At 46.3% G+C, this 116,762-nt stretch overlaps 2 protein-coding genes and 3 non-coding genes across 5 annotated transcripts in view; all 5 read left to right on the forward strand.

Moving 5' to 3' along the window:
- LOC142583704 (phospholipid-transporting ATPase ABCA3-like) overlaps positions 1-25,033 on the forward strand; it is a 63,941-nt gene extending 38,908 nt beyond the window's left edge. The window contains exons 5-6 of the mRNA XM_075694190.1: positions 19,788-20,060; positions 24,743-25,033. Coding sequence (XP_075550305.1) covers positions 19,788-20,060; positions 24,743-25,033 — 564 coding nt within the window. The remainder of the gene's footprint in view (positions 1-19,787; positions 20,061-24,742) is intronic.
- On the forward strand, positions 430-501 carry TRNAT-UGU (transfer RNA threonine (anticodon UGU)). The gene has a single exon. It is a non-coding gene; the product is annotated as a tRNA-Thr (tRNA).
- On the forward strand, positions 13,286-13,357 carry TRNAT-UGU (transfer RNA threonine (anticodon UGU)). The gene has a single exon. It is a non-coding gene; the product is annotated as a tRNA-Thr (tRNA).
- TRNAT-CGU (transfer RNA threonine (anticodon CGU)) lies at positions 14,021-14,092 on the forward strand. Its single transcript has one exon. It is a non-coding gene; the product is annotated as a tRNA-Thr (tRNA).
- Positions 25,034-31,203: 6,170 nt separating the features above from the next.
- On the forward strand, positions 31,204-105,826 carry LOC142583705 (phospholipid-transporting ATPase ABCA3-like). The gene is made up of 12 exons (XM_075694191.1): positions 31,204-31,353; positions 33,508-33,651; positions 35,885-36,058; positions 37,670-37,810; positions 47,606-47,870; positions 47,917-47,975; positions 54,038-54,602; positions 60,209-60,417; positions 66,789-67,114; positions 70,076-70,693; positions 71,637-71,865; positions 105,514-105,826. The coding sequence occupies exons 1-12, from the start codon at positions 31,204-31,206 to the stop codon at positions 105,817-105,819; spliced, it is 3,186 nt and encodes a 1,061-aa protein (XP_075550306.1). The 3' UTR covers positions 105,820-105,826.
- Positions 105,827-116,762: the final 10,936 nt, after the last annotated feature.

The raw sequence follows: 116,762 nt of genomic DNA on the forward strand, positions 1-116,762 counted from the left end.
TACGTCCGTAATGTGTTTACGCTTGGTCGCAAACGCTATTCCAAGACTCCCTACTGAAAGCTTGTGAGAACGTTGAAAGTACGCCCCCAAATAAAGACAAATTACATGTGGTGATCCTCTTCATCCATAAAGCGTAATGTACGGTTTTGAAATATCGAAACAAACAAACAAAAGCGAAAAACTAGTAATAAAGCGGTAAGAAGTTAAGGCTGTGCTAGAAACCATGGTCAGCCCAAGTTTGTTTTAGTGGGGTCTTCTCCCGGCATTGTATTGCAGGCGAACAGTGGGCTGTCGTCACCGTTATCGCAAGACATACTTACGTACTACATGCTTACGTATCACGCTAACGTCACGATTTCCTGCGATTCCGATGTTGAAAGAAATATGCCTTCCCCATTACCTAGCGTCTTAACAGGGTTAGGCTTCATCGCCGCTATAGCTCAGTGGCAGAGCGCTGGTCTTGTAAACCAGCGGTCGTGAGTTCAATCCTCACTGGCGGCTGTGCAGTTGTTCTTTCTTTTCTTGCCGAAATTTTCTTTTAATCCGTTGCAATTTTCTTCCTTTTTTTTTATTCCGTAGCTGCGCATCGACGTTTGACGATTCAAGTACACATGCTCAGACGACGACTTATTTTTACACAAAGCTCTATCGGCGCCTCTTTGAAATACGTGTCGCATTTGGGCACACACAACAAAAATTTATTTTCAATAATCGGCAATGCCTTCAGCAATTTCGCACTATAAGTTAATGTGGCGCATTATTCAATAACTCCTCAGTTTTTTATCATTCCTTTCTCATAAATAATTTTCATTCCCCTCTCTCTAATGAATTCTACTTTGTACGGAATGACGTGTTCAGCGACTGCGGGGAAGAAAAATAATACGCTTATTTGCCTCTGTTTGCAGGGAGCAACTCCTTTTTGTTACTTTTATTTGCAAGCAAACACGCGTTATGTATTAGCCCACAATGAGAACTGCTCCCCTCTTCGTTTTCTTCAGTTCCTCTATATCTGTATTTAATGGGCCGGTTACTGTGCGAGCCAGCAAGTTGTACGTACGCGTATTTCTGCTGAATACATTTTTATTTCCTGTGGTTAATTTCGTGGCTTCACTAAATATCACGCTACGTTGTCGACGCTTACATCGTCGCGACCATAGCTCAGTGGCGGAGCGCTGGTCTCGTAAACCAGCGGTCGTGAGTTCAATCCACACTGCCGGCATTACTTTTCTATCAACGGCAGTATTCTTTTTTTTTTCTTCGTCTACCATATCGGTTATTTTCTGCAGGCAGTGCCGACAAAAAAATTTAAAATTCCGTTCCCTTCTCCAGGTCATTGTCTATATGCAAGGAATAACGACACATGGTGATGCAGATGGTAAATGCGCGATAAATAGTTCAGAGGAAGCTTTAGCTCGGGCCCAACTCCGACGCGGACAATTGAAATACATGTAAAGCGCAAAACGGTTTTCTGAAATAACCCCTGAACCGATTTTAATGAAATATGTTGCATTTCAGAGAGAAAGTTCAATTCTAGTGACTGCTGCAAGCCGAATTTCGATTTAGGGCCTGAATTTGTTAAAAAGATTTTACAAAATTCGAAAGTTCAAAAAATAGAAGCACGAAATTTATAGAATAATAGCTCTGCATCAAGAACAGATATCGCGGTTCTGTAAACGGCATCTGTTAGAACATTCAAAGCGGACAAATTTGATATGTCATTTTATATCCCACATAATTTCGTTACGTTGTGTGCAAGGGTGCCGCAAAAGTTGTATTTCCACAGTACTGCATTTTTCGAAATTGATGTGTAACCTATAAATTGTGTACGCATTAGATGCACTATTAGATGCAATTCACAGAACTGTGACATCAAGTTTCATTGCTGAGTTACGTTGAAAACTTCGTAGTTTCGCTTTCCTAATTTTTTTTATTTTATTAAAAATATTGAGAAAGCGAAAAATTCCTTTTTAATAAAGTCTGATGACATAAATAAAAAATTCGTAACACACAGTCACTAGATTTTAAGTTGGTCTTTTAAATGCAACAAATCTCGCCAAATTTGGTGTAGTGGTTGCTGAGAAAAACGAAGTCTCCTTTCACATGTATTTAGATAGGAGCACACGCACCCATTGGAATCTGAACCTGGCAACGTTTAACGTTAGAAGGTCATCTAGTGAGGCGAGTCTAGCAGTGTTACTGGAAGAATTAGAGGGTAGCAAATGGGATATAATAGGGCTCAGTGAGGTTAGGAGGACAAAAGAAGCATACACAATGCTAAAACGCGGGCACGTCCTGTGCCACCGGGGCTTAGCGGAGAGACGAGAACTAGGAGTCGGATTCTTGATTAATAAGGATATAGCTGATAACATACAGGAATTCTATAGCACTACCGAGAGGGTGGCATGTCTTGTTGTGAAACTTAAGAGGTACAAATTGAAGGTCATACAGGTCTACGCCCCTACATCCAGTCCTGATAACCAGGAAGTCGAAAGCTTTTATGAAGACGTGGAATCGGCGATGGGTAAACTCAAAACACAATACATTATACTGATGGGCTACTTCAATGCCAGGGTAGGCAAGAAGCAGTCAGTGGCGGAGTATGGCATAGGCTCTAGGAATAGCAGGGGAGAGTTTTTAGTAGAGTTTGCAGAACAGAACAATATGCGGATAATGAATATCTTCTTCCGCAAGCGGGTTAGACGAAAGTGGACGTGGGGAGCCCAAATAGCGAGAATAGAAACGATAGAGACTTCATACTCTGCGCTAACCCTGGCATCATACAAGACGTGGACATTCTCGGCAAGGTGCGCTGCAGTGATAATAGGATGGTAAGAACTCGAATTAGCCTAGACTTGAGGAAGGAATGGAAGAAACTGGTACATAAGAAGCCAATCAATGAGTTAACGGTGAGAGGGAAACTGGAGGAATTCCGGATGAAGCTGCAGAACAGGTATTCGGCTTTAACTCAGGAAGAGGACCTTAGTGTTAAAACAATAAACGACAATCTTATGGGCATCATTAAGGAGTGTTCAATAGAAGTCGGTAGTAACTCCGTTACACAGGATACCAGTAAGCTATCGCAGGAGACGAAAGATCTGATCAAGAAAAGCCAATGTATGAAAGCCTCTAACCCTACAGCTAGAATAGAACTGGCAGAACTTTCTAAGTTAATGAACAAGCGTAAGACAGCTGACATAAGGAACTATAATATGGATAGAATTGAACATGCTCTCAGGACGGGTGAAGCAAAAAAGCAGTGAACAAGAAACTAGGAATAAGCAAGAATTAGACGTATACGTTTAGTGACAAAGCCGGTAATATCATTAGTAATGTGGATGAGATAGTTCAAGTGGCTCAAAAGTTCTGTAGAGATTTATACTGTACCCGTAGCATCCACGACGATAATGTGAGAGAGAACAGTCTAGAGGAATTTTAAATCCCACAAGTAACGCCGGAAGAAGTAATGAACGCCTTGGGAGCTACTCAAAGGGGGAAGGCAGCTGGGGAGGATCAGGTAACAGCAGATTTGTTGAAGGATGGTCGGAACATTGTTCTAGAACGACTGGCCACCCTATATACACAATGCCTCATGACCTGGAGCGTACCAGAATCTTGGAAGAACGCTAACATGATCCTAATCCACAAGAACCGGGACGCCAAAGACTTGAAAAATTAGAGACCGATCACCTTACTGTTCGTTGCCTACAAATTATTTACTAAGGTAATCGCAAATAGAATCAGGAACACCTTAGACTTCTGTTAACCAAAGGACGGGCGGGATTCCGTAAAGGCTACTCAACAATAGACCATATTCACACTATCGATCAGGTGACAGAGAAATGTGCGGAACATAACCAACCCTTACATATAGCTTTCATTGATTGCGAAAAAGCGTTTGATTCAGTCGAAACTTTAGAAGTCATGGAGGCAGTACGGAATCAGGGTGTAGACGAGCCATATGTAAAATTACTGAAAGATATTGTTGCGTACTCCTGGGTAGCGTATCGTACTGCTGTGGAGTAGTATCGGCGCCTGCCTATCGAAGCTCGACCGACGTTACTTATTGGGTAGGGTGGCGTTGTCGGCGGGCTGCAGGCATCCGGTAGACCTTGGCGACCAAGCAAGGGGAGACGATTTCTAGTGCGAAATTTGCACGGTTTATTCAAAGGTAGATGAACGAAAATGAGAAGAGCATCAAGTGTTCAAAAGTACATTTTGAAGCCCCTTAAATAGGCTCTCTACAATCCTGGGCGGGATCTTGCTTGCGTCGACGTCATGTGACCGGCACTGAAAGAGGCCTCCTCCTCCTCTGGTTATACCGAGCCTGCTGAAAGGAAGAGGTCGTCCCGCCTCCTGGAATTGTAGACGCCTGTCCGCCTCTTCTGGGCGTTGCGGTTTCGTGGAAGTTCTCTAGGTCCGAGTCGAGAAAAGGGTCTCTCTAAACTCGCACACCCACACATACATACACACACAAAAGAGGCCTGTACACTGCCGGGCTTCCGGCAGACTGGCAGACACTCGAAATGGTCGTGGCAAACTAGAAAGTCACGCTTCATTTCGACGAGACGTGGTGGAAGAAGGTCGGGTGAGAGGAAGTTCTTTCTGCACGTGGAGCGGGACGCCAACAATAGCAGGCGAAATGACGCCTCATTTTGACGAGGCAGGGTGAGATGGTCCGTTGATATTCCTTTCAACACGTGGTGCCGGACGCTAACCCTAAAAATATCTATAGCGGCTCCACAGCCACCGTAGTCCTCCGTTAAGAAAGCAACGAAATCCCAATAAATAAAGGCGTCAGACAGGGAGATACAATCTCTCCAATGCTATTCACAGCGTGTATTAAGAGACCTGGAGTTGAAAGCATTGGGGATAAAAGTTGATGGAGAATACATTAGGAACTTGCGATTCGTTGATGATATTGCCTTGTTTAGTAACTCAGGAGAGCAATTGCAATGCATGCTCACTGACCTGGAGAGGCAAAGCAGAAGGGTGGGTCAAAGAATTATTCTGCAGAAAACTAAAGTAATGTTTAACAGCTTAGGAAGAGAACAGCAGTTTAAGATAGGTAGCGAGGCACTGGAAGTGGTAAGCGAATACATCTACTTAGGGCAGGTAGTGACCACGGATCCGGATCATGAGACTGAAATAATCAGAAGAATAAGAATGGGCTGGGGTGCGTTTGGCAAGCATTCTTAAATTACGAACAGCAGGATGCCAATATCCCTCAAGAGAAAATTGTGTAGCAGCTGTGTATTACCAGTACTCACCTACTGTGCAGAAACCTGGAGGCTTAAATTGGAACCGCATGGCGAGTTTTTCGCGAGCGAAAAACGCGACGGGCGGCAAACGCCCACGTTGCCGCCGACGCGCGAGCACCCGTGCGAAAAAAAGGAGTGGCGCTTTCGCGCCGCGTTTTCCGGGTTGTCAGGCAACATAACTCTCAACGACATGTATTGTCTCTGTTACCGCATATATAATATGCCCTTAAGCTTACAGAACACAAGAATAAAAATAATCTGAGTGTAATCAGACAGCGACATTTCTTTCCGAAGTGTATTTATCAAGCTTAATTTCAAACAGCAATATTGTGTGCGAAACTGCGACTATGTACCTTCGGCATGCTGAGAAGCCGCTGCTTGTTTACAACTTCACATATAAAAAGGAGTGTCGGCCGCTTACTAACGAGCAGAAGAGGCGATTGCTACTATTAAGGGGAATGCTGATACTGAAGCAAGAAAAATGCGGGTCAGGAGGTATATGTGGGTGCGGCCTGCCTGGTTGAGAAGAGAGCGAGCACCATACACTGGTAATATTATTAGCAAATTGTCTTGCCAGTATTAGCGATGAGACGCGACGCTTCTCCACTTTAGTTATTAGGACCTCGTTGAAGGTTTCTTTGTTCATTTTAGGTGAACACTTGCGCGAACCAACACGATGCGCGAACGAAATCACGGTAGCACAGTTTTCCTTGACGCGCGCGCCAGTTCTGCGGAGAAAAAAAAAAATATTCCGCCACGGAGGTTCCGTCGAGATGCGCAGAGAGCAGGGCCATCTGGTGGCAAAAAAAAAAGAACCAGAATGCCACGTGACCAAATGCCACGTGACTTACCTGAACTCTGTTTGGTGGACGCGCCGCGCGACGCGTTTTTTTCTACTCCGAGCCGCAGCACGCGGCGGCGCGATTTCGTGACGGATCATGCTGGGCACGCGTCAAAATCACGCGCGTCCCACCATCCGCGCGTCAATCGCGCCTGAAATCGCGCCATGTGGTTCCGCCTTTACGTAAGGGGTTCTGCTTAAATTGAGGACGACGCAACGAGCTTTGGAACGAAGAATGATAGGTGTAACGTTAAGGGATAAGAAAAGAGCGGATTGGGGGAGGGAACAAACGAGGGTTAATGACACCTTAGTTGAAATCAATAAAAACAAATTGGCATGGGCAGGACATGTAATAAGGGGGGAAGATAACCGATGGTCATTAAGGGTTACGGACTGGATTCCAAAGGAAGGGAAGCGTAGCAGGGGCCGGCAGAAAGTTAGTTGGGCGGATGGCATTAAGAAGTTTGCAGGGACAACATGGCCACAATTATTACATGACCAGGCTAGTTGGAGAAGTATGGGAGAGGCCTTTGCCCTGCAGTGAGCGTAACCAGGCTGATGATGATGACCTGAGCTAAAGCTTCCTCTTAAAGTAGAACATATTTCGTTTGCTGTTTATGACACTTCTGAACCTACTGCAGCCCGCGTCAGTTTGATGTCTGAAGGTAGACCGAAAGCGCTACCTGACGAGCCATTTACTTTGGCTGCAACTATGGCGTTCGTGCCGCTAAACGCGAGGTGGCTGCAAGTTTTTATTATTGCTGCATGTGTTGGCTTTTGATAAGAGTGGAAGAAAAATACTGCGTCATCGTGAACTTTTCGAGCACGTTGCAATAAAAATATATTTTTTTGTGTTAACCCAATATTACGAGGAATGACGCCGCATTTGGTATTCTGGGGCTACGAGGTTATCAGAACTCTTTAATATGCACACGAGTCATGTTGTATGACCTTTTTTGTTTATTCCGCCAACATCGAACTGCAGCACGTGCTGCCTGGATTCGAATATGGAACCTTTTAGTAAAATTTGAACGCCATAGCCATGGAGCGGATAACGATGGCGACGCCGGCTATTTAATTATCGGATAGGTATATCCAGCCGGTCAACATATTCTGGTATGCGTCAAACGAATGCAGGAGTTGCGCACCGCACCGCTATTTTCGCCATCTTGCGACACTTCAGTTACAGTAAATGCTACTGCAGCTGCGTTGTTGATGCATGTGCGAACTTTTAAGCTGGTGCAAACACTGCACGGCAAAGATTACACTGCTCAGGCGAGACGGTCTTCCGTAATACGTTTACGAGCGGGAAATTCCTGCACTATATTATTATTATTATTATTAGTATTAATTTTAGTATTATCACTGTCAGCATAAGTGTTAGTCACAGTTGTTCTACATTTTTACTTCTTTGTGTTTCTTTTTTCTCTGCACCAGCACCCAGACCACCGGGTTGTAGCTCGGCATATTGAATACATGATTGATTGATTGATTGATTGATTGATTGATTGATTGATTGATTGATTGATTGATTGCCGTTACTGTTGTCATTGCGGTTGTAATTTGAGAAAAGGATACTTTCATTCTGGCTAGCCACACTGTAGTTGACTAGCGAAATCGTCGACACATGAAAGCAACTTCTTAGAGCAGAAAAAGAAAAGACGTAAGGACACATAGCAGGTTATAAATTTTCAGTTTCGTAGCCAAACGTGGAATAATTTCAGGACGTTTTTGAGAGTCCCCCAGGTAAAGACTCAATGCTGTTTGTTCCAAATTATGTCAAGCTCAATATTGTAATGCAGGAACACAATCGCCTAGAACTGTGCATTGGAAGTTTCGCGCTTGACTACCGAAGGCTTTCGTAGTTGTTGTACACTGCACTGCGTACGAACATAATTATTCCAGCACAAGACAATGAAAGAGTGAGTGAATAATTACTGAAGTCGTTGAAATCAACAGAATAATGCAGGCTTTTACGTGAGTGATTCGTGCATTTGTGTGTGAAAGGCGATGCCTTTTTCACCTGATCTTTTCAGCACGTCACTCTACCCAGTGGCATGTTTGCAATTACAAGCGTCTTCACCCCACAATGGCTACGTTATCGTAAAGGTGCTTGCGTTTGATATTGTGTCCCCCGTGTGTACCGCTGATAGTCGCGAGACTTTCTTTTGTTCGACACTGTATCTGTTACGTGTTCTGCCACTTTTATTTCAAGCAATCAAATCACATGAGCACGCACAAAAAGATAAAGTATGTTCGCACTGTGCTGGATACTGGTGCAGGAAATGAGAACAGTCCAATCTATCACAGAATGCGCATGCAAACAGCTTGACTGAGTCAAAAGAAAGTACAAAGCAAGTGTTAACACTGGCTATCAGCGTATAATACGGTGCGTCAAATGTTTTCTTTTATATTGATGCTCACGAATGACGGCAGCAACACGGCTTATTTTTGCGAAATATAACCTCGATCAGACGAGATATCTGTTTCTGTTAATATAGGCGTATGTTATGTAATTATTTATAAGATGGCACAGTGAAGCTACAGTTATCTCCTTCAATGATTATCCAGTGTTCAGACATGTTGATCACGTTGTTGCAGATACCTTACTTGCCGTGTAAGCAATAATTGTGCGCTGGAACGCGTTTCCTTATAACCTATAACCTAGCATACAAGGACGCGATGGACCCTGCCGATACCGCTTGTGAGCGCCTGGATAGCAGCTGGCATTATTGCGCACTACTTCTTGCATGAACATTGCCTCATGGCGTGATGTGCTGATTATCAATGCAAGGTATAACACTTTCCGGCTCACTTTCTTTAACTATAAAAGAATGGACTTTTCATATGATGTGCTAGCGTTACCTTTAAATTCAGAAGAGTACGCATTTCGGCTGGTTGGTTCAAGATTACGAGCAGTAAACAGCTCTAAACAACAGGACGAAGAGAGGGACACAGACTACAGCGCTAACAACCGAGTGTCTTCATTCTTTGGGTCGGCGTATATAGACCTTATGGCAATCTCAAAGCTTTATGTAGTAGAAATTAATTGCTTTCAGATAGCGGTGGAGTATATACCGGGTGCGGCACGTATTTGAGAACATAATCACGCCCACACGCAAACAGACACAGATACTGGATACAGATAATTTATTCGTATTTAACGTTTTGTACAGGTTGCCATGCATGCAGTAATGTCATCATTAAATAAAATCACCGAGATCAGCAATCACAGACTCCACACATTAACGAAAACGACCGCAGGCTGTGATGAGGCGTGTTTTTGGAACATTCGCCATTGCATCGACAGTAGCTCCCCTGAGAGCCTCAAGGGTGTTGTGTGGGTGCCAATTTGACTCCCTCTCAACTACGCCCCATACGTAGTAGTCCATTGGATTGAGATCTGGTGAGCTGAGAGACCACGTGCTTGGAGTAACGTGGTCGTGGAGGTTTTCGTCCATCTATTGTTGCGTGTTATGGGCTGTGTGGGATGGTGCAGAGTGGGAAACATACTGCCTCTCACGTGGTACAGCAGAAATCCAGGGCTTCAGAACCCTGTTCAATACCTCAGTTTAGGCAACAGCGTTAACTCTGGCACCCTGCAGACTAAAAATGTGAAGGCATCACGTCCCCTTCACTGCTCACGACACCTAGGACCATCACTGATGCTGGGAATTTTGTGCACATGACAGTTGGAACATCCTCGAGGCCTTTGCACAGCCAGCGATCATTTCTGTGGTTCAGTACTGGTCCTCGGACGAAGCTTTTTTCATCGGAGAAAAACCCCAACATGCCATGTTCCTCAAGGTGTTTCAGTTTGGTAAGGAGACGGTTACCTCTGGTCAGGCGGTTCTTCTAGGTTTTCTCAGAGAAGAACTGCCCTCTCCGCATAGGATAAGACTTGTAGTGAAGGGCCTCACGAACCACACGTCTCACAGTGGCCTCGTCAACCTCCACCTCCTTGGCGAGAGCCCTTATATACTTGCCAGGGTCTTCATAAATGATACCTTGGACGCGACTAATGAATTCAAGTGTCATAGGAATGTCAAAACAGTGACAATGTCGTTTCCTTTGTTAAACAACGTCCACATGACCCTTGGCAGCCTCCAGATCTTTCCGAACTTTGAACACGAATGATCGGGCAACCTTCAAGAATATTGCGATCTCTGAATCACGTTGTCCTGCAGCCAAGGACACGATAACTGCGTGCCTCTTCATTTTCTGAGTAAGGTGAAGTTCTGCCATGGTTACCTTCAGCAATAAAGCATTTGCAGCTATTATGTACCTAGAGAATGGGGGTCACGAAATGTCTGTTCTCAAATACCTGCCGCACCCTGTGTATGGAGATTTTAAAAATAAATACACTTTGTTGTTAGTCGATCAGCGCTGTGGTCTGTATCCCTCTCTTCGTTCTGCGATTTAGCGGTGTTTACTCTACGTACATCTAACGTCTACCTTCCCTTTATAAACTATTTTTTTGCCATAATTCAGGAACCAGTTGGTTAACGCGATAGTATCAGACCTGTAGCAGAACGTAAGTGACTGTTGGATGGTTAATTTGCGTATTTAAAAAGCCAATTTTCCACTGACCGGGGCTTGTACATTTTAGCGGCGGAAAATTACCAAGGAAATTACATGCATGGTAGCGGTATGACTGGCGAGTTTTCTTCACCGCGCTGCTGAAATGGTGTTAAAATATTTAAGACTGCCCCACTCCTCCACGATCTGCCCGGCATTACTGCTACATCTGTCGAAAATATATAGCCTGTATAAACTGTGCTTAGCCGGCACGACTTGGGCGACTGCTGCTCTCATCTGAGTGGACCCGCGAGATCTGGAGGCCGGTGTTCAAGTGGCACCAAACAAACAGAAATGAGGAGTACTTTACTACGTTGCCCTTCATGCCTACCTGTGAGCTCGGAGCAATCACCTTCCGTCACGAATTCGACGCGACACGCACAAACACGCGTGCGCAGATGGGTACAGAGACTCTTGCGCGCGCACACGCTCGCATGCATACGGATACACGCACACGTGTCCAATTATTTCAGGGACAGTATGTGTAGCGGCAATATGTATGGACGCATTATAGCATTGGGCTTTGTCTCCCCAGAAGAGCCGAAGGAATGATCAATGATTTTTGTACTGCGCCACCGAGCCTCGAGTACATGCTTGCGATCGGTCGTACTTCCACAGCTAAAGAAAATGAAAACGCGACATACAACATAAGGTCTACTCATTTACAATGCAGTAGCGTATCAGCTTATTTACAGTGCAGCAGCTTATCGATCACTTCGAAAAGGACCATTTTAATCTACTGAATTCCCAAATTTCACGGTTAGCCACACTGTTCCTATGTGACATCGACGTAGCAGAAATTTTAAGACTGGCACCACCTTTCAGATATGCTACCATAATTTTGCTACGAACTGCATTCGCGGTTCTGAGAACATTACGAAAGGGCGTGCGTCTAAGAGTTCGGGGAAATGCAGAATCGTACGGCGGGGATTTTTAACGGATTTTTGTAACGAATATTCTAAAAGTGGTGCTAGTACTAGTATTTCTGATAAGCAGATGTATATTAAATACTCCTCAGCTTCAATTTCGTATTTGAAACATGCACGCTTGAGTGAGCAACTACAAAGGTAATAGGTAATTTGGGCAACCTTTAAGCATCATGAAATTTAAACAATGTTCTAGGTGAATTACAATATTGTCATCGACACTTTTCTTTCTGCTAATATCTGCAAGCGACGCAGACTAGCTGAAGAAGAATGGTAGGGATATAGATAGGACAGCGCTTTGTGTGTGTATGTGTGTGCGCGCGTGTGCGTGCGTGCGCGTGTGTGTGTGTGTGTGTGTGTGTGTGTGTGTGTGTGTGTGTGTGTGTGTGTGTGTGTGTGTGTGCCTGTGCGTGCGTGTGTGTGTTCCCCATAAAAAATACTTTGCATTGTTTAGCCAAGAGCAACACTCAGTATAGCTGCATCGGCCCTAGTACGAAGCATTCGCTACGTGTCTTTTCTTTATCTCGGTACTTGGCGCAATGCCATGATGCCTATCACAGTGGTTATCACTAAGTCACTCGGCGCCCTCCTGAAAAGATAGTGGAGCTAGCTCTTCCACAACAGATCAGCGATACGAGTAGGTGTTTAATATCTTTCTGGACAACCACAAAACGGCGTTCTATTGTGTTAAAATATTGCGTCCACTTTTTTATGTGTATATTTTTGGAATACCGTTTGTCGCCTTATGTTAGAGGCAAACATCTTTGCGAGACGTTATAGTGCTCGTCCCTTTAGGAGCTTTAGTTTAACATATTACAGCGCAAAAGTATGGAAAACTGTAGAAGACGTGGTGCCTCGAGCTAATCGTATCCAAGCCAAGTCTTTCCATTAGCAACCGTCCTGTCGTTTCTAAGCAAACGCATCTCGCTAGGCCTACAGATGCTGCAATTGACAAACGACTTGAGAAATCGTACGTGCTAAGCGTTTATAAAGAACGTTTCCGATGAGTTTAGAGGAAGTGACAGCTCATTTTAATGGTTGGTGGCGATGAGCGAGAGCGAGAGTGTGGCCATCACTGAATTCCCACTGTAGCGGGAACCATGCATGGGTGCAGTTTCTTACAACGCTATTTCTTTGCGTCCGTATATAGGGATTACGAACGTTAAATTTGCCTGACAAGGTACGTTATCAGGGCGCACGCAAACTACCAGAAACCCAGTGATCTTCGGAGTATGCGCAGTAAGGACAACGATTTTTCTTTTCGTACGTAATGCGTTTACGTTTGGTTGCAAACGCTATTCTAAAGCTCCCTACTGAAAGCTTGTTAGAACGTTGAAACTATGCTCCCCAATAAAGACAAATTACATACGTTGATCCTGTCCCTTCATAAAGCGTAATGTATGGTTGCAAATATCGAAACAAACAAACAAAGAAAAACTAGTGAAAAAAAGAATGGTAACAAGTTAAGGCTGTGCTAGAAACCATGGGCAGCCCAAGTTCATTTGAGTGTGGTCTTCTCCCAGCATTATATTGCAAGGGAACAGTGGGCCGTTGTCACCATTGTTCGTGAAACGTATAATATACATACTTATGACACTAACGTCAGGGTTTCACGCAATTGCGACGATCAAACACATATGCCTTCCCTAATGGCTAGCGTCTTAACAGGCCTAGGCTTCGTCGCCGCTATAGCTCAGTGGCAGAGCGCTGGTCTTGTAAACCAGCGGTCGTGAGTTCGATCCTCACTGGCGGCTGTGTAGTTCTTTTTTTTCTCTCTCGGCGATTTTCTTTTAATCCGTTGCAATTTTCTTGCTTTCTTTGTTTATTCGGAAGCTGCGCTTCGATATCTGACGACTCAAGTACACAAGCTTTGAGAATGCTTTATTTGAACAGAAAGCTCTATCGGCACCTCTTCAATATACGTCTCGCATTTGGGCACTTACAACGAATATTTATTTTGAATAACCGACAATACAATCAGCCATTTTGCACTAGAAATTAATGTGCCGCATTTTTCAATAGCTCCTCAGTTTTTTATCATTCCTTTCTCATAAATAATTTGCCAGTCACCTCTTTCTAATGAAGTGTACTTTGCACGGAATGACGTGTTCCGCGATTGCAGGAAAAAAAAATAATACACTTACTTGCCTCTGTTTGCAGGCACCACCTCTGTTTGTTACTGCTATTTGCAAGAAAAAAACGCTTCTCTATTGGCCTGCAATGAGAACTGCCCCCGTCTTCTTTTTCTTCAGTTCTTTTTCTTCACTTGTTCTATATCTGTTCTTAATGGGCCGGTTACTGTGCGAGCCAGCAATTTGTACGTACGCGTATTTCTGCTGAATATATTTTCATTTCCTGTGCGGTTAATTGTGTCGCTTCGCTAAAAATCATGCAACGTTGTCGATTTTTCCTTCGTCGCCACCATAGCTCAGTGGCAGAGCGCTGGTCTCGTAAACCAGCGGTCGTGAGTTCAATCCTCACTGCCGGCATTACTTTTCTATCAACGGCAGTATTCTTTTTTGTTTCTTCGACTACCATATCGGTTATTTTCTGCAGGCAGTGCCGACAAAAAAAATGTAAGATTCCGTTCCCTTAACCGGGACATTGTCTATATGCAAGATATAACGACACATGGTGATGCAGATGGTAAATGCGCGATAAATAGTTAAGAGGAAGCTTTAGCTCGGGCCCAACTCCGACGCGGACAATTCAAATACATCTAAAGCGCAAAAACGGTTTTCTAAAATAACCCCTGGACCGATTTTAATGAAATGTGTTGCATTTCAAAGAAAAAGTTCAATTCTAGTCACTGCTGCAAGCGGAATTTCGATTTAGGGCCTGAATTTGTTAAAGATATTTCCAAAAATTCGAAAGTTCAATAATAGAAGCACGAATTTTATAGAATAATAGCTCTGGATCAAGTACAGATAACGCAGCTCTGTCAACGGCAGCTGTTAGAACATTTAAAACGGACAAATTTGATATGTGATCTTCTATCTTATATGATTTAGTTACATTGTTTGCAAGGGTTCCGCAAAAGCTGTATTTCTATATTACTGTATTTTTCAAGATTCATATGTAACATATCAATTTTTTCCGCATTAGATGAACTAATATACGCAATACACGGGATTGTGATATCATGTTTCATTGTGGAGTTACATTGTAAACTTGGTAATTTCGCTTTCTTAAGAGTTTCGATTTTCGACACTTTTTAATAAAAAACTAACGACCGAACTCACAAATTCGTAACCAACAGTCAGTAGATGTTAATTTGTTATTTTAAATGCAACACACCTCGCCAAATTTCGTGCAGTGGTTGCTGATAAAAACGAATTCTCCTTTTACATGTATTAGGTAGGAGCACCCGAGCTAAAGCTTCCTCTTAAGAAAGAACGTATTCCATTTCTTGTCTATGAGAGTTCTGAACCTACTGCAGTCAACGTCAGTGTGATATCTGAAGGTAGAACGAAAGGACTACCTGATGTGCCACCTACTATGGCTATACCTACGGCGTTCATGCCGCTAAACGCGAGGTGACGGCAAGATTCTATTATTGCCGTATATGTTGGCTTTCGATAAGAGTGGAATGAAAATATTGCGGCATCACGAACTTTTCATGCAGAGTGCAAACTATATATATATATATATATATATATATATATATATATATATTGTTTCGGTTAACCCGCCATCACGAGGAAATACGTCGCATTCTGGGGCTACGAGCTTATTCAGAACTCTTTAATACGCACGCGAGTCATGGTGTATGACTTTCTTTTGTTTATTTCCGCCAACATCGGACTGCGACACGCGCAGCCGGGATTCGAACATGGGACCTTGTGGTAAAATTTCAACGCCATAGCCACGGAGCGAATAACCACAGCCACGCCGGGTATCTAATTATCGGATAGGTTTATCCAGTAGGTCAACATATTCTGGTATACGTCAAACGAATGCAGCAGTTCCGCGCTGCGGCGCTATTGCAGCCATCTTGTGACACTTCAGCTAGAGTACATGCTACTCCAACTGCATTATTGATGCATGTTGGAACTTATAAGCCGGTGCAAACACTGCAAGGTAAAGATGACACGGCTCCGGCGAGCCGGTATTGCGTGATACGTTTACGAACAGGAAATTCCTGCACTATATTATTAATAATAGAATTATTATTAGTATTACTACTGTCAGCATAAGCCTTTGTCGTAGTTGTTCGACATTTTTATCTTCCTTGTGTTTCTTTTTTCCTGCACCCAGTCCACAGGGGTGTTGCTGAGCATATTGATTACATAGTTGATTGGTTGATTGATTGCCGTTGCTGTTGTCATCATGGTGGCAAATTGAAAAAGGATACTTTCTTTCTGGCTAGCCGCAGTGTAGTTGGCTAGCAAAATCATGGGCACGTGAAATCCGCAATTTAGAGCAGAAAGAGAAAAGAAATAAGAAGAGATAGCAGGTTATAAATTCTCAGTTTTATAGCCAAATCTGGGATCATTTTGGGGGGCTATCGAGAGTCCAACAGGTAAAGATTGAATGCGGTTTGTTACAAATTTTGAAGTCTAGCTCAAAATTGCGCCGCAGGAAGACAATCGACTAAAAGTATGCATCGGAAATTTTCCGCTGAACTACCGAAGGCTTGCGTAGTTGTACACTGCACTGCGTATGAACATAATTATTCTAGGACAAAACAATAAAAGATTGAGTGAAAAATTACCGAAATCGTTGAAATCAACATATTGATGCATGCTTATACGTGAGTGATCCGCGCATTTCATTAAAGAAGTGCTTAAAAGGCGAGGTCTTGTTGACCTGATTTATTCAGTACATCACTCTACCCAGTGGCATGTTTGCAATTCGAAGCGTCTTCACCCCACAAGGGCTACCTTATCGAAAGGGTTCTTCCGTTTGATATTGTGTCCCCCGTATGTACCACTGATTGTCGCGAGACTTGCTTTTGTTCATCGCTGTGTCTGTTACGTGCTTTTATATCACTTTTATAACAAGCAATCAAATCACGTGAGCACGCACAAACAGATAAACGAGGGTCGCAGTATGCGGGATATTGGTTCAGGAAATGAGAACCGACCAAGTTATCACAGAAAGCGCATGCAAACAGCTTGACGGACTCAAAAGAAAGTGCAAAGCAAATGTTATCACTGACTATTAGGGTATAATACGGTGCGTCAAAGGTTTTGTTTTATATTAACGCTCACGAATGACTGAAGCAAGATGGCTTACTCTTCCGAAATATAATCTCGTTCAGTCGAGCTATCTGTTTCAGTGAATATAGGCCTATGTTACGTAATGATTTATAATATTGTACAGTGAAGCTACAGTTCTCTTCTTCAGTGATTATCCAGAGTTCAGTCATGTTGATCACGTTGTTACAGATACCCTACTTGGGTTGTAAGCAATAATTCTGCGCTGGAACGCGCTTCCTAGTAACTTATAACCTAGCATACAAGGACGCGATGGAGCTAGCCGACATCGCTTGGCAGCGCGTGGATAGCAGCTGGCATTATTGCGTACTACTACCTGCATGAACACTCCCTCGTGACTTGATGTGCTGACGGGAAATTTTACATAATAGCGTGCGCGTGCCTGCAGTCATCTAAACGCCGGACACCGTGGCAAGTTCCCGATCCCGAGCACGAGCTGTTCGAGCCAAGCGAGCACCGACCTTCTGAGCCACCAGGAATATATGTGGACAACGTGACAAAGGTAGCGCCTCCTAAGAAATCACTAATGATAAAGATGAAGCTTGTAACGGGTCAAACATACCAGTAAAATTGAAGTTCCCGGGTATACAAAAAAGAGGTGCATGCTTTCTGTAAAGCTAGTATCCTGCAGCCGTTTTAATGCTTGCTCGAACTCTTTTAAACTATAACCGGTTAGCAATTGACTAGTTCATGTATGTCACTGATTTCACAAAACAATAATTCCTAAAGAAAGCTAAACTACATGTGCTCCAATGTGTTCGCTTTGGCGGGGCTTTAAGTCCTTGCATTAAAAAGGGTGTGTCAGGGACACCTGAGTATTTACTACCTGTTTCTGTAAGATTACCTGTAGATTTCGCTCGATATTCAAAGCCAAGCTACTTCTTCTCATAAAGCGTCCAATGGGGTGTTGTGAATGTAACAACTACGTGATAACGCACCAGCAAACGCATGACGTAGCAAGCTGCCCGTTCAGAACTGGGAGCTTCAGCTGCGTAAATCCTGCTAGCACGTGTAGCTAAAACAGTGGAGCGCGGAATTTTAATGTAGCGCGTTGTGCTGATTGCACTCGCAGTGCAAAATGAAGCACTGCCGGCGCGTCCTTCCAACTTACTTTATTCCCAGAAAGAGTACATTTCTCCAAATTTCGTTTCACTTCTATTTCTGCATTCCGTGCCAATTCAAATTTACGCAACAAAACGTTTGTCTAACGATAGCTTGGCGAGACCTATGTAACCAGGCGTAAGCTGGAAGACAGTTCTAAATAGGCTTACAGTGAACACATGAACCACAAGGACATGATAAGCGTAAAACAAATAAATACAAAAGTAATACTGTGATTGATAGCGATCACAACAGCAGGACTAAAAAATACCTACAGAGATCAGAAACAAGAACTGCAACGTCACACAGTAAACCAAATTGTAACACATCTTTATAAAGAACTAGAGTAATACAACTTCAGGCTTCGTTTCGTCTTACAGGATGTATCTATCATTGTGGATATCAAGTCGTTTATTAATCTATTTATTTGAAGGTCACTACTATTACGGTCACGGTATGTTCTCGAAAAGGAACCGACCATGTGGTCGGGTAGCGTAAGTAGTGTAAGGCTTCTGTGGAATTCATTAGGTTGCAGAGTAAAAAAAGAACACTGTATGGAGTTTGTCAGAAACGAAAGACGGGCACACGCAATGTTGTTTTCTAATAACATTGCCATAAAGTACAGATTATTCCACCAAATATCAAACGAGATTTTCATTTTCAAATTTGCTATTGTTGGTGTGGAAAATCAATGGTACACTTGCACACATATTGTCACGTCGCGCCAACTTGATTGCCTCAGGTATTTGAGTTGTTATGTCGAAGATTCTGCCTGCGATTACGCGGCCAACAAAATTAAGCGTTGTTAATCTACAACAGTATGCTCAAATAAATGTGGTAACAGTGTTAGAGGTGGGTATATCTGGACAGTTTAATGAGCGGTTTTCTCCTACTTACATGTACGGTGGCTCAAACAAGCTCGCAGTGGGAGAATCAAAGCGAGTGCATATTTAGCTTGATTTGATTTGGTGTGAGACACTTGATTTGAGACCCCATGTACTTTCTGTTATGGCAGCACATGTGTATCAAAGCACAGCTCCCAGCACATTTGTTTGCAGCATGGGCGTAATCTGATCACATGTGCATTTGTGTCCTCTACTGTACGTCGGTTGCTATAGACAAGGTTACATTGAGCATGCCTTGCCAAATGAGCCACAATTCCTCGAGCTTTTCGCAATAACAGTGACTGTCGCGGTTCCCTTTGCAAAACACTGTCATTGTACCAAGCTACGCGAGGTGAGCCGCAGTCACCGTTCAAATACAAAGCAAAGGCTTGCCTTATTCGTCCAAATTGTGCTTTCGTTCCTCACGCCAGTTATCTTGGCTGCAACGTCTAGGGTGTCTCACGCTGCTTTTCAACACTAATGGCTTCTTGAGGAGAAAACTAGGTTGAACTGGCAATCTCAAGTAGATGGTGCTGACGCACTGTGAATATTAGGGGACCTTAGCTGGTCTTCTACTATTAACGCCACAAACAGAGAGCAGGTGCTTTGTTTCGCAGAAGGGAAAAAACTGAGATGACATTTATGATGATAAGAGCACCGCATCTGAAAGGGAGTGCTGGTACAAGCCACTAATCTAATTATTTGAAGTTTTTCTCATTCGTACAAAGCACCTACGACAGTGCTGGAAAGCTTTCACACTACATTGGTGGTAACCGAGAGCCCTACCGAAGACAATGGGACGGACTTGAGTCCGGAATGGCGTGCAACAGTCTTAAAGAGATCGGTACCATACTAGCTATTCGTCGTCCAATCAATATTTTAGTTCGAAAACAAAACAAGAAAATGGTGTACTCGCCTGCTGCAAAGGGAAATGTTACATATTACAACCATTGGCAAACGGTGGTACTCTGTGTCCTCAGGTCCTCGGGCGCCGTCTCGTATTGAACAACGTCCGGCTGCGCGTCTACGAGGGCCAAGCCTTGGCACTGTTGGGCCCCAACGGCAGCGGTAAGTCGACTCTGGCTAATATCGTCGTCGGCTATGAAGCGCCATCCGGAGGTGACGTCTTCGTGTGCCAGCACAGCGTGCGCCAATCACCTGGCACGGCTAGGCGCCACATTGGCTTTCTACCACAGACCTGCATGCTCTTTCCCTACATGACTGTCAACGAGAACCTGCACTACTTCTCCCAGGTGATGCCTTTTCTTATAAATGTTTCATCCTGAATTGAAATTACGGATAGTTCAGACTTTTGCCTAAACTTTGAATGGCCATGCGGGTACTTGTAACGATAACGCAGAACATTGGCCGCACAAACGTACAAGAATGAACAGCCGCTGCTGTAGGTTAATTTTTACAGCAACGCACTCATTCATGCAGAGAGTGTGGGCAGCTCTCACTAGCAGCAAGTAGTTTATGCCTCCGCTTTCGGTTACCCTTGCCTTATGACTTTTGAATTTCAAATAAAAGAAGCAATAATTTACATTATGCTTTCCTTGTCTCCATTACCTTTTGGCTTCATATGGCTGTGCGTAACAAAATCAGGCGATATCTATGTCGCGATGTATTTTGATGCTGATGCGCGATTGGCATTGAAGCAGTCTAGCGATACATTGTATTTTCACAGCGAAAACTCATCATGTATGGCGCGTGCATGCTTCTCACAGAACGTGCTGTGCCATCTAGCGGCGCCGCCACGAAACGCGTGCGGGGCGGTGCCTAATTGTCATTTACACTAAATTGTCTGAATACACATGAGGCGCGTTTGATTCCTCCCAGTATTGGCGAAATTTTAAAGTATATTTCTTGTCATTGAACAGCGGTAGATAACCAGTTACCCAAGTTTGCTAGAAAGAGGTCCAAGGTGGCGTGAAAGAGCATCACGAAGATCAGCACGTATCCAGTGACCGAAGTTGGAGGGCCGACGTACATGAAAGCTGCGCATACTAAGTGGCACATTCCCACTGAGCAAAGGTGCGGTGAACAAGGTTCATCGAAGAACAGCACACGCCCTATGTGATACCTTCGTGACCGAAGTTGGCCGCACGGTTGCTTTCGTACTCTGTTCCCTCTCCATGGCAGTCCCATGGTCCACCCATTAGACCGTAGACTACCGAGGGATTCAAGTTCGCCGGGAAACGACTTGAGTAATGGTTAACTAGCTATCTAGCTAGCTAGCTATATTTTAATTATTGCACACACATCAGTAATTCAACTTGTAACTAAACTTATGCTCTGATATCGTATCTATAATGAAACCCATGAATCTTGTACTGTACTATTCTTCCATTTTTTCCTGATTTATATTGAATTTCTTCCCGGGTCGCTTCAGGAGACAAACCGCAAGTGCCGCGCGCGAGACAATATTATCACTCGATGCTCGTGCCACTAACGCGATAACGTTACTTTTTAAGTGTACAAGCAGCCTGGCCGCGCAGGCTACCACACACGACAATGAACGAGAAGAATACGGCGATTATAGGGAATAGATTATTTGTGATTTACGCTACACGAAAGAAGTAGACAACCAGTTCAGATAAAGCAGACCGTCCCCGCAGTTGCCAGGCGGCGCAAGGCATGCGCAACCGAGATGCTATCTCCTGTGGTGCCCTCTCTCCCGTCTCATCGCGGCTGTTTGCATCGCGTTAAGACGTGTTGCAGTTCGAAGATGAGCTGCAGCTAGAGTGCTGGGCCGCTATCTTGTACACGTTCGAGAAGACGACGTTCGATTTCGTCTCGCGCGATTGTCCAGTCTGCGCCGATATCGCGGCCTAGGCCAATCTAGTCCAATCGCGGAAGGCGAAATCGAACGTCGGCTTTTCGAACGTGTACAAGGTAGTGGCCCAGGACTGTAACATTGGCACAGCACATATCATATGTTGTACAATAAATTGAATCAAATGTTACGTTGATTAGACGAATGAAATTGTCATTCCTGTGTTTGAAAGTTTGAAAGCTCATTTAACACATATAAGGTGCACAATTACAAAGTACACACTTTTGGGACCCAAGAAATTCGTTAAAGCGTTTCAACTGTCCTGTTCGCGTTTTATTAGCTTTCATTAGCACTAATGTGCAAGCGGCTTAAAGAAAGTTACCTTAAAACTGCCATTTTTAAAATATAATATAACAGCCAGACTCAACTCCAGTTGACATCTAATATAAAGCGCAGCATTCTTGGTGTGATCGGCTCATAAACTATTTGTATGTGTTTACAAAGCCTGAATCTCCGCTAGGGGGCCGTGGAGTACTGACGTGCCTCACATGGGCTCCTGCGTCTTGCGCTCATTTCTACAGAAAGGCCACTCACCCCTTTCATTTTGCACCGACAGAATCGGCAAGCTGCAAGGAACCAGCGGATACCACCTACTTTAAATGTGAGTGCGTTTTGGTGAAGATTTTGAGCTTCATCATCACCGACCATCCCGTGCCTTGCTAAGCCTAACGCGGCGCGAGACCCCACCGGCCCGCTGGGGAGAACCGCCGTCGCACGTGCAACAGGCACACGGCGCGCGTGAAAGGAGGCCGACAGAGCTCGCTGCCGCACGTGCGTTGCACGTGCACTGTCAGCCGAAGAGGAGGCTCGGCGCTCGCAGGCGCTACGGCTGACAAGCAGACTTTTAGATGAGCCAAGAAACACCCGCGACGGACGCGACGTCCAGCGAACGACAAGAAGAAACAAGCGCCATGCATACAGACTCAGCGGAAGAAGCCGACGTCGCGCAATCTTGGACCTACGATAAAAACAGCGGCAGAACCATACACCTCAACGACCTATGGCTGGCATGGGAAAGGAAAGGCAAGAAGGAAATCACGCGCATCAAAGCCCCCACAGTCACCCAATCCACACAACAGCCAGCCATGCCGCCACCGCCGCGCAAATCCAGAATGCCACCGCTACCTTTGGACGACATCAAGATTGTCTACCGCCCACAAGCTGGCCTTGAACTTGCCAAATGGTTATTCGTCGCAGTCACTCACGCAGTCGGAAGATCCAGCGGAATATTGCAAAAAGGATTCCATGACAACGTGCGAGTACAAATGCAAAAAGAAGAAAACCTCATCATTGCAAGTACAGCAAACAAGAACTACGCTCAAAACTTAGCCAAGGTCACTAACATACAGCTCGGAGGCAACATTTACAACGTAAAAGCCAACTCTCGTCTACCCGAAGATGTCAGCAAAGGTGTTATCTGCGTTATCACGCCTGGGACTTGCAGTGCGGAACTAATGGATGGAATTCGAGTCCCAGCACGCTATACAGTCCTCAACGCCCGCATGCTCGGACAGTCCACGGCGGCGCTCATCTATTTTGAGGGCCCACACGTCCCCTACAACATCATTTATCACAGCGGCGACTACCGATGCAAGCCCTACAGCGAATCAGTTAAGTATTGCCGAACCTGTGGCAACCTCGGACATCGTCAAGACGTTTGCCCAAAACCAACCCCAAATTTCTGCTGCAAATGTGGCGAAACAAACCAACCCCCGAACCGTGACTCCCATCCCACGTGCAAGATTTGCGGAGAAGGACACGAAACGGCTGGGAAAGAATGCAAGAAAAAGCTCAAGCCCAACTTACCGCCTCACCAAGTAAGACAGCAATGGCAAAATAGGATCCAAGAGCGAGACCGTCGATGGAGCTCCAACCTCAATGAGTTCCCTGAACTAGGTGCTGCCAATGGATGCGCCGCCAACTCAAGTAACGCCTGCAGTAGCACCGCAAGGAATAACAGACCCACGTCAAGTTCACGATCAAGATCGCGATCGCGTTCCCGAAAACGCCTGAATTACGCTGAAGTGGCCGGTAGCTCGGACAGTGCCAGCGTAGAATCGGAAGAAGCGGTAGCCGTAAGAGCCCTCGAGAGCAAGCTACAAAATCAACAGTCTCATAGACAGACTATTCCAAAGATGCAAAGAATATGAACATGGAAGCAAGCAATCATTTACAGCGCTAACCACGGAGGCAGTTGATTCCGCTATCGAAGCTAGAGTTCAAAGCACCTCCAGGCTTTCGAGGACGTCTTCACAAAGAACATCCTTGCCCTGATTGAAAACATCACCAGGCCTGTCGTCGAGAAGATTGCGACCCTTAACACCCAAGTGAGCGCCCTCGAAAATCAAGTGGCCACTCTCACAAGCCAGGTTACCGGCCTAACAGCCCAGGTCAACAATTTCATAGCCCACGCAAAGAACAATTATGTCACCAAGTCCTACTTCGAAAGCCTTCTCAACACGACCGAGCAGGGTAGAAAGAAGGCTCGCGCGAACAGTCGCAATGCCTCCCGCTCGATCTCACCCAACCATGAAGTTGCCTGTGAAGCTGAAGATCCTCATGATGGCGACACTAAAAACCACAACAAAGAGCCCGCAAAATACTCTGCGCATCTGGCAATGGAACTGTCGATCCTTCCGTCCCCGGTATGCAAACCTACAAGAACTCGTCAAACAGGACCACCCTGATGTAATTGCCCTACAGGAAACCAATGCCCATAACTTCCGACTTCAAGGATACATCGCTCATGCACAAACTCATCGCACAGCCATCCTTACTAAGAAAACTCTCACAACGCAGGAACACGAACTAGAAGACATCCCCATCGAGCACACCCTAGTGGAGATCATACCCGACAGAAAAACGCAGCAAAGTCTCTTTATCGCCAGCATATATAGCCCTCCTCGTGATCAACATCCGGAATTCGACCACTTTGTCCATGAACTGAGGAAACGCACGAAAGGCCATCAAGTTGTTATAATCGGAGATTTCAACGTCCCACATACAGCATGGGCTTATCCAAACGCCACCAAGAAGGGAGCGCGAGTGCACGACACTGCTCAACACCACAGGCTAACCCTCTGGAACGACCTATTGCAGGCCACGAGAGTCGGGAAGAGTGTCTCCAGGGACACAAATCCGGACCTTACGTTCGTAGCAAACGTCGACTGGGCCGAGTGGAGTCGACTCTCGGAGACGCTCGGAAGCGACCACGACATTATCCAACTTGACATCGCGCATAACCGGAAACCAACCAATACTGGGGTTGCTGGACTAACAGACTGGAAGTCCTTCAGAGACAACCTCAGCGGCAACACAACAATCGACGACATCTACCATTGGCTCAAGGTCCTTCTCACCACCGCAGAAAACAACACCAAGAGCAATTAGCGAAGCACCAACACCCCCGCAGTCGACCCGCATCTCCTTCATCTCTGGGAGGCCAAAAGAAGCCTCCTGAAGAGGTGGAAGAGACAAAAGCTCAATAGAACTTAAGCAACCAATCGCCCTTCTCACCATACAGTCCCAAGATTACGCGGAGCAACTTAGCAGGCAAAACTGGCACGCCTTTTGTGACAGCATACAAGGGACGCTCAGCACCAAGAAAACCTGGCATCTCCTACGCGTTCTCTTAGCTACCGATCGCACCAAAACACAACAGAGGCAAGATCTGCACAGACTGATCCACAATCATGCTGGATCGGAGGATGATCTCCTTCGTGAGCTTCAGCAAAAATTAGCACCGACCAGCCCACTTCATCAGCGAGCAGAAAGACGTACGGCGGTGCACCAAACCCAGATCTCGATCGACCATTCACTCCGGCAGAGCTCCACGCAGCATTAGCCAAACTCACAAGAAACATCAGTCCCGGCAAGGACAGAATAACTCATAAGCTCTTAGGCAGCCTCCCGCAATCTGCCACTACAGCACTGCTACAGTATACAACGACTGCTGGGAAAAGGGGACCTACCAGCAGCCTGGAAGCATTCGGAGGTCACCATGATTCCCAAACCCAACAAACCCCTTCGCATCGAAAACCTAGGTCACATTTCCTCACATCTTGAGCGGGCAAACTCCTCGAGCACATGGTGCACGACCGGTTAACAACATACCGCGAGGACAACGGACACTTACCGCACACCATGTTCGGATTCCGACAGCATCTGTCCACGCAGGACCTACTCCTGCTCCTCAAAGAAGACTTGCTTGATTACCTCGATCACAGACGCAAATCATCAATCCTGGCAATCGACGTAAAGGGCGCATTCGACAACGTGAGCCACGAAGCTATTCTCCGCAACCTCGAAGATACATGCTGCGGAGCCCGGATCTATAACTATATCACCAGCTTTTTGACGCACTGAACAGCAACAGTAGGCGTCTGCAACCTCCGCAGCGATAAATTTCGGCTACCCAACAAAGGAACTCCACAAGGATCAGTTATTTCACCCCTCCTTTTCAATATCGCAATGATCAAGCTACCTAAACAACTGAACGCCATCCCAAACCTATGCCATGCCCTTTACGCCGACGACGTCACGCTCTGGACCAAAGCACCTACTACTGCACAACAAGAACGCAATCTACAAGAAGCCGTCGATATTATCGAAAGATACCTCCGAGACTGCGGTCTCCAATGCGCACCCGAAAAGTCGGAGCTTCTCGTCCTGAGAGCACGGACACGAGGAAGACCACCTAACTATATCGAACCCGATCCTAGCGTCTCGCTCAACGGAACCAAGATCCCTACAGTCGACTCTCTTCGCGTACTCGGACTTCACATACACAAGGACGGATCAGAGGCGGCCATTCTCCCGCGTCTCCAACGCACACTGTCACAAGTTACGCACCTCGTCAAGAGGACCACAAACCAAAGAAGCGGACTCAAGGAGCACGACACACTTAGCATAATTCAAGCTCTCCTAACTAGCCGTATCACCTACGGAACTCCCTACTTGAAGCTCAAGCCGGCAGAAATCAAGAAACTCGATGTTATCATTCGAAAGGCAATCAAAGTAGCCTTGACGCTGCCACCCTTGGCATCAACGGAGAAACTCCTCAAGCACGGCGTCCACAATACGTGGGAAGAGCTTGTCGAGGCTCATAAGATCAGCCAACTAGAGCGGCTCAAGCTCGCACCTACCGGACGTGCAGTTTTGCGCTACCTCAAATAGTGAAAGCTTCATTGCAGACACAGACCAGAAAGCAAGAATCCCGCCTGCAGTCCGGGACTGCATCAGCGTTGCAAGTATACCGCGCAATATCCATCCAACTTATCATAAGGAACGTCGCCAAAGCAGAATCCGCGCACTTAGCAAGAAATACGGGAGAGACCCTGATACGAGGTACACCGATGCTGCCCGGTATATTAAAAGAAACGCCTTTGCCCTAAGCGTCACGGATCACCAAGGCAAAGAACTTGCAGCTGTCACCATCCGAGCAAGAGCCCCTGAGACTGCAGAGGAAACGGCAATCGCTCTGGCAATAACAACTTGCCCTGAAGTAGTAGTAATACTAACAGACTCCCAAGCAGCATCTCGCAACTATCAAAAAGGCCGCGTATCAGAAACAGTGCTCAAAATACTAAGAAATCACATCGCACGCGCCCCGCTCCCCGACACCTACATCAACTGGGTTCCAGGCCATCAGGGCATGACAGGAAATGAGGCGGCACACGCCGCTGCCCGCGAGCATTCCAGCCGGGCTTTCCTGCCATCCCACACTAGGACGGCCACCAACGTTGATGACATCGCCCTAAAGTACTCGGAGCTTCTGCAACACCACCGACTCAGCAGAAGAACGTACGCTTTACTGCACAAGAATCTAAGCAAGGAGGAAGAAGTCATCCTGCGCCGCCTGCAGACCAACACCTACGTGCACGGAATAATCATGCACAGACTGTATCCTACGCAGTACTCGTACATATGCCCCCATTGCGACGTTCCAGACACCCTGCAACACATGGCCCAGGATTGCCCACTGCGTGGCACACCCACAGACCCTACCTCACAAGCTCCACAAGACGACTCCAAAGAAAGCCGCCCCATAGAAACCCAAAAAAGAGTGCCCCAATTCACCGCAGATCCATACAATAACCGAAACGTGGGAGGCCAAGCTTTCCTCCGATGACCCGGACGACCAACGCAGTCTCGTCGCGCGGGCCAAGGAGGCAGCCCAAGCCAGAGGGTTCTTGGAATAAGGAATCCTCCCACCTAGGGTGAACCGGGTTCTGACTCAGTTTACCGTTTCGGAAAATAAAAGTTTAGTTCTCTCTCTCTCTCTTTTTACGAAGCGTGATTGTCGAGGTACAAATGTTAGTATTACGAAGGAGCATGTTTGTGTGTTACGTTTTATTTGCCTTAATCGGCCTAAATTTCTGTCTTGCTTTTCTAAATTCACACGGCACTGTGACTCTGCGAACACACATCATCATCATCATCAGCCTAGCTACGCCCACTGCGGGGCAAAGGCCTCTCCCATACTTCAACTACCCCGGTCATGTGCTAATTGTGGCCATGTTGTCCCTGCAAACTTAATCTCATCCGTCCACCTAACTTTCTGCCGGCCCCTGCTACGCTTCCATTCTCTTGCAATCCAGTCCGTAGCCCTTAATGACCACCGGTTATCTTCCCTCCTCTTACGTGCCCTATTCATGCCCATTTATTTTTCTTGATTTCAACTAAGATTTCATTAATTCGCTTCTGTTCCCTCACCCAATCTGCTCTCTTCTTATCCCCCGTTACCCCCGTCATTCTTCTTTCCATAGCTCGTTGCGTCGTCCTCAATTGAAGTAGAATCCTTTTCGTAAGCCTCCAGCTTTCTGCACCGTAGGTGAGCACTGGTAAGAAACAGCTGTTATACACTTTTCTCTTTATGGATAATGACAACCTGCTGTTCAGGATCTGAGAATGCCTGCCAAACGCACCCCAGGCCATTCTTATTCTTCTGATTATTTGAGTCTCATGATCCGGATTATTCTGATCTGTTCTGATGCGGACTATTCTGATCCGCTATGACAATGAGGGTGACAACTTCATGTCTGCAGTTGCCACCGGGGACGAATCACGGTGCCACTATTACGAACCTGAAAGACGACGGCAATGCTTAGAGTGGAAACATTCGAATTCACCACCGCCGGAAAGGTGTTGTTGACTTTTCTTTTTCGATCTTCAGGAGCCATTACTCAGCCAATTTTTTAAATCTGGAAAGACTATCAATCGTTTACGATATTGTTAAACGCTGGATCGGCTGCGTGTTGCCATCAAGAACAAACGACTTGGAAAATTAATGAATGGGGTCATCTTGCTCCACGACAATGCCAGTGCCCACGTGACTGATGGGGCTAATACAGAACCGGTAAAGTTCAAGTGAGAAAAGCTGCAACATCCGCCATACAGCCCCGACCTGTGAAGCTTTTGAAGAACCAGCTCAAGGCAACCAGATTCGTGTCAGACGATGACGTGAAGCAGTCAGTTACAGTCTTTTTGAAACAGCAACTAAAGGAGTTTTAGGAGAAGGGAATCGTGCTACTCGTTAATCAGTGGAACAAATACCTAAATGCTCATGAAGACTACTTTTAAAAAAGTACCCCGTTTGTCATACATTCGCATTGGCTCACTTTCATTTCACTCGCCCTCGTATATGTTGCAGAACTCCTGCTTTTTATATGTGCTTTCTCATGCGACTATAATTTCGGAGGAATTTCTCGCAATACGCGACGGGTGAGGGCTGATCCTGCGCAATAAATTGTAGCAAAGGACAGCACATTGGGGGAGATTTTTTCTTGGTCGTTGCATATGAACAAAACTGTAAACAAGGTTCTTGAATGACAAAGTTTCATTAAAATATTCGTGCTCAGCTTATTTCATGGCCTTTACGATTATCATAGCAACGGCATGCACTGCTTTGCTGGTTTCAAAATTATGTATTTCTAAATTTCGTCTGATGATTTCTTTACTTATTAAATAGAGACAAAACATGAAAGCATTGATATCAGTTATTTCGGGCACAATTTTTTATGCATATGCGTATATTCTTTTATGAAAAAATTCATACTTTACTCGTCTTGACAGTGTGTAGCATTCAAGAGTTCGGGTACGCCATCTTTCGCAATGACAATGCAGCGATTATTAGTGTATTGGATCCCTCGACAAATTCTGTAAGGAGAAGTCCGAGCTGCAACGATCATTAGGATTAGAAATAGTTGATATGCGTGAGTCTAGCTGCTTGCTTCTTCAAGAGCGCGCGGAAGGGACATAGTTCGGCTTGTTTCTTCCAATGGACCTTTGTTTCGCTGGTAACTGAGAGCACGTGAGCGCGGCTTAATGGTGGTGACCGACGAATTCGTATACGTGTTATTTCGCCTGTCACGGGGGTTGAGTGGTGCTCGCTAACACACGAATGGTTTTAATCTTGCGCAGATGCATAAACATCAATGCAAGCGGACGAGTAGATGGTATCCCCGCTAGCTTAACCGGTAAGGCATCGCACGCCCAACGCAGAAGGTGCAGGATCGGTTCCGGCGGGAGGCACTCTTTTTTGCGTCCGCTTCTCTTTCGCTATTTCATATATTTCTGCATTCCAGTTAAACATAATAATATGCCCATCATTTATCTGAATTCGTTGTCTACATTTAATATGCCCATCATTTATCTGAATTCGTCGTCTACATTTTTTGTGCCGCGTAAATAGCAAATAAGAATGTCCCCATAAACGCCGTATTTTTCTCGTTCATTGTCCCATTTTACAGCATGTGCGGTCAGGCTGCTTGCGCACTCTGAGAATGATATAATCGTTTTAGGGGTACGAGCAATGTGTAGCACTCTTCTTTTGTGCGCAGCACTTCCGGTTCATCTCCTGAGACCAGCGGAGACGAAATTTAAAATAAATCAGAAAAAATAAGAAAGATAGAGTACAAAATTGATGGCTTTCATTACAGATATGATATTAGAGCATAAGTTCAGTTACCGGTTGAGTTATTTAGGTGTCTAGAATAATTAGAATTAATGACTGGTTACCCCATATAAAAGCATGGAATCGCAGACTTTAGAGACGCGCCACGTGAGAATAACTTTGGCGAAATTCCTGGAATCCCGGAAGTAGGAATCGGAAATATTGACGTCTCCAATGACGTTACACACAAAGTGGAATGGCATTTAAGCAGCTAAAAATGGAAAACATTTGTCTCGCATGGACTGAACATCTGCTTAGCAGGGCGGATGGGACGTCACTCCCTCCTCTGGCTTTTCCTCTCCCAGCGCACGCCTGCTGGCTCGCTCGCTTGCTTGCAACAGCTGCGCGCGCACTCGTTACATGCTCTGACGTCAGCACCGGAGAGGGAGGGTAAGCTGCGCTCCGTGCGCCGCTCGCTAGAGGGCTACGCTTCGCCAGGTGGCGCGCGCTGCGCATACTCGTCGCGCTCCCTCACTCCTTGTCCGCATGTCGTGCCAGGGAAAATACGTTGGCACGCCTAACCTAACTAGCATTAACGCCGAAGCGCGAGTGCCACTACTAGTCAGAGATTAGGCTGGCCTACCATTTCATTTAACGCTTCGCCCAGATGACCGACCGGAACGTGTCTTCGGCGCTGGTGGCTGAGCTTCTTAGCACGTTCTTCCTGCACCCACGCCGGCACGACCTGGTCAGCGAACTCTCGCAAGGCCTCCGGAAGTGCGCCGGACTTTGCGTTGCACTTATGGCAGCACCAAAGGTGGGTGATCACGTGACGACCTATTCACAGGGCAGACAGTAATGAATGCCACTACCTGTCACTCCTTTAGTGCCCATTCCCAACGTTCGCCGGAAGACGTCGTTTTTGTATAAAGGAAACGAATCAAGTGACGGCTTCTTAAAAAGTTTCTTAACGCGCTTTGGCTGTGTACAAGAGGTGAGGTTAGAGAACCGTATTAATGAGAATGCAACGAGGCGAACTCTTCTCTTTACACAATGAGCAAACAAAACTGTCAGAATAGAGTTCTATTTTCTTTTCGGAGCGACACTCTCCTAAAACAATACCTTAGACGAACTAGCGTCTAAGTGTTGTCAGTCTAATAAAGTACGTCGAAACGAGCGTCTTCATTAAGATTACGATTTGGGCAAGTTGATAACAATCTAAGTTTAATATTAGCTAGCCCCTGTTGTTGGTAGCATTCCCGAAGACGGATGAGCTGCCTCAGTATTGAAAATGGCACATTCACCAATATTTTTCTTGATAGTCTTTTTTTTTGTATACCAAGCACCTCATTGTAGAAGTGATCTATTCTCGGTTTCACCAATGCATCCACTACGGGCACTTTATAGCTCGACGCAGCGGGCGTGTCGTCCAGCGTCGGCGGAGGTTGGCGACGCCATGTTCGTCGTTATGGTGGCGCGAAAACCGACCCCTCTATTGGGGGCGAGCTCCATCACTGGAAAAGCTGGCGCTGCAGTCGGCGTGGCGTCGTATGAGTGATCACCTGGATACAGCGGCCACATCGGCTGCTTCGGAAGCACCGAAGCAAGCTGAAAACGAAAGTTAAATCATTCGACGTGTCAATATCATTATTTCTCTAGTTGCGTCGCGTTGTATGTTTTTCGCTCTTCTCAGCGAGCAATTTCCCGCTGCTTATTCTTAATCAAGTGCACTCATAGTTTGGTACGTGCTAACACAAAGATGAGCATAGGCCGTGTATTTTTTTAATCCGTTTCTTACCGTTCCCTTTCCATTCCAGGGAACTTGCCAGTATGTAGCATCAACAAGCCCATAGACCAAGGCTTCATGACATTAGCCGGGCAGCCTGCACGGGCGAGTCTCACTGCGCGCTTTCTGCTGCGCATTGAGCATAGCAGCCCCAACGCCATAGCAGAAATCTTCCTCGCGGTAATACTTGCTGCGTACCCGAGTTATAGCCGATGGCTGCTTGCTGGTTCTAAATTTATCGATCCAAGCTTCATGCAGCTTCTTGTCCCACGGATACGTGTGAAGGCTGACACCGGGCTCCGTTGCGTACGTCCGGCACTGCTGCACCGAGCAGTAGCCTATCAAGTTGGACGCCTTTAAAGACAGCCACTGCCTATTGTAGTGCTTCCAAGTTATGTCAAGCATACACCCGAAGTGGGAAAACCTCCCCACCTTATCGGAACCCCTACCGCAGGTGGGACTTCAAACTTTCGTTTCCAATTTGATTCGGCGCTTCCGAAGCAGCCGACGCAGGCACTCTGTCCACGTGATCTCTCATACCACGTCACGCCGACGAAAGCGCCAGCTTTTCCAGTGGTGGAGCTCGTCCCAACAGAGTGGTGCGCTTTCGCTGGCATGGCGTTGCCGTGCGCAGCGCGCACGCGAGTCACCGCTACGTTGGATTATAAGTGGCTTTTAGGGTTTTTTGCGGTTGTCTGGTTTTAGAGGCTAGATTTATTTTATCTTCTCAGCAGGATACTCTAAGGTAACAAAATATTTCACTACCAGTTCACATGGAATAATCGCGGCCCTAATAGCATAACAAACTGGAGTAGTCATCGTAGGCGCCAAGGTAAGTAACCGCGTTTATACTGGAGCTCAAAGGTTGACAAGGTTCGATGAAACATCTCCGAAATAACAGCAACCTGGTTGAGATTTTCTGGTTTTATTTTTCACTTTCACGCTCACCAACGTGAGCTCTTGTAGTTGCTACAATAGCGCTCCCGTGAACAGTCGTAGGTGTCGCATCGGTAAAACCATGGCAGGAGCAAATTCTCGCGAAAGCGCTTTAGTAGCATGGCTTCCCTTTCGAGCCTGTCACGATTTATCTAATTCATCAACTAAACACCAAAAAAAAGCCAACACAGGTCTCCACAGGCACATGTAATTGCATTATTAAGCGCATCTCATCCGCGGTCCCTGCAGGTGCTTGTGCTTGACGACCTTACGGCCGGCGTGGACGTGATGCTGCGACGCCGCATGCTAAAGCTCATCAAGACTGTCAAGGACCAGTGCGCCATACTGATAACCAGCCAGAGGCCAGACGAACTGGACTTTGTCGTCGACAAGGTGCGTTGCTAGCCCAGTAGTTGCTTAGCGGCTTTGGCGTTACGCTGCTCTAGACGAGGTCGCTGGGTCAAATCCCGACCGCGGCGGCCGCGTTTCGACAGGAGAAATGCAGAAACGTCCGTGTATCGTGCATTTGGTGTACGTAAACAGAAACCCCCAGGTGGTCCATATAAATCTCGAGTCCACCACTACGACGCTCCTTCTATTTAGATTCGGATTTTGGCACGTAACACCACCGAATTTATCTTCTAATTGGAAAGTAGGTCGTTTCGTATGCGCTACCTGCCCGCCTCTACTGACAAAAAACAGTAGCTGTGAAGCCGAACGAGTATTGGTAACGAAGTTAAAAAGATGAACTTTTTCTTGAGCTCTGTGCACACGTTCAACTAAACCACTGGTTTGTCCAGCAGACCCAGCGTCACGCAGCCTTACTTTCTCATTTTGCAAAAGCTGCGCTATACCTAGCACCAAAAGGTTTGGAAATGCCGGCAAAAACATATTTCGGCAGCTAGCGCAAAAATACATTTTTGGAAATGCCGACTGTGTATTTCTGCAGCTAGTGAATGCCTTTCCACTTGGTCCGGGAAACTAAAACGTTTTTACATGTTTGTCACGTATAATGTTGGGTGCGGGTTCCTACACCTCTAGTTGTTGTTGGCCTATGCCTGCCAATGAACATATTCAATGCTTATAAATTTCACTTCGTGCTCTCTTCTCTACGGTCTGCACAGTCAGCGTTTGGTAGGTAAAAAAAAGGCACACAAAACAAGACTATTTTCGATAGAAGTGAAGTAGGTATGCATTACTTTTCTTCAGAACTACTATGTTTCGACCTAAGACCCCATGTCGGAACAGTGCGTCGAACCTGTGGCTTCCTCGTCTATGCAGTTCTCATCACTTTATTCGCATTGTTGGGGCCGAAGACACAAGACACACACTCTCTATCTCTCAACAGGCTGGAGCACAACCCTTCTCCGCCCATTCGTTGACCCGCTGCTTTCTGCACTACTGTTCCTATGACGGGTGGCTACTATTTATTGTGCACATATTTGTGATACATGAGTACAGTGGATCCTTTCGACTCCATGTCAAATTAAATGTCTCTTTAAAAGCAATTATGAATTCTCCTACCATGCAGCAAGAGATCAACAATAATTGCTAATTACCCAATCGTATCAGTTGTTTTTATACTATACCCAATTCGACCGCGTCTACGTTGCAGCTCATCTGCTGCGCTAAACAAACACATGTCATGTCCTCCGGGTGCATCATGACTTGTCGAAATCCTGACGTTCCTCTTAATTTCTACATAAATCGAACCTCTATTTGATATTGATCGTTAATGCATTCGGCCTGATACGATCTCGACCGGGTGAGGTGGGCCTTCACCGCCAGAATCGGGGGACGGCGACGAAGGTGGGCATCGCGATGATGAAAAAAGTAGTAAGAATGCATTCACTTCATTGGTATATGGTTGCGACTCTGTGCCAGACTCGAGCGGTTCTGCCTAAGGTTGGGGCCAGAAGGAGCTTAAATAATTCCTCACGGTTTTCTGGTAGTTGATGTCTCCTTGGGAAACTTGGGGTACTTGGGAAAGTGTCAGTGGCTTCGTCAGCTTGTGAAGTCAGCGAACTCTTCCCCTTTGTGTCGTCTCCTTTGGGCCCTCCCCTTTGAGTCGGCTCCGAGTGTAGAGTGGCTGACGCATTCTCGGAGAAGAGAGCAACTATCTCGACATCGGAAAGCACGTTGAAATGTGGCCCACGCTTAAGAGGTCGAAGTCCAGGCCGACCGCAACAGCCTTTTCAGAGATGTAGGAGATCGTCTCGACATGGGAAAAAACGCTGGAACGTCTCCCAAAATTGAGAGGCCGATCACAACAGGCCGTTCTTGTATAAGTTTACGAGAATTTATCACGTTGCGATACATAGCTTGTTACGCTTTTGCTCTTTCCTTTCAGCTGTCTTTGTTGAAGCTCCACGTTTTCACCCCAACTGCCAACTCTCGCTGGATGTAGTTATATGTACTTGTTAGCATAGCTGCCACGAGACAGGGTTAATTGAAAATGTGGGGACAAGGCCTTCGTCCCGCCATTGACACAATATAGGCTGATGCCCATCATGGTTATGAATGTTAAAATCATCTTCATCGTGACTCATGAATATCTTTTTGTCCTCAACGCGTAACACATGCACATGTCCACCGTATTGCAACACTGCACCTGCGTTCACCCTAGGTGGCCATCCTGGCCCGAGGCGTCGTACAGTGCGTCGGGTCGCCAGCATTCCTCAGAGACGCATACGCTGTCCCCTACCGCTGTCGCCTGATCCGCGACACAACCGACTGCCGCTCTGCTTTCGTGGAAGCGCAGCTTCGAGAGTGCCTGCCGCACGCAAAGCTCATATCCAAGGTTCGTATCACTCTCGGCACGCATTTTCCTACTACCTGTACAGGTTGAGCACTTCTGCAATCTACCCGCCAATGCTTGCTGAATGACTGCGGGGTTCTGCTACTATGCGTAAGCTCGTATGTCCAATTTATGGTCATAGCGGCCGCAATGCTATGTTTGCGTGCAAGCGAATGAACTCTGCGCAGTAAACCTTAAATTACCCAACCATCCCTGCACATCAAACAAAATTAGAAAGGCCTGCTAACAATAATTTTTGACGATACCGATATCATTTTCATAAGCAAAAACTAATATTGGAATCAAATATACATTTAGCAATTTATTATTCAGGAACTGCTTTTCTGAACTGTATATTTTTAAAGGTTTTCTACAGCGCAAAATGGCCATTATGGTATTGTACGATCCGTTTTCCGCCAATGACCAGTGGCATGCAACCGTTCATATATGCTACTCACTTTTGATATTTAAATATAATCATTTAGATGCTGTAACGCTAATACATGGCCTATATATAATATCGTTTCTTATACCGCGCAGCTAACTTTCAGTTTTGCATAAATTTACTCACCAGTTACTAAATAAGAACGTACTACAGCAATAAAGGTATAACTGAATTACTGCTCATTTTTATTTTTCTACCCGCCTTGGTTGCTCAGTGGCTGTGGTGTTGGGCTGCTGAGCACGAGGTCGTGGGATCGAATCCCGGCCACGGCGGCCGCATTTCGATGGGGCGAAATGCCAAAACACCCGGGGTATTTAGATTTAGGTGCTCGTTAAAAAACCCCAGGTAGTCAAAATTTCCGGAGTCCTTCACTATCGCGTGCCTCATAATCAGGAAGTGGTTTTGGCACGTAAAACCCCATAATTTCTTTTTATTCTCAAAATTTACGCATCGTGCAATTTGTGCATGGTCATGCGGTACTCTGCGTGGCCACGAATCAAGGTGAACAGCTTTATCTAATTCTCCTTGGTGTGAAACTTTTTTTTGGCGTGCCATGTTTAACGTATCAAGCTCAGCACATCAAAAATGATACCTTGGTCTTGATACGCCATAATTATCCGCAGCCTTATGCTACAGTGTCCTCTTCAGTCGCTTTGCTGCTGTGGTTGGTTAAAAGAGATAAAACATATTTAAGACACTGAAGGCTAAACGGGCCTCCATGGCACGTTTTGTCACAACAACCGCGAATAATGGCGTACGCACTCTGCCTCTTGAGATGTTACAGCAGAAAGTACCCATACAACATCAAGCACGCCGCGTGTGTAATTGGAAATACGTTGTAGTTAAATATTTTTCGTTCTGACGTCATCAGGTAAGCCGCCCTTGTTATAGGAGGCCACGTTTACCAAAGAGAGGGAGAACGAAAAACGCGAGAGCGTTAACGCCAGCTGTGGCTCCTGCAGAAATGTAAACCTTTCCTACGCATGCAGCATTACACGTTACACCACGAGGAGCTTGTTTTATCGGGGAGAATAGGAAAAGTGATTGTACCGGCGTAAGGTCTTGGGTAGTTGTATTGGCCATCTTTCTTTATATTTCTCGCTGGTATTGCTCGAACGCAAGTGAAGCTAAAGATTACTGCGACTATCCTGTGAAAATCTTGTTGCCAGGCCGCCAACGAGCTCCTCTTTTCGCTGGGCACGAGGAAGTTGCTCAGCTTCGGACACACCTTCCGCTCGCTGAACGCTTCCGCGCCATCTCTGTACATCCGTGACGTCGGCTTTCCCTACATGAGCTTGGAGGACGTGCTGGTGAGTGATGCAGCGTGGACAGCAAGGTGTCCGCATTTCTGATACGTATGCTTCTCTCGTTATATTGTTCTTGCTTACTCTGAATTTTGAGGTAGAGTGACAAAATTATGAAACACTCCATAGCATAACAATGTGAAAACTATGGCCATACAGAAGACCTGTAAATACAGAAGATTTTTGGTCTTGACCCAAAAATGCTTATTCCCGTGATATAGTTTGAAGACCTTCGCTTTCTCAAAAGTCGAAGATCTTGTGCTACATACAAGACCTACTACAACATGCGTCATCCACTATCAGTAGTCAGGTAGATGAAAGGGCGGTCATCACCTCAATTCGCTTTGCCGAATTTTTCTCGCAGATGTTAAAGACCTATGAACCAAACTAGGAGGGTTATCACATGTAGGAAATGTTCAGTTGTTAATGCAACACCATCGTCTGCGTGCTATATTACCTTAAGATATTCTATAACGGCCCAGTATCTATCCTATGCCTACAGCATTGCTTCTGAAGCTCTCACATAAGTTAATCAGTGTATGTATGTATGTATGTTGGTGGAGCAATGTCAAATAAATTGTCTTGAACACGCAGGTTTCCAACATATGGAAATGGGCTTTACAAAAGCTTCCCTTCCTTAGATTTAAATATAGACAGGTTCACCTGACACTTTAACTCTTAACTGCTTATTGCTCACTCACCCGGCCTAAACTGAAATATGTGCGTATTCCATTAGATCTTTATAACAAAACCACCCGCCGTGGTTGCTCAGTGGCTATGGTGTTGGGCTGCTGAGCACGAGGTCGCGGGATCGAATCCCGGCCACGGCGGCCGCATTTCGATGGGGGCGAAATGCGAAAACACCCGTGTGCTTAGATTTAGGTGCACGTTAAAGAATCCCAGGTGGTCAAAATTTCCGGAGTCCTCCACTACGGCGTGCCTCATAATCAGAAAGTGGTTTTGGCACGTAAAACCCCAAATATTATTATTATTATTATAACAAAACTAACACCGACGACTTGGAAGTGTTACAGCACAAAGAGATAAGATTTACTTTTCTCCAAATATTGCTCAATGCCTCCCGAACCAGCCTAATGAAGGCACAAAGCATCTAAACATTGTAGTTACGAAAAACATCCCAGACTAGGATTAGTTTTTTCGCGGAGAAACAATAGTTTTTCTCTTAGCCCAGATCTATATCTAAAGCCACTTGTAACACACCGCCCGCTGAATTTTAACGGTTTATTTCACCAGAACTAACCTTTCTAAAAAATATTGCTTTCTCTGTAACTTACAGATTGGAACAAAGTACCGGTGACATGCCTACGGAGAACTGATGATATTGATCAAATATCTTGCTGTATTTAGTTTGTTTTTCATAGGTGCATTGCTTTCCTTCGTGTAATATTGTTTCACACTTGGAGGGTCCTTTCTATATTGCATTTCTTATTTTCCTGAATATGCCTTATTTTCCTAGCTGAATTGTTTCATTATCCAACCTTCTTGTCCTTAAGGTTTTGCATTTACGTATCTATTTGTGTGAATCTAGGGCCGTAAAACGTGAAACTATTCGTTTATTATTTTATTAAAAACTCCTGACGTCAAACTTACGTAACCAGGAACAAAAATCAGCGGGTGGTGACCCACAGTGTTGTTTGAAGAGTCCAATGAAAAGCTCTCCTCGTCTATAATAGACAACTTGTCTTTCCTTCGTAATCAAATACACTGCCTACCTTGACCTGACATTCTTATCTAATTGGCTTACGAGTGGCGAGCAGCATGCAGACGTGAAGAAGGTTTCGTAGGTCCGAGCTAGTGCAGTGAAAGTACATAATCGGAAAAGGCGGGCGATGACGACGTCTGCGATTGGTCCACTTCCTCTTGCTTGTCCGCTTCCACTTCCTCAGGCTGGACGAAAATCGCGGCGGCGTACTTCGGAAGGTGAAAAATTCTGCTAAAACGGATCTTCACCGAAGAAGAATTGACAGAGTGATGTCGTGTACTTGCCAAAATAGCTTGGAAACGTTATATTGCACGCAACATTTTTCTTATACTCAGAAAAATCCATTTTCATCTGGCAGCACCGAGTGGGAAGTGCCTGAGCGATCGGTGGGCAACCAACTTTTTACGTGCTCGGAACGGGGCAGTCGTCGGCTATGCCGAAAAGAATTCAGTTTTGTTGGCATATTACTCATATTTACTTTGACGTGCTGAGTTTTTGCAAATTTGTGACGTCGCCTGACAGGCAGGCGAAGAGGGCGCAGGCTGAGAAAGTTTTGACAAATGTTGCAGGGCTAATGGCAAAAGAAAGGCGTAGAATGGGAAAGAGCCTTCAGCTTTTTGCCTAATCATGAATCACCGTGCACACGTCATGTCAGATGGAGAGTTTTCGTGGTTTTCGTGAAGTCGTGACATGCGCGCGATGGGGGGGTGGGTGACCAGAAATATGTTTGAAAAATCTTGGAGGGCTAGTGGCAGAATTAGAATAAAAACAGATTGGAACTGCTTTACGCTATAACGCCCCTAGCTACCGTTGTGATGCACAACGTGCGCCATGTGGTATACACAATTAAAGGGTAACTAACCAGCTTTAGCCATCTTAAACAGACAAGTGCAGCGCGTACTTCACGTGTTGACGATCATGCTTGAAAAACATCCCTACGCTGCAAGGGGCGGAAGCAGGTGCAATTTTAAACTGAATGCCGCACATCCTCACTCTCGAAAAAGCGTCGCTCCAAGCCAGACAGTTAAGGTAACACGCAGGAACACCGTGACGTAGAACGCCGTCCTAATAACGTCATTCATTGGGCACCGTACATAATGTTCATTACGGCAACGCCGCCAAGGTCCATTCACATAGGTCGCAAAGCTTCGAGCGAAAAGCGGTTCAGAACAAATTGTTACCGACATAAGCAAGGGGGGTTATGGGAGCAGCGATTGAAGCGCGACTATGTTTGCAGGGAACAAACATTAGAAAAGAAAAAAGTGTTTTTTTTAATTCAAGTGAGACAGAGTTAGATTCATTCAACGAAGATAATATTCCTGGTCAATTTTATATATTCATGTGGAGTTATGAAAATACAAGTTTATTTAATATAGTATTATTAATACGTACACTTTTTTTTCACCGCCCATCGTTACAGGGGGCGTTGACGCCGCTATCACTCGCAATACAATGCACGTCTTGAAATGTGCAGAAAGGCGCGCTCGTAAAATTCCCTTGTTGAAATACGCCCCCCTGAAACGTTGTGCTTTTTTGCTTGTCGAAGTTTGTCTGAATTTGATGACGCGGGTACCTCCATCGTTTCTTAACTTGTTCAGTCAAAAGTAGTCAGTCACGACCGCCAGATAATTGTATGCTTGTTTTCGTGCGACTGCGCTGGCCGTTAGGCTTGGCATCCGACGGTAGGATCAGCGCTCTACACCTAAAGCTTTCGTCGGCCTCTAAAGAAAGTATGTTCTCTGCAAGGGTGCGATTTCGACAACCGTACGGCTGCCCTTTTCCTGCATCGCTTTCCTTGCTGTAAACTCGAAACGCCCATCAAGTCGAATGGCGGGACATTTGAATATATCGCTCCAAAGGCAGAACAAGAAAACAAATTTCGCGCCTTCCAAAACAAAATTACGTCACTTGTGCTTTTAACGGGTATGGTGTCACATTATTTTTTCTTCCGCCCACATACAGATGTCGCTAAGCCCCATGAACCGCCGATGAACCGCCTTGTTTTGAACTTATGGGCTCCTATGGAAGCTTCGGTACCAGGTGTATTTACCTTGATTTGCCGCCGCCAGAAATGCGCCGCGCACCGAAAGAACAAGACCAGAAGGATTCACGCCTCAACTCCGCTGAGAATCGTTTGAGTATGCGTAAGCATTGTGCCGCTTGCTAATCTCCACGCTACCCGGTGTCATTATCAATGTTATGAAATTTTATCCGACGAGTATAAACAACAGCGCTGCGGCGACACAAACTGCTCTGGACGGCGGCTGATGGCAGATTGACAAAGCAAGCAAACTCCTGCAGGTGGCGGCACCAGGTGCGCTCCTGACGTACCGATCATTATAAGCCGTTATCGCTCTTTAGCACCTTATGCATCAGCGTCGAACCATTTTCAATCGTTCTCAACCGTACTCCTGCGGCGTGTGCGTATGGCGCGGCGATGCAAGCCCTATCTTGAAAGCAATCTGCGATGGGCACAGAGTGCGCCGAGTGCTCTTAGCTTCGTGTGCGCTGTGTTCTCGCCGCTTAATTCGCGTTGAAAAGAGCGGTAACACGAAGGTCAATTCACTCGCTGCTGCTGCCGCGCTCTTTGTTTTATACATCGATACCTATATAGCGATGTCGCCTATAATGCAGCCGCGTAAGCCTTATCTCGAAAGCGATCTGCGATGGGCACAGAGTGCACCGAGGGCTGATAGCTATCAGAAGGCGCGGAAGCAACGTCGCTCGCGCACGCTACTGGAAGCAGAGGGTGAGAGTGTCTGTGTTGTTAGTCGTGCTCGAATCCAGGTGGTATGGTAACAGGGCATTCAATTTCTTCTATCTCCTCCTATTGGCAACTCCAGAACCCACTACTTGAGCTGGCAACGCTGTGCAAATGAAGAAAGATGTCTACGACTTCCAGTTTCACGGCGGCTCTACCGCTTCGTTCTGTGTTCACGTTTCACTTTTGGGTCGTCGAATTGAGGCGTTCTGTGAAAGCTGAGAGAGTCCTTGTTGCTGATCTTGTTTTGACCGGTATCAAGGACATGACCACCGAAATTGCGGAAATAGTTATGCGGTGCATGCGCATGTCCGGCCTACGCAGGGAGCCGCATCAGATTCTTTAAAGATAAAGAGCCTTTCAAGCAACCCGGAGGTTAAAAAAAAGAAAATGTTCGTGCGTAGCGGGTCTCTGAAAGGTGCAGGCACTTGTTCACGAGGTTGCTCCACTGCTGCAGGTACGATACTTGACTCTTTTCGACCTGTATAGACAACTTCACATTGCGATTCTTGTTTCAGTATATCACATATAGCATCTCGCAGTATATGGCAGTACCGTCTGTCGCGCGTTCAGAAGCTATATATGAATATTCTGGTCTGATATAACGAGGCTGAAAACTCTAATGTTACCTGGTTAGTGTGTCTTGGAATAAAAACAAATGAGTGTTCCGTTTGTGATTATGAGTGCACCTTCTGTTTATAGTTCATCTATACGCGTGAAAAAGTCATCTGCGTCCTATGCCTGGCACTTGTCTGTGCTCGCAGTACGGAATGTTCGTCGTAGGGTCCGGGCTTCGGAACACGACACACACCTGCTGCCCGTACACATTCTCAAAGGTGGTGAAACGTGAAAAGTGAATAACCGATCGCGCTAAGTTGAGCTTCGGCCAACAGGTTTGCGAAATTCAGCCAGGGTTTTTCTTTCCCAAGTGCAGTTGTACTAGTGCAAAATGCATGACTTGGATACTAATTGAGCCAGTGTAATGGAAATGAACTATGTGCACATTGTCGGAAAGCGCACTAGCGGCGCTGCGCGCTCGTCGAACGCAGCCAAACTGCAACTATTGAGCTGTTTGCAGTTACTTCTCAACTTCTTGCGAGCAAATAAACTAGCTACTCGCCGCATGAAATGAGAAAACTGCATCTTCTACTTGTACCGCTAAGCTAGAGCAGGCTATAAAAATGATATGTCGCTTCGTGGCCTAACATGTGTCATGATCAACCTCAGACCTTCCGAGTCAGTTGCCTGCTGACAAAAGTACATTAGTGAGAACATCGCTGCTCCTTAAAGCATTAGTACAACACTAATGCTGAGGCAGACAACTATGAACGAATAAAACCAAATGAAGCTTAAGCCTACTTCACAATTATTTATTACAGCACCTGACTGAAAAAAGTACACTCTGCGATATGAAAAGAAAGAAAGAATTTCTCTGCTCGGCAGGAGTAAAGAAATCGATCCGAGTGAAGTGTTTCGATACCGGTATAGCATCAGTCACCTGTCCCAATGCGGAAGTTTCTTATCCAAGTCCGTCCCCAATGCACGTCGTCTGCTACTTTATAAAGACGATGAAGTCGTACGTCGCTATCTCTCTACCGCGATGACAGGCACAATAGTACACAACAAATGTCTCTCCATATCCGGCTTCATTTTCGGGCTTGTGCGCAGCGGCATCACGGTGATTTGAGAACTATACGAGGCATGCGGCACAGGTCATAATAGGACACCCTCTTTCACTTCAAACCTGAGCCTGGATCGGCTGTTTCTCGGCGCGGCCGCTAGGTATCTAGCATTTACTTGGAGTCGCGAATAGACAGCTTTCTCGTGGGCGCCACCATATTGCGTATGCAGTGGCGACGTCTATGGGCAGTCGGGATGCTGGCCTTGGGCGAGCGCTTTGTGTTGTATGCCAGCGCTCAGCGACAGTTCCTGGTGGTGGTTTTCGTGTCCCGTGGTCTATTTAGTATTCAGAAACGGTTCTGTGGGTTCTACTGAAGCGAATTAAGTCAGCACGCCGCAGTTTCTGTGGCATTGAGGCGGATGGAGCACCCAGCGTGATGTGTGCGCGTGCTTGAGACTACAACCAGCTTCGGAGATCAGGTTTGTATTTATGAAAATTCTTTTCACTAATGTAACTATTCTACAGAATTCTCACTGTAGTTTTAAGCTGTGATTTAGCAGCAGTGGGTAGTTGCGAGGCATATCACAATCCTATCAGCGTGGGTGCTCTTCTACAGAATAAGTAGGGCTGTTTACTTTGACAACTTAAGCCTTTAAGTTATTATCTGTACACACATTGCACGACAACCTCGTTCGCTGGACGAGCATCCACTTTGTTTTAGCTTCCACGCCAGGCGATCAGATAGTAAGAAGATTTTTTTTTGTTCCCCCTGGCAATTCAGAGATGTCGTCTACCTTCATCGAGTGAAAACCGATACAGACGAAACTAGTTTACAACATGTACACACAGCAAGGTTGATGATGCAAGTCGCTTTTACGCACACACGATAAATTTCCGCGCATTCTAGTTACCGCTGCCGCTAAAGGCTACGCTATGGTTACCCGATGACCTTGTAGTCAGTGGAATCACATACATTTCCCGGAAAACGAGCTAAAACCTCTCTGAATCGTTCCGCAGCACGCGACAGCAACACGTTCAAGCAGCTCTGCACTGCCTTGCACAAGCCACAGAGGAAGAAAGGGTGATGGCGAGCCCTTTGCTATTTGCGCGATGAAAACGTCTATGAGCCCTCTCGCGAGTGACGTCAGTGAGAGAACGCCGGTCACTCTGGCTCACTCGGCTGCCGCGCGCGTTCGTTTCCTTTGCATGCTTCGGGTTATTGGTGGCTCGAGTCGTACTTTGTTTAGGATATGTCGGCTCGTTTCTGTTGTAAGGCCTGAACCGCAGTATTTTCTTGCAACGGTGTGAGTCGAGAGCGTTTGTGGCCTTGATATCGCAAGTTACGTAGCGTTAAAGTGGTCTACTGGTTTTGCAAATCTCATATCCGCCATGTGGGTGCATAAATGTTGCGTAAATGAATGTCTGCGAATTCAAAAGGAAAAATTAGGTTATGATGATCCGCTATACACATAAAACTTCCTTAGTAGTTAGTTAAGAGAGACATAGAGCTTTACATGGGAGAAAAATCTTGGTATTTGTTGTCAACATTATAAATCCGTATTAGAAGGACACTGCCTGGCGAAATTTTCATCATGATTGTTAGTGCTCTCATGATTGTTAGTGCTCTGGTGAGTTGTCCTAGTCAAATATGGCCGCTTAATTAACGCGTAAAAAGAATAGCTAGCCGCATTTTGTTGGAAAAATTTTGCTACTACTACTGCCGTTCTCGAAAACAGGCACCCAGAAAACGCATTGCTCTTGGCTGTTAACACGACAGCGCATCATGTATAGTATGTATATGCTTCCCAAATACCATAACAGGAATCACTTGAAAGAGAAGTTTAGTGGTTACGATCGAGAGCCAATCAATTGCGAGCAATTAAATGTTTCATAGCGGCCATCAGCAGCCTTTATCGACAATATGGTACAACGCTCACGCAACGCAAGGAACCGACTGTCGTTATGGCGAGGCACGCGCTGTTTGAAAAACTCATCAGTTCATTGCAACTTCGAACTGAAATTATAAAGCTGTTCTTTACAGCGTGAATTGCAATACCTAAAGTATACTCGGGTCACTACAGCGCACCTTAGGCTGCCTTGAAAAGAGAAATTCAAACACCGTCTGCCACACCGTGTCACGATCTTGCGTTGTTTACTTAGACAAACTGAAAACTATTCGCTTCGTCATTCGCTCTTTTCGCTCTATTCGCTCCTCATATTCAACTATTCGCTCCTCATAAGGAAGACACCGCAAGAATCATATGAATTCACTCGATTTTTTACTTCAACGGGGAATATCTTCAATATGTCCCATATTAACAATAAACGAAGCTTCGGCGTCTTTCTGACTCCAGCCTCACGGTCCAAAAGACATGTTTCCCTCAAATATTTAGTCCTAGCAGCTTGTGTCACTTCCCCAAACAACTTCATGTCTGTTCCTCAAGCAACACGCGCGAGTAAATTTCTCAGTTCACTTGAAAATCTAGTGCGGGAAAGGGAATGAACATTGGTACATTCATTTCCGTATGCTGCAAACAGCTGTAGGCCTCAATAAGCTATATTTCAAATTACCGCTACTTAAATTTAACCTTGAAAAAAGGCCTAATTTTGAGAACAAGCTAGAGAAGCAAGTGGTGCTGGTATAATCCAAACTGTAGTGTAAATTAAGTGCTCGAGCCACTGCTGAGCGTTTCCTTGAAGAAACTCTAAAATTCGATATTATACCATTAACTGGTTGTAGTGGGCTAACATGCTTTACCACATTAAACTCAAGGCAAATGTGGTAGAAGTCATATATAGCCAGCGATTTTGACATGCTTGTTGCAGCACGGCAGTTGTGCTATCCCAAGTAGATTCCCATGTTCTATGTTAATTATTGCGCTTATGCTTTTATTATTCATGTGAGCTATCGATGCAAAATGTAGATCCGCGCATGAAAAACCGGCAGGGGGCTGCTCGGAGTGCCTTCGGCTGGCACTGTAGCGTTGCCTTTGATAAATATATTGCCGACTAGGAAATAAGCTCTTTGAATAAATTTTCGCCAACGAAGTCGTCGTAAAAATATATTCGAGTCGGCCATCATAAGTACCCAAGCATAGGGAACGTGATCTTAACAAACAAATACCGCTGAAGGTGGCTAGACATCACCCGAACTCTAGCAGACGACAGTAGGTCGTTCTCGGGGCTACTAGCGAAGTATTTTAAAATAGTTTTTCAGTAAAATGATTCTTAAATGGCGTTTTATAACTTACAGCGTGTTGCTAAAATTTACAGTAGTGCCTGGCGAGGGTTTCTTTAGGTGAACCTATCAGGGCTAGGTGTTAAACGTGCACTAAAGAGAAGCACTTACGAGGCCGAAGTGATTTCTGTGTGCTTTCCGCATAAAGCAAGGGCCACTTGCTAGGCCTCTGAACCTCAAAAAAGATTTATTCCCTCAAGTGTTGGTTATTGCGAATAAGCAGAATCGCAGGCTCTAGGCAATAGTGCACGGTAGAAACGTCACATATAGGTTCCACTAGATGGACCTACTTGAAAAACCAAAGAGTTACCTCCACTATTGCTTCTTTGGTATCATAGTTGAAGACGGCAAACCATTAGGTACTGCGCTCAGATGACACTGTGTACAGAGGTACTGTGTTCGGCTCGCAAAGCAGGGATAACATATGTAAGTGTGACAGGCCTTTGCCCTGCTCGCAGATAAAACAAATTTTTACTGTCGTGCTGCTGACAACGAAGTCGTGGTGCAAAGTGCGGGTGACGTTTGCGTGGCAGATTCGCGTGAGCTACATGTCTGGCGAGGCGATGGTGCCGCCCACTGGTGGCCTCAACGTGGCTCCCGGCGCCAAGGTGCACGTGGCCCGCAGCGGCAGCGTGCTCTGGCGAGGACTGCTGGCGCTGCAGCGGTACCGGCTGCTGCACCTCGGAAGGCACGTGGGGTTCTACACGCTGCTGCTGCTGATGGGCGCCCTGCTCTTCCTCGTCTTCTGCGACCGGGTGGCCAGCGTCAGGACGCCCTTCCCACGGGCGCTGCCTCGAATCCCGCTGGACCCTGAGGCGTTGCGCCAAGGTATGCAATCTCGCAGCACAGGCGAGTGCTCCAGAAAGCCATGCGCGGTTCGCGCCACGCTGGAACTGAGGAACTTGTACGACACGAAGGAAGGAAAAGCAATGGAAGCGAACGCTATTGGATAAAATGCAAGTTGGAAAACGTGTGCCCAGCAGGTGACCATATCTTTAGAAGGTTTAGTGTCGTCCATCGCCGCGCTCAGCACACCCTCTTCCACAAAGGCAACAACAGTTACCAAAGCAACATGCGGCTGCATCATTCGCGCGTTGCAAAAATAAATGTATACGCCGCAATAATCTCTTGGGTTCGAAAAGGAGCATTCAAAGAAGATATGTATGTTTCGCTGCGGCAGCAACTGCGCATTTCGCAACCGGGCGAAAGTGAAACTAACGATTGTTGCTCCAACTGCCACACCCTATATCCTCCTAAGACCCAATGTGCAATATATTGCACATTGCCTTTATTTTTATTTCCAGTATTCACTCGGAAGCAATTACCCAAAATATTCATTGTGGATATGAATTACGGTGCATGTGAAACAGTGTGGAAGTGGTTTACTCATATTCTTGTCATCCGTTTTCGAGAAATCCTACTCTAAAATGATCTCGACCTATGTTTTGTCACAGACGGTGGAAAGCAGCCTTGAAATGTGTTTGAAGTTCTGAGATAACGTAAACATACAGGATGCAGCAGCAAGATGGCCAATGTGCTGCACAGTTTCATCCTCACCCTTGCGTCTAGGCAATGAAATGCGGCTTTTACCAAATCAAACATGAGCGGACAGTTACTTCTCCCACGTACAGAGAGACGCAGCTTTTCACAACTAACTGTGGTACTTAAAATTTTAAATATCTCTTTTATGCTTATGACATACCAGTAGACGATATAAACCAGCTTGAACATCAATTTTGGGCTGGATTAGAGACTCAGGAGGATATGGAGGAAAACGGGTGAGCATCGCGGGAGGGAGCGGCTTCGACTCCGCCAACTAGTGTGTATACTTTGCACGACCACGCGCCATCGCGCAGGCCATATATTGAAAGAGATCTGCAGACGGCTCATATCTTTGTGCGTGCTGTGTTTTTGCCGCTCCTCCTTTAATAAGCAATAGGCCGCACGAAGGTCACTTCGCTCGCTGCTTCTGCTGCGCTTCCTCACACCAGCGTTTTGAATGCGAGTGTCCGTGCTCATCGAGTGTGATGTGTTCATGTTTGCTTGTCCGCGCTGACACCATGCTTGTTAATTCATTTAGTAAGCGAATGCTTCCAAGTTTATACGACCGATAAAGCTACTATTCTTACTTCGTATAGCTGCCTACTGACTGGCTATCGCAATCTATGCTTCGTCTTCCGGGCGAAACTGCGACTTTTTGAAACATCTGTTGTGTTGAGATGAGGCGATGGGTGCACGACTCATTGCCTTGTTTGCGCGGCGTGGCATGCTGGTGCTGTATAAAGAATGCGCTAATATATTTCAATCCAGTGTACTTACCAGCTCATTTGTTACGCCCACATCTTTCAAACAGAACCATAGGCTTTTTCATGCAGTATACTTATATACTCGTAGTGTGCGAGGTGCTGGAAAGCAGCGTTGTGCACGAGCACTCGTCTTCAGGTGACTGTTCCGTATGTCTACTGCTCAGGGAAAGAGCTCTGCACGAAGCAATACTGACAGCTTCAAGAGTTTATTTTCTGCATCCTAGCCCACGGGAATAGCCACAGTGTTTACTACTGTAAGAATGATCATTTCTCCGGTGGTCGGTGCGCCTGTGATCCAGGATACGTGCGCAGCGTGACGGAGACGGCAGACCTTGCACAGGCGCTCATCAACCTTGGCTCGCGACGTGGCGTCAAGCTTCTGAAGGCAGGGAGCACCGTTGGAGACGCCCTCGGCGCTGGAAACTTCACAGCTCCCTTTGCCTTCGATCTGGGAACTCAGGCAAGAACAATGCATGTGCCGGTGCTCTTCGTTGGCTTCACCGTAGATGGCTGGTTGAGAACGTATTCTGTTAGGGTGGTCTACGGTGCGATAGTGGCAATGGTGCTATAGTAGCGATACATTCGTGCTTTCGGACGCTAATGACGGACTAATTCTGAGCGCGTAATGGCGATTCTATCTTACAACTTGGAGAGCAGCTCAGGCTACTGGGCGATAGTGATGTAACATAGACGAGAATATCACTTGCATTAAACCGCACCCCCTTGCTCTTTCTGCATTAGGTAACAAAAGAACAGCCGCAGTCAGACAAGCTTTAATAATAGCGGATATAACGAGATAATGTAAATACCGAAGTGAAATTCCCCTTGAAGTTGGCATACAGATTAATCTATTAAGAACCTCGTTTTGACGAAGTAACTTCATTCTACCAATGGATATAACCGATATGCCCGAGTCACACACGGAATACATCGCTTTGCGCGCTCTGCGGCAGCTATTTCGTACAGTATAGATAAAATCTCCCATCGCCCCGCGTTTAATATGTGTTCGAGCAGCACTTGTATTTCTCACCACTGCGCGAAGCCGCGCGTAAGCAACAACTAATTATCGCCATCGCACAACTGCCACTGCGGCGTCACGCAGGGTGGCACAGCCAAGTGTGGCCTTCGAGATCACGCTGCTTAATCTTGGAGGTCACGCCTTGGAGTCTGCGCGACGTGCCAAATTCAGAAAGAGCAGTGCGATGGCGATGGTGAGCCGCTGTTTGCGAGCGGCGGTGCAACCGACCAGCCGTGATCCACTTCTCGCTCTCTCATTACGGTGCGCCGCGCAGCCTGACGCAGTTAAGCGTGGCCTCCGTGATCACAATCCGTGCCCGTGTGATCTCGGATGCCTAGAGTCGGCCAAGCCGGCCTGGTGCGGTTAGTTGGACTCTTCATTCGCACAGTGGAGCCGTGCGAGAGTGGTGGATCAACCGTGATCAACTGCGCAGTCGGCGCGCCGTGTTGGATGCCATGCGCTGCTCCACCACTATTGACTTAGTTCGAATCACAGCGCGCAGGCTGTCTGCTTCACCTGTTTAGACATTATAAAAACGCCAAGTGGAGGCGGTAATGGAAAACCATCAGGCTATCACAAAAGCTGATATCGTAAACGCTGTAGCGTCAGCTGATAAAACGTTGTGTGTTGCGTAACGCTGAAGGTTCCTTTGTAGTCATCGAAATTCCGTGGCTTACGTGGCTGTGTATAGTGGTATCGGGGCCCTCAAAACTGTGTACTTCTATGTGCACCCCATTAGGCATGTCTTGCGTAACGTGCAATAACAGATATAACGAAATAATGAATGAAACGAAGTAATTTTGGCTGGCACCTAAACATTGTTATTACGATGATTTACTGCACCCCGGCTTTAATTAATCTAACCCCTAAATATATCACGGTAATTTTCGCACAAGTGGCAGCTGCAGTCACTCCGGTGTTTTCGTTTGCCTCACGCACACACTCTAGAGCGCAAACAGCCAGTTCTTAAAGGGGCCCTGAACAACCTTCAATCGAAGTCGAAGAATGCGTTTGGAGTTAAAATAGACTATTCCAGAAATACTTTGCCGCAAAAAGCACTTGCATGCGTCAAGCAGAAGTACAGTTATTGGCAATCAAACATCCCCTAAGCATTGCTTCCGCTCCTTAAATAACGTGCACTGCCAAGGCGACAGCAGTGGGGGCACGCCCGAAACCGTGTTTGACGCGCGGGCACGCGCCCAGCGAGATTTACCTCAGTGAGCCGCAGAGCGGTGAGCCAGCGAACCCGTCACGGCATTCCGCGGCGTTCGCAGTAGCAGACCGCACCTAACTGCAACTGTAATGAGTGTGCGCTCCATTTGCCTTTTGTGCACGACAGGATTTGAGTGCGCGCTTGCGCTTATATGCTCCAGTATGGTCCTGCCGCAAAGTGGTTTGTCCTGCACCAGCTTCACCGACGTATAGTAGCCACAGCCAACTTGCGCATTTGGGAGCGCTATCAATAGCTCAATACGTAGCAAAGCTTTGTCAGGGCGTCTGACCAGGAACGGCCAGGAGCGAGCACGGGCTGGGAAGCGTGAGTGTGGTCTGACCTTAAGTTTCGCTTGGCTCGATGCTAGCTGAGTATTCTAAACGAGTCTAAATTAGCGAGACCCGACAGCTGCGAGACCAATAAGCAGGGTGACCAAAGTTTAGTTGCTATGCGGGCGTCCGTGGCTGAACATGAGCAGACGAAGGTCGGCTTCTTCCGGAAACAGGTAATCCTTATCCAAATTCGAAAACTGATTTTCGCTTACTTTAGCCTGTTAATTAAGCTTCGTCAGTTAAATATACGCCGTAACAGTAGTAAGAAGCGCACTGCTCCAAGCAATTTTCTTGATTGTCTTCACTTATTCTCCAATAGCCGCCGCGTATGGGAGTCTGCGGTATTACGAAATAAAACATTCAGAAGCGAGTGAGGAGCAGGCTTCTGTTGAAAAAAGAGCGCTTGAGAAAAATGCGACTTCCCAGTCTCATTGGAAGCTCCACGCGTCGCGCACGGCCTCGAGGTTTGGCGGAGTCGTGCACATCAGCGTATGCTATTCGCGGACTGTATTTTTTTCACGAAGTCCGAGGAGTTGTTCAGGACCCCTTTAACATAGCTTTGGCATGCAGCTACTGAAAACACACGGACAGCGCTTCTGCCACGTGTTCCTTGCTTTTGCGCTGTCGTAGATTGTAGGCGCTCAATTGTACGAGAAAATGAACCATCACCGACTAACCGAATTATCCGTTTCACTTGAAAATTTAGCCAGACATTGCAAAGCTGCTTCATTTTTCTGTCACGTGCATTGCCGATTATTCTGCTCAGGCATTTGCGAAAAACCTTTTCCGTGCTAGAAACGGTCCGTGGAAAATTCAGCCAGTCGGATTTACAAAAAGTCCATGACATATAGCCTGTGCGTCACGCTGTGGAAATAAACAGCAGAACTGTTACCACAGGCCGCAGGAAAGGACGACACACACACAATGTGCCTTCCTGTCCTTCGGTCTGTGTAAAAGCTGCTCTGTTTATGGCCATCGTGTATCTGTACCAAATCGCCCAGATTTCTCCTATTATGTACGTCACTCCGGCTGTCGAGTTTAGTACTGTGACTGCAACAGAGAAATATCTTTGTGTCAGGGTGTGTCAGCAGTATTGCTGATTATAGAGGATGCGAATGACTGGCAGCACGCGGGTTTGCCTTGGTGGTCATGCTTACGATTTCAAACAACCTTGTGGACTCTTGCAATAACTTGCAAAATGCGAATTTTTCATTGGAGATCACATGTGCAATCATTAGTATGTTTCGCCCTCGTACCCTCTGCCATTGAACAATTAATAGAACACTGAAGTAAGATAGCAATAGTAAATATGCATGGAAAGTGTTGTCTGCGCATTTTTTTTTTACGAGGTTAGTGGAACTCGCGCGATATGGTATCATGATTTCCTCACGCGCTGGAGCTGGAGGTTGTGTAATAGAGCGCAGTCATTATGAAAAAAAGAAGCCACCCTCCTCGGCCCCACTTCGCCACTATAATAGCAATATAGGGGAACCACAACGAAACATGAAAGAATACATAATTGGCTGTTTGACAAATTCTTGTTTGATCTTAAAAAAAATGTATGGAATTATTCTGTCTACGTTTGCCATGGTAACTGAAAACTTACGCGACTTTCCTTCAATAATCTCAGTCATGCTATATAGGAAGCCGGTGCTAGACGTAGTTTAGCGACCAGACCAAGATAAACGCAGCGTGAAGCGAACGCAGTGTTATAGCAAGAAGCGTGCTTAGTTCCTTCTCAACGTCGTTTCAAGGAAGGAAGCCCTTGCTTGGGCGTGCAGTCTCGAGGTTTCATGTTTTGGACTTTTTTTCTTCAGTAAGAAAACCTACCGATTGCCGGACGCTCGGTTGTCAATTACTCACGATGGTGACAGGCATGATGACACCGTGATCGCCGTGGCAATTAGTGTGTCTCTGTTCATGCTTTAAATAGTGCCTAATATGAAAACGCCCGGTATTTTGTACGCGAGTTATGGATCTCTGGGTCCGCATCACGTTAGTCATGGCACCAAATGCCGCAGGCACTGGTCTCCTGGTACAACGTGCGCTCCCGAAGATCCGAGGCCTTGTCACTACTGCTGCTACAGAATGCCGTTCTGCAGTTCGTTAGCGGAAACACCATGCAGCGCGTGGAGGCAGCAATCGAGTTCCTGCCTGGTGGAGCCTCCGTGAGCCCCGTCAACGTGTTCACGTGGCTCTCAGATGTCGAGCTGAAGCTGAGCGGTGCCACGTTCGTTCCCATCTCGCTGGGTCTTTTCAGCGCCGCCGCCGCGCTGTTTCCGGCCGTGGACCAGGCCGATGGCGGTCGTCTGTTGCAGCGGCTATCAGGGTTGCCGGGCGCTCTCTACTGGCTGTCCAACATGTTCTGGGACTACGTGGTGCTGTACATGCTGTACATGCTCCTACTGTCTCCCATGGTGGTCATATGGGGATTCGGCGACAGCGTCGAGTTCTGGGTTTCGGTGGTACTGCTGTTTGCGGCGTACGGGTGGGCAGCCATTCCGCTAGCCTACGTCTTGTCACAGTTGGCGGGTCCCAGGCCTTCTAGAGCCTTCTCCCTGGCAGTCGTCGTGAAGTGCGTCTTCGGTGAGGAGCTCTTAGCACTCTTGGACTCCTGAAACACTCAAGCTAAGGATCGACAGCGTGCGGCTGCGTGCATGCGGTTAATGGGAAATTCTAAAATGCGCATTCTTTTTTGCACATAGGAAAATGTGAACCGTTACACTGACAGGAAATGTGACACACTGAGTGTAGCCACAGTACCACTCGAACGAAGACCCCGCCCCATATCGAGCCAGATTTTATAAAAAAAATTATGAAAATAAACTTCAAAGCTTGTATTAGTAAACAATTGGTACCATTGCTACTCCTCGGGCAGCGCTGGGAAAATTTACTAGGAGGCATTTATTACACTTATTGTTTCACTTATTCCCTATTATTTTATTTCGTCATTGATATTTCTTACGCGGAACTGAAGAAAATTGGCGTACCATTTAGTTCGTGTCAAGAGATGTAGCGCAAATTGTCGCTGTCCCAGACTTGAACAAGCGTAATTCCCTACTGCGTTCTTTTACCCAAGTTCTGCGGACACTTGCAGGTGCGTAAGTATAATAGCGCGAAGGGCAGTCTATGCGAGATGAACGCAGAAAATGGGTGCTGCGTTGACAACCGCGTTTCGAACGACAATTTCATTGCATGTTCATTGTTTTGAGTGTTTTATTGTTGTAGCAATTAAAAGGAGGACACTCCAGGCGCATTTCTGCCCTTGCCTTGGGCATCGCGCCGTGCAGTTCCGTTAAAGTCCAGGGCGATAATATCGTCGCCGCGCCCTGTATACTGTATGCGCGAGTAAAAACGTACGAGGGCGCGCCGACATTGGTGGCTCAATATCGTGAGCGCAAGGGAGGAAAGCGGGGAGGAAGCGCACCGTCTTCCGTCGCGCGCAAGGCGCCAGGGGGAAGGAGGGAGGGGGGTGGCGTTCTACTCCGGCGGCGGCTGCTTATGGAATGGCCGCATGCGCACTATCTTGAAAGCGGTCTACCACGGGGACGAAGTGCGCCAATAGCTGATAGCTTCATGGCGTGCTGTGTTCTTGCCGCTTAGCTCCCCTTGAAGCGAGAGGCAGCACGAAGGTCACTTTGCTCGCTGCTGCGGCCACGCTTCCTCACTCCAGCGTTTTGACAGTGAATGTGCGCGGCCATCGAGTGAGATATGTTCCCGTTTGCTTGTGCGCGCGTGACACCATGCTTGTTTAGTTAGGAGGCGAATGTTTACAGGTTTATACGGCGGATAATACTAATATCCTTACTTTGTATAGCTGTGTACTAATTTGCTGTCGCAATCGGTGCTACGCCTTTCGGGCGAACCTGTGGCTTCCTTATCTTCAAGATACCGCCAGCCTCTATAGCTTGCAAGGCGCGTGGTACAAAACGCACAGTTTTGGAAGTGGGGAAGTTGCACAACAGCTCTTTGGTTTGCGGCTGTGGCTGCAGACAATGCACTGCCGCAGTTGTACAAGTAGAAGAAAGTTTCTCTTATATTGATGATGGTGATAGATTATGTTTATTAGTATCGCCCTTCAAGTGGGGTGCTCTGGAATAACCCCCTTGCCTGCTTAACAAAACAAATTTTACTGCATCTGCCTATTGCCTACTACATTGCCTGTTTCAACTCAAAACTATTCCTTCTTTATAACGCCTCTGTGAAGTTACTAGCGCTATGACGACCCTGGTTCTAGTGTCGCTGAATAGCTAACTCTCAATTAGCTTTGAATATCAGTGCTCCTAGAAGGTGAACGTTCCCTACAGTCTGGGCTGAGGAAATATATTTGATTTGCATCGCAACGTTCTGAGTCGCCTCGTGACTTATGCTGCACCAGCCACGAAGCTCAGGTACCTATACATACATTCGCAAGTCTTCTTAAATCCATTGAACTGCCTGCTTGTAGCCAGACATCGTGCGCACATATCAGACGAAAGAAAATTTTATATCTGCATCATCTGCCCTTCAAGGGTTTAGGAAAAACGAAACCTAATTCAATATGTTCCAGTTGTCCTTATATTTCCTTAACATAATGCCTAAACAAAAATGCAAACAAAGAGAAAGAGAAACCTCGCTTCAGTTCTCGATGAAATTCCGCCAATTGTATTATAATAATAATAATAATAATAATAATAATAATTTATTTACACACACCCAAAAAGAAAACAAAGAACCGGGCCTGTCTGAGTCGCCGAGGACTTGTACGACTAGGCCCGGCAGAGTCGGTATGGCGATGTCATTACATATTTACATAATAGGTGCTAAGGTAGACATTTACATAATAACAAAATTTTCCAACTCTCAGGAGATTGGTTGGTAGTATTACCTGTTAACAAACAATTGCATAGTAAACATAGAGGAGCACATAAATAACTTAAGTAAAGAATTGGAACTAAAATTCCACATTTCATGAACAATTTCTTCAACCGCTTTTTTGAAGTTGCCAAAAGGAATTGATCGGCCAAATCATCATCATCAGCATCATCATCATCATTATTATTATTATTATTATTATTATTATTATTATTATTATTATTATTATTATTATTATTATTATTATTATTATTATTATTATTATTATCGTTGTTGTTGTTGTTGTTGTTGTTGTTGTTGTTGTTGTTGTTGTTGTTGTTGTTGTTGTTGTTGTTGTTGTTGTTGTTGTTGTTGTTCCGAAGTGATTTGTACTTGATTCTACCTATTTGTCTGCGTGATGAGCATCGCTAGAAAATGGCCCTCAATGCCCTCTGGCTTGAAAATATGTCATAGCAATTCACTGTCTACGTTGTCGCAAGCTCCTTCAATAATTGGTATCCATAAACATGTGTGCCACTGAAATTTTTATAGTCTGAGTTAATACAAAAATATCCTTGCGGGCTGTGCAGGATGGGCTCAGTTTCAGGCCTCTTCGAGTTTGCTCGACGGCAGTAAGTGAGCAAAAACAGCGCGGAACGCACCAGAGTAGCCGACAATAAAATGCCAAGATAAAGCCACGTATGCCGGTATGGGGAGCGCGCACTCTGAACATCCCACTTCCTCGTTTCAAGCAGAGAATGTTACGCGCCGTGGGCACTTATTGTTATCAACGCAAAATTACACTTTCGCACTACGCTGGCTGTGCCTGCTCTCTCTCTACACATTCGGTTCAAGCCACCCGCCACGTCCTTCTAGCGCGCCTTACAGGCGCGACTCCTCTTTCGGCCAATATCTGTTTATCCGCCGTCGAACGCGATCAACGCATACGTGGCGCATTGTCACGCCAACTCTTTCTTTCAAATGCGTTAAAAGAGTGCCGACGGCACTGCAAGTTGTCTGCGCGATTTCGTCCTCTCTTTTGTCCTTTGATTTCAGATGTGACTCGTCCTTTTTTTCACGCCTCACAATTGATTTTTGTATCACTCATTCTATCGCACTAGCCACCTGCGCTTTCCTCTTTAAACACAGCTGTTTGATCAACTGTATTTGGATTTCACCAAGCCTTCCTTACACGGTATGCATATTGTTCCTTTTGTTTGTTTGTTTTTTTTTTTCTAGCTGAAGTTCTCCGTTATATTTTCGCCTCATCGGGTTACCACGAGTTTTGTTTCTGGCGGAATTTTTCAGGTTTAGTGCGCTGACTCTGTTCCAGAACCTCTGGCTACGAACTATCTATTGCAAGTTTCACGCACCCACTGTTCAATTCCACATTCTTTTTTCGCACTGGCTTACTCGCCAGCATTTTTTTTTTGTCAGTGCTGGTTCCATCAAAACAGTACCGCTACTTCGTATAATTCGAGCATTGTGTCTTCTATGTGGTCCCTAGACACTCGTTTACGCTGTTTTATAACGCATGTTGTTTCCTTGTTCCACCACTTACTGGCTTCTTCTAGCCACTTCAAATTTGCAAGCCAATGCTTGTCTAATCTCCACACGCATGACATCTGCCGGCACCGGGTAATCGCAGATCGCTGTAGTATGTACCAATATTTTTCTATATCTGGTGTTCACGCTATCAGGTAGTTGCTTTTTTGTATTCTTCTTGCGCAGCTTCCTATATTGCGTTACGTTAAAAGGCGTCCCATGTGGTGGTCAGGCGAAGCTCTAAGCCTCTATCGCGGCCTCCAAAGTGGACTTAACAGCACCAATGCTTGGAGGCGACGATTCCATAGACGCCCTACTGACATCTTGGGCTTTCGCTATAACGTATCGACAGTTGGTCGTCGCACCTAAGAATGAAAATGTCACACGAAGCAATTCTATCCTAAAGGTTAATTACCATTCTCGAAGTAAGAAGACTGTTCAAGACTTACATTGTGTATTACGTACGTGCACAATGCAGTAAACAAATGGTGAGCAAGAAAAACAAAATGAACGTCGCTCGCCAGCTCCGACAATTTTCTCACGCAAATAATTTCTTCATATTTCTTCTTACATGCTCAAAGAAAAACAATATAAACAAGGACGAAGCCACTTATTTTTCTTTGGCTCAGAAATTTTAATAAGCGCAGGAACGGAAAGGCCAGCATAGCTTTAATTCCAAACACGAATATGACAAGTATGTCTCTCTCACAGAAGATTTACGAGCATTTCGCATCCATCAGTCTTTCCGTAGGAGAGGCCGTTAAGTTGACAGGCTGAGTGGCTTTAATACTTTAAATGCAATAACGTTCTTTATCGCTGACAAAGGTCTAACGCGTTCCAGCGGGAAGCTGCCAAACTGTAACGTCATATAAAGGCAAGCTTTGAAATTTGAAAATGATGTCGCCAGCTGTATTTTTATGATTGATGTTACGTCCTTTGGATCATACGAAGCCTCCAATGACCGTGAAACTGGCATATTTGCAGTATGTTCATGGATTTTTATATAGGCAGCAGACTAAATGCCTGTATATCTGCAGTCATGAACAAACGTATGAACACCTATCAACGTGCAAAAAAAAAAATCTTGCATAACTCAGCGCCATGACATTGCTTCAACACGTTCCATTGTTAGGAACTTGCGCATATGGCCTGCGCCATTGGACTTTAGCAGCCATGCCCAAGCTGCGATTAAAGAGAAACAAAATCCGCTGCACCATTTCTGTATACTTTTTTGCGCGCGAATGTATGGCGTCGAATATGTGATCGACTGGAGTGGAAAAAGGGATCGCTGTGGAGCAGATGCTTTGTCAGGATGACAGTGTACATACTGTCACGGCAACAAAATTTTTTTTCTTGACAGTATTTACATAGTTCACTCCACATTTCTCCACTGGGGCAGCCAGTCATATAATCGCTTAGAAGAAAGCAGGGCCGAGATAATGTAACGATCCGGTTTCAATACTTTTCCTTCTCGCGCTTTGTCAGTGGTCATCTGCGGTACTCTTCTTCGAGCAGCCTTCTGCTGGCATTGTGACCATGATCGGCTGGCCAAAAGCAGTGGGTGATAGAAATGTCATAGCCTGGTCTCCGAACTCGGGCGGCGCGCGTGCCAGGTCACGGAAGCCATGGTCCTAAAACTGCCGCGAGGCAATGCCGAATTATACTGACCAAGTTGCCTTCATGATCGAACACAATCTTGTTGTTGAATCTGTTGCTGAACAGACACCCCTAGTTCTACTTCCGTTGAGCATGCCGAATCTCACTTTTTATGTGAAACTCAAGCCAATTTATATGTCTTTCTTCCTACGGCACAGGTGTCCTGGCTGTGTTGTACGTGATCCGGCTGCACCTGTCGTTCTACGTGGGGGAAGAGGAATCACCGAGTCGGGAGCTTCTCGAGCTGATTAGCACCATCACTCGCATGGTACCCACTGTGTCCATATCCTGGGGACTAGGCCGAGCCATGTGGCTGACGTCACTCAACGAACTCTGCCACATGGACAACGACGCGGACTTTATGCAGGTGATTGTGCTTGTGCGTTAGTTTGAGCGGCGCGTGCTGTCCGCGCGTCGTTTCATCATCATCATCATCATCATCATCATCATCATCATCATCAGCCTGGTTGCGCCCACTGCAGGGCAAAGGCCTCTCCCATGCTTCTCCAACAACCCCGGTCATGTACTAATTGTGGCCATGCCGTCCCTGCAAACTTCTTAATCTCATCCGCCCACCTAACTTTCTGCCGCCCCCTGCTACGCTTCCCTTCCCTTGGGATCCAGTCCGTAACCCTTAATGACCATCGGTTATCTTCCCTCCTCATTACATGTCCTGCCCATGCCCATTTCTTTTTCTTGATTTCAACTAAGATGTCATTAACTCGCGTTTGTTCCCTCACCCAATCTGCTCTTTTCTTATCCCTTAACGTTACACCTATCATTCTTCTTTCCATAGCTCGTTGTGTCGTCCTCAATTTATGAGTAGAACCCTTTTCGTAAGCCTCCAGGTTTCTGCCCCGTAGGTGAGTACTGGTAAGACACAGCTATTTTATTATGGTAAGACACAGCGCGTCGTTTAGTGTGCTGCAAAGAGAGGCGGTGAATGCTTTGCGATAACTTCCAACCATATCTTGCTAGCAGATCTGAGGCGCAAGGCTTCATTTGTAACACCGACAGTTCAGCGGTCAATGCCCGAGAGCGAGTTCGCCGTTTGTGGGCTGGTGTACTGCTTCATGGAGACCAAGGCTGCTAATTGAGGACGGTCCCTCGCATTTTATCGCCGAACAGCATAGCGACAACAAAGGCGAAAATGGTCTCGGACGCAGTAGACTATAGACAGTAGACGAGCGGTGTTCTCAAGAAATGTCTCATACCACAACACAAAGCTATAACTTGTGCATTACCGATAAATATATGGCAACAAGCTAAACAACGCCTAAAGAGCGATAGAAGAGACAGTGAGAGGTGCAAAGACGAGACGTGGAGACGACACTGCGATTTAGCAACGCGTGTTTCTAGCATTTTAGGCGAGGTGATGTGGAAGAACCTAACTTCGAAAGTAATGGAAGGCTTAGGGCACGTATACCAGGTAGGTTCACTAGAGTTACAAAATGCAACGAAGGAGTTCGAGTAATGCGTAAGTTTGTAGTATAATGCAGTTCCGATATCGTCATGATGAAAAAGGCTAGGACGGGCAAAGCAACGACGACGAGGATGAAGTAGGTTTTGTTGTTGCTGGCGCTTTGGTCGCCATGCTTGAAGATGTTGGCTTGAGCCCTATGTGTTCGTGCCTGAGTTCATGAAAAGCACTTGTTTCCGTTCGCAACCGTTTTGGTGAAGGTGCGCCGTAGTCAAAACAGTCCTGCAGCAATAGCCGACGGCAACGATGCCCGACGGTCAACGGCCCACGCCCACCACCTGCGCAGCAGACTCAGGACTTCCGTCATGCTGTCACAGCCGAAAGATACAGGGACCTTGTGTGGCACTGATTGAAGTTACATGGACCAGTGGATATCGTAGTATGAGCACGCAAGCAACCACAATCGTTGGGATGCAGCGATAGTGTTAGTGAACTTAATATTTTATTTCCGAGGCACAGCGCGAGTCTCGTACAACGCTCACGAATACGACACGACATCACGAGCTGACAGGTGTGCAAGAGGAAACTCCGGGACATGTGCGGAAAGCTCGCTGGTCGGCAGTTGCGAAGAAGCTTTTTACCCGCGCTCAAACGTCGACAGAGCTTTACGTGGCGTATATTCACGATATGCTCGCGTTCTTCCGTAAAGTCGACAACAACATGAATGAGATGGATAAGGCGGCTACCTTCTGAAGGGCATAGCAGATGACGCCTTTAACCTGCTCATCTGCAAGAACTGTGGCACAGTCGAAGAAATCGTTAAATAGTCACGAAGTTCGAGCAGCCGTCGCATTATGCAGCAGCCCAGCAGACTGCCAAATACACATCGTCGTGTGAAGAACAACCAGCGGGAACTCACCCCTCTGGTAAGGAAAGCTTCACGCGGATGATTCGTCGCGAGCTCGATGTCATGCCTTAAGCCGTTCCTAGCCAATATTTCATAAATAACGCGTCTGCAGTAAAGGGTTATACATGCTGTCGTCCGACAGGCGATGCCCCGTTCCTTCTTATTGCCCCGTTCGGGATGCTATTGTCAACCAGAACCGCCCAGCCGGCCATCCTTCCCAGCTTTCTCTCTTTCCTGCTTGCCATCGTAACCCAGCCGACTAAAGAAAACTGGACGGTAAGCCGGTCTGTTTTGATTGCTCGCGCTTTGGACATATCGCACGGCACTGCCGTAAGCGGTCATCGTCACGCAGATAGGCCTTCTCGTACAATCATTCAAATTCAGTAGGTCCTCGCCGTTTCTCTAAGCATATTCCGGTTTCGAATACTTAGGTCGAACCGACGACCTTTCGAGCCAGCCGACCACCTTCGCCCCTGAGCCGTCGGTCTCGTTCAACGCCGGGTAGCCACTCTTCCTCTCCGACGTACATTCCACAGGAAAACAACTCGGTGCAGCTGTCTGGGGTGATGTTTCATCAACAACCGGACCTGGAAATCTTATACTGTCACTACCTACCCGTGGAAACATTTTCGACGTTGAGGTAGAACGACTTATAAATGTGCTGACACCTACCGTACCATGAACAGTGCACGCTGCAGGCGGCGTGTATGTGTAAAGCCCGGGTGATGATTGTCAGCAATCAAACGACCTCTTTCTTTATTGTGCTGGAGCGATGCCTGCGTGACCTGGGCCAACGCTTTATCGTCTCATTCTGTCCTAACTGACTGCTCCACCGACGTTTTTTCAGTGGACCTTCCCTCTGACGGCGATTCTATTTCTAATGCGCTCCCTTCCTTTTGCGCCACCGACTTCGCCCAGTTTCATATATCTTCGTGTGAAATCGTCTTGTCGGATATTTCTGTGCGCTCAATGCTGTCCGAATGGTTACATAGTTTTCACCTACGCATACATCATCGCACATCCAGTTAGAGCTCCGTTGCCAGCCTCTATAAACTTTTGCCACGCCCTGACGGTAAGGGTGTTTCTAGAGGGACAAGCAAACACCCTTATGAGTGCAAACATTTATTTAGTGTAGCCTGTTCTTTTCATGATATTATACAAGGAGGGGAGGGGGGCATTTTGTTTACTGGTTGACAGCCACACATCTCCGGAAACCACTACCAAATGCTATGTACATGAAAATTTCTTCTGCGCATGCGAAAAGGTTTGCCGCTGCAGTCTTACGAAACTTGAAGCGCTGAGCATGAAATGTCACAACAGCTAGCATGAGGAAATTATTGAACAAGCAAATTCGAGTAGCTAACAGAGGTCGTATTGCTTTATCGCAGCTGTAACTGCGGCTTAGGCGCATCACCGATGCCTATAGAAAATGCACTGTACAGCGGTTAGCACTCAAATGTCGACATTCTGTGTTTCTTTGCTACTCGCCTGTGGCGTCGTATGTAGATGTGCAAAGCGGCCACACGTACATTTCGCACCTTAGAAGCGAAAGCACCTGGCCCCTGAAGACTACGCACGTCGCATTAGAAACACAGGCGGCTGGAATGTCTTATGCTGACCCAAAACAATTATTAATCAACACTAGCTACCCTTGTGTGGCTGGCCGTTCTACGCATCTGTCTCTACGCTCAAGAGGCCCCTTGTTGATTTTGTGTAGTGTATGTACCGTACACATGTCCACCTGTGGTGTGAAAGACGACGTAACGGTAGCTCTTTGGTGCAGCGGGTATATGAAGCGCTTGGTGTTTCGTCTTCGTAAGCATGACATGATACGCCTGAAAACCTGCAACCAATTGTCCATGCTCTTCATGGAACATGCATACCCGCCACTCACAGGCAGCACCATGCAGCACTCCGCTGTAGAAGAGCTTTAACGTATGAAACAACCAATACCTTCGAAGCACATTTCATTTCGTGCGCACTTATTTCTTTTGTTTTGAGAGAGAAATTCCACTGCACAATTGAGTCGCACAGATTTCATGTCCCCCCCCCGTACATTTGGAGCCCCTTGATGTCCCTGTACGCTCGTGACAGAGCCAGATAAAAGGGGATAAGAAATGGTGGCCTAGCAGCCATCATGTTCCTCAGCCGCTTTCCGTATATGGCGCACACCGGCGCATGTGTCTTCTGCCTCTTGCTGCGAGCTACGAGGTTTGAAGGAAATGGAAGAAGAATAAAGGAAGCGCATCTTGGGCCCGGCCCGGCCGTCGGTCCGAACGGTTCTCACGTCTTTCTCTTGCTCTGCTCTCTACATACTTGTGTAGACCATGTTATACCCGCTGGCCCGAAGCATTTTTTTCTCACTGGCATAACTGCCCTTAGAATGGTTTGAGCGTTTGGCAGTGCCTGGATTTCGCACTTCGGATAGCCCAGCGTTGTTACTACCGATTGCAGGCGACAGTCCGAATGAGATCTCTTCCGCGAACTCACATGCCTGCTTGGTGTCCGCCGTATCCATACCGCTGCGTATCACCCATCGGCAAATGAAATGGTTTAACGCCTTCACAGCCTATCTAAAAGCCGCCAGGCTCGCTCTTTTTCTGCTGAAGACCTTCATCTCGTCCTGCTTGGCGTTCGCTCCTCTTTCAAGAAAGACCTCGGCTGCATGGCTACGAAGCTGGTCTATGGCACAACATTGGTGTTGCCCTTTGAATTTCTCGAGCCAGGTACTGTTGACACGTTCAATCCAGAAAGCTATTTTTGGCAGCTCCGCTTCCTGTTTGAACGCTTGCGTCCTTGCCCCAGCAGGGTTGAATCCTCAAGTAATGTTTTTGTGAGCAAAAACATGCCTTCAGCGAGTCACGTTTTCGTACTGCGTGAAGGCATCCGAACATTTTTTACGCCTCCTTAAGACGGCCCTCCCATGGTACTCAAGTGTGCCGAAAAAACTGTTATCGACCTCAACCGACGTGAAGAGGTCGTCGTGATAGCTAGAGTCGAAGCATCCTACCTAGCCACCTCGCCATTATTATGCGCTTTTTACGGCTTTACAGCGGCTGAAACCACGGATCTAGCCCATCAAAAGCTGTTTCTTGAGCACCGCTGCCCTTTTACTAAAAGGGGGGGGGAGGGGGGGTACAGCCCTGTAGCAGCCATCGTCGGCTTCCTCGGCCGCCTTTCATATGTGGCGCGCTTAGCGCTCGAGATTCATGCTGCGAGCTCCGAGGTTAAAATGAAATGTAAGAAGAATGAATGAAGAGCCTCTTCGGCTCCTGCCGTCTGCCCGAACGATTCTCAAGCCTTTTGCTCGATGACTCCCACATCGTTGTAGTCAAAGAGGTTCAGAAAAAGAAAGCTGGAGTGGCAGTCCCTGTAGTTTCTTACCAGTACAGGCGAAGCCAGAGTTTGCCAATAGTTATACTCTGAAAGAGGGCCATGACAGCTGAAACTTCTTACAGCTCACGTCATTTTGGTCAGTAATTACAAGGGCTGCGGGCATTTGAAAGTAAAATCTCGAAGTTATTGCCTAAAATCTTACCTTTAGCTGCTTATAGATATGATGTGCAAAAAATTTTGGAAGAAAAAAAGCGTTTAAGATTCCTTTTGAAGCCTGTGACAGGAAGAAAGACGTCCAACGATATCTGCACGGCTAAATCAGGCGTCCTAAATAGGACCAAGTGCGAAGAAAGAGCATCGTATATTCTCCGCTATTTGCTAACGTTACTTCCTTCTAGCTACCGTAGTTACTTCTAGCCTATGGTAAGATGGCGGTGGTTCGGCTTCACTTTTGAGGCGGAATTTCCACTCCAGCGAATTATTTTTTAAATGTCCTTTGTTGTGGTCCTACCCTCGATACCTTTAACGGCTGCAGCGCAGGCAGAAGGCGTAAAATTTGCTGGACGCTTAAGCTTCGCGGTCAGGGGTGAAACACAATAGCATTTGAAGACCCCTAACTGCTTCTCACGCTTTCCTGCAACTGCAGCTAACCATAACCCGTTCCTGGAGACGCTGGCGGCGAACGCTGCGCACAAAGGCGAGCTTTCTGGTCAGGTCAAACGACATCTGGAAAAGGGGTCGTGCTTCCGTTTCGAGGTAGCAGAAATATGTTTCCTCGCATACTAAAATTACAACCGACGCTATCATGTCTGTAGGTTGTGCGTAAGCCGTACTTTACCAATTTTCTTACGCATTTTACTTTGAGGATTTCAATTGGTTCAATAACGCCTATGGGCCACGCGGAAGGGTCTGTGTGGATCGGGATGCCTGGTTAGGGAGGATGTTATTCTTTTCCATCCGGACATCGCCGCAGACGTCGGCGCCGACACCGACCCCGGATTTCCTGCAACACTAGGCTCTTCACGCTATCGCGTTAAAACCGGGCAGGAGAATTAAAACACAGCCTTCTATCCAGGCCTGTCGGATCCTGAACGCCACCGAGTCACCGATGCATCTAGTGCGGCGTTACTGGTTCCTTGTGCGCTGCTGCAACGTTCGGCTGGCATGCATGCACAACGTCCAGAAATGCGTGCTGCCTCACGCCCACCTGCTCACGTGGAACCCGCACTCGGTGTGGCCCGAGGTGGCCAGCCTCTTGCTCGCGGGACTGCTCTGCCTGGCGGTGCTGTGCTTTGCCGAGACCAACGTGTGGTGGGTACTTCGCCGCGTGTGCGGGTACCAGCCGCACCTGTACGTGACGCGAGCGCCGCAGTGCCTGCTCAACGAAGGCGAAAAGGAGCGGTGAGCGGGACAGGTTCAGTGCACGGCGCGATTCGCCTAGTTTCTTTTCTTGCATTCCTTGGTGGAAATAGCCTTGTCGTTATGTATTCAATGATAAAGAGAGAAAAATTGTCATGATAAAGAGAGAAAAATCTGTCATCACTTGCCCATCAAATTTTCATTCGCATGTCTTGTAGGGCAGGCGAGCTTAACCGGCCCGTATAATTCTAGTACTCCATCAGTGCGCTACTTCTAAGTACGGCAAGATCTTGTATCTGGACCCACCACTGAGAAAAATAGCGACCCGCAGAGTCATTTTTTCTCACGCAGCTGTTTTTTGCGAATGTGCCTTTATTGATTTATTAGATTTAGTTCGGGCTATAGTATACACACCCATTCTGTCACTTTGTCACAGCCATAACTATGTCACATAGGTATTACAGTTGTCTGTTCGGATACATTGTCTGTGGCGCCCACTCAGGGACCCAACTTGTCTCGCTTATAGGCCAGACAGCTGCCAGTAGTTTCGGAGACGTTTCCAGTGGCCCGTATTGTCTGCTTGCCATGACAGCAGCCAGCAAATCCCTAGTGACTCAATTTCACCACCGTCCCATAAACTGTCAGAAAAATACAAACTCCAAATTGGGGTGAGGAGCCAAAGAAAGCTCTGAATTTAAAAAAAATATAACACGGCGGTAAATTCATCCTCTAAGAATGATTCGTTGCTTCAATGCTATTAGCTATTTACCTTATGGTGGGTGGGTAAGTTTGACGAGATGTTCTGTGTAATGAATAGTTGATAGGCGGCAGGAAACTAGGTGGGGTGATGTAATTAAGAAATTTGCAGGCGCAAGTTGGAATCATCTGGCGCATGACATGGGCATTTGGAGATCGCAGGGAAAGGCCTTCATCCTGCTGTGGGCATAACGATAGACTGATAATGATGATGATAATGATGATGATAGGCAGCACGTGCCCAACCAACCAAATTGGCATCAACCAGGTTAATTAAAGAGCAGAACATACCCAGTCGCAAATACCATGTGACCTATCTTGGCGGCAAAAGGGTTCCCTGAAGATGGGCCTGTAAGCAGTGGCACGTAGCTGCGACCCACGGGAGCGTAAAAGAATGCAATTGACGAGCGGCCTATACCCAGTTGGTGCATATTCAACGACACAAATTTGCTTCGAAGATGTTCATAATAAAGCACCACATATCCGAAGAGACATACCCAGTGACGCAACTTGGCCCTGCTGCAGGTTTTAGCCCGGTTATCTCAGGACACCAGCTAGATGCGCTATCCATATGACCATGGGCTACGTAGTGATCCAAGTTGGCCGGAGAAAGGTTGGGCGCAGAAATAAACACGCACGCGCGCGCGCGCGCGCGCACACACACACACACACACACACACACACACACACACACACACACACACACACACACACACACACACACACACACACACACACACACACACACACACACACACACACACACACACACACACACACACAAACACACACACAAACACAAACACACACACAAACACAAACACACACACAAACACAAACACACACACAAACACACACACACAAACACACACACACACACACACACACACACACTTGTAAATCACTAAATAAATAAATAAATAAATATATAGTTTGCTGTGAGAGCAGGCGGGGCTGCCGCACTAGGCATGACGAGCCCTTTGTTAAGTGCTCCAGAGGGGTCGCACAAGCAATTCGCTTGCACCCTTGTGGGCAGCTCTACATTGGACAAACCTAGCGTTGCATGAATGGCCGTTTAAGGCAACATGCGCAAAAAATTAATAAAAAGGAGAATAAAGGCGCACACATGATGGCTCGTGTTACCGCATATGGGTGTGACGCTCCATTTTCTGAGACTACCATTCTGGGCAGGAGCAGCAATGCCTCTTCTAGACTTGCACTTGAGGCCTTCTTCATCAAGAAGAATAGCTATAGGTGTATATGTGAGCCTTCTGTCTCATTTCTTTATGCTGAATGTGACTTCTGCTGCCACCGCTTTTGACGTGCATGTGCCTGTTTTTCTTGCTTGGTATGCGCACGTGCGAAAAGCGGATATATATGTACGATTCTATCCTTCCAATAAACAGGAGTGCGTGTAGCACTCCTCTTTGTACACCTTTCTTGTGTAATTGGTTTTTATCGCTATAAGTTACTAGTTGACTTATGAAAAACGAACTAGCCCAACAATTAACTCTTCTCCAGCTCGATATATTCTTGTTAGTGCAAAAAGCATTAGTGATAAAGAGATTTTGTCTAGCCAGCCTCAGTCATGGGTCCCTATATGTATTAGGAACGATCCGCCTAGTATAAAGTCCTCTTTCGCTAGCCAGGGATCACGAACGTCGCTTTCAAGAAATTGCCCTAACCGTTACGTCGACTGTACAGCAACGTCAATGTACAGTACGATAGTTTGAAGCGCGAAGGAGCCCGGTATTGCTCATTGCCACTCGGCCACACCAACAAGAACAAGAACTTCGGAAGCAATAAATGCATATCTGGTGCAGGACTAGCGAAAGGTGCACAGTGAAACTACACCTAATCGTGACACGCCGTCATGAACGAGACAACGGTCAAAGGGTCCCATATGAGGTGTTCAGATCCACCCCATTTAAAGCACATTTTGTTGCTATGCGGAGCCTCGTTTGACCATAAAGTGCGGGCATTCCAGATACTCTCTCTCCGTGGTGCAGGCGACGAATACTATAAATATTGTTCTGTATATTGAAAAGCAACACTATCTACGCGAGCCAACTTGGTTTTCTGGAATCTATTGTTTATCAATTCGTTTACCACCTGGACACTGATGTCATGTACAAGTTTGCTATTACCTCGATCCTAAGTTCTCTTCACTGTTTTTTTTTGTCAAGTTGTGCAATAATTTAAAAGGAATTTTATCATCCCCTTTTGTGCAACTCTCCGCACACGCAGCCTAGTTCGCCACTTCAGGGACAAGACTCTGCCCTGCATTGACACGCTGGTGGTGAGCCATGTCCGCCAGGAGACCGGCCCGTACGCGCCGCTTCATGACATCAGTCTGTGCATCCACCGGCGTGAGTGCCTCGCCCTGTTAGGACCCACGGGCTCAGGTCGGTCGCTGCTGTTGCGTATCCTCACTGCACAAGTTCCGGTGTCAGATGGCAACGCTCACCTTCTCGGCGCCGACCTCTTCGCTCATTCGAGCGAGTTCGTCCGGGCGCTTGGCTACGCCTCCGAAGAGCGCGACGCCGTGTGTTGGCTGACGGGCCGCCAGCTGCTGCGTCACATGGCACGCATGCGTCGCGTACCCCCGAAGGCTGTTGCGGTGGTGGTCGAACAGCTGCTACGTATGCTGGACCTTGTCGAGCAGTCCGAGCGCCACGTGTCCGTATACAGCAGCGGGGAGCGTGCCAAGCTGGCTGTCGCGTTGGCCTTAGTGGGTGCGCCGCAGGTCGTGCTACTAGACAAGCCGACTGACGGACTCGATCCTGTGGCCAGGCGCCGCGTCTGGCACACTATCATCACCTTCGTCAAGAAGACGCACATGTCTGTGTTACTGGCCACCGACGAGTGAGTGATTCTATCTGTTCAGGCCGGGACCCATTAGCTATTAGGTGTTATAAGGCCAGTTTCTATTCTGCTGTCGCTAAGTCATGTGGTCAAGGTGCAATTCAAGCCATCGCTAATAGTTCCTATGCGCGTTATGGTCGACATACTACGCAGGCGGAGAAGGAGATGACAACTGTCTGTAGAACTGTAGAGCCCTGGCACCCACGTAGCCTAGGTGCGGTTATCTTAATGTGAAATATAGGAAATTTGTCATGCAAAAAAAGCTTAATTGGCTCTGCTCCTCTATGTTAGTGGCTTAGATGTATTTCTTAGACAACGCAACATAGCGAGATAGCGTAATATATGTATTTTTTATAACTCAAGCTCGCTGAATGGCCATTAGAAGTGACGAAGCATTGTTTCCACATAAGATGTTACACGTAAATAGGTCATCTTTGTCGCTCTTGCTATGTTGGCATCACTATTTCACTATAGCATATCTTCACGTCTAATCACACTAATTTGCTTTTAAAACAAAGTCTGCGGGGACTAAGTGTTTAGAGCGTGCGCGCTTTGAACCTTTGGATTCCTATCGTAATGATATCCCCGTTAAAAGTTAAAATTGCATAGGTAATGTGAGTATTTCCCGTTCATGTATAGAAACTGGCAGCGACATAAATGCCGCAGTATGTGCCAGCGAATAATTCGAGGTGGATTAGATGGTGTTTCCATGGTATCTTTGTTTTGCACAAGGCTCACGTAAGCCATTGTCATGTTCTCGTTTAGCTCGCTTCTGTACTGATTTGAAAGGAGTGGACCATTTGAATAAACAGGTAACTCTGTCGAGTGAGCAGTTACATTTCAGAAGCAATACGGGTCGCGGGTCCTCAGGAGCATTAAGTTGCTGGTTTTCAGGTGCACCTTACTGTATATCGCCAGCAAATGCAGTGCCTCTCGTACGCAGCATTGAGGAGGCCGAGTCCGTGGGTTCTCGAGTATTGTTCCTGCACCGGGGACGTGTGCGGCCTATGCTTCGCGAGCAAGACCTGTACCCAGATGCAGAGCGAGGATACGAAATCACCATGTCCCTTAATGGCTTGAGTGGCCTGACTGTTGCCGCTGCGCAGCAAGAGGTCAACGACACCGTGCAGAGCCTGTTCCCGGGCCGCAACCTCGCTGTCACCAGACTGAAGGTACAATTTCAACTGCTGAAGATAGAAAAGCGCCAGAACTATTGCAGTGGCAGAAGTAGTATCAGCAGCATAAACAACAACAACAACTACTACTACTGCTACTGCTACTGCTACTACTACTATTACGACTACTACAACAACAACAACAACAACAACATCAGCTACTAGTATACTGCGGCTGCTACGGCTAGCTGCTCTGGGTACAGCAGTGCTACAACTGCTGCAGCAGTAGATAAAACAGCAGCAAACAAGTACTGCTTCTACTACTTTAGTGCTTCTTCAACGACGTTGAATACTAGTGTAATATAAATTTTCGGCACAGGCTTTCGTAAAAGAGTGTCAAAGTCAGCGATAGATTTCTGGTGTGACCCAGTTGCTTATCTACGTTCTATCCGGTGATTCACAGTGAACTTCCTGGGCGCACCAGCCAAACTTAAAGCCAACCATTTTGCTAATACCACAATATATTTAACTGCAAAGCCAGGTTTGATCTCGACGCGTGAATAGCGACTCAATATATTTTTTTTTCCATTGACGCCCGTTCCGTAATTGCAATGATCCACCGGTTATCTAGCCTACACCTTACATGACCTGTCCAGCTCCATTTTCCGTCTTAATGTCAACTGTTGAAATCAACTAGTGCAAGGCAAGGGTATAGGGATGTCATTCTAAGCGGCCTTCGTGCTGCAGGGGACATAAAAATAGGCTGATGAAGATGATCCTGCTCGTGATAATGATACTTTATTCATGCATGCGAGATGCAAGAGTGTAAATTTTTTTTTTGAAGCGCAGTCTAGCAAACGATATGCACACGTTCCTCCCAGAAATGGGGGCGCGCCCTCCAATCGCACGCTGCACTCTCCTAGCCTTACCCCCGGCTCTCCCCCCCCCCTAGCCTCCTCTTCGCCTCCACCATACATTTTGCTACCCTCTCCTGTCATGTACTGAGGAACACAGAACGTTAACACAGAGTGAATAGCTAAATGAAGGAAGCGATTCCAGCACATTTAAGCATTCTGTACTCCTTTATGTCATATACAGTGGCCGAAATCGGTTTTCGTCAATTGGCTAACAATGGGAACACACAATTGGCCCAGCACGGCGTATAAAATAATAATTAGGAAAACCAAAGAAGCCGTCGAATGTAATGCATTACGCAAATAAAATAAGTGCGTGTTTTATAGATACATAATAGCCGACAATATATGTATATAGGTTTCGTGTCGTGATATATTGTAATACGCTACAACAAAGACTACTACACAAACACTCTCCTTCTATAGAGCGCGAAACTGCAGTCATTCTATTTGGGTGAAGTACCTAAAGGCGACTCTTTCATTACTAAAATATCAAATATACTAACAAACAAAGTAAAAAAGAGGTGGTTCTCATATCTCACGACGACTTTCGACAGCAATGCGTTTAGCATTGAATTCATGTAGTCACGAACGTATTGCCGTTGTCGAAAGGACTTATGCATGAAGCGTCTACTGCCGCAGACTTCTCTTTCGCGCTTCCGTAAGAACACTCGGTGCCAATGGTTTGCCGTACACCGTCATGCAAATATCTCGGAGTGCATATGTCACCGTCGCTGTCGTGGTCAACCCATATTCAATTCATCTGCGCAGAAGCCTCGCGCACACTCGGATAGATTCGCTGCAACTTGAAATTAGCATCACCGGACATAGAAAAGCTAGCTTATCAAACCTTCCTGCGACCGAAACTCGAGTATCCTTGTTCAATTCGGCACGCCCTCACAAACTTGTCTTACTAACGATTTAGAAAGGATCCAAAACCGCGCCGCCTGTTCTATATGCTCCCAGTGCTCAAACGACACCAGCATCACCGCACTGAACGAATCACTGAATTTGCCGTCACTTGATTGATTGATTGATTGATTGATTGATTGATTGATTGATTGATTGATTGATTGATTGATTGATTGATTGATTGACTGATTGTTGGTTTATCACATATACATGTGATGGGAGGCGGAGGGAAATGCCATTCAAGGATGACTTAAGGGAGTCCTTCGCCCCCATACTGGCAAAGACGACAGCAGAGGCACACACGTTTTGTTCACATGATCGTACACCTTTACAAAACCATCATATTAAGCACAACATTGTCATAAACTTTGACAAAACCATAAAGTTAAACACATTAGTTACTGTCCTACGTACGGCATCATGCGTTAACATACTTAACTTCACCTCAGCATAGAATGACAGCACATTTCATAACAACGTACGTTTAGTAATAGTGACATTGAAACAATGTAATTAAATACCAATCGTAAACAGCTCTTGAGGTCAATGTTAGGCTAGAAAGAATGTATACAAGTCAGATAATTTTGCTTCGCGAATATCGATTTGTTTTTTATTAAACTCATTTAGTAGACGTGGAAGTTTGTTTTGGAGCATTTGCCGACCATAGCCAGTGTGACAATATGGAACAGTCCATATTTCTGTTGTTCTAGTGGCATATGATGCTTCCTTCAAATGGAGATTTACCAAACCCATGAAGATAGAATTATGACAGTCATAGTTAAGGCGATATTCACGCAACAATTTATACTCATATGTGTCTTATACTCTAACTACATTAACATTTTTTAAAGATCTCCACAGTAGGATGCCGGAGTGGCACATTCTCAATTATTCTCAAAATTCTTTTTTGCATTACTAATAGCCGCGAGAAATTTGATTGTGTTGTAGTCCCCCACACCAAATTACAATAGTTTAGATAGGAAGCGAAGAGGGTGTTATAGATTAACAATTTTATTGACTTCGGAATCAAGTAGCGGTTTCTGTTCAGAATTCCCGTTATTGCACCTAACTGTTGTAATATCGCATTGATATTACAATGCGATATCCCACTTCAGTGATTTTGAAAAATGCACACCAAGTACTTTAATAGACCTAACTAGCTCTATCTCTGAGCAGCGATAAACTAGGTTACGTACTACTGAAACCTTCCTGCCTATAGAATGAAACATCACAGGCTTTTTCTTTGTATTTGTCTTTGATTGGTTATTAACTGCTCACGTGCTTAATTCCCCTAAAATGGCATTACTTTTATGAAAAAGTTCGGCATCTGATGAAGACGAAACAAATATGCTAGTGTCCGTCAGCACAAATTATAAATTTACCTTCTGAAGATATATGGACCATGTCATTTATATATCAATTAAAGATCAAAGGCCCGAGAATGCTACCCTGCGGTACTCCTGAGATTATTTGCTTTCTGTCAGATACTATTTCATTCATTAACACAAACTGACGTCTTTCCGAAAGATAACTTTTCAGAAGCATTAGGGGAAGCCCACGAATGCCATAGTGACTTAATTTGTCAAATAAAATTTTATGACTTATCAAATCAAAGGCTTGCGTAAGATCAACAAGAACACCAAGAACAAACTGTTTTTGTTTAAATTTCTCCAATATATATTCTTTCTGGTCGAGAAGAGCTAGTTCTGTTGATCGATGTTTTATAAATCCGTTCTGGCATTTCGTTATCACGTGCTTGTTACAGAAAAGATATAGTCGATTATTGATTATTTTCTCGAAACCTTTAGAAAATACAGGCAGTATCGACACTGGTCTATAATTGGAGACGTCGTTTTTGTCTCCTTTCTTATATAAAGCCACTACACGAGCCGCTTCCAGTTTGGATGGAGAAACACCCGTTGAAACACAGAAGTTATATATATATATATATATACGTAATAAATAAAATTGCTCCTGTGCTTGCATTATATATATATATATATATATATATATATATATAATGTAAGCACAGGAGCAATTTTATTCATTACGTATTTGACTGGCCTTACTTGCAACCCATCAGCACCGCAACTTCGGCTGTATTTGAAGGCCAAGAAAACAGCGCTAACTTCATGTTCTACTGTTGTTCTAAAAAGAATGTACCTACATTTTGAGGATCAAGAGCTGTGTAGGATGCACGTGGCCTAGTGTCAAAATCTCGCTGCACGAAATAGTTGTTAAACACGTGGACCATACGGTCACCACTGACTGTTCCCCCACCGTGAAGACTTCTGTCACCGGTTCCTTCCTGTCGCTCCGTCCTATAAGTGAATTCAGCTTGTTCCATAATACATCTGTTCATTTAGAGCAGGAAGGAAATAAATGAAAGTAATACATTTCCTTCGATTTTTTTAAGTTCTTTATCTAAGGCATTTCGAAACCGCTTAAATGCACTTAGGTCTACTTCTTTACGCGTACGCATAAACTTTTTTAATAAACGATCTCTTTTGCCAATCTTGTGCAAAAGCTCACGTGTCATCTATGACTTTCGACAGCCTTTCACCCTTTCTAGTCGTTTATAGATGAAGTGTTTTTTGTATACAGCCGAGAAACAACTCAAAAAAGTATCAAAAGCCACATTGGCATCAGTACAGTGAAAAATATTGTCCCAACACACGTTCATCATCATCATCATCAGCCTAGCTACGCCCACTGCAGGGCAAAGGCCTCTGCCATACTTCTCCAACTACCCCGGTCATGTACTAATTGTGGCCAAGTTGTCCCTGCAAACGTCTTAATGTCATACGCCCACCTAACTTTTTGCCGCCCCCTGCTACGCTTCCCTTCCCTTGGAACCAGTCCGTAACCCTTAATGACCATCGGTTATCTTCCCTCCTCATTACATTCCCGGCCCATGCCCATTTCTTGATTTCAACTAAGATGTCATTTACCCGCGTTTGATGCCTCACCCAATCTGCTCTTTTCTTATCCCTTAACGTTGCACCCATCATTCTTCTTTCCATAGCTCGTTGCGCCGTCCTCAATTTCAGCAGAACCCTTTTCGTAAGCCTCCAGGTTTCTGCCCCATATGTGAGTACTGGCAACACACAGCTGTTATACACTTTCCTTTTGAGGGATAGTAGCAACCTGCTGTTCATGATTTGAGAATGCCTGCCAAACGCACCCCAGCTCACTCTTATTCTTCTGGTTATTTCAGTCTCATGATCCGGATCCGTGGTCACTACCTCCCCTAAGTAGATGTATTCCCTTACCACTTCCAGTGCCTCGCTACATATCGTAAACTGCTGTTCTCTTCCGAGACTGTTAAATATTACTTTAGTTTTCTGCAGATTAATTTTCAGACCCACCCTTCTGCTTTGTCTCTCCAGGTCAGTGAGCATGCATTGCAATTGGTCTCCTGAGTTACTAATCAAGGCAATATCATCAGCGAATCGCAAGTTGCTAAAGTATTCTCCATCAACTTTTATCCACAATTCTTCCCACTCCAGGTCTCCAGGTCTCCAGGTCCTCCGGTAAACATGCTGTGAATAGCATTGGAGAGATCGTATCTCCCTGTCTGACGCCTTTCTTTATTGGGATTTTGTTGCTTTCTTTGTGGAGGACTACGGTGGCTGTGGAGCCGTTACAGATATCTTCCAGTATTTTTACCTATGGCTCATCTACACCCTGATTCCGTAATGTCTCCATGACTGCTGAGGTTTCGACTGAATCAAACGCTTTCTCGTAATCAATGAAAGCTATAAATAAGGGTTGGTTATATTATGCACATTTCTCTATCACTTGATTGATAGTGTGAATATGGTCTATTGTTGAGTAGACTTTACGGAATCCTGCCTGGTCCTTTGGTTGACAGAAGTCTAAGGTGTTCCTGATTCTATTTGCGATTACCTTAGTAAATACTTTGTAGGCAACGGACAGTAAGCTGGTCGGTCTATAATTTTTCAAGTCCTTGGAGTCCCCTTTCTTATGGATTAGGATTATGTTAGCGTTCTTCCAAGATTCCGGTACGCTCGAGGTTATGAGGCATTGCGTATACAGGGTGGCCAGTTTCTCTAGAACAATCTGACCACAATCCTTCAACAAATCTGCTGTTACCTGATCCTCCCCAGCTGCCTTCCCCCTTTGAATAGCTCCTAAGGCTTTCTTTACTTTTTCTGGCGTTACCTGTGGGACTTCGAATTCCTCTAGGCTATTCTCTCTTCCACTATCGTCGTGGGTGCCACTGGTACTGTATAAATCTCTATAGAACTCCTCAGCCACTTGAACTATCTCATCCATATTAGTAACGATATTGCCGGCTTTGTCTCTTAACGCACACATCTGATTCTTGCCTATTCCTAGTTTCTTCTTCACTGTTTTTAGGCATTCCTCCGTTCCTGAGAGCCTGTTCAATTCTATCCATATTACAGTTCCTGATGTCCGCAGTCTTACGCTTGTTGATTAGCTTAGAAAGTTCTGCCAGTTCTATTCTAGCTGTAGGGTTAGAGGCTTTCATACATTGGCGTTTCTTGATCAGATCTTTCGTCTCCTGCGTTAGCTTACTGGTTTCCTGTCTAACGGCGTTACCAGCGACTTCTATTGCGCACTCCTTAATGATGCCCATGAGATTGTCGTTCATTGCTTCAACACTAAGGTCCTCTTCCTGAGTTAAAGCCGAATGCCTGTTTTGTAGCGTGATCCGGAATTCCTCTAGTTTCCCTCTTACCGCTAGCTCATTGATTGGCTTCTTGTGTACCAGTTTCTTCCGTTCCCTCCTCAAGTCTAGGTTAATTCGAGTTCTTACCATCCTATGGGCACTGCAGCGTACCTTGCCGAACACGTCTACATCTTGTATGATGCCAGGGTTCGCGCAGAGTATGAAGTCGATTTCATTTCTAGTCTCACCATTCGGGCTCCTCCACGTCCACTTTCGGCTAACCCGCTTGCGGAAAAAGGTATTCATTATCCGCATATTATTCTGTTCTGCAAACTCTACTAATAACTCTCCTCTGCTATTCCTAGAGCCTATGCCATATTCCCCCTATGACTTGTCTCCAGCCTGCTTCTTGCCTACCCTGGCATTGAAGTCGCCCATCAGTATAGTGTATTTTGTTTTCACTTTACCCATCGCCGATTCCACGTCTTCATAAAAGCTTTCGACTTCCTGGTCATCATGACTGCATGTAGGCGCATAGACTTCTACCACCTTCAATTTGTACCTCTTATTAAGTTTCACAACAAGACCTGCCACCCTCTCGTTAATGCTATAGAATTCCTGTATGTTACCAGCTATTTCCTTATTAATCAGGAATCCGACTCCTAGTTCTCGTCTCTCCGCTAAGCCCCGGTAGCACAGTACGTGCCCGCTTTTTAGCACTGTATATGCTTCTTTTGTCCTCCTAACCTCACTGAGCCCTATTATATCCCATTTACTACCCTCTAATTCCTCCAATAACACTGCTAGACTCGCCTCACTAGATAACGTTCTAACGTTAAACGTTGCCAGGTTCAGATTCCAATGTCGGCCAATGACTTAATAGTTCTGCGGAAACCTGCAAGGTGCAGTGAAGTAATTAATTAAGGGAAAATAAGATCCACCCAATCGTAGCAATTGCTACAAAGGAAACCCACCCGGGTTCCTGGAAAGAAAAGCCGGCAAGTTTAAGAAAAATTCGTCCTGGTCTGGGACTCGTACCTGGGGCCACCGCCATTCCGCGGCAGCCGTCTACCATCTTAGCTAACCAGCCGGCTAGCAGATGGCAGGGCGAAGTCGAATTTGTCAAAACTCGAAGCAAATGCAAGAGTCTGCATAATAATTCTGCGGAAACCCGCAGGCTGTTCCTTCGTGGAACCCGTATGGGTTCCATTTGTAACAATTGCTACGACTAGGTGGATGTCTCAATTTACATTAATTACTTCTCTCCAACTTGCGGGTTTGCGCAGAACTATTACGCCAAACTCTTCCCTTTGTTTGAGTTTTCGACAAATTCGACTTCGCCCTGCCATCCGCTAGCCTCCTGGTTAGCTTAGATGGTAGACGGCTGCCCCAGAAAAGCGGTGGCCCTGGGTTCGAGTTCCGTACCAGGATGAATTTTCTTCAACTGCGAGACTTTTCTTTCAGGGAAGCCGTATAGGTTTCCTTTGCAGCAATTACTACGATTGAGTGCATTTCTAATTTTCCCTTAATTATTTACTCAGATGTGCCACTAAGTTTCTTTTTCTCAAATTGCTATGCTTATCATGGGTCGTTGCATAACAGAACTAAGGCAAATGTGTTATTCAGCGAAACATTTAGACACTATATATATGGTGCTTTTGCTTTTCACTTATTAAACAGAATAAATTCTGCGGTTTTACGAGACAAAACCACGATCTGATTATTATGCATCTTGAGGAACTTCAAAATAATTTCCGCCACCTGGCGTTCTTTAACGTGCACCTAAGTACACGAGCGTCTGCCCAATACGCCCGGTTTGAAGTTCGGCAGCCACGGCCGTGATCAAAACCCCGACCTCGGGCTTGCTTTCTTACACTCGTATAATGTGCCTCTGCTAATGTAAAGCTGTTTCTGACCGCGTGCTCCATATAATTCTTGCCATTCACGGGCACGATTTCTATCTCGATGAATACAGTACCTTCAGTTATCGGTAACGCTGCCGTATTTATTTACATTGTCCTTACCTATATCTTTTCACGGCATGACGCAACTAAAGTTTTACGGTCAAATGGTGCGTCTGTCTTTTTGAAGGACAACCTCAAAAGCATTCCGTGTACACCATATACGTCAACGTTGTGCTTGAAACAAAATTGTTAGCGTAAGCAGTGCAAAAACTAATCTGCTGGGCTCGAAACTTATCCTGGTACTGCTTCACGGTAAGCATTCAACCTGCGTTTCTAAGGTGAGATGTAAATATTACAATGCACGTCATCGTAAAAATAAAGAAAACTTACACTGTTAGCGAGCAGCGCACAGTCTAAATCTGCGTTCTGTCGTAGCGCGCCTTTGTCTTGCGATACAACATGGCGGCGAAACGAGATGTGTCATCACCCTGTCCGGAGAAGCGTGACGTCCAGGCACCCCAAGGCACGCTGCGCCATGTGGTGGCGCTGCTGAAAAACCGTGGCGCACCGGTGCCTGCTAACGATGAGGATTGGTCCCTCACTTGCCGCACGCCTCTTGGCACATACTCAGTTCGAACTTCCATGACCAGTTGGCGAGAGGTTCACTTAGGAACATCACATGCCTAGTGCAATGATTGCGCAGCTTGACAAAACGTTGGCTTGAAAGACGTTCATTGTAAAGCGGCACATAACCAGAGCATTTGTAGCGCAGCGTGATAAATCTTCCGGTTCCTGTTTTTGAGGAACGCTTGTCACAGGAGTTAGATTCCAGTCAACACTTTAGGGAAACTTTATGGAGTGGTACTTTAGGGAATTCAGCAATTTAGGGGAACGTTCAAAGCGAAGCTGTTTATGTGGACCCTGTGCCGTCGTTGTCGGACTTCGTTAAGGCGCCACATGACCTAGCGGGAGAGGAAAAGAAGAGCTCAGCGAAGGGAAAGGGGTTGGAGTGACCCCTTTCTCCCTGTAAGAATGCTATCTTATACGCTAATCTTATGCTGTTGTCACACGGTGCACTTTCGGCCATCGAGCCAGATCGGCATAGAATTTATCGAGCATTGATGCCACCCTGCCACGGAAGAAACAAATGTTATGCTGGCGATTTGTGGCCATCCAACGGGGCCCAGCGAATGAAACGCGATACTAGGAGCGCGTGGCTGCCAACACTTCTTTCTGGCGCAAAAATTGCCGGCAGCCACGTCAATCATCAAGCCAATCCAACGATTGCAGTTCCCGCATCTTCAGTGGTGGGCCTTGCAACCAATATATAGAGCTTTGGATTAGTAATTCCGCACATTCCATCCCAGCTACAACTATGGAAACACCACCAGTAGTGCGTGCTCCTGATAAAGAAGTTGCGTTACCGCAAGCGTCAGTGAGAGTTGGCTCATGAACGGCCTCGTCGTCGTAGGGCCGACCCCGAGCTGCCCGCCAGAGTTGCCGAATTCAAACGGTAACGCCGAGAGGCCGATACCAAAGTGCGCGCCCGAGACGCGGAAATACATCGGCAGCGCCGGGAGGTCGACCCGAGCTGCGCGGCCGAGACGTGGAAACACATCGGCGCACTCCTAAAGCATGCTCACCACGCGAAGCGCGTACAAGGGAATATGAGGTGAAAGAATGGCAAACAAAACATTTAAGATATAGACTGCTTACGAAGTTTGACTTGTAAGGTGTAGCACTCAGTGTAACAACACAGCTTTGCACTTCGACCATCTTCTCGGACTGGAAGTGGCGGTGATTTTTCTTTTCATCAATGTCGAGCGGCCAGTTCCAATTCGCAAATGCTAGTTACCCAAGTTGGCGTCAAAGACCTTCACTGAAGAGCGGCGCACACCTGATGGCACGTCCCCAGTGACCCAAGCTGGCGTCAAAAAAGTTCCATTTAATACGAAGTCAGGCCAACTGGCGCACATCCTGTGCTGCATGTTGGCGTCAAAAAGTTTCTTCGAAGAGCGGTACCTATCCAGTACCGCATCTTGCAGTCACCCACGTCGGCATGAAAGCTTCGTTGAAGGACGACACATATGCACACATTGCCACATACTCAGCGACTCAAGTTGGCCTGATGGTTCTTTCGAAACCTGTTCCTGTAGCACAGCAGCCCGACGCGGTACCTGTTCGACCACGAACTACCCAGCGGACCTGGGATGGCGGGAAAACGCTTATATACACATAGACATTGATAAATCATATGTATGGGAATTATATTTCTGTGTGTATACATATATACAGCACCCCGAGAAAGTGCGTGAAGTTCCATAAGAATGCAAATGAAATAAAACAAATAAATAGAGCTGCAAATTGTTTCAATATGAGCATACTGCGAAAGAAGACGCTGTGGCAAGCTTAGGTTACTTTATATAAGATTTAGGAGCCAAAGCGCAGTCACGAGCAAGGACGCCTCGTTTTTCTTGACCTCCGAGAAGATATGCGCTCATCCCGGAGATAGTACAGCTAGAAAAGCCACCGGACATGGTGCAAGCACCGGGTATAATACGAATTAAGGTGTCCTATTTGGAGGGTACTAGACATTGTGCAAGTAAACACCAGGTATGGTGAAAATAAGGCTGTCCGTGGCGGCAGGTAATGCACGTGAGCACAGACGAGAGCTCCAACACCAACATAACATTCATTGACTTTATCACATGGTGAACGTTCTTTTGTTGTAATATCAACTTTCTGGCATCTTTTTTTGTTCTGCTGCTATCACAACATTGTCATATCGTCGTTACCACGCCATATTCGCGCCGTCATCGTAATACCTACGTCATCATTTCATCATCGTCGTGCCATTGACGACATCGCATCGTTCTCACAAAGTGCATTTATGCCATCGTGGTCGTTCCATTAGCGTCACTTTTATCTTTGCGATTGCCCTATTGTCAACTCATTCTCGTGACGCCGTCGTCCTGATTCCACCTTCGTCAACTATATGTCGTCAAGCCATTGTCGTCATACCATTGTAATCGCTTTAGCATAGGCACCAGTGCAGCATTGGCACCACATTGTCGTCACACCATCGTCTTGACACGACCGTCGTCAAGACATGGTCGTGATGCAGTCGTCGTCTGAACATCGTCGTAATACGGTAGTTGTCACGGTCCTACCGTCATGCATACCGTCGTAACTGCAGCGTCCCGATTCCATGGTCACACCATCGTCGTTATTCCATCACCCCATATTGCGCTCAGTTACGTAGTCTATACGTTCCAAAAATGATCCCGCAGGGGCGTTTAGTATCTTGCGACACCACGTACCCGAACACATGAGGGTTGGACCCTCCCACTTGTAGCCGTGCCTAGCTTAGCCGCGTCTGGGCAGAGGAGGATGCTGGGGATTGAGCCGATGCCGGGTGCTCGGACCTTTAAGACCCCCCCCCCCGGCGGAGGCAACACATCTTTATGGCCTCTCCTTCACATAGACGGCACCTCCATACCGACCTACCTGGAGGAAACCGGCAGTCGCCTCTTCCTGTCTTTCTCTTCACTCTTTTGCTTTCTGTCTCGCTGTTTCTTCTTTTCTGTCTTCTTTTTACTTCTTCCTAATTTCCTGGCGGCGAGGGTTAACCGTGTGTATTGTATCTAATCTTGGGTATGTACATTAGGTTATAGTGGCAGTGCGTAGATGGGGTCTGCAGATTTCTCGGAACCTACAGCGTCCCCTTGTTCGGCTTGGTGGTGGGTGGATACCACCGCCGCCGACTTTTAAAACTAGTTATAGCAGAAGCTATCCCCTGCCTTCCAGACCGGCCTCTGAAAAGAGGTCGCATCAAAGTATCTTTCGAATTAACATTTCGAGTAAATACAGGCACATTCGTACGTTGTCATGTCTTGTACAGCGAAGAAACCAACGCAATACGCCAACTCTGCCATTTATTCGAGCCAAATGCCTAAAAGAAGAAATCTGAGAAGGCTACCAAGCTAAAATGACAAGTGGGGACGTTCTCCTCGAATTTAAAAGAAAGATGAAGTGGAAAAGATCTCTGATCTCACCAGCATTGGCGTCGTGAAAGTGAAGATCTAACCACACCAATCACTGAATACAAGCAGGGGTGTGATCTGAGAAGAAGACTTCCTTACCTTAACCAACGAAGTACTCCTCGAGGGTTTCCAAGAACAAAACGTAATGAAAGTCCAGAGAATAAGAATCAGAAGAAACGACGAACAAATCCCAACCAAACATGTGATACTTATTTTTGGCACCAGCACTCTTCCAGTTTACTGAAAGCAGATTATGCAGAGATGAACGTTAGGCCCTACATGCCGAATCCGAGACGGTGCTTCAAGTGTCAAAGGCTCAGACATGCGTGACAATCATGCAGACGTAAAGCAACATGCGCAAAATGTAATGCCAATGATCACCTATCGGAGAACTCTAATGCTCCTCCGCATTGGTCAGACTGCAAAGGAGATGATGCTGCTTACTAGCGATCTTGTCCTTTCCGGAGGAAATGGAAAAACATAATTGCACTCACGGGGAAAGAAAATCTCTTCCTATGAAGCAAGGAAGAAACTCACTTATCTCAAACGAGCTATGCCAGTGTGGCGATGCAGGGGGCAGCATCACATCGGTTCCAGGGGTCTACAGGGGTCACTGCAAGTGGCTCCGTAGTATCACCATCCGCCCCCTTGCTGGTAGCGGCCAGTGCTGCTTCATCATCATCCAAGGCGGGCCCACAGACTGCTGTGTCGCATAGCGCAAGACTTAATCGAACTTCGACGCCTGAGACGCGCCTCAAAGGCTAGTAATCGGTCCTCCAGCGCCTCGGAGAAGGTTATGGAGGTCCACCCAAAAACCACGGCTTCGTCGACGCCAAAGAATAAACAGCGATCCCTAGAGTGCACTAAAAAAGACGAACTTCTTGTAACGACGCCAAGAAAGGCCCAGGTAACCTGAACGGTTACCGTCCTCGATTAGACTAGCTATCGCTTCTTACACGTCACCTATCACATTCTAGCCCACACACATATATGTAAACATTTTTATTTGCTTTACAATGGCTCTCATCATCCATTGCAACTGTAGAGGTCTGATACATAATTTAGGTGACATAAAATACATAATAACTAAGTTCTCGCCGGGCCGTTCTGCCTTCAAGAAACAAACCTAGAGCCCAAGAACACTCAAATCCTTAAAGGATTACCGTTGTCCGAAGGGACCGCCAACACTCTAGCCGTTTGTCAGGAGAAGTCGCCATAGTCGTGCAAGGTGGTACTCTTACCCGAAATGTTCATTTGAATACATCTTTAGATGCCGTAGCTGTCACCATTCTGCCTCACAAGACCATCCCCATTTGTTCACCGTATATTCCACCCCACTTAGTAAATTTAACAGATAAAACACAGGAGCCATTTGTATTAGTGTGAGATTTTAATACTCATTGTGCTCTTTGGGGCAGTGTCAAAGCTGACCAAAGAAGGCAACTCGTTGAAGATTTTATTCTGTCTAATGGTATCCGCCTTTTAAACTCAGGTGCACCGACCTACTTTTCACCGACTTCTCGCACTTTTAGTTATTTGGATTTAGCTTTTTCTCACCATCTCTTTTTAATGATCTTAAACTGGAAGCCCTACACACGTCATATGGTAGTGATCACTTGCTGGCTGTCCTCAAACTCTTATCATCACCACCAACATTAGGCACTAGGCCACACCGGTGGAAACTACAGTTCGCTGACTGGCCGGTTTTTATGGAGAATGCGAAACTGGAAGTTGTCTTTCGCCAGAACTAAACAGTCAATAACTTAACAAAATATTGATTCATTAAGGTCGTAATCTCAGCGGCAGAAAAGGCAGTACCTCAGTCATCCGGTATTGTGCGAAAAAGCTAAATCCTTGGTGGACAAAGGAATGTACTGAAGCTCAAATAGAACAAAATTTAGGCTTCGGGAATCCTACGGGTACCCCACGTATAGCAACTTTATAAACTTCGAACAGGCCGAAGCCAAAGCGCGATTTATTCGAAGTAAGGCGGAGAAATCGTCATGGCAAATATACATATCTTCAATTAATAGTACGGTAACATCAAAATGAATGTGGGACCAGGTGAGTAAATTTAAAGGACAGTACTCATCATGCACAATGCCACTACTTGCATGTCTAAGGGCAAAAACACTGCAGGGAAAGGCCAGATGATTAGGTGAACACTTTCACAACGCCTCCAACTTAGCAAACTACTCAAATAGATTCTTATAATATGAAGAGTCTGCGTAGAAACCGACTGCCCACCACTGGCGCTTCAAATTGCATGATGACCTCCTCACAATACAGGAATTGAATAGAGTTCTTTCTGCCCGTAAAAAAGTGGCAACAGGACTTGGCCGTATCCATTACACAATGCTGCCCACACTTATCTCGAGCATCGGTAGAAGCACTTCTTAAACTTTTCAACAAGATACGGGAGTCTGGGGTCAGGCCTAGAAATTGAAAAAATGTAGTAGTAGTGCCTTTTCTAAAATCTGGTGAAACCGCAACATCTCCAAGCAGTTACAGACACATTCCACTAAAAGTTGTCTAGTCAAATCCTATGAGAGCATCATAAACAGAATACTGACATTCATCCTTGAATCAAGAAGCGTAATAGACATTCAGCAGTGCGTATACAAAAAGGACTGCATCACCACTGACCGTCTCCGTGCGACTAGAATATGAAATACGTGGCACGTTTCTGCAGAAACACTGCCTCGCGGTTTGCTTCGATTGCGAAAAGCGTGCGATACCACGTAGAGATATGGAATTTTGAGACACCTGGCTAACCTGGGAATTCACGGCAGTATGCTAAACTGTCTATCTGATTTCATGTCTAATGCAACATTTAAAGTGCGTATCGACACGATACTTTCACGCACATTTACACAAGAAAGTGGCTTTCCACAAGGTTATGTCAAAATGTCAAAATGAAGTCTATGGATAAACTCATTTCATCCTCTATTATGTACTGAATATATGTCGACGATTTCCAAGTGGCTTGCCGCGCTTCGAATCTACCCGCCTGCGAAAGACAACTACAGATAACGATAAATAATCTCCCACATCGGGCTGACAAAAATGGTTTGCGTTTTTCAACACACAAAACTGTTAGTTCTGTCCTCCCAAAAGCGAGGATTACACTGCAATCCAGTTCTGACATTCGATGGTACAACGTTGCTGGTCAATTAAGACTCTAAACTTTTAGGAGTAACTTTTGACAAAAAAAAAATGAACTTCCTGGCTCACATTAACAGAACAAAAATCAAGGCAAATAAGGCAGTAAATATTCTCAAAGTATTACCGCGGAAGCACAGGAGAGCTGACCGAACATGCCTTTTACCTCTATACCGGGCCCTTGTGCGTAGCATTCCCTACTACGGTAGTGTAGTTTATGGTGCAGCTAGGAAGTCTTACATTAAACGACTTGATCCACTTCAATATATCGCCTTACGCGGTGTCTACAGAGCACCGCTTGTCCAATGTTTACACATTGACTTAAATGAGCCTTCCTTATAACACCACAGAGCACTACATACACTCTCCTATGTACTGGGAACCCGATCATCGCCACAACATATATGCTACGACACTGTAAAATTCAGATCACGGTTACACTACACAAAAAACCTAACGTGATTCGGCCACTTGTCTTGCGACACGAGGAATACTGTCAGGCTTTCAATTTCCTCATGAGGTCCTGCAGGTTGCTGAAAATCCAGCAAGATTGCCCCTGTGGGGCAATTTTACAGTCATGTGATCGAACAGTAACACACATAAAGAAAGAAGGCATTCCACATGAAGGCACAATACAAGAGTTCTGAGCTGTTCAAGAAAAGTATAGAAACTACACCGAATTTTACACTGACTGTTTCAAAACACAAGATAAGTGGGTGTCGGAATCGTAAGGAAAATTTGGGAAAGTAACATTCGGATAAATGACTTTTCTTCAGTTTTTACCACCGAAGTTTATGCGATATGGACGGCAGTAAAAGAAATTACCAACGACAAGCAGAAGAATGCTGCCATTTACACTGACTCGTTAAATGCACTTAAAGCTCTAAACTCCGTGTGTGAAGCTCTGCTGGGCGATATCCTAAACATGGCGACCTTTAATGCATACGGAAGAAGCATACAATTCTGCTGGGTCCCAAGCCATGTTTGGATACCAGGGAATGAAGCAGCTGATTGATGCACGCTCATGGCAGCACTCAAAAGCATAACGCACACAACATGTCTATACAAAGACAGCATCCGAGAGATTCCTAAGGCTCTCGCATCAAAGTGGAAACTAGAATCAGACTTTCACAAACAACAAGTCACGCGCAACAAAACCCTCCTTTGTGAGTGAAAGTCCTGCAGTCACTAGCAACGCTTTTATAAGGTGATCCTATGTTGACTTCTAATTGGGCATACACACATGACACAATTTTGTACTTCGAAGCGAAAACCTGCCAACTTACGAGAAGTGCCACGAGCCACTTACATTAATGCACAATATTATGACATGCCCACATACTCGAATACAGAGACGGAAGCTTTTACAGACTCTCTATAATTTACACATACCTTTACACCCCGCCTCGATACTGAGAGATGATTCGCTAGTGCATTTCACTGACTTGTTGAACTTTTTAGACGAAACCGCTTTTTTGTACAGACTCTAACGCAGATTTCACTGCTTTAACTTTCCATTTCTTAATATTATGTTGCTGGGGCAGCATAGTCCTTGCCGCTTTTGCGTGATTGAACCCGAATGAACAAACTTACAAAAATGCCTCACGTGGCATATCTAATCATCAAACGTGCTTTCTACCTTAATAGTTTGTGATGAGCTCTCAGGCGTCCGCTCCTGCGCTGAGCGTCGACGTTCCTCGGCGTCCTCCCTCAGCATAACCGAACGAGCACAGCGAATTTCAAAAGGACACGCAGGTAGGCTAGTTGGTATGCATTATTTACAGAGTTGAGCAGAAGCACATGTACGACGAAAGAAAAATGACATGACACAGCACTAAAGACGAACTTAGGACCCTTGCTAAGTACCTTGCTTACTTATGCAAGAAGGACATCTCCCGCCGCGTGGATTGAATTCCCGCTGCCGGTGCGCTTCTTCGGGACACAGTTCTGAGGGACTGCAACGCCTGTTGCCACAGAACTTCTGTTGTGGTGTGTGGGATACGTAAACATCCCAACCAGGGTGCGTGTGCCCGGTTCCGGTGTGTGACCTAATGTACACGAAGGAAGAGAGCCTCCCTGTATACTCGAGCCTGCCTATGAAACTCAAGAGTTTCAGAGGCAGAACGACAGTGAAGCAGAACGACTGTGAACGTGAGCAGCACGAGGCGACAGCAGCGAGTGAGATGAAGATGCTTGGGTCGACGGTGAGGCATTTGAAAAACTAGCCCAGCAGTCTGTCCTTCTGAACTTCATTTCTAGTCCGCCGGGCACTTTTAATTGTAGTAAAGAGTAGTGTATTTCGTATACATCACGTAAAGCGCTTGGTGTTATCGCCAGTCACAGAACAAACTCCTCAAAAGGGTAAATAAGTGCTCGAGGAATGCTTGCTTTTTTACATGCTGTGCGTCTATGATGAACTTAATTGCCATTTCATGACCGAAATGTCGAAAGTCAGGGAAGCTTAGCTGGATATCACAGGATGAATATTTTCTACAATGTGTTCGTGGCTCCTTTTCTTGCGCGGCCGGTCTCTCTCACTGTTTTCTTTGGCTTAATATACTCTCCCTGGTTAGCCACACCATTTATTGCAATATAAAACTTTAAATGCACTATACATCGTTGCTATAGCAATGCAGCCGCTGCGTCCGAATGAACGGAGGCTAACTTGTGTTCAGCGGCAAAACGACCTAACGTGAAAATGCAAGGGGACCTTAGTACGGACTACGTGTGTCACCGACTAGCCTCGAAAAGCCTTCGCTGACTGCATCGCCTTTTCCCACTCAGAATATAGCGCTAATGATGGGACGGAGTAAACGGTACTGATAAAATGGGGACAGAGCAGTGCTCAGTTCATTAGGAGAATGGTATACACGGTATGCATATGGCGTGCTGTCAAGTATTGGATATCACTTCTGTAAAAGCTTCATAAAAAGCCAACAAACACCGACAGCAAGGACAACATAGGAGAAATATTACTTGCGCTTTATAAATGAAATAAAGAAATTATAAATAATGAAAATGAAAGTGGATAAAAGAACTTGCCGCAGGGGGTGAACGATCCCACAACCTTCGCATTTCATGTGCGTTGCTCTACCAATTTAGCTACCGCGGCGCCGTTTCCCCGTCCATTTTCTTGCGTATTTGTTTCCTTGTAGAACCCTGGGAGTGTTAGCGAGCGCCACCACTCACAGACCATAGAGTAACATAGTATACGACAAGAGCGGACACTCCCATAGGCACCTGCGGCCGACTTTGGCTGTCAGCGCACCAAGCGGAATCGGCGAAACGCACCAGCCTCCAAGATGGCCGCCGCACTTTCGAATCTCGGAGGCCTTGATTTCAGTTTCGGTTTACTTACGTTGCATTCATCGGGTAGTTTAATGAAGTCGTTTGCATGGCTGTTCATATTTTGCGACGACCAGCGCACGAAACTGTGCGTGTCTTTACGCACACAATTTCAACTGTAACAACACAATTGCAGCAAGTGGTAATGAGGGAGTACAGCTTTATAGTGCGAAATATGCTTCAAAGGCACGCTGAAATTTAGTTCAGTGCAATGAAGGTGCATACACACATGAAAATACAGCACAATATTTTATTGTGAAGAACAATAAGCAAGACAGCATACCCAAGACTATACACGAAGACATATATCTTGCAGAAAGCAAGCCATAAGAAAACGAATTATTGGCATGGTGGCAATAAACTGTTGCATAAGCAGAATAACACAACCGAATAATGTTATACATGACTGGATAATGAAAAAGTACACATATACAATAAATCTGCAACAAAGTGGAGAATGCATTTGAAGTCAAAATGGGCTATAAAAATCAAATTGTCCTTGTCCTGTACTTATAGGAAAAAGTAACAAAATAAGATGAGTTGCTTGACAAGAGAAAGTGACACACATCGAACCATTTTCATGCAAATAATGAGCAGCTAAATGCAACTACAGTTTATCCGAAATGATTGTAGCTGTACAGTTCACCAAAGCTTTCAGCCACAGCAGTCAGCAAGCATGCACATGCGACACAGTACGATCGCGTACAGACAAAGTACTACAAGTAGAAAAGCCAGCGATGTGTAAGCCTACACAGTTCTCACCTGCTTAACCATAACAAAGGGAAAAAAGTGGCACACAGATTAGGTTTTATCACACTACGTGAAAATAACGTAAAATATCTAGCAATTTGTAGCTCGTCCAAACAGTAAGATATTGCAATTATTTATTACAAAAACACTCGTTTACAATTCTGTCACAAGGAACTCAAATTTAGCTCCTGCAGTGTCACATTTGCCTCGTGTCGCAGCACATCTCTGATCACTGTTGACACCCGTTGCTTTTGCCGTTTGGCCAGTGAAGCTTTAAGTCGTCGTCCATTTCCAAGTTAACACTCCCAAAGACTCAATGAAAGAAATCTGCCTCACGACTAATGCACCGAGTGCAAGGAGACACTTTGTTATGTGCGAACCTGCCCCAAATCAAGAATCTCACCTCTAACTTGTCAAGCTGCAAGCCAGTAAGGGACTAAAATCGAACTTTATAGGCTACAATTATTGAAACGAACATGCCAACATAAGCGTATGCGGCATAACATCCTTAGGTATTTTTCTCGACACCCTTCTGAACAGAATTGGAACGTTATGCAGAATAGCTTGCCATACGAAACGGAGCAGGCACTATGCCAGTGCGCTACACTTTCAACAGTGGAAAGGAAGGTGGCATATGCTCGAACATTCAAAATGCTTGCCAACGAAGCTTGTCAAGTTGTCGCCCATTTGCATGTTAACACTCCCCAAAGACGCAAAGAAATCTGCCTCACGACTAACGCACCGAGAGAAAGCACAGACACACTTTCTGTTGTGTACGAACCTGCCCCAAATCAAGGATTACGCCTTGAACTTGTCAAGCTGCAAGCCAGAAAGTGAGGACTAAAATCTAACTTTATCCAGGTTACGATTAATTAAACGAACAAGCCAACATAAGCGTATAAGGCAGAACATCCTTAAGAATTTTTCTCGACAGCCTGCCGAACAGAATTGAAACGTTATGCATGATAGCTAGTTATACAAAAGGAGCAGACACTATGCCACTGTGCTACACTTTCAACAGTGGAAAGAAAGAGGGATTCCATCTCCTGTGGAACATTTCAAAGGCTCTGTCAGGTGGAACAGTAAAATTCCCACACAATTTACCAGGGACATTATAAGACTTCAATAACATAAAGTACTTATGTGGTTGTGTTGTGTCATCTTGCTCATCCTTGAGAGTTCCTGAATAGTGGCAACCCTTTTCACACTTTTCAAGAAACTTTTCTGTGAGTAATCCAGCGACACAGTACAAAGCTGAATCATCAACTATGTGAGATTCCTTCAGTGAAGCAAGCGTGTGTATATCTTGAAGTGGAGGAAAGTCCCCCGGACGAGAAGGCTGTACATGATCGGCAAGCGAACAGCTCCGCAACGAAAACGGGGACAGCTCTTGAAGAAGGACAGGCTTGTCCCCTTCAACATTTCCTTTGTCTGAAAGTTTCATGATTTTCTGGACCATAATTTTTTAGACCACACATAAAGTGGGGGACAGTGGGATTCGTGTTGCACCACTGTCTCTGCCTAATACAGCCGAACATATTTTCCAAAGGGTCCTGTTGTAGCCACCTCGTAAGGAGGAAGCTGAAGCCGCACTTCTTTGAAAGCTCATCCCATAGCAAAAGAATTGCTTTTATAGTCACTTGCCAACCAGTAATTGTCTGTGGTTACCGTCTTCCTTCAAACTTCCAAGTAGTAACCCAATGAATGGTGGCCTCAAGAAAGTCTACTACCTCAGATTGCCCTTTCCTGATTGCGTAACGCATTTTTTGAGGATTTCTTTTTGGGATGAAGCTGTTCAAGGCATCGAAAAGTTTATCCATTTTGTCGCAAAAATTCGCTGTGCAAAGCGCAGTGTCCGGAAGTCCTTTGACGTATACAAGTGCCGTAATGGCGATGGAAACTTATGCACTCAATACCTGTGTTGCCCATTTGACTTTCATATTGTTGAATGGTTTCTAATAGATATATCTCTCTGTTAACTTTGGCGCCAATCTAAGCCGCAGCTCATGTTTCGAATGGTGCAATTCAGTTATGTGCGCCCAGTTAACAACCTAATTTTCAATGTGCAGCTTGCGCATTTGCAGGTTGTTTCCCGTTGTTTTCTCAAGATGTGGTACATCAAAGATGAAGAATATACAATCTCCGTCAACAGTGAAAAACGGTTGCCCCACAGACACGCCAAGCTGTCGAGCTAAGCTCAAATTGCAAACTCCCTGGTCACATATGGTGGCTTGGACAGTTATTCCAATCTCCTTTAGTTGTTTAATAAGGGACATTATCAGGCAACACAGTTGCGACGATGGTGTTGATGCATGGCCAGTTGTGTAGGCAACTGGCTGAAGCCATCTCTTAGCTATTTCAGAGAGCAGAACAACCATGGCTCGGTCTGCAACGGCTGAAGTGTGCTCAACACCATTGTCAGTGAATCCTTGCACAAGATCTTGGGTTGAATCATAGGCCAAATTTTTTTCAGCATCATCTCGTCAAATATCAGGGAACAGACACAATCCCGCTCACACCACGATCTAGTTGCCAACAAAATAGATGGCATTATCCCCGGAATTATTCCAGGTGTCATTTTCATGTTACAGAGCCACCTCCGGATAGAGCGTTCAGTGTGCAAAGTTAGAAATCCAGGCAAATACTGATATGCTCGTGACCCACGATAATGCAAGTGCAGTAGAAATTTCTTTATTCACTGGGCAAACCGTCTTCCTTTGCCTTTTTCGTTAAGCTTAGCATGGCTTTTTAGCAGCTCAAACATTTCATCTGTGACATGAGCGCGCATGGCACCGAGTGCTTCAACTGTGAGGGGAGTCCTCACCTGTCGTTTCTGCAGCCTGGCAATTGTCTTCTTATATTTGGAGACCTGCCCTTGAAGCCGCATGATGATGTGCTTTGGTCGACGGGTGTGCTTTGTAGCGAGCGTAGCGGAGATGCTTACAGAAGCTAGATTGAAAAAGAAACAAAAAGGAAATAAATGTTTAGCAATAAATGAAAGTACAATGCACTACTGAACATGAGTTATTAGGTTTGTACAATTCGCTTGCACTGCAGTGAACCAGTTGAGAACAGCGCATGAGAAGTTCCAAAATTTCTACAGTGCAGACGAACATTGGTGTGACAGAACGTGACATCAAGTGCATAAGCTTGAGAGGTCCTGAAACACAAGCATGATCAGCTACAAAGGTGCAAATATACCCTGCGCCTGTGCAGACACAGCAAACGTGCATAAGCGGGGCTTGCATGCGTGCACCCTGTCATTTGCTGCTTCACACCTGTACGTCTATAGCAAGTTGGCACCGACAGCACAGAAGGCGCAGCAAAATCATGAATCGTCTCTGCACCTTTTCAAACGAACGACCTGATTCAGAGGGCGCCATTGCTTCTCCGCTGAAACAAACGGCAGGGTGCATCCTGTCGTGAACTGGTTCAGGTGAATCAGACGAATTTCGTTTACCCTTTATAGCACAAGTTTGCTCTCTTGTGTAACCTGTGCTCAGATATTGTGTGCTCCACACAACCGGCTTCATGCATTCTTGCACATATTGAGATCACAATAAGATTGGCTGAATGTGCAATATATCGGGTGAAAATCACGAAAACAAAAAGTGCACATGCAAAACCTCGAAAGAACCTGTAGCGGGGGCAGTGTCATGGATTAACGCTAACAAAAGCTCACCTTCCATGCAAAAGATAACCTGTCCTATATTGAAATCATTATGGTTATAGCAGCTGAAATATCGACCCACCAGATATGAAAATTTCATGCAAGCTTAAGAAATATTTTGTCCCTCTATTATTTTTTATTTAGGATGTTGTCTTTTGTTCATGGAGCATGGTTGCACTCTTGTTATGTCGAGCATAGAATTTATTTCTTTCCTACAGTGATCACAATAACGAGCCTAATAAGAAGTTGCCTAACAATGCAAATTTCACCACCAAATTTGTTTTGCGACAGCTAAGCTCTGCTCCTGTCTAACGAAACACATAACCAACTCATGCTGTATCACATATGACGCAGCAATTTATGCTTGTCACATACAGCGACCAGAATCCCTCATTCCAAACATCACAGTGGACTGACAAAGCCAGGTCCCTGCTACTTTTCCCCAAATACTTTATTAATTAGGCATGTTACCAGTTCATGAACCTTCTGCACATTGTACAGTAAGCTGCTGGCATGCATTTATTGAGAAAAAAAAACATTTCAAATATTTTCTGTCACCTGCTACAAAGGACATTTAAACACACTATGTGATAAGAGATTTAAGTCTAGCATCCCGAGGCATTTCCAAAAGAGGCGTTTCCCTTCATTATTACACCACACCTGCAAACTTTCTCGATGCAGCTGCTGCTTTGTCTATAGTGTATTCTGTTCTCGCACACTGACTGTCAAGTTGCTTTGCACAACACATTGACTGAAGGCCAAGAAAGGCAAAACTTTACAGCTGGAATTTTGTGATGCAGTTAACAACATGCAAAACTGGTATTCGTCAGGTCAGTTAACAATGTGCATGAAGTAATGATGTCCATGACTATTCCTTATTTATGCTACAAAGTAAATGTAGTCAGGTAGTTATACTTACAAGATGGTTCCCAGGGACCTGTACTTCGCCTTTTGTAGCTGGCACATGGAGCTGGTTCTGCAATACCACTACAAGAAAAAAAAAGGACAATCAGACATGGAAGCAACTGGCAGCAAGAAATAATCTCTCACCGTTAAGTGCAGTGCATGAAGTCTTTGCCACAGCTTCTAAAGGGCTCCGGCTCTCGTGTTTCTCCCTCGGATGTGGTTCTGCAAAGGAAAAAAAAAGATTAGGCACATAAGCAGCTGGGAGTAAAAATAACACCTCTCACCATCAGATGGAGAATAATGCAGAGATTCCAAGCACTCCATAGGACATTGGTTGTCGTTGCCGTCGCGTACAGTAGAAGAATGCTGCAGACATTCCACACACTCCACAGGACTTTGGTTATCATTGCCGTCGCGTACAGTCGAAGAATGCTCCAGAGATTCCACACACTCCACAGGACCTTGGTTTTCATTGTCATCGCATACAGTTGGAGAATGCTGCAGAGATTCCACGCACGGCACAGGACTTTGGCTTTCATTGTTGTCGCATACAGTTAGAAATTGCTGCAGATATTGCAGGCACTCCGCAGGATATTGGTTTTCATTGTCGTCTCCTACAGCTGTTCCAGCAATTGCCACAGAAATACCCGAGTTAAACATGCTGCAGTGGGTATGAAATGAATACTTCTTACCATGTGTCAGGATTTCTGCATGCTCTGCAACACAATCCAGAGGCTCTGCAGTGTGTAAAGGCTGTGAAGCACTTGTGCATGAGCTTCATGCTTGGAAATCTGTAAACCACATAAATCCCGAAGTTGCCATTGTCACGAACTTTTCTATTTACATGGTCGCCATGCATGCAATTGCTGCATCGAGCACCAAGACTGATAGGGGCTCCTTACCATCAAGTCCGACACAAGGCCACATTCTGCGAGTGCCTGAAGAGGCGGACCTGCTTCTTGAAGTGACAGTGGTTCTGCCTGCAAAAACTTTTGCGTGAGGTATGGCGGCCCTACCACTACACATCATTAATGGGTGTCACAAAACAGCCGGTATCGCCACACCAAGACAATAAGGGTGAAAGTTTTGTGAAGAGTCAGGAGAAAATAACGGAATAGAAAGGGTGAGGAAAACACAAGTCTCAATGTACATCTCATGTCTGGCAGGCAACCTCTTTAAAATAATAGAAAGTCGAAATAGACGACGCTCAAGTATACCAAATAGGTTATTCCATGCACTGTGATCAGACCAGATGACCAAATTCAGTGGCCATATAGACAGTGCCTCCAAAGAAGCATGCAGGAGCAGACTGGGTTATTATGACAGCCTCATCCCACCAAAGTCTACTCATGCCCATGGAGTCTGCACAAACACAGGGCAGTCAATGCAAACAAATTGTGTTTGGTAGTTAAAGAACAGATCGGTCAGAAAGCTAAAGCAGACACACACGAAACTGGTGCACAGTACACACGTGCAGTTGCAAACTGCTGAATTAACACTACAAAACATTGCATGCAATGCTGCAGATTGGTCTGCATACGAAAACAATGTTACCTTGACATGCCATGATCCATCACTGTCTTCATAGGCAGGAAAGCTGCACTGCAGTCACTAACCCGGACTGTCCAGGACCACTCGTCGATCATGCTGTTAAACATTTCACTGGCGACACATCCCAGATCGACCCGATGACAGGACTGGACAAGACAAAATACCAATGCAGTGTAGAACAAAGCACAGAGCATTCAGTGGCAATGTACATATGTTCACAGAGATTCAGTGTGTTAAACATGAAAATACAGCACATCGACAAGGAGGTTGGTGGCTCGGAACATCGCGCCACTTGGGCCAGCATAACCTTGTCAAACAACAAAACGCACACTAAAATGGACACACATCATTTAGCAGGTGTACTGAGAGTTTAGTAACTGCATCAACACTTAGAAGAATGTGGCTTGTGCCATAGTCAAAAACAAGCTTAGGACCAATCATTAAGGTTTGTGAACCTATTAGGCACAGATGACACTACTTCCTGTAAAAATATGTGAACACATATAGAATACATAACCTTACAAAATTAAGTTACCCTGCGCCAACGTGTTCGCGGGGGGGGGGGAGGGGAGCTAAATATGCTCACAGGGTTTAAATATGTTAAACATGAAAAGATCACATCCATAAGGATGTTGGCGGCTCTAACATTGCGCCAACAGGACAACCTTTGGTTAAACAATAAAACACATGAGAGAGACACACGCAGTAGACGCAGTAGGAACTGCACTTTTCGTCAGTTTTGTCCGGCCAGGGTCCATAAAGCAGTGTGCTGCGAAGTGTTGACTGCACACGCAATATCTATTGCTCACTGCTGAAGCTGGCTTTGAAAGAAGGTCCTCTCGCCCGGCATACTGCAGCCATATCCTTGCCCTGGGGATAAAATATTGGTTGGCAAAGGAGTCATGCTTTACATATCTTTCTGGGCATTATCTCTGGAAAGGTTAGTAACAATGACCTTTGCAGACAGAAGTACCGAGCACAATGCTATTAATATTAAATATCAAGCCGAAAAGTGCCCGCTTAGTGCAGTTTTAGCTCGTGACAGAATTGTAAAAGTACACACGACTAAACTAAAGTAGCTGGCCAAATCTGGAAGTTCGATAAGTAGAGCAACATTTATAAGGTGTATAGCTTCAATGTAACTGTGTTAGATGCTTGCAGTTAATGTGCGTCCTGTAGTGTGAAAGCTTTCGACGATTTACATCACGGGGCAAAAAACGAGTACGTGTGCACAATGATTAACGCCGTAAGGAAGAGCTAGCTGATGAGGGTAACAAGTTACAGCTCCAAGAAACAACTAAGGACCACCTGTCATAAAAGACCACCTGTCATCCCGTGGCAGCCAGAAGAACCTAATGCCAGTCTGCCTCTGTGTCCTGCCGTTGTTCCCACACCATTTCACACAGCAGTACTTGCCGTCGCCAACACCTCCCGGCGGCATGACCTTACAAAACAGATTTTTGATCATGGCTCCAAGGTCGATCCAAATAGGTTGCGAAGCTTCAGGCGAAAAGCGGTTCAGTACAGATTGCCACCGACATCAGCAAGGGGGGTTATGGGAGCAGTGATTGAAGCGCGACTATGTTTGGAGGGAACAAACATTGGGAAAGAAAAAAGCGTTTTTTAATTCAAGCGAGGCACAGTTAGATTCATTCAACGAAACTAAAATTCCTGGTCAATTTTATATATTCGTGACGAGTTAAGAGAATACAAGTTTATTCAATTTTACTGTTATTAATAAATGCATTTATTTTCGCGCCAGTCATTACAGGAGGCGTTGACGCCACTATCACTCGCAATGCAATGCACGTCTTGCAATGGGCAGAAAGGCGCACTCGTAATGTTTACCTGTTGAAATACGGCCCCCTCACAGTTTGTGCTTTCTTGCTAGTCGAAGTTTGTCTGAATTTGGTGACGCGGGTACCTTCATCTCTTCTTAATCTGTTCGGTCAAAGGTAGTGAGTTACGACCGCCAGATAATTGTGTAGTTTTCGTGGGACTGCGCCGGCCGATGAGCTTGGCGTCCAACGATAGGATCAGAACTCTACACCTAAAGCTTTAGTCGGCCTCCAACGAAAGTATCTTCTGTGCAGGGGTGCGATTTCGACAACTGCACGGCTGGCTTTTCCTGCATCGCTTTCCGCGCTGAAAGCTCGAAACGCCCATCATGTCGAATGGCGGGGCATATGAATATATAGCTCAAAAAGCAGGCCAAAAAAAAACAAATTTCGCGCCTTCGAAAACAAAATAACGTCACTTCTGCTTTTAACGGACATGGTGTCACATTATTTTTTATTCCGCCGGAAGTGTTCCCACCACATACAGATGGCGCTAAGCCCCATGAACTGCAGATGGACCGCCATGTTTTGAACGTATGGGCTCCTGTGGAAGCTTCGCTACCAGGTGTATTTACCTTGACGGCTCCTCTCCCTGCTCTGCAACCGCCTGTTCCGACAAGTCAAATTACACTGCTCATTCCCCAAAGCATTCAGGCACAGTTGTCGCAACAAAAAAAATTTAAACTTTTCTGAGGGACGCCTACGCAAAAACAAACGGCGACGCCAAGCCTGCGTATCCACGTCGGAACGGATATTCAAAAGGACAAATGCCATTACTTTAGCTAACATAGCAACAAAGTTACAGCGGTCCTCCGCTTTCACTGTTAATTCCCAAAAAATTTTAATTGTGTTAATTCCCAAGGAAGCGTAACATCACGCTGAGAAACGTCCCCAGTAGAAACTTTGCGCAAACGCAAGCGACTCAACAAGCGTTAAATTTTCACAAGTGCGAGGAAGGAAATAATTGTTAAGCCAAATTTCACATCGCGACACATTCCCACGATGAAACAATGTTAACAACGCTCTACCGCACATTCACAGGTTACAGAATAGCGAGCGTCGTAACGGAATACAAAAGGTTTAACACATTCAAAAATTGAAGGACGCTTAAGCTTCGCCTTGAAGAGTGGAACGCGACAGCGTTCCCATCGACCCGCCAAGGGATGTAAGACAATGCGCTACGGCGCAGGGATCACTTACGAGGCGCCCCGCATCGGACTTTACGCCCACCTATCACACGGAGAGCGTCGAGCAACGCAGCGTTCGGCGCGGCAACGAAACGTGCGCCTGAGCAAACGGAACGAACCAAAGAACTCGGTGTCTCGGAGGGGGAAACGATCTACGCCAGCCAAACGTCGTGATCGGCACAGACAGATAGATAGTAATCTAAAGAAAGGAACGGCGCTTGATTCTGCAACCCGCGTGGGAGCTCGGCGAAGCGTCGTCAGGGGAGAGGGAGTCGGGGCCGCGACGCGCCTGGCACCGGTCCGCGCACAGCCCCAATGCGCGCATGGCGCGCCACCTGTCGGGGCAGCGCCGTACATTGAGAGGAGGGGGTCTTCTGTGTTTTCCGCAAGATGGCTCTGCGTGTGCGGTAAGCGCAGAAGAAATGTAGCGGAAACGTACTTCGCTACTCGTGTAAATGCGACTTCTGTAAGTTACATGCTCATAATTACCGATATTCATTCATTCATTCATTCAGAATTTATTTAAGACAACGAAAAGGTTGTCCAGGGTGACGTGGCAAAAGGCATACTTTGCCTGACGAGGCCACGCCACCCGGATGACAGGCGGCACCACAGGCTACAAAAATCAAGAAAGAGCATTACATAATAGAACACACATTCAATATTTTTTACACAATACATAAGACATCCTTACAAAACACAGGCTTTCGGCGGAAAAACAAACAGCATACTTCAAAACACAATTCAACCATAGCAGTATTTACAAATACACCGCAGTATAACTTTCTACGGCAAGTTTTTAAGACAACACCGCGTTCACTAGAAGCGCGTTTGTACCGCTTTCAAGCATCGAACTCGTGGCTCAGTGGTAGCGTCTCCGTCTCACCCTCCGGAGACCCTGGTTCGATTCCCACCCAGCCCATCTTGGAAGTTGCTTTTTATTTATGAAGTGCCTGCCGTGATTTATCGCTCACGGCCAACGCCGCGGACGCCGACGCCGACGACACCGGCTTTTCTGCGACACGAGCTCCTTAACGCTATCGCGTTAAAAGAACAAACTTGGGTCTTACCAAGAAGCGGCGGCAACAAAGCAGCAGGGGCAGCTGCCAGAAGACAAACCCAGGAGCGATCGCCGTATCAGACCCATTTTATAGATATGCAAGCCACAGCTACAGGGATGACGGGGTGTTCGCACGGCGTGAGCTACGCCAGCACCACGCCATAAAAATCACGCCATCGTCAATCATGCTATTGCCGTGGCCATAGAGTTTAGTGAGCAACGCTATGACCATGGCCGAAGGGGTGTTGAGCCCCAGTGCGAGCCACTGTGAGCCACGTCCACAGCCCCAGCAACATTTTTTGATCTGCCCTGCCACCTGGCGGAATCGGCGAACCTCCGTAGCTCGGCCGCGAAAAGGCTCGAGTTTACGCTTTTGTCGTATACTATGTTACTATATGCGCAGACCTTGGCGGCGGACGTGCAACATCCTTTCTGCCACAGGCATCACGAAAACCTTATTTATTTTGAGGGTTTGAAGGCAACCGGCCAATAAACCCACAAATGCTACCTGAAGGCATCAATGTTCCCGGATTCGAGATCGTTCCCCACCGGCGGGAAGTTGTTTTTTCATCCACTTTCATTTCAATTAATTTATCATTTCATTATGTCATTTATAATTCGTTATTATATATATAAACTTATATATATAAACTTATATATGTATATATATATTTTCTTTCGGCGGAAAAAGAGGACGAGGTTGTCGACGGTGACCACGCGTACCTCGCACGTCCACAAAATGTCATGGGTATAAAACTATTTACATGATGTATTTACACGATGCGTATATATACAGCAGCCCAGAATCCCGAGATGCTGTTGCCAATTCATCGTCTTCACCGCTGACAACCTTGTCCTCTTTTTCCACCGTAACACGGTCTGTTATACAAGATCTGTCCTGAATGTAATGCCAGTGAATTTATTGTGACGCGACTGTGCGTAGGAGTGGGGTCTAACCGATTGAAATGGGGGAACTCAGCTAAGCAGCGGGGCTCCGTCGTTCAGTATGCTGCGAGCTTTCCATGAGCTGACGGGCCTGTCCATGAGTTGTTTTTTATTCTTGAGCAAACATTTGCGATCAAGTTTCGCGGGAAACTTGGCAAGCCTGCTGCCAAAACTGTTACTATTCTCAAGACTGCTTACAATGAACATGCCCTGTCAGATTGGCGAGGGTTTCGGTGGCACAACACCTTTTTGGAGGCCCGGGAAGAGGTCGACGACGAGGACCACGCCGGACGGCCATCCACAACCACCACGGCTGACAATGTGACGTGAGTAAGGGAACTGTTGAACTCAGACCAACGATTAAGTGTTTCTTTAATCGCCGACATGTTAAACATTCCAAAAACTCAAGTTCATGAAATCTTTACAAACGATATCGGCATGCGGAAGGTGTGCGCAAAAATGGTTTCAAAGTGCTCACTGACGACCAAAAGTCACGCTGCGTTGAAACGTGCCAAGAAAACCTCGATGTGTGCAAACGTGATCGAAAATTATTGAACAACGTCATTACAAGTGACGAGACTTGGGTATTTGAATATGACCTTGGAGACCATAAGGCAATCATCGGAGTGGCGCAAGCACTCGTCCCCTCGTCAGAAAAAAGCTAGCATGAGCAAATCAAAGATCAAGGTCGTACTAATCGTTTTCTTAACATCCACGGAAGTCCTCAAAAGACTAAAGCGCAGGGTTCAACGCATCCGGCTGGACGTTGCAGAAAACTGGAAGTTGCACCACCATAATGCGCCGGCCCACAGTGCCTTCACCGTCACCGACTACCTGGTTAGAGCAAGGGTGTAAACGATCCCCCAGCCCTCGTACAGCCCGGACTCGGCTCCCACCAACTTTTTTCTTTTTCCACGCCTCAAAACACCCATGAAAGCCAAGCATCTTGGTACAGTAGACGGGATCAAAGCTGCTAGCACCACAGCAAATCAGGCTACTCCTGAGAAAGACTACCGCAACGCATTTAAGAACTTCAAGTCTCGTTGGAGCGGATGTATCGACGCAAAAGGAGAGTATTTTGAATATTTTTAAACGCTTGTAACGATATATTCAATAAATGACTTCTAATGGCCTTGTGTGTGTGTGTGTGTGTGTGTGTGTGTGTGTGTGTGTGTGTGTGTGTGTGTGTGTGTGTGTGTGTGTGTGTGTGTGTGTGTGTGTGTGTGTGTGTGTGTGTGTGTGTGTGTGTGTGTGTGTGTGTGTGTGTGTGTGTGTGTGTGTGTGTTTGTGTGTGTGTGTTGTTAAGACCGACCAGCTGCAGTGCAAGTTTGCCAGCCAGTTACGCCAGCGGTGGCAACCTCATCTTGGAATGCCGCCGCCAACCTCTAGCCACGGCGTGGCTAAGTCGACTTTGTGCCGGTATCAATACGCGCATCCTCCACTCTCCGTCGCTTCAGCTAGGATGCGTTGTGACTGAAGGAGTTTGACCAAGCAGGCTTCGTGCGCAACACGACAACGCGGACCTGATCTCCTACGGGCGGGGGAGCTGCCGCGGGAACGCCGACGGAGGCTCCTTCCCACGCACCGACCAAGACGCAAGACAACACGCTACCCGGAATGGCTCCGAGTTCTACTAAATTCGTGGGGTGTCGGTTTCGGACCGTGAACACGTGTGTGTGTGCATGTGTGTGTGTGTAAACCGTCCTGCGGAGAGCCGGCTAGTTTGCGATGACTAAACGAACGTTCGCGTCACCTTGTATCACGGAAGCACCGAGTGTTTAAAAACTGCTGTTGTGCGGATGCTCGACACACTTTTCTTAAGCAGTCATGTTGGACTCAGGCACTTCTCTCAAGCAGTCATGTTAGACTGATGTACTTTCTCAAACAGTCATGTTAGACTGATATAAATACTGTAAATAAACCCATATTCCTCGTTCTCGATGAGAAGCAGTGCTTCCCTTCATCAACGTCCTCAGCGCGGATAAGTTGGACGACGGCATGGGCCAGCTACCTTCGAATTCATGCCGGACTCCAATCTTGACAACGGATCACGAGCGATGGGATTGAGCCCCCAATCTTGACAGTGTGTGTGTGCGTGTGTGCGTGTGTGCGTGCGTGCGTGCGTGCGTGTGCGCGTGCGCGCGTGTGTGTGTGTGTGTGTGTGTGTGTGTGTGTGTGTGCGCGTGCGCGCGTGTGTGTGTGTGTGTGTGTGTGTGTGTGTGTGTGTGTGTGTGTGTGTGTGTGTGTGTGTGTGTGTGTGTGTGTGTGTGTGTGTGTGTGTGTGTGTGATAGCAATTCTGGGGGTCTGCTTTCGTAAACAACTGTGGAATTATGCGGCACGACGCACATTATATTTTTATCATCTAAGGTTCTTTAACATGCACCCGTTATACTTTCCCTGAGCCCTTTGGCACTTCGGTCCAACCGAAACGTAACCCCGGTGTTTTGCGATTGAAACCACCACCTGTTGCTAAGGTGCAACCCTTTAGCAACTAAGCCACCATGGCGGATAACAATAACATCGCTGCTATACACAAAGCCTCATTAGATATCTTAATTTATGTCATCATTCTGTTTTTCGGGTTAGTTATATACTTTCTCGCTTCAACTTTACCCACATCGACCAAGCGGGCAACATACAGCCAGTATTTTTTCAAGAAACTGTATTTACCACGATGGCTCTTTTAGGGAGACCTGTCAAAGATGAGCTGACAGGTCGGTCGGTCTTCGCCTGTCAGCTTTAAACAAGAAATGGGGCGAGTACTTTTCATATTTCCTAGGTTGTGGCATTTCGCCGAAGATATCTTGCCCCTTGCCCACCAAGCAAGAAATGTCTGATTTGGCGCACCTTCTCGATGCAGTCGTACGTGAGATTCCGCGTCATGGACGACTCGGTCGACTGGGAGCTGCTGGTCGACGCCCTCGACGGCCTGCGGCGCTCGCTAGGCCTGTCCGACTGCCGGGTGCTGGCCACCACTGTGCTGCAGTGCGCCTTCTACCGCCGCCTGGTGGAGGCACCGTCGACACCTTTGCCCTCGCTTCTCATGTCGCCCGCCTCGCCCGTGCCCGGCCTCGCCGCTGCTGGCGGTGCTGGGGAGCTCTACGCTGGCCCGCGGCCACGGTCGGCATACCCCAGTCGCTACGCGTACCCGACGGACAAAAAATAAAGCTTTGGCTGCCTCTTTGTGTTTCCTTAGGCACTGGCGACTAAACGTCAATGCCAAAGGGTAGCTAGTCTCGAAGCGCGAGTCACACTTCCCGGGCAAGGAAACAATCTTAAAGAATTGGGTGTTCACATTTAATAAACCAACTTTTTTTAGCCTACTACTATAGAAAGACGGCTGGACTAGTCTTTTGGCTATGCTTATTGAAGCACGATCGCATAAAATCAAATCAAGAGTTTATTTTCGACATATGTAATACGATGTTATCATAAAACTCTATTAAGGCAATATACAATGAATGTTGTCACATTGTAGTGACTTTGGACAATCAAGCATTGTGTGCTATGATCATGCGTTCAGAATTTAATTCTATATTGTGGAATTATGCGCAGACACAAAAAAGCAGCATTTAAAGCACTACACCGAGCGCCGTCGTTGGTAGTTGAAATCTCAAACAACAGGTCCACATCCATTCGTTATCGATGGATGGATGGATGGATGGATGGACGGTCGGACGGACGGGCGGACGGACGGACGGACGGACGGACGGACGCACGGGCGGGCGGGCGGGCGGGCGGGCGGACGGGCGGGCGGATGGATGTATGGACGGACGGACGGACGGATGGACGGACGCACGGATGGACGGACGCACGGATGGACGGACGCTATCAGCGTCCCCTTTAGAACGGGATGGTGGGTTTGGCTACCACGATCTTGTTATTATGTTGCCTCATCTCCTACCTATCTGAAAAAGAAAAAAAACGAACAGAAAACACGGTAAATTTCCATAACAAATTTTTCTGGACCCCTATAGCGAATTTTGTTTTTCCATGCCTCATTTGTTTGCCGTTTCCATACTTTTCTTCTACCATTCTTTCAATTGCCTCTTACTAATCTCTACTGCGCACATGTTTGCTTTCCCCCTGCTCTCGCTGACGCCAAGGGCTTCAAGGAGGCCAGAGCTGCCTAAATTGACAGCTGGGCAGATATCTCCACATTCCAATAAAACATGCTCCATCGTTTCCCTAACTTTACCATTACAAGCACATGCTTCTTCTTTCTGATATCTCGCTTTATATATGCGTGTTCTAAAGCATCCTGATCTCGCTTTTGAAAAGTAATTAGCTTGCCTTTGAGTTATAATACATTGTTTCTTTCCTGATTTCGATTTGTCCTCTTATGTAGTTACTCTAGCACGCTTCTTTTCTATTGAATACCATAACACCCGATTTCTCGACGCAAAATTTTAGAACTAAATTTTGGCCTTCCTCTGAACAGATATTAGCCAGACGTTGCCTATCACTTTGCTCGTTAGCTAGCAATACAATGTCATCCGCATAAAACAAACCTTGAAGCTGCTGCTCTACTACTGTTCCCGCCTGCTTGCATGAGGGATTAAAGCCGATACTAATTCCTTCAAGCGCTTCTTCTATCCTCAACATGTAAAAGATAAACAGCAGTAGGGATAAACGGCACCGCTGTCTCAGTCCCTGGTTGATATAGGCTTTCTCCTAGTCTCTCCCCATTCAACTCAAGTGGCATTTTCTAGGCAAATATCCTTAAAACGCTGTATACAATCGTCGCCCAAGCCTTCCCCTTCCAGAATATCCCACAAAATGTTGTTGTTGCTGCGAGGCTTATTGGCTATTAGCGGGAATCGCAGTCAGGTCGGTCGGGTCCAGCGCAGGGAGCAGTGGAGCAATCCCAGCCAAGCGCCAGCGCAAGCAAGAACAGCGACACTGACCCTTTTGTATTTGTCTTTCTGACTTCAGGAACCATGCGGTCGCAGTAACGCTTGTGCTATCTTCGTCCTCACAATGGCCCCACGAGGGAGGAGTAGCCACTCTGGCGATTCACGGTGACGACACGATAAGGGGATTGCAATATGGTTTAAGCCGGTTGACGTGCACTGTCTCACGACCCCGACGCCGCAGGTGTCAGAGGCTCGACCACATAGTTGAGAGCAGATGTACAGGCGACGATCCGACAGAGTCCTTGGTATTCAGACAGCAGACTAGACGAAAGATCGTGAACGTCAGGCGGAGATCATAACCAAACGAGGGAGCCGACACGGAAAGTGGTAGTGGTCAGGCCGTTGTCATGCCGATTCCGCTGGTGAGCTTGACCCTCCGTCGTGAAAGCGCGGGTAAGTTCGCTGCATTCTTCAGTGTTCTTGCCTACTTCAGATATGGGCCTAAATGCGGAGGCGTCGGGATGGTATGGCAATACTGTTCTTGCCCAAGTGTTCTTGTCCATACAACAAAGAGAACGGCGAAAAACTTGTGGTCGCTTGAGTCGTGGTATTGTAAGCGTAGATTACAAAGGGGAGAACCATGTCCTAGTTGGAGGGATGCGACGCGACGTATGTGGTGAGCATACTCACGACATATTAAGAGTGTGGAGAGTAAGATTGAAGCGCTCAGTTAATTCATTGGTCTGAGGATGGTACGCGGTAGATATGCGGTGGATGACATTGCACTCGGCAAGCAGGGCTTCAACCACTTGGGAAAGAAAGACACGCCCTGTGTCAATGAGAGGTTCTCGAGAAGCGCCATGTCGAAGCACGAAATTGAGTAGGATGAAGAAAGCAACCTTGCGTGCTGTAGCGGCACGAAAGGCAGCTGTCTCAGCATACCGGGTGAGATGGTCAACACCAACGATTATCCATCGGTTTCCAGACGCAGTGCGCGGGAGTGGGCCGTAAATATCGATGCCGACGTGATCGAAAGGCCGCGGAGGGCAAGCTAAGGGCTGAAGAGCGCCGGTCGAGCGTTGCGGAGGAACCTTATGTTGTTGACAGGCTTCGCAAGCACGGATATACTTGAGGACAAAGTTGTACATACCGTACCAGTAGAAGCGTTGGCGCAACCTTGCGTAAGTTTTCAGGACGCCTGCGTGAGCACTCCGTGGATCGGCATGAATAGCAGCGCAGGTGCCGGAGCGCATGATACGAGGTATGACGAGAGCCACTTGCGACCATCCGGTATGTAGTTGCGGCGGTAGAGCAGGTCGTCTCGTACGGTAAAATGAGACTTGACGTCGGGACGCGCGGGAGCGCGTGATGGTGGTAAGATCCGACAGAAGGTCAAGCAGGGCAGCAATCCAGGGATCCTTTCGTGGCTCCGAATGCGTGGACTCGACATTGAGTGCTGAGATAGCGGTGTACTGTGCCGAGAGAGATGGTGTATCATGGGGTAGTGCAGAGCGAGAAAGGGGGTCCACGTCGGAAGGCTCGCAGCCTGACCAATATACTACGTGGATACCATACTCTTGCAGAGTCAGAGCCCAGCGACCAAGGCGGCCCGAGGATTCTTGCCAATTTGACAACCAGAAAAGAGCGTGATGGCCCGTGACGACGTGAAAGGGTTGCCATATAGGTAGGGTCGTAACTTCACAAGAGCCCAGACAATAGCCAGGCACTCTTTCTCAGTGGTTCGATAGTTAGCCTCGCCCTTTGTGTGGGTTTGGCTCGCGTAGGCGACAGCATACTCCGCATAGCCAGGCTTGGGTAGCGCGAGCACCGCACCAAGGCCCACGCCGCTTGCATCTGCATGTACCTCCGTAGGCGCTCGGGGATTGTAGTGCCGGAGTATCGGAGGAGATGTGAGCAATTGCTGTAGTGTTTGGAATGTGTCATCACATTCGGGATAAAGGTGAGAAAGCGCTTTAAAAGAGCAATAATGGTGGCGAAATTGCGCACAAAGCGACGAAAATAAGAGCAAAGGCCGCTGAAGCTCCGGAGCTTCTTCAGTCACGTCGATTTAGGGAATTCGGCGACAGCTCGATGTTTCGCAGCATCAGGGAGGACGCCGTCTTTGGACATAACGTGGCCCAAGATTGTCAAGGTGCGAGCTGCAAAGCGATAATTTTTGATATTCAACTTAAGACCATAGTTTTGAAGACATGTCATAACTTGGTTGAGACGAGAGAGGTGCGTCGAAAAATCTGAAGAAAAGACGACGATGTCATAAAGTTAGCACAGACCTATGTTCCATTTGAGACCGCGAAGTATGATATGCATCATGCGCTCGAAAGTTGTGGGTGCATTGCAGAGTCCGAATGGCATGACGTTAAGTTCATACAGACCATCAGAGGTGACAAACGCTGCCTTAGGACGATCGCATGCGGTCGTGAGAACTTGCTAGTACCAGGTCTGAGGTCCAATGACGAGATGTACTCGGCGCCTTGTAAACAATCAAGTGCATCATCAATTCGGAATAAGCGGTAGACATCATTCCGTGTTATTTCGTTGAGACAGCGGTAATCGGCACAGAATCCTAAAGAACCATCCTTTTTACGCACTAGCACAACTGAAGAAGCTCATGGACTCTGTAATGGTTGAATGACGCCACTCTTGAGTATGTCATTCACTTAGTCGTTGATTACACGACGCTCTGCCACTGACACGCAGTAAGGGAGGCTAGGACCCGGTGTCGATGTCGTGGGAAACTTTGTCCGGACGACTCAAGGCGTGTTCCGTACAGTCGAAGGAAGAGTGAAAACTATCTAGGAGGGACAGAAGTTGGTCGCGATGTTCAAGGGAAAGGTTGGCGTCAATACAAGTGTCAAAGACTTCGGTAGCCAATTCGGAGCTCTTCGTAAATGTGTCATGGCGTCGAGCAAATGTTCAGAAAAGGAGACCGGCACATCCAAACAATCCGATGTCAGGGGGTTCGACACAGCCGAGGGACTCGTCGCGAAGGAGAGTGAGCGGTTAAGATAACGTGTTGTGCGTGAGCATAATTGTTGTACCATCAGCTACATCAAGAACGCCAACTGGATGCGGCAGGGGTTTGCGGGAAAGAAAAGTAGATGAGGGGCGTGAGCAGCACCTTGGCATCCGGTGCCAATGGACAAAAAAAAAGGAGCCGGTGTTGATATGCTTGTTGGCAGATCAGTATCGGCGGCGACAATTATTCCTAAGGGAGCGGGAGAAGTGGCCGGCATAGTGTTGCTAAGGACAGACAGAGCAACTTCGGCACGGGCGCAGTCAATGACGGCACTGTGGCGCGAGAGAAAGCCCCATCCTAAGATGACATCATGAGAGCAGAAAGGCAGCGCAAGAAATTCAATCGTGTAAAATACGTCCTGAATAATGATCCTAGTGGTGCATGCGGCTGTAAGTTCGACGGGCTCCGTGGTGGCAGTACGAAGTACAAGGCCAGAAAGTGATGTGGTGACCTTCCGGATCTTATGGCAAAGAGTCCCATGCATGACGGAAATGTCAGCACCCGTGCCATGCTCCCGGTAGACCACGGAACCACAAGGAATGACACCACTGAAGATTTCGTCGAGAAAGCCGAGGAAGCTCGCCAGCTTGCTCGGAATCGCATCCGCACCTAGCAGAATACCGACGCCTACCGACGCCTACCGTTACAACCGGACCCGACGGAATGTCCAGTACTTACCAGGCGACCGCGTGTGCGTGTGGATACCTATCCGACACCGTGGGATCTCAGAGAAATTGTTGCACCGCTATTTTGGCCCCTATGAAGTTGCACGCCGCCTCAGTGATGTGAACTACGAGGTGGTGCCTCAAAGCTCTTATCCTGGTTCGAACCGACGCCGTCCCCGCGCTGAAGTCGTCCAAGTAGTACGGATGAAGCCATACTACGCACGCGAGGGATAAGCAACCTTCACAAACCGCTTCAGCATTGTCCACATTAATGTATGTTTTTTTTTTCTTTTCATGTTGGCACTCTTGCCCATAGTGCGCACGCGCTGCCCTTGAAGCGACCGGGCCGGTGACTTTGAGAGGGGGGGCAATGACGTGAAATAAGTTTGTACGCGTGCTGACGTGGGACCCTTGAGGCGAGAACGACGAAGTTCGTGGTTGCGCGTGCGCTCCCCGAGGACCAGCCATCGCTAAAGGCAGACGTTTTTTTGTCAATCTGTCGGTGGTAAGCGGTTTTAGTTGTAATAGCTGGGTGACAATATGACGACACAGCAACGGACGCCCGAAGAATGACGTTTCGCATACTAATGTCACCTTACTGTTCATCTGTTGTTCACTTGCTTTAGGTTCAGTTTATCTTGGGCTACCCGTAAGCTAAGCGTTTATAGTCGGCCTCAAACAAGTGCACTCTAACAAGTAGCGAACAGTCGCTCAGAGTGAACGCCAGTGTTCGTGCACGCAATGATATTAGGGGTTGCGGAAAGCGGAACACATTTCCTGTTCCGTTGTCGAGGCGACTCAGGAGAATGCGACGGTACATCCGTTTGGCTCTTTTGTAGTTCAACATCCAAGTTATGTGCGCGTGGTTCCTGTATATTGCGCCCACGCTAATAAAAAATTCATAATGCATCCTTTAAAACGGCTGGAAACCACGTCGCTTATTAAGGTAAAAGCTGACAAGGAGAATTACATACACGAGTTGTCAAACTGTACAGGCGAAGTTGCATCGTGGTTCGCATCTGCGCCGTCTGTGCCGACTGTAGCGGTTGGGAAATGCCGGGACGTGGGCCTGATTTCTGTAGCCATTAGACCTGCGAGGTTTCGGAAAAAGGTGCTCAGTAATGATTTTACAAGCCCTCTAAGCCACGACATACATACGCGTAGGTCCTTGAGATGACTGCAAGCCTGCGGCCGCAACATGCCTGACCGCAGCCGCTCTGGAACGCAGTGACGCATCCGATAATCTCCGTTCTCCAATTTCTAGGCGTACTCGGCGGCAAGCTCGAAAATTCCTTGCAGTAGCCATTCTTTCTCCACATATTCTTCCTTAGTGCCTGACCTAGACCGTTTTAACATGCACAGCTATCACTTGATCAGAACAACACACGAGACGCGAATAAACACGTTTCTTTTTCTTTGCGTGGCTGTTTGTATTCTGCACAATTAAAGCTGCCAACTTAATTTCGAGGACATGCGTGGTCGTTCTTGGCGAAATGTGATAGCAGAAGCTTGCATCTCTTACGTAGAGCTCTTCCGCTGAACACCTTCGTCGCAAGTTCCATGCTTTTCGCAATCTCTTGTCGCAATCTCTTCCAGCGGGCTGGAAGCATTCCCTCCTCGGAGAAGGGCTAAATAGTCTTTCTCAGTGAATCGCAAGCGTGTCACACCTGTTCTTAGTACAGGCTTCATATCTAAACTGTTTTTTAACAAGAAACTCACGTTACTATGACGACACCAAGTACTTTCAGTTTTGTCAAACCCGTTGAAGACGAGACGATCCATTAGTGGCCATCCAGTCGTTCTCATTACGACGCGTCTCGTCAGGCTAACGGACGCCGGAACCGCCCAACGGTCTCAGGAATTGGATGCGCTATGCGCTCATGAGTGGCGTTTCACGTTAGCTAAGAGCGCTAAGAGCATAGTTTCATATTAGTATAACTAGAGGGAAATCTGGCGCTGCGATCGTTCAACCATCATGGGAATGATGGGAAGTACAGGCTTCGGATTGGCGTTCTGTTGACTGGCAAACTAGTCTACAAGTATTTTTTGGCAATTTTGGTTTCGCTCCAAACGCAATTGCTATAACCCTCAGTGGGACAGTGCAACGCAAAGCTCTCTGCCTTTGTTATGCTTGCTCGAAGTGGCGATAGCGCGCTCGGCCAGCGGATGAGATTATGTTTGTGTCGCGGTGTGGTGTCTAAGCCCTCACGAGAAAGCGACGGCATCGTAAACGTTGAAAGAACATGTTTTGACCGTTTGGACCTTGGTTTGTTAAGTGTGGTATTAGGTTGATGCTGTAGCGTTACGCGCTTTATGAAACTTCGGAATAGGAAAAAGAAGGCACTACTGATTCAAGGCATAGACAGTTCTACTTCTAGTGGCTTGACGATCAAATTTTATTGAGGGCTTTACTATGCATTGCTCGTTTATGTGCTCATTGAAATGCGTGTTTTAGGACATTGAGAACACAAACTTACTTGTGATAGGAAAGGTTGCTGCTTCCTGGCTGTAGTCAAGTGGCGCAAGATGTGTAAGTGCAAAACCATGTCATAACGCTTCGGAAGCGGTACGTCAATATAAAATATGATGAAGCATACTCGTAGGAGGCCACTAACGTCCTAGATAGCACTGTAGTAGATGTGCTTAAAAGTACTTGAAGACGTTCAGCAATCGTGACAGCCGACGTAGCCTTTCGAAAGAGCGAGAGAGTTCACAAGTGCCTGTCGTCTGTAAGAAAAGTCTCGCGTTTGCAACGAGCAGGCGTCGTAGCAGACGACACTTGTAGCATTCCTATCAAGGGCGCAACACTTTCTCACAATGCAACATTTTTATTTCCATAAATACTTGATGGGTATATTTATATAGGTACATGCACGGTTGTTATAGCTGTTGGAAAAATAAATGAATAATTATTCTCTGGTGTTAAAGGGACACTAAAGGGAAACATGAAGTTGAGCTAGAGTGAAAGATTAGGCTCTTGTAATGACAAGTTCACCATTCTTAGCGAGAACAGATTATTTCTAAACGAGAAAACGAAGAAATTCAGAAATCGGAGGGACGCCACCTGTCGCGCGTTGTGGTACTTCTGATAAAGTAACGTCAGAGCCTCTATTTTAATTATTGAACTACTGCTCTATGCTACACTTGAAAAGTAGATGAGATAAATTTTAGCAACAAATAAAACATGCGATAGGCCATAGTTATTCTATTGCTGCATATTACGGCCGTCGCGCTCACTCCACAGTAGTGCCGACAAGTTCTGGTTTCGCTCGGCCGCGCTGACCGCGCTCGCACTTTCGCTTGGTGAATGGCAAAGTTTCCATTTCGCGGCGTGCTGTGCTGTCCGTGCTGTGTCACGAAAGTTCTTGACAGCTGTAGTTCCCAGTTCCCGGCGGCGAAATGCCGGGTCGATGTTATGTCGCGGGGTGCCCAAACGGTCCGCTTCGTCTGAACAAGGATACTGAAAGGTCCGACACCAACGTGCACTACCATGCGATCCTACGGGCGAACCTCTACGTTCTCGCTGGCTCAGTGCATTTCCGATGCTACAGCGGGTAGGAAAGGTGCCAATCAGACTGCATGCGTGCTCGATGCATTTCCGCCCGGAGGATTACGAACACAATTCACTTTTGAGGCTCTCAATGGACGTGCCTTTTCAAATGCGACTTCGTCGCAACCTTGTTTCGTCGATATTGCCTTCATCCCATGAAGACCGAATACCGTTGCTGCAGGACAAAAATTTCATGGTGAGCAGAGCCTCTTTTTGACGCGCATATTATTTTCCTTTCATTACTAAAACTCAGCAAGTGTGCGCAGCCCTTTACGGTACTGATAGCCAGCTGCCTTTATTGGCAGGTTAACGCGGATGACTTGGTCACGGAAAATGACGATACTGGAAACTCCATCGGAAAGCAACGCGGATTGCGAGCACAATTCTCTCCTAAGACAGTCAATCGAATTGCCTTTCCAAGTGCGACTGGGTTGCAACGTTGTTCCGTCGATATCGCCTTTATCCCATGAAGAGCAAGCACGGTTGCTGCAGGACGTAAGTTTCGTGAGTCGTGTCTCTTCTTGACGCCGCATGCTATTTAACTTTCTTTACTAAAAATCAGCAAGTGTGCGCCACCCTTCACGTTATTCATAGCCAGCTGCTTTTATTTACAGGCTAACGTTGCTGACCTGACGACTTAAAATAACACTGCTGGCACTTTCACCGAAAGCAACGCGGAGGTATGTGTGCGGGGTTTGTCATGGTGGTTGCATTTGTACGCAGATAAAGCGCAACACACAGCTTAGCACACCTTCGGCACATTTCAGACGCTTCCCTCTGGTGCAAAAGACGCGGAGACGCAGACCGATTTAATGCTGATCCCCGCGAAAACAAGCAGTTTCCGCAACATCGGGAATGCAAAAGGAGGGCAGGATAAACCACGGGCACGAGCGTTGGTAAGTACACCCGAGCTGTTACCTAGCTTTTAATGAAAACTACTAATGTTATATGTGATGGAGTCTGGGGGAACAAGTAGTAGATTCTCTTTTGTTTGGTAGCACCACCAAAAAATAATGGACAAGCTAGTAGTACCTTGTCTACTTCAGCATGTTTGCTGGTGCTTTGTGCTATGCAAATTTAGTCAGAATGACTGTTATTTTTCCAACTTTTCAGGAACTACGGGACACAGTGTCATTTTCTCTAAAGCTGTTGTCCTGGTTCTCTTTTAGTCAGGCCTTCGCGTGGTGTTTCTTTGCTCTCCAACTGTTCAGGTGAACACAACTGTAAAGGAAATGAAATGCAAGGCACTTCAGGTGAATGTTCAGAACATGCCTACTCCAACGACATCAACTCCAATCGAGAGACGGCGTACCACTTGTGTCAGGAAACCAGTCAAGCACTGGAGACGTACATCAGCAAAGGACATCAGCTACATTCCCTCGCCTAACGTGTCCCCAGTACGGCAATACCCTTGCATGCATGACACAACATACGAGCCGGAAGAATTGACTTGCACCTTAGAGATGACATTTGATGAGTAAGTAAACAGTGCATACTAATGTGCATGTTGGTGTATAAAAGTTCAGATACGAAGGTGCAATATGTAGTAGTGCACTTATGTGTTTATAGCAAAGTGGTGTTTACTTGTTTATTGAAAAACAGTGTGACAGGTTATAAATGATCCAAGTATGCATGTGATGGGTGGTAACAAAAGCAAGACCTACAGATGTCTGCGTCAGTCCCTGGCCTGCAGTAACTAATTGCAGTGACAGGTGTGAAAAAAGGTTCCGTCATTTGAGTCAAACAGTCACAAAGTCACAATTACAAAGAAGGCGTAGCAGATTGCGGGAGCCGTCTTCCATTTGTGCACACAGATTGCAGATAATTTCAATCCTGTGTTTACGATTACTCGATGCACAGGTGCCGCATTTAATGCACTTCAATATAATGAAGGCAGAAAGGGTAATTATTGCTGTTAAAAGAGAAAAGTGTATTAATTTTCAGCGCAATCTTGACTGAGTGAGGGAGTGAATTTGTACGAGAGTGCCTGTATAAAAGATT

This window comes from Dermacentor variabilis, chromosome 5 (assembly GCF_050947875.1).
Source record: "Dermacentor variabilis isolate Ectoservices chromosome 5, ASM5094787v1, whole genome shotgun sequence".
NCBI lineage: Eukaryota > Metazoa > Arthropoda > Arachnida > Ixodida > Ixodidae > Dermacentor > Dermacentor variabilis.

Excerpts from the sequence above, each read along its gene's own strand:
- LOC142583705 (XM_075694191.1), top strand. The coding sequence starts at position 31,204 with ATGACCGACCGGAACGTGTCTTCGGCGCTGGTGGCTGAGCTTCTTAGC. Across the intron at positions 60,418-66,788 it reads ACGACGCGGACTTTATGCAG|GCCTGTCGGATCCTGAACGC; the intron begins GTGATTGTGCTT and ends CCTTCTATCCAG. Across the intron at positions 67,115-70,075 it reads AACGAAGGCGAAAAGGAGCG|CCTAGTTCGCCACTTCAGGG; the intron begins GTGAGCGGGACA and ends CCGCACACGCAG.